The sequence below is a fragment of the Phyllobates terribilis genome, unplaced genomic scaffold, assembly GCF_046119375.1.
Source record: "Phyllobates terribilis strain yellow unplaced genomic scaffold, ASM4611937v1 Scaffold_11__3_contigs__length_659146591, whole genome shotgun sequence".
Lineage (NCBI taxonomy): Eukaryota > Metazoa > Chordata > Amphibia > Anura > Dendrobatidae > Phyllobates > Phyllobates terribilis.
In genome coordinates this window covers 243,163,961-243,308,139 of record NW_027362771.1, presented here as the reverse complement: position 1 = coordinate 243,308,139, position 144,179 = coordinate 243,163,961, and positions in this window count along the sequence as shown.

Genomic DNA, 144,179 nt, shown 5'->3' with positions numbered 1-144,179 from the left:
TAGTTTTTTGTCAGGGCAGGAACAGGTTGGCTCTGAGGACAACGGGTGTGATAACGCACAGGGTGATGATGATGAGGTTGGAGATCCCACTTGCTGTCAACCCACAGTCAGCCAAGAGATGAGGTCAGCAGAGGAGGTGGAGGAGAATGCTAGTGACGACGAGGTCAGGTTGTGCCTTCCTAGACAGAGACGTAGTACTGGAAGCACGTCAACAACTGCATCCTCAAACACAACTCTGCCTCTCACCACAAGTCGTGGCGGCTCTTCAGGTCGCATGGGTGCTAAGCCTTGCATAGCCTGGGCATTTTTTCAGATCGATAAAGATGACCCAACTCGTGTTATCTGTAACATTTGTCAGCAAAAGCTAAGTAGAGGCCAAAAAGTACATAGTTTGAGTACTTCATGCATGAACCGACACACGGACATGAAGCATAAGTTGCAGTGGGAAGCTCAGTGTGCTACAATGCGGCCTAGCCAGCCGGGCCAACCACCGTCTGCCATATCTTGTGCATCCTCGGCCTCTTCATCCTCTGTGACTGGGGGGACAGCAGTCACACCTGTTTTGGGAGAAAGACCTGCCACCTCTTTACCCGCAACAGCCAGCGTGATTGGCAGGTCATCATTTTCTTTGGAGGTGGTAACACCAGCTGGTGTTGAGCGCTGTCCGACATCGATAGCACCACCTTTGGATCAAGGCAACCTAACATGTCCGCCTGCATCTTCCTCACAGACCGGCAGTTTGCCGGGGACACCCTTATCAACCCCGTCTAAGCACAATAGCCAGCCCTCGGTTCCTCAGATGTGGACAAGTAAAAGACCATTTCTTCCTAGCGATGAGAAAGCTAAGAGGTTGAATTTCACCATCTGCAAGCTCTTGGCTACAGAAATGCTGCCTTTCCGCCTGGTGGACACAGAGGATTTTCGAGACCTTATGTCCGTCGCAGTGCCCAAGTACCAGATGCCCAGTCGGCACTACTTCTCAAAGAAAGGTGTGCCTGCGCTCCACCAGCATGTCGCACACAACATCACCGCTTCTTTGATAAACTATGTGTGTGACAGGATGCATTTCACCACAGACACTTGGACGAGTAGGCATGGACAGGGGCGTTACATGTCGCTGATTGGGCACTGGGTAACTATGGTGAAAGCAGGACAAGGGGCTGCTGTCTAAGTCTTGCCATCCCCACGAGTTGTGCGTCAATCCTCTTTATCTCAAAGTTCTTCCACTGCTTCTGCCTCCTCAACCTCCTCTCGGTCCTCCACCTGCACGCAAAGCCTGTCTGGTCATGCCACAAGCTTTCTAACTGCGCAGAAGGGATCCTGCACACCTCCTTACTATGCTGGCAGTAGGGCTCAACATCATCAGGCGGTTTTTACTTTGAAATGTCTGGGAAATGTGAGTCACACAGCTGAGGAGTTGTGGTCAGCTCTGGAGAACCAATTTCATGAATGGTTGTCTCCACTGGACCTGAAACCAGGGAAAGCTGTGTGCGACAATGCTGCAAACCTGGGTGCGGCCCTTCGCCGGGGCAATGTCACACACGTGCCTTGTATGGCTCACGTGTTCAACCTGGTTGTCCAGCAATTTTTAGCCCACTATCCCGGACTAGATGGCCTTCTGCAGAGGGCACGGTCGCTGTGTGCTCACTTCTGCCGTTCACATCCCGCAGCTCAGCGACTTACATCTCTACAGAAGTCGTTGGGCCTGCCACTTCACCAGCTAAAATGTGATGTGCCTACCCGGTGCAATTCAACTCTGCACATGTTGCAGTGGCTGTGGCAGCACTGACAAGCCCTGTTGCAATACGTTCTGACGTATATCCTGGGCCAACAAAATCCAGAGGTGGGGCAAATCACGCTGGAGGAGTGGTCTCAGATCAGGGACCTATGCACCCTTCTGCACAGTTTTGAAATGGCGACGAAGATGTTTAGTGCTGACGATGCCATTATCAGCATGACTATTCTGGTGATTTACATGCTGGAGCACATGTTAAAGAGAATTCGGAGTCAGGTGGTGGCACAAGAGGAGGTGGAGGAAGTAGAGGAGGAGTAGTTGTATGCGGAAGGGCTAACATCTGCAAGGTCCAGACTGTCGGCAGCACCAAGGCGGCAGGCATTTGCGGGTGGGGGAGATGGTTTTACCAGGGCGAATGGTAGTAGCCAAATTAGTGAGGAAGGTGCAGGAGCCGGGGAAGAAGTGGAGAACGAACTGATGGAAGACTCATCAGATGAGGGAGACCTTGATTACATTTCTGTTGTGCGAGGTTGGGGGGAGAGGACAGAGGAAGGAAGCATGATTGTTACCTCGCCACCAACACAACAGGGACTTGGTGCTCCTGGATGCGCAAGACACATGAGTGCCTTCTTGCTGCACTACCTTCAACATGACCCTCGAATTGTGAGAATTAGAAATAATCCTGACTACTGGGTTGCCACACTGTTAGATCCCCGGTACAAAAGTAAATTTGCAGAAATTATTCCTGCCATAGAAAGGGATGCACGCATGCAGGAGTATCAGCAGAGACTGTTGCAGAATCTTACATGTGCTTTTCCACAAAACACCAGTGGTGCACGTAGTGAATCTCACAGTTCCAACTTGCCAACCGTGGGACCGTCGAGTGTTCAGCACTCAAACCGTAACAGAAACACAGTATCTGCTGGTAACATCAATTTTGCGAAACATTACACCACTTTTTTAGCCCATCCTTTGCAAGGCTACAGGAGACAAGAAGTCTGACACATAGTCAACGCCTAGACACGATGGTACAGGAGTATCTCCAAGTAAACATTGAAGCCATGACTGTGTCACTGGACCCTTGCTCTTTTTGGGCTTCCAATCTGGATAAATGGCCGGAGCTAGCCACTTACGCCTTGGAGATCTTGTCATGCCCCGCAGCCAGCGTTCTGTCTGAACGTGTGTTCAGCGCTGCTGGTGGTGTGCTGACAGATAAGCGCACGCGGCTCTCCACTGATAATGTAGACAGACTCACGTTCATAAAGATGAACAAATCATGGATCCGAAATGACTTTTCTACCCCTGTGTCATCCTCGGGAGAGTAAAAGCTTGATGATTGGTTAAAATCACCTCACCAAACGTTTTAAGCTTTCAAATTACTAATCATGTTTATCTTTATCTTGGCTGGAAAATAATTGGGGCTTTGTAGCAGTGTGCAGCACTGATTCTAATAGGCCATCTATACTAAGCTCCACCAGGTTTTAAATTACTAATCATGTTTATCTGTATCTTGGCTGGAAAATAATTTGGGCTTTGTAGCAGTGTGCAGTACTGATTCTATTAGGCCATCTATACTAAGCTCCACCAGATTTAAAATTAATAATAATTTTTAGCTGCATCTAGCCCGGAAAATAATTTTGGGGCTCCGAGATGCGCAAGACACATAAGTGCCTTCTTGCTGCACTACCTGCAACATGACCCTCTGATTGTCAGAATTCAAAGTAATCCTGACTACTGGGTTACCACACTCTTAGATCCCCCACACTCTTCGATCAACCTTTTCATTTTAATAAAGACCAAAAAATTGGTCATTTTTGAAATTATAAGCATTAGCAGGTTATTAGAAACAGAAGTCAAACAGTTTTCAACTCAAAACTTTATTCTACAGTCATGGCCAAAAGTATTGAGAATGAGACAAATAGTAATTTTTTCAAAGTTTACTGCTTCATTTTTTGTAATGGCAATTTGCATATACTCCTGAATGTCAAAGAGTGATCATCTTAACAGCAATTACTGTACTTGCAAAGTCAATATTTGCCCAGAAAATGAACTTTAACCCCCAAAACACATTTCAACATCATTGCAGTCCTGCCTTAAAAGGAGCAGCTAACATCGTTTTAGTGATTGATCCATTAACACAGGTGTGGGTGTTGATGAGGACAGGGCTGGCGATCAATCAGTCATGATTAAGTAAGAATGACATCACTAGACACTTTAAAAGGAGGCTGGATCTTGGTATCATTGTTTCTCTTCAGTTAACCATGGTTATCTCTAAAGAAACACGTGCAGCCATCATTGCACTGCACAAAAATGGCCAAACAGGGAAGAAAATCGCAACTACAAAGATTGCACCTCAGTCAACAATCTATCGCATCATCAAGAACTTCAAGGAGAGAGCTTCCATTGTTGTCAAAAAGGCTCCAGGGTGCCCAAGAAAGACCAGCAAGCCCCAGGACCGTATCTTAAAAATGTTTCAGCTGCGGGATCAGACTACCAGCAGTGCCGAGCTTGCTCAGGAATGGCAGCAGGCTGGTGTGAGTGCTTCTGCACGCACTGTGAGGCGGAAACTCTTTGAGCAAGGGCTGGTTTCAAAGAGGGCAGCAAAGAAGCCACTTCTCTCCAGAAAAACATCAGGGACCGACTGATATTCTGCAAAAGGCACAGGGAGCGGACTGCTGAGGACTGGGGTAAAGTCATTTTCTCTGATGAATCCCCTTTTCGATTGTTTTGGACATCTGGAAAACAGCTTATTCGGAGAAGAAGATGTGAGCGCTACCACCAGTCTTGTCTCATGCCAACTGTAAAGCATCCTGAAACCATTCATGTGTGGGGTTGCTTCTCAGCCAAGGGAATCGGCACACTCACAGTCTTGCATAAAAACACAGCCATGAATAAAGAATGGTACCAGAATGTCCTCCAAGAGCAACTTCTCCCAACCGTCCAAGAGCAGTTTGGCGCCCAACAATGCCTTTTCCAGCATGATGGAGCACCTTGCCATAAAGCAAAGGTGATAACTAAATGGCTCATGGAACAAAACATAGAGATTTTAGGTCCATGGCCTGGAAACTCCCCAGATCTTAATCCCATTGAGAACTTGTGGTCAATCATCAAGAGACGGGTGGACAAACAAAAACCAACAAATTCTGGCAAAATGCAAGCATTGATTATGCAAGAATGGACTGCTCTCAGTCAGGATTTGGTCCAAAAGTTGATTGAGAGCATGCCAGGGAGAATTACAGAGGTCTTGAAGAAGGAGGGGCAACACTGCAAATATTGACTTGCTGCATTAACTCATTCTAACTGTCAATATAACCTATTGGTACTCATAATATGATTGCAATTATATTTCTGCATGTGATATAAACATCAGACAAACGCTAATAAAAACCAGAGGCCAGCAGATCATGTGAAAATATAATTTTGGTGTAGTTCTCAAAACTTTTGGCCATGACTGTAGGTGATGTTACATTTGCACATAGGACCCCTTGTTCGAAAGGAGCTTCTGAACTCTCTCGTCCATTGAATTTGTCAGGTTTTGGATAGTTTCTGCTTCAATTGTTTTGCATGAGGACAGAATACCCTCCCAGAGCTGTTGCTTAGAAGTGAACTGCCTCCCGCCATCATAGACACTCCTTTTGATGATGCTCCAGAGGTTCTGAATGGGGTAGAGGTCAGGGGAGCATGGGGGTCACAGCATAAATTTGTCCCCTTGTATGCCCATATCAGCCAGAGATGCAGATGTGTTATGTGCAGCATGAGACGGTGCATTATCATGCATAAAAATGATCTTGCTGTGGAATACATGGTTCTTCTTCTTGAACCATGGCAGGAAGTGCTGTTTGAGAAACTCCACATACATTATGGAGTTCATCTTTACCCCTTCAGGGATCCTAAAGGGGCCGACAATCTCTCTCCCCATGATTCCAGCCCAAAACATTACTCCACCTCCTCCTTGTTGGCGCTGTAGGTGTCCATCAACCAGCCATCCTCCATTCCATCCATCTGGACCATCGAGCGTTGCACGGCACTCATCCGTGAACAAAACAGTTTTGAAATCAGTCTTCATGTAATGTTTGGCCCACTGGAGCCGTTTCTGCTTGTGTGAAGTGGATAGAGGAGGTCGACAGGATGGCGTACGCACTGCTGGAAACCTCTGAAGGACCCTGCATCTTGTTGTTCGGGGGACGTTGGAGGCACCAGCAGCTTCAAAAACTTGTCTGCTGCTATGACAAGGCTTTTTTGCCGCTGTTCTTTTAACCTGACGTAATTGCCTGTAGGAAAGAGTCCTCAATTTGCCCTTATCAGCACGCACACGTGTGTACTGTGAATCAGCTACATACTTCTTGATTGCCAAGACACTTCATCCTGATCATCGCACAATGTTGATTGTAGTCATGCCTTGACCTAAACACTCCACAATTTGTTGCTTCTCAGCAGCCGACGCATCCTTTTTCTTTCCCATTTTGGCAGAAAATGTAGGCTGCTTAATAATGTGGGACAGCCTTCTTAAGTAGTCTTGCCTTTCATTGGACACACGCCCAAACTAATTAGCACAGGTGTCTGCAATTGCTTACAGTGATATAAAGAGCCCTGACACACATCACCATCAATGAGTTTAACTGACAAACAAACAAATTCTTCCCTTATCACTCCTAAACACTTTTTGCATAATAATTGGAACACAGTGTGCATGTGCTTTTCCACAAAACACCAGTGGTTCACGTAGTGAATCTTACAGTTCTAACTTGCCAACCGTGGTCTGTATGGAGTTGTTCAATAAAGGGAACAAAATTAAGATAACATAGATGGGAGAGGTCTCTATGAATAGGAATTCCTAAGTATTTGATACCCTGTGAGGGCCAGGCAGAGGGAAAGTTGGACTGGATGGAATCCTGTATGGATTTTGGGAGGGAGACATCGAGGGCCTCAGATTTCGCTGCATTGATTTTAAAATTTGACCATGTAACAAAGTGATCTATTTCAGCCATAACAGCATGGATGGATATATGTGATTGAGTGATATATACTAGGACATCATCAGCAAATAGAGAGCACTTGTACTCGGTGCCTCCAACTAGTGTTGAGCCACCCCCGTAGTGTTCGGGTTCGGTTCGGTTTGTCGAACACCGGGATGTTCGAGGAACTGTTCATCGAACTGTTCGTCGAACACCTTAGAACACCGTCGAACACCGTTAAAACCAATGGCAGGCAAACAAAAACACATAGAAACACATAGAAAACACCTTCAAAGGTGTCCAAAAGCTGACAAACTGCTCAGAAGACACTCTCTTTAAAAAAGCCGGCCGGCAAATTCAGCAGTGGCATACACCGGTACCCGACAATTTAGACAAGAAGGAATAGAGCATCACACATAGATTAGATAGATAGAAACATGTCAGTCACACATATAAGAAGCACAGTGACAGTGTTGGTTACTGCACTTGTCATTTAGTGTAAAGGATTTACTAAAAAAAATATTAGTGTTTTCATGCACCGTCTCTTTAAAAAAGCCGGCCGGCAATACAGCAGTGGTACCCGACAATTTAGAACAGAAAGAATAGAGCTTCACACATAGATTAGATAGATAGAAACATGTCAGTCACATATATAAGAAGTACAGTGACAGTGTTGCTTACTGTACTTGTCATTTAGTGTAAAGGATTTATTTAAAAAAATAATAGTGTTTTCATGCACTGTCTCTTTAAAAAATCCGGCCGGCAATTCAGCATCTGTACCCGACAATTTAGAACAGAAAGATAGAGCATCACACATAGATTAGATAGATAGAAACATGTCAGTCAGATATATAATAAGTACAGTGATAGTGTTGGTTACTGTACTTGTCATTTTGTGTTAAAATAAAGGATTTATTAAAAAAAAATTAGCTTGGGGTTCCCCGTAATTTTAGTCTCTAGCGGAGGTTAAGCAGACGGCTGGGGCAGATGTTTGAAGCCTGGGAAGGGGATAATACCCATGGAGCTTCCCAGGCTACTAATATCAGCCCCCAGCTGAATACCTAGCCTTTACTAGCTATTAAAATGGGCGACACCCCCAAAAAATGATGTGGGGTCCCCCCTATTTTAATAGCTAGCAAAGGCTAGGCAGACAGCTGGGGGCTGATATTAATAGCTCAGGAAGGGTGCCATGAATATTGGCCCCCTCCCAGGCTAGAAACACCAGCCATCAGCCGCCCCAGAAATGGCGCATCCACAGGATGCGCCAATTCTGGCACTTAGCCTCGCTCTTCCCACTGCCCTGTAGCTGGGGTTGATGTCAGCTTATAACGCCAGCTGACATCAAGCCCAGGTTAGTAATCGAGAGGCGTCTATAAGACACCCCCATTACTAACCCCATAGTCAAAGTTACAAAAAACACAAACACCCAGAATAAAGTCCTTTAATTGAAATAAACACACAATTCTTTATTGTTCTAAATTAAACCATACTTACCGCCACGCCCATTCCAGCTGAAGCCAACAATCTCCTGCAATAAAAATAAAATAATAAACCAACATCATCCTTACCTTTCGATGGTTCCCAGGGCAGCTCCAGCTCTGCTACATCGAGATGACAGGCTGGACCACAGCAGAACGCTGCCATCCAGCCTGTCAACCCGCAGACACTGAGAAGAGCAGACTTGCTTGCGCTCCTCAGTGTCTCACTGGGTCCTGATACACACTCCATCCTTACCTGAGAGTGAGATATCACACATCTGGGTGAGGTGCAATACCTTTGTAGCAACCAAGCCCTCTGGGTGCTACAGTTCCATTTATCTTCAGCCTAGGTGACGTATTGCAATACAGGGCCGTGATTTTGGCTATAAAAGGGTCCCCTAGACCCCTACCCCAAACTTTTTAAGAGAATAATATATGGCGTGCCAGGAGACTCTATGGAATGCTTTCTCAGCATCCAACGAGATTATCTAATTACAAATTTTTAACTGCATCTAGTCCAGGAAATACTTTGTGCCTAGTAGCAGTGTCTGCTAGTCAGCAGATTATCCCAGCTGTTAAGCAAGCTACACCACCTGTAGTTTGGACACTTAATTTTTTCAAAGGAAATGCTTCGGGACCCCGGGATACTCAGTGAAGAGCATCAGGAGGCTCCCCAAGGCATAGGGGCTGGGACTGGCGGTAGGACGCCTTGCAGTGGACCACCGAGCTCGATCCTTATGAAAGCTTTTTAACCACAGCAGCTTTAGTAGACGCTACTGGAGCTGGAATTACGTGGCTGCTGGCATGAGACTTGCCCTCCAATAGATCCTTGTAAAAGGATTTAAAGTGTATTCATTCAAATTAGAGAGACAATTTAAATTAAAAAGCTTAGACCTGCCTCCACCACAGGGGGCTCGCTCGACCCACCAGTGGACAGGCACCAGTATTCCGAGAGGGGGGCTGGCCGTCAGGGTCCACCGCGGCTCTGGCACAAACCCGGCGACACGGAGGTGGCACGGGCAGGAACGGACTGGCCGTGTCAGCTTCTCACTTTTTGGATTTTAGAAGGGCATGACATGCCTATATCTGTGTCTCCCCCTCCTTTTACTCCTCCACCTCTTTTCTTTTTGCATGACTATATGTACTTGTCACTTTTCCATGTGTTAGTTATGTCTTCTGAGCAGTTTGTCAGCTTTTGGACACCTTTGAAGGTGTTTTCTATGTGTTTCTATGTGTTTTTGTTTGCCTGCCATTGGTTTTAATGGTGTTCGAAGGTGTTCGACGAACAGTTCCACGAACAGTTCGGCGAACACAAGGGTGTTCGACGAACCGAACCGAACTCGAACACAATGGGGGTGGCTCAACACTACTCCTTTGGTGATCAAGAACTGCTTGCTATTAAACTGGCATTGGAGGAATGGCTGTTCTTGCTAGAGGGGGCTTTGAACCCAGTGGTCAGCTATACGGATCACAAGAATCTCTCCTACTTGAAATCAGCTCAATGACTCAATGCTTGTCAGGCCAGATGGTCCCTATTCTTTAACTTCACTGTCCATTTCCGTCCAGCTGACAAGAATATTAAGGCAGACGCACTCTCCTGCTCATTCCTGTCTTCCAATCAAGAATAGGAGCCCCTGCACATTATTCACCCCTCCAGAATAATGACTGTCGCCCCACTTGACCTGTCTCATCTTCCTCCTGGTAAGACCTTTGTGGCAGCTCCAGATAGGAGGAGGATCTTACTCTGGGGTCATTCGTCCAAACTGGCTGGACATGGCAGTCAGAGAAAGACTTTTCTGCTAATTTACCGACATTATTTGTGGTCGACTTTTGTCTCTGCTTGCTCTTCCTGTGCCCGTTACAAGACGCCTAGACAACTTCTGACTGGTCTACTTCTTCCTTTTCCCGTGCCTTCTGCTCCGTGGCAACATATCTCGATTGATTTCATCACAGATCTTCCTGTATCGGCCGGTTGTACTGTCATTTGGGTGGTCACTGACAGCTTCTCCAAGATGGCTCACTTCATGCCCTTGCCTTATCTTCCTACTGCGCCAATGCTAGCCAAAGACTTCATCCTTCTCATCTTCTGTCTCCACGGCCTACCTCTCCATATTGTCTTGGATAGAGGGGTTCAGTTTACTTCATGCTTCTGGAGAGCCACATGAAAGCTGCTGTATGTCGCTTCGGACTTCCCTTCGGCCTATCATCCTCAGTCCAATGGTAAGGTTGAGTGTATCAATCAGATCAGACATTTTAAAATTATATATTTATTAAGGTATAAAGTTAAAAATATACCAAACAATTGTGCAAAAAAACAAAACAACCCGACCCACAGACTAACAGACTAAACATTGTACACTAATTACCAAACAGAATAAAAACCCAAGCAATAACCTAGGTTACAACCATGGTTCAGCCTCCCATCTATTGTTAGTAGTCATATTGTCCGAGATCATTCTATATTCTCCTAGGAATACCTAAACAAGTAGTATATTGGTTTGATGATTTTCAGTATGACATATATCTATAACCATCCACTCAAAGGAAGATGCCTAGTACCCAATTTCAACTATAACCATCCATTCAGATGAAAAATGCTTAATGCCCATAAAATGGAGGCGAAGGTATATAAAGCTGCACCCGAAAGTGTATAGGATAGACAAAAACAGTAAATGAGAAAACACCTGTTACCCTAAACCAACAAATAAAGAATAACAGAACTAAAACACCCAAAGAAAAGGTGTAGCTGCTGTGGCTCAGCGGAAAGACACGCCGACCAGAACACAGGGTCAAGTATTTTGATCCAGACCCTTGACAGTACTCTCCCTTCTACGACTGGACCCACCGAGCTCTCAAGCTGCTGACATCGCAGATAGAACTCCCTCAATAGGCTATCGGTATGTAGATTTTTAGCATCCACTCAGGTGTTATCCTATGGAACAAAACCCTTCCACTTTTCGAGAAACTGCAGTTGCCGTCTGACTAGTCAGATTTCAATACTTTTTCTCCCCCATACTCCTTGTCCTTCTCCAAGTCTACCTCAATACCATCCCGAGGACCCAGATTCCCTTCCAATTTGTGTGGTAGGTCAACTCATTTGGCTTCTTAAAGAGGTAGACACAGGAACCATTTCTATTTAAAGTCCAGCTGGTTTATTGCAATTCTCATAAACCACGTCACCAGAAAACTTAAATACTGCCTTTGCTCGGCACAAGGTAAAACATAAAGTAACAAGTCGATACATTAGTGTCGGTTAGGCAACCTGGCTTAGAGTCCAGCTTACATGTCCTTTAGCATAAGCACATTCAATCCAGGAGACCTGCAACCTCCATACGTCCAGCATGTGTGAAACAAAAAGCTCTCAATTTACCCAGTGAGATATGGTGAGCAGCCATTCAGCTCCTCCTAATTAACATGTCATGGCCGATTAACCCTTTTAGTCCTATTTGAACTAAAGCAATACTTCAAGTTTATCTCTCAACCACTAGGTGTCTAATAGCCACTTTACACTTTTTAAGAAGAGAAACATGGAAGGAATTAATAATCCTCCATGCAACTGGAATTTGGAGCCTAACCATCACCAGATTAATGATCTTGATTACCTTATATGGTCCAAGAAATTTAGGAGCAAATTTTCTAGATATAACTTTAAGACAGAGAATTTTAGAGGATAACCAGACAAAATCTTCTACCTAACAGACAAGAGTCCTCCGATTGCAAGTTGTCAACAGACCTCTTTTAACTTCTCTCCAGATATTAATCAAATGAGAAGAATATATTTTGTCCTCTGGGACCACAGACTGCAAACCAGAAAAATCTCTGAAAGCTGGATGAAAACCCCACATTACAAAAAAGGTTAAGTACCGGTAGCAGTAGGGGTGCGGTTATTGAGTGTGAACTCAGCTAGAGGAAAAAAATCTGCCCGTCCTTTGACCATTTGTCTCAGGATGATAACCTGAGGAGAACAAAAGCTTAATTTCTAACCTGGAGCAAAGGCTATGCCAAAATCTAGCTACACACTGAATCCCTCTATCGGAAAAAATGTTTTTAGGAACACTATGTATCTTAATGTGAGAAATAAACAATGTAGCTAAAACTTTAGAAGTAGGCAATTTTGATAGAGAGGCCAAGCGAACGGTCGACCACACCACAATATTACCACCAGAATTTAACAAAAGTGTGACAAAATCCATAGACAAGTGGGTCCAAGGTTGAGACGAAACCTCGTTAGGAAAAACCCTGCACTTTAAGGACATACTCATCCACATCTTTTCAAACATTATGCCACCAAAAGGACTTGGAATCAGCTTTCCAGGTGGCAGATTTACCAGGATGTCCACCCAACGCAGAGTCATGTACATCATTCAGAAGAAGATCAGTGTGAAGCAAGGAGGGCACAAAAAACTTGACAGACGGCAAGCCCTTCGATGCACCATCCTGAGCTTCCATAATGAGCTGTCTGAGATCGTTAACCAAAGCACCCACCATCAGCCCCTTCACTAAGAATTTTGACTGGATTTTCGTCCTTTAACTCCGGAATGAAACTATGTGATAAGGCATCCGCCCTAACATTATTACCAGGGAGATATGTCACAGAGAATTCAAACCGTGAAAAAAAGAGTGCCCACCAGGCCAGTCTAACATTCAAGCACTTAGCGGGTTCAACATACAGTAAATTTTTGTGACCTGTAAAAACCAATAATCTATGCATAGCTCCTTCTACCCAATGCCTCCATTCCTCGAAAGCTCTCCTAACAGCCAAAAGTTCCCGAACACCTATATCAAAATTGGACTCTGCTTCTGAGAATTTTTGACAAAAAAGCACAAGGATGCTTGGGTAATCGTTGTTCGAGTCGAGCAAATTGGAATTCTCGAGTGCTCGGTCTGAGTAACGTGTCCAATGTAAGTCTATGGGAAACTCGAGCATTTTTCCGGCGGCTCTCCCTAGCGGTCTGCACAGGGCCTAAAAATTGCCCAAATCGATTGGAAAAGTGCTCAAATGACATGGGAACAGCATGGGGAAGACCCCTGGAAGCATTTATGACTCCCAGGTCAATGCTGTCAACAATGTTGACAAAGGTAATTGTAACATACCTGGCGGTGTCCTTGCATAGTGGTCCATCTCCCACTGTGCAAGAGCGCGCACTTGATCTCCAGTCCAGACTGCCACTTTGGCTTCTTCCTATGTTGTCTACTTTGCTCTGCTCTTGCTGCTTAGGGCGAAGCCCGCTGAACTTCCTATTTCTTGTAGCTGCTGCTGACACTCCCCTGATGCGTCCTCAGCCTATTGCTGTCTGTCACCTGGTATTTAACCCAGCTCCTCCTTGGAATCCATGCCTGAGCATCTTGTTCTGTCAGTTGGCTTCTGGTCGCTGACATGCCAGGTCCTGCCTATGTTTCCTGCCTATCGGTATCAGTTCCCGTGTCTGAACTGTGTCCTGTCTGTGTATTCTAGCCAGCTGTCTGTCTGCCTTCATGAGGCTGTATTTCCAGGCCTGTCTGAACACGCTCCTAGCCTGTTCGTCTCGCCCTCTGGGGGCTGCATACCCAGACTCGCTCCTGTATTTGTTGCTGTACAGTTCCTGTCTGAACTGTCTCCTAGCTTCCTACCTGTTTTGTCTTTATGTCCGTTTGTTCCTTTTTTCGGCAGTGTCTGAACCAGCACTTGGCTTTACCTAGGCTCGTTCCTGCATTTTGTTGCAGTAACTGTTCTTGTCTGAACTGTCTCCTAGCTTCTTATCTGTTTTATCTTTATGTCCGTTTGCTCCCTTTTTCTGTAGAGTCTGAACCTGCACCTAACTTCTACTCGTTGTCATTGTACTTCCGTTTGTGAATTGGAGTCCTTTCGCTACTTCTTTGCAAGTACCTTGTGTGTATCTGGTTCTGCCTTTCTTTTCCAGTCTGTTCCATGTGAACAGAGCCCTGTCCCCTTTGCTTTGTCTTTGTTTACCGCGTCGGCGATTTATCTCTGTTCTGTCTTACTTACCGCTTCGGCGGTTCCTGCCCGCTCAGCCTTGTCCACCGCACTTGCGGTTTTGCTCTGCTCAGCCCTGTCCACCGCGTCTGCGGTTTCGCTCTGCTCAGCCTTGTCAACCGCGTCTGCGGTTTCGCTCTCCTCAGCCTTGTCAACCGCGTCTGCGGTTTCGCTCTGCTCAGCCTTGTCTACCGCGTCTGCGGTTTCGTTCTGCTCAGCCTTGTCTACCGCATCTGCGGTTTCGCTCTGCTCAGCCTTGTCTACCGCGTCTGCGGTTTCGCTCTGCTCAGCATTGTCTACCGCGTCTGCGGTTTCGCTCTGCTCAGCCTTGTCTACCGAGTCTGTGGTTTCGCACTGCTCAGCCTTGTCTACCGCGTCTGCGGTTTTGCTCTGGTCAGCCCTGTCCACCGCGTCTACGGTTTTGCTCTGCTCGGCCTTGTCCACCGCGTCTGCTGTTTTGCTCTGCTCGGCCTTGTCTGCCCCACGTGCTGTTACGCTTTGCTCTTCTTGATTACCACATCTGCAGCTCTGAACCAGTCTCCCAGTCTGTACTGGACCCTACCCAGCCTGCACTCTAGCTTGCCTGTTCCTGTATTCCCCGGTGTAGGTCAACAGCCGTGTCCGGGGTCTGACCTGGAGTCGCACCTGGTTCCTGTGCTCGGTTCCTCCCTGGTGCACTGGCGTCGTTTGCCGTGGTGCGACCTTGGTCTGATCGGGCAGATACTTAGTTACGCCCCTCCAGGCACTCTCCGGTTCATGGCACAGTGGAATCGCAAATCACGCACACGCCAGTCAATCCGGGCGTGTGCATTACAGTAATGACTTGTATATAAGGCAAAATAAATATACAAAAACAAAAATGCTCCTCCACACCTTGGGCTATGTTCACACGTAGTGTTTTTGATGCATTTTTGCACTTTTGCATTGCTTTCAACCAAGACAAATGCATTCACCAGGAAATGTCATTTTAACATTTTACAACCTTATCTGGCCATGTGGATTGTGTTATATCATCAGGCACATCCGGTTTCATTTATGGTGGAGGGACTCTGAAAGTCACAAGGCCTATTTTTATAGGGGTTCAGGCGGCCCTTACTATTCTTAAAGGTCCAACAGTTGGCCCTCGCTATTGTTAGAGAGCCATCAACAGGCTATGATTTGTTGTTCCCATTAACGAGTGGGTCTCCTATACTGTTATTGCGTATGCAGTGACTGCAAGGGCTGCCAAAATTTGGACGCAACCTAATACCCCTTTGAAGAGATATAGAGGAGGATCTCAGGAAAAAAAAATGTTCCCATTATAAAAGAAGCAGGTCTCCTATAGTGGTAATGGCCATGCTGTGACTGAAAGGGCTGCCAAAATTTAAGAAAAACCCCACTAAAAATTTAAAGACACATAGAGCTGGGCCACAGTAATGACATAGTCCCATTAGAAAGGAGAGGGTCTCCCATACTGTTGCCTATGCAGTGACTGCAATGGCTGTCAAAAATTTGGAGGCACTCCAATGCCCCTTGCAAAAGATGTAGAGTTCAGAGGGCCTCCTGAAAACAATGTTCCCATTATTAGGAAGTGGGTCTCCCATACTGTTTGCCTATGCAGTGAAGCAAGGGCTGCCAAAAATTTGGAGGAACTCCAATGTCCCTTGCAAGAGATGTAGATATGTTGATATGGTAGATATGGTGGGGATATGGTTATGGAGGATGAGGATGCAGAGAAGGAGGAGGACAAGAGCAAATAGACAAAAGCAGGAAGCATATACCCATGTCTGCGTGTGAAGACAGAGGTGCATGGGAATAGAGATAGACCTACCAAAAAAAGGACACTGTATTTGAGTTTATGTTACTCTGCTATTATTCGGTGGTGTTGAGAAGTCTGGCCCTTGTTCATTTTTATAAGAGCCATCCTGTCAGCATTTTCAGTTGGCAGGCTGATGCACCTATCGGTTATAATTCCACTGGCAGCACTAAAAACCTGTTCTGACAAAACGCTAGCGGCAGGGCAGGCCAGAACCCACAAGGCATAGAGAGCCAGTTCATGCCACATGTCCAGCTTGGATACCCAATAATTATAAGTCACAGAGGAATCACGGAGGACGTTGGCATGGTCGGCAAGGTACTCCCTCAGCATCTTCCGCAACTTTTCCCTCCTTGGGAGAGTACCCAACGCATCAAGGCTTGAGAAATGGGAGGGTCTGATAAAACTGTCCCAGAACTTTGACAGTGTTCCTCTGCCTCTGGTGGATTGCATTTGTGTCTCTCTCACCTGTACTCCTTGGTTGTCCAACGAACTGTGACCTCTGACGCCAATGTTTTCAGATGGGAATTTTTTTAATTATTCCACAACAAGGGCCTTCTTGAACTGCCCCATTTTATTAGGCCTGCCCTGAGAATAAGAGACAGAAAGTTCTCCTTATAGCGTTGGTCTAGAAGTGTCACCAACCAATAATGGCTGTCACCCAAAATTTGGACAACGCTAGGGTCATGGGAAAGGCAGCGGAACAATCTCAGCTATGTGTGCCAGACTGCTAACAGGCAAGACTTCCGTGTCCTCAAGAAGAGGACGACTGACCATGCTCTCCTCCTCCTCTTCCTCCTCATCCCTGTCCTCAGGCCATCCACACTGAACAGATGGTATGGCATTTGTGCAGGTAGTACAGTCTATAGCGCAGGAAACTAGCTCCTGTTCTTCCTCCTCTTCCTCATTATCACCCAATCCACGTTAGGATGAGATGAGGTTGGGCTGTGTGCAATCACCCTGTATGGTTCCTTGCTCCATCTCATCGTGCTCCGCCTGCAATGCATCCTCTTTAATTGAGGGCAGAGAGTGTTTCAGAAGACAGAGAAGCAGGATGGTGACGCTAATTATGGTGTCATCGCCGCTCACCATCTTGGTGGAGTCCTCAAAGTTTTGGAGGTGGGTACATATGTGTGACATCCATGTCCACGCCTGATGTTTTATGGGCACACAGGCGGCGTACTTTGACATGCAGATCTGACAGATCCGGGTAGGATTTGAGAAACTGCTGAACCACGAGGTTAAGCACATGGGCCAGGCATGGTATGTGTGTGAGCTCACCTCACCTCAGAGCCGCCTCCAGGTTCCGGCCATTGTCACACATGACCACGCCTGGCTGTAAGTTCAGTAGTATCAGCTACAGATCTGCCTGCTCTTTCAGAGCTGTCCAAAACTCTTCAGCGTTGTGTGGTCTGTCACCTAAGCATATTAGCTTCAGCAAAGCCTGTTGACATTTGGCCGAGGCAGTGCTGCAGTGCTTTCAGCTTGTGACTGATGTGGTCATTTTGGAGATGGATGCTGAAGAGGAGGAGGTGCAGGAGCTGTAGAATGTGGGGGCAACCCTGATTGATCCAGGGCCCGCTGTCCTCAGCATCGGGAGGACGTGTTCCGTCCCAAGGTCCGACTGGGTCCCAGCTTCCACTATGTTAACCCAGTTTGCCGTCAGCGAGATGTACCATCTCTTCCCACAAGCACTTGTCTATGTATCTGCGTTGTTGAGGGCACGACTAATGTTGTGGGACACATGCTCGTGTAAGGCAGTAATGGCACTCGGGTAGAAAAATTGGCGGCTAGGGACCGAGTACCGAGGGACGGCCGCCGCCATGAGTTTGCGGAAAGCTGCAGTCTCCACGAGCCTAAAATACAACATTTTAGAGCGCAAGCATTCACAAAATGTGTAAATTTAGTAGTGTGGCTTGTGGGGCGTTAGCTGCGTATTTGCGTTTGCGTTCCAAGGACTGGGGTAGGGACAACTGAACGTTGCACTGGGTCAAGGACGTGGACGTGCATGCTGATGGTGGTAGTTGAGAGTGTTCAATGACAGGTGCAGGACGGGAGGCATCTTGGCATGCACCATAAACAGGGGATTGGCGTGCACGCACAACAGCGGAACATGCAGTGGTGTCACCCACAGACACTGTTTCTGGACCCTGGGATTCAGCCCACTTAGTCGAGTGCTTTGCTGCCATGTGCCTGATCATGCTGGTGGTGGTCAGGCTGCTAGTTTTGTGACCCCCTGCTGATGCTGGCCTGGCAGGTGGTGCAAATGGCCTTTTTGGGGTTATTGTCAGAGTCTTTAAAAAACAACCAGATTCGGGAAGACCTGACAGTTGTACTGACAACTTCCGTCGTGCTGGTGTTTCGGGGAACGGTTGCCCACCTTTCTTCTGTGGCAACCACACTGCTTCTTCCTGCCTGTTGTGGTGCTACACCTCCCTGCTATTACCCCCTTTGTGCTGCTGTCCTCACTCTGTATGTCCCCCTGCCAGGTTGGGTCAGTTACTATATCATCCACCACTATGTCTTCCACTTCTGCACCCTGGTTCTCCTCCTGACTTTCTGGTAATTGTGTCTCATCATCATCCACCTCTTTTGACAGTTTCCCACCGTCGCCTTCGTGTGACCGTGGCTGCTCAAATATTTGGGCATCGGTACATGCGATATCTTCTTGCCCTGCTTCAAGTGGACCGGGCGACAGGCCCAAATCTATAAATGAAAAAGTGAACAGCTCTTCCGAGTGTCCAAGTATTGGATCAGTTGTCTCTGGGCACTCGGCATGGTGGGAGGAAAGAGGATCAGGGTGAGGAATATGCAATCCAAACTCACAGCTACTGAGACTTGACCATGTGAAAGACAGTGTGCTGGTGGTGGCTAAGTGACTGGAAGCATTATCCGCTATCCAACCAATAATCTTTTCACTCTGCTCTGTGTTCAATAGTGATCTTCTACGGTCCCCTATTAATTGGGACAGGAAGGTCGAACGAGAAGATGTGGGTGTTTGTTGTGTCACAATTTCATCTAGTCCATGCTCCATCATCACCATCACGTCCACTTCCCGGTCCCTTGTCACCATTTTAAATGGAGGACAATATTTTCCACGTTCACTACAAATGGCTGGATTTGAACAGCAGTGATATTTGATACATGTGATGGAAAACCACAGTTTTAAATAGCTGGCCTGTAGGTTAGTATTTTTCACAGTGACCTGGTGTCAATAACTTCACTAACACACTGCAACAAAATTTAAATGGAGGCCAGAAATGGCAGAATTTTGAGCACACTTCTATGATCCTTGTGACGGACAAACCACAGTTTTAAATAGCTGGCCTGTAGGTAACTATTTTTAACAGCGAACTGGTGTTAATAACTTCGCTAACACACTGCAACAAAATTTAAATGGAGGCCATGAATGGCAGAATTTTGAGCTCACTTATATATCATCCATGTGACGGACAAACCACAGTTTTGAATAGCTGGCCTGTAGGTAACTATTTTTGACAATGAACTAGTGTCAATAACTTTGCTAACACACTGCAACAAAATTTAAATGGAGGCCAGAAATGGCAGAATTTGAATGCCCTGGAAAAAGTTGTGACGTTTGAGGTGCCACATTAGGATGGAAAGTTGGGCTGTGCACTTTAAAGAATTAATGCTTTATGCATTATGTTGCTGATGACATAACTGAATCAGAGAGCAGCATAGGATCAGCATTAGGAATTGCGATCATGCCTGTTGACACATGACCAAGAGCGTTGAAGTTATTATCTCATCCTCTATCAGTAGCACATGTCATAAATGTTTGATAGATGCAGGTCCCATTGCTGAGATCAGGGACCTACATGTAACTCAAGAACAGCCAGAAATGGAAAGGTGGCTGCGCCTGTGCAGCTATCACCATTCATTTCTATGGTAGCTCTTAAACTTGATGACTTTGCTGGGTATGGTGTGTGTGAGTTGTTGTGGGTGTATATGCTGTATATTACCAGTGTAAGCCTGTCCTGCCTGTCCATGTGAGCGTTAGCACCCGCATGCCTGTCCCTAGCCATCGGTATGGCGGGATCCATGTTCTCACCTCCAGAAATCCCGCTATAGGACATAACTGTTCTTGTAAATGATCTGTATATGAAATGACTGACATAAGGCAACATTACAATAATAAGTTTGTTTAAAACATTTGTATTTAATGATGAATTTGTTTCCTCTTGATAATATGGCGCTGATATAGTCTGTAGCGCTGTACAGGGATGACCATCATTCATGTTAGTGACAATTTGGAAGAAGCCAATTAACCTATTAGTATATTTTTGGAGTGCAGGAGGAAACCGGAGAACCCGGAGGAAACCCACGCAGACACGGGGAGAACATACAAACTCCATGCAGATGTCTGTGGTCAGATTTGTTTCCACCACCTGAGTGCTGAAGACACCTGTGCTAACCACTGAGCCACCGTGCTGCCTGAGATATGGTGGAAGATTGAGATGTGACTTTCCACCAATCTTCTGGATGACTTCATCCGTGTACTGCTAGCTTGGCCAGGACAATGATCGCACTAATGATGTAGCTGGATGGTCACTGATGGATCTTCTCAGGTTGGGGTTACCAGAACCAACTTGTTATTACAGTAGCCGCACCCAAACTTCTTGGTGTCGAGAGAATCCATCCAACGTCCGACTCTGGAGTGGGAGATAAAGCTTATATTAAAGACTGATCCTAAAGGTACAAACCCATCCAACAGCAATGACCGAACCCCTTCATATCTGACTGCAGAAGTCGTGAAGCAAGCAGTGGTATTAGCACATGCACGCACAACCAGTATCAGACTCCCGTCTGTATATAGTTTATTTGAGTTGTATCTTACCTGTACTGGCACCCTGAGCATTGGTACATCACTGGGTAGTGGTACTCCCAACTGTGGAGTACAGTAATGGGTGGAAGGTCAGGGTGGATCTGTGCAACCTTCTAACAATACTGCTCCCATAGTTGGTGATGGGAAAGTTCTCCATTGCCATCGATGACCCAGTAGGCAACATGACACATCTCATGGATCAATGTGTCTTGGAGTCGTTCTAAGGACAAAAAGGCATATAATAACAATCAGGAGTAAAGACACGGGGAAGATTTCACTACAGCTAATCTATAAATTGTGCTCAATGTGACGCTTACCTGCAGAATCACAGACTTTATCCGATAACTGGATGACGGCGTAGCGGTCCCCATTGTTCTCCCGGAATCCAGTGAGGCCAGCTGTTTTACGCAGCCTTTTATTCCAGCTGATATCCATATAGGCAGGAAGCTACAGAGGAAGTAGAAAATACAGAATATAGAGGTATATACTATATATACTGGATACACTAACCCTAGCTCTAACCCTCCTCACTAACCCCCATATCACCCATACCTACAGAATATAGAGGTGTATACTATATATACTGGATACACTAACCTAGCTCTAACCTTCCATTCACTATCCCCTATATCACCCCACGCCTACAGAATATAGAAGTGTAAACTATATCTAATTGATACACTAATCCTAGATCTAACTTTTCATTCACTATCCCCAATATCACCCTATACCTATAATATACAGTCATGGCCAAAAGTATTGAGAATGAGACAAATAGTAATTTTTCCAAAGTTTACTGCTTCATTTTTTGTAATGGCAATTTGCATATACTCCTGAATGTCAAAGAGTGATCAGCTTAACAGCAATTACTGTACTTGCAAAGTCAATATTTGCCCAGAAAATGAACTTTAACCCCAAAACACATTTCAACATCATTGCAGTCCTGCCTTAAAAGGAGCAGCTAACATCGTTTTAGTGATTGATCCATTAACACAGGTGTGGGTGTTGATGAGGAAAGGGCTGGCGATCAATCAGTCATGATTAAGTAAGAATGACATCACTGGACACTTTAAAAGGAGGCTGGTTCTTGGTATCATTGTTTCTCTTCAGTTAACCATGGTTATCTCTAAAGAAACACGTGCAGCCATCATTGCACTGCACAAAAATGGCCTAACAGGGAAGAGTATCGTAGCTACAAAGATTGCACCTCAGTCAACAATCTATCGCATCATCAAGAACTTCAAGGAGAGAGCTTCCATTGTTGTCAAAAAGGCTCCAGGGCGCCCAAGAAAGACCAGCAAGCGCCAGGACCGTATCTTAAAACTGTTTCAGCTGCGGGATCGGACTACCAGCAGTGCCGAGCTTGCTCAGGAATGGCAGCAGGCTGGTGTTAGTGCTTCTGCACGCACTGTGAGGCGGAGACTCTTTGAGCAAGGGCTGGTTTCAAGGAGGGCAGCAAAGAAGCCACTTCTCTCCAGAAAAAACATCAGGGACCGACTGATATTCTGCAAAAGGAACAGGGAGTGGACTGCTGAGGACTGGGGCAAAGTCATTTTCTCTGATGAATCCCCTTTTCGATTGTTTGGGACATCTGGAAAACAGCTTATTCGGAGAAGAAGAGGTGAGCGCTACCACCAGTCTTGTCTCATGCCAACTGTAAAGCATCCTGAAACCATTCATGTGTGGGGTTGCTTCTCAGCCAAGGGAATCGGCTCACTCACAGTCTTGCCTAAAAACACAGCCATGAATAAAGAATGGTACCAGAATGTCCTCCAAGAGCAACTTCTCCCAACCGTCCAAGAGCAGTTTGGCGCCCAAAAATGCCTTTTCCAGCATGATGGAGCACCTTGCCATAAAGCAAAGGTGATAACTAAATGGCTCATGGAACAAAACATAGAGATTTTGGGTCCATGGCCTGGAAACTCCCCAGATCTTAATCCCATTGAGAACTTGTGGTCAATCATCAAGAGACGGGTGGACAAACAAAAACCAACAAATTCTGGCAAAATGCAAGCATTGATTATGCAAGAATGGACTGCTCTCAGTCAGGATTTGGTCCAAAAGTTGATTGAAAGCATGCCAGGGAGAATTACAGAGGTCTTGAAGAAGAAGGGGCAACACTGCAAATATTGACTTGCTGCATTAACTCATTCTAACTGTCAGTATAACTTATTGGTACTCATAATATGATTGCAATTATATTTCTGTATGTTATATAAACATCAGACAAACACTAATAAAAACCAGAGGCCAGCAGATCATGTGAAAATATAATTTTGGTGTCATTCTCAAAACTTTTGGCCATGACTGCAGAGGTGTATACTAAATAGACTTGATACATTAATCCTAGCTCTAACCATCCATTCATTATCACTCATATCACCCTAAACCTACAGAATTTAGAGGTATATACTATATACACTGAGGACACTAACCCTATATCTAACCATCCACTCATTTTCTCCCATATTACCCCATACCTACAGAATAAAGAGGTATAAACTCTATACACTGGATACATTAATCCTAGCTCTAACCATTCATTTATTATCCCTCAAATCACCACATACCTACGGAATATAGAGGTATATACTATGTACACTGGATTCACTAACCCTATCTCTAACCATCCACTCACTATCTCCCATATTACCCCATACCTACAGAATAAAGAGGTATATACTCTATACGCTGGATACACTATCCCTAGCTCTAACCCTTCATCCTCGTATCACCCTATACATACAGAATATAGAGATATATGCTATATTCACTGGATACACTGTTCCTAGCTCTAACCCTTCATCCTCGTATCACCATATACATTCAGAATATAAAGGTATATACTATATACACTGGATACACTAACCCTAGCTCTAACCCTTCATCCCTGTATCACCATATATGTACAGAATCGAGAGGTATATACTATATACGCTGGATACACTAACCCTAGCTCTAACCCTTCATCCCCTATCACCCTGTTTCAAGCTGTGCATTATAACTGAATAATACCTGGTTCTCAAAGACGGTCCTGTTATAAAACTTGTACAGACGTCGTACCAGCTCCTGCTTGTTCTTATGGAAGTTGGTGACATATTTCGATGTGGGTAAAGACAGATTTCTCAGGAAACAGTAATTGATGGGACGCTCCTGTCTCCTGGTAACAAAACATCAAAGAGGATCACACATCCTACTGGATATATACTAAGACCGTACACGACCTGCAGACACACAGCTGACACCTTATCCGCTGCGGAAACACACACAAAACAAACATGCGTTTTTTATGCATGCGGATTTTCCTCATCTAATGCAAGTCTATGGGGAAAATCTAAGAAACAATCAAATCTCTCCCTAGCTCAGCAGCACCTCTCCCTACACTGCCTGTTTCTGGGGTAGACTGTGACGAGCATGGTGGCGCCAGGTCAGATATAGACCTGATGACGCTGTGCGGCCAGCCAATCACTGTAATGCCACAACCAACATGGCTGCAGCATTACAATGTGTGGCAGACAATCCCTGCATGTTCATTGGCTCTCTGAAGAGCACCAAACATGCAGGAAGGGGACCCGAGCTCCCGCCAAGCAACCCCAGAAATACTCGGCGAGTGCCGAGCATCTCGAGCAGTGACATGCTCGGGCGAGAACCGAGCAGTAGCTAGCATGCTCTCTCATCACTAATAAAAATGTGTTTGAAAACGTATAAGAAACACTACCCTTATAATTGTTATTAGTCAAGAGCAGATTCATGAGCAGGATGTCCTATGAATAAACATGGTACACTATAGGGTGTGACACTGTTATTACCTCTCATAATCAATTTTTTAGGATAATTAAAAAAAAGTCTGAAGCTCTAGAATAATCAAAAAAGTGCAAAAACATGTCTAAAATTTTTAATAGCCAAATTCTTTATGATAAAAATATATATTTTCAATAATTAAATTATGTATTATTATTCCCAATATGCATTAAATACATTTATTTTACATGGCATTTACTCATCCTTCCGCGTGTGTGCTATCTGAACAGACCCATATTTTCTAGCAAGATTTTTTAACATGGTATTGATTCATTACCTCTGTGTTTTCTTTTTCTTTCTTTCTGTTTTTCAAGCATTTTTGCATGCGTTTATGCATGCGGATTTTTCAAGCGGTTTCCCGAGCAATTTTGAGCATCACTTGGAAAAGGGCTTGACAAGTTGGTCACAGAATATAAATCCATGCAACTGGCATGGATTTATATTGTGTGACCAACTTATGAGGAGATTTCTGCTTCAAATCGTGCATCTAGTGTAAATAAAAGGAATTAAAAAGTAAGAATAAAAAAAAACCTTATACTCACCTCTCCGGCGGCCCCCGGTGGCCAGCGGTCTACTGGCAGGACCTGTGGTGACGTCATTTAGTCATCTGATGATCACGCAACCGCTGACGTCAGGGGTCAGCTGATGGTCGCGTGACCATCAGCTGATTAAATGAAGTCACCGCAGGTCCTGCCAGTACACCACGGGCCGCCAAGGAGAGAGGATTGCAGCCGGGAGGAGACCGGGGGCCGCCGGAGAGGTGAGTGTGAATATTTTTCCATGCATTGAGCCGCATAATATCCGTAACATGTATAGATGCGGATGTTATGCAGTTCAATGCAAGTCAATGGGCACGATTTTGCCACAAAATCGCGCAAAAATTGATTATGCTGTGGATTTTTCCGCAATGATAATCCGCAGTGGAAATTTCCGCAGCATGTGCACAGCACATGCAGATTATCATTGGGAAACATGGCAGACATTTTAACAAGCTATTTTAATGCTTTTCCACAGCGGAAATGCCGTCACAGAAAGGCATTAAATTTGCATCATGGGCACACAGCCTTAAAGTGTTCAAAGCTATCTCCTTCACTGTTTTATGGCCTATCTGTTCTACATTGGTTTGTTTATTTTATCCTTTATAGCAATGCCTGCTCTGGCCTTAGGCTAATTGGATAATTACTCAATGTGGCCAATTGGTGCTGGAGTCTCTAGCAGAGATTTCATTTCATATATCTTCAGTCCTGACTAGGGGTAGTAAGTGTGCTAGTCACGCGTGCAATAGATTTTACGTGCCATAGTTTAAAGTGCTTTTTAATAAGCAGTTACACATGGCAGTTTGACAGGGCAGGAGACAGGCAAGGTGCATAAGATATTCAAACAAACATGCTTCTTGATCAGTTTGACTGCACTATGTATTGGTCATATCACTCTGCTTCTTATATGTTTTAACTTCTGCTTCTCACAACTTTCCTGCCCTTTAACACATTCTGTGCACTCTCTCTATATCCACCCCTCCCTTCTCCCCTTTCCCATGTATAACTCTGAGGCTCTACTAACATTTCTCACCCACTACAAACCATCCACTACCTCCATATAGCACTCAAAACGTTCATATAAATCACTGCACCACCTGCTTTTTCTCTTTTTTCTCCTTCTCCTAGTCGCTGGAGACATCTCCCCCAACCCTGGGCCTCCCTCCACCAGCATACACTACTCTTCTCCAGCTGCATGTAGAAACCCTGCTAATCTTATTAACATTCAGTGCTTTCCCTCTCCTATCGCTTTCCATTGTGCTCTCTGGAACACACAGTCTGTGTGTAACAAACTAACTTACATTCACGATCTTTTTCCTCTCTAATTCCCTTAACCTTCTGGCTATTACAGGAACCTGCAGTCAGACAGCACCGCCGCTGCTGCTCTCTCGTTTGGTGGGCTAAAATTTTCACATACTGCCAGACTTGAGCACAGACAGGGTGGAAGTGTTGATTTGCTCCTTTTATCACAATGTGTTTTCCAGGTCATCTTCCCGGTTCCCTCACTTATGTTTCCTTCCTTTGAAGTCCACACCATCAGACTTTTCAAACCTTTTTCCCTGTGAATGGCGGATGTGTATCGCCCTCCAGCCTCTTCCCTCCAGTTCCTGGATCACTTTGCCACCTGGCTTCCTCACATTCTATCCTGTTAAATCCCCACCCTCATCATGGGAGACTTTAACATGCCCACTGATGATCCCCTCTCACAATGTGCCTCTCATCTACTTTCTCTAACCTCCTCATTTGGCCTGTCACAGTTTACCAACTCTCCTACGCATGAAGATGGGAATACTCTGGAACTGGTCTTCTCCCGTCTCTGCTCGCTGCATGATTTTACTAACCCCCCTCTCCCGCTGTCAGACCACCATCTTCTTACCTTATCTGTTAAGAATTGTCTCCTCACCCGGGACACCCAAACTTACCACACTTATAGGAATACACGTACCATTAATACCAAGCAGCTCATGGACAATCTAAACACATCTTTAGCTCCCATCTCCTCCCTCTCCTATCCAGACCTAGCATTGTCACACTACAATAATACACTGAAGAGTGCCCTAGATGAAGCTGCACCTTCTATACGCAGAAAGACCCGACGCAGACAATGGCAGCCCTGGCACACGATGCAAACACACTTTCTTCAGCGTTGCTTAAGGTGTGCTGAGTGTCAGTGGAGAAAATCACTTTTAGCAGAAGACTTAATCCAAATTCATGCTCAAAACCTATAACTCTGTCCTTCATCTTGCCAAACAATCCTACTTCACCACCCTCATAACTTCACTGTCCAACAATCCAAAATGACTTTTTGAAACCTTAAACTCCCTCCTGAAGCCAAAAGCACAGGCACCCCATCACCAACCTCAGAAGTGAGGATCTTGCCACTTATTTCCTACAAAAAAATCAACCACATCCATCAAGACATCTCAGCCCAATCTCCCCAGTGCCTGGATCCCCTTACCTGCTGCACTTCAAGCTCACTTGCCTTTTTTGAGCCTGTCACAGAAGAAGAAGTTACCCAGCTCCTCACTTCTTCTCAGCCTACAACCTGCAACAGTGACCCCATTCCCTCACATCTCCTGCAGTCCCTCTCACCGGTGGTCACCACTCACCTGACTAAAATCATAATCCCTTTGCTTAAAAAGCCATCTCTGGACCAGAACTGCACTGCTAACTACAGACCTGTCTCTAATATGCCATTCGACTCTAATCTCCTGGAATGCTTGGTCCATGCCCGTCTAATCCACTGTCTTTCAGATAGCTCTCTCCTCGACCCTCTACAATCTGGTTTCCACTGTTTACACTTCACTGAAACTGCCCTCACTAAAGTTTCTAATGATCTAATAACAGCTAAATCCAAACCAAATGCATTGCTACCTGCTGATTCTCCCGGATCTCTCTGCCGCATTTGACACTGTGGATAACCAGCTCCTCCTCACTGTGCCCTGTTCTATAGGCCTCAAGGACACCGTTCTCTCCTGGTTATCCTCCTATCTCTCTGACCGCTCCTTCACTGTATCTTTTTCCAGCTCTTCTTCCTCTCCTCGTCCCCTTACTATCGAGGTTCTGCAGGGCTCAGTCCTAGGCCCCCTCTTCTCCTCTCTATACACTGCCCTATTAGACAAACAATCAGCAGATTTGGGTTCCAGTACCATCTCTATGCTGAAGACACCCAATAATACACTTCCTCTCCTGAAATCACCCCTACCCTAATACAAAATAACAAGGATTGTCTGTCTGCTGTCTGTAATATCATGTCCTTCCTCTATTTTAAACTGAATCTCTCCAAAACTGAACTTCTTGTGTTTCTCCCCTCTACTAACCTAACTTTACCTAACATTGAAATTACCTGGGAGGGTTCAGTCAACATCCAATCACTCACCTGCTCTTGCCACATGCATCTTAAAAACATCTCCAGATTCTGACCTTTTCTCACCTTTGAAACTGCTAAAACTTTTACTGATACTCTTATTCACTCTCGTCTGGACTACTGCAACTCACTTCTGATCGGTCTCCCTCTCACCAAACGTTCTCCTCTCCAATCAAACTTGAATGTGGCAGCCACTTCATCGATGCCTCCATCTTGTGCCATTCATTACACTAGGTACCCATTTGCTACAGAGTCCAATATAAACTCATTGCTCTTACACACAAAGCTCTTCACAGTTCTGCTCTGCCTTATATCTCCTCTCTAGAGATGAGCGGTGTTCGACTAGAACTGTTCGCCAATCTCAAATTCGAGCTGTTTTGGGCGGTGTTCGAGTTGTTCGACGGACACGAACGATTTGCAAAAAATTCGGCTGTTCGAGGTTATGTTCGATAACTGTTCGTGCAACAAAAGCGTGTCCTGCATGTCTGGCGCTATTTAGAGCACGAATCATGCAGGGATTGTCTGCCACTCACTGTAATGCCACAGCCATAGTGGTTGTGGCATTACAGTGGGTGCCCAAATCGATGGGAACAGTGCTCACAGTGAAACATGAAAAGCCGGCAATTCAGCAGCGGCATACACCGGTACCCGACAATTTAGAACCGAAAGAATAGAGTATCACACATACAGTGCCTACAAGTAGTATTCAACCCCCTGCAGATTTAGCTGGTTGACACATGCAGAATTAACTTGGCATTGTGACATTTGTACTGTAGATCAGCCTGGAAGTGGGAAATGCACTGCAGCAAATTTTTTTTTTTTTTTTAAAAAACGTTAAAAGTTAATTCAGAGTGTCATTTATTATTCAACCCCTCAAACCACAAGAATTCTGTTTGGTCCCCCTAAAGTATTAAGAAGTAGTTCAGGCACCAAGAATAATGAGCTTCACATGTGTGGATTAAAGATCTCTTTTGCCAGCCTTTTCTGACTATTTAAGACCCTCCCCAAACTTGTGAACAGCACTCAGACATGGTCAACATGGGAAAGACAAAGGAGCATTCCAAGGCCATCAGAGACAAGATCGTGGAGGGTCACAAGGCTGGCAAGGGGTACAAAACCCTTTCCAAGGAGTTGGGCCTACCTGTCTCCACTGTTGGGAGCATCATCCGTAAGTGGAAGGCTTATGGAACTACTGTTAGCCTTCCACGGCCTGGACTGCCTTTGAAAGTGTCCTCCCGTGCCGAGGCCAGGCTTGTCCGAAGAGTCAAGGCTAACCCAAGGACAACAAGGAAGGAGCTCCAGGAAGATCTCATGGCAGTGGGGACATTGGTTTCAGTCAATACCATAAGTAAAGTACTCCACCGCAATGGTCTCCGTTCCAGACGAGCCTGTATGGTACCTTTACTTTCAAAGCGTCATGTCAAGGCTCGTCTACAGTTTGCTCATGATCACTTGGAGGACTCTGAGACAGACTGGTTCAAGGTTCTATGGTCTGCTGAGACCAAGATTGAGATCTTTGGTGCCAACCACACACGTGACGTTTGGAGACTGGATGGCACTGCATACGACCCCAAGAATACCATCCCTACAGTCAAGCATGGTGGTAGCAGCATCATGCTGTGGGGCTGTTTCTCAGCCAAGGGGCCTGGCCATCTGGTCCGCATCCATGGGAAGATGGATAGCACGGCCTACCTGGAGATTTTGGCCAAGAACCTCCGCTCCTCCATCAAGGATCTTAAGATGGGTCGTAATTTCATCTTCCAACAAGACAACGACCCAAAGCACACAGCCAAGAAAACCAAGGCCTGGTTCAAGAGGGAAAAAGTCAAGGTGTTGGAGTGGCCTAGTCAGTCTCCTGACCTTAACCCAATTGAAAACTTGTGGAAGGAGCTCAAGAATAAAGTCCACATGAGACACCCAAAGAACCTAGATAACTTGGAGAAGATCTGCATGGAGGAGTGGGCCAAGATAACTCCACAGACCTGTGCCGGCCTGATCAGGTCTTATAAAAGACGATTATTAGCTGTAATTGCAAACAAGGGTTATTCCACAAAATATTAAACATAGGGGTTGTATAATAATTGACCCACACTTTTATGTTTAAAATTTAATAAAATTCAACTGAGCAACATAACTTTTTGGTTTGTAAGATTTATGCTTCTGTTCATAAAACCTACTCTCGTTTGCAGTTTGAAGGCTCTAACTTATTTACATCTTATCAAACCAGCTAAATCTGCAGGGGGTTGAATACTACTTGTAGGCACTGTAGATTAGATAGATAGAAACATGTCAGTCACATATATAAGAAGGACAGTGACAGTGTTGGTTACTGTGCTTGTCATTTAGTGAAAAGGATTTATTAAAAAAAAATTAGTGTTTTCATGCACCGTCTCTTTAAAAAAGGCGGCCGGCAATTCAGCATCGGTACCCGACAATCACTGTACTTCTTATATATGTGACTGACATGTTTCTATCTATCTAATCTATGTGTGATGCTCTATTCTTTCTGTTATAAATTGTCGGGTACCGATGCTGAATTGCCGGCCGGCTTTTTTAAAGAGACGGTGCATGAAAACACTAATATTTTTTTTAATAAATCCTTTAACACTTAATGACAAGTACAGTATCCAACACTGTCACTGTCCTTCTTATATATGTGACTGACATGTTTCTATCTATCTAATCTATGTGTGATGCTCTATTCCTACTTGTCTAAATTGTCGGGTACCGATGTATGCCGCTGCTGAATTGCCCATGGCTTTTTTAAAGAGAGTGTCTTCTGAGCAGTTTGTCAGCTTTTGGACACCTTTGAAGGTGTTTTCTATGTGTTTCTATGTGTTTTTGTTTGCCTTCCATTGGTTTTAACGGTGTTCGACGGTGTTCGACGGTGTTCTAAGGTGTTCGACGAACAGTTCCTCGAACATCTCGGTGTTCGACGAACCGAACCCGAACACTTCGGGGGTGGCTCAACACTACTCCTCTCTCATCTCTGTCTAACACCCTACACATGCCCTCCATTCTACAAATGACCTAAGACTAACATCCCCCATAATCCGAACCTCGCACCTCCATCTCCAAGACTTCTCTCCTGTTAAGCCAGTTCTCTGGAATGCACTTCCCCAGACGATCCGACTGATACCTAGCCCCCACGTCTTCAAACGCGCTTTAAAAATGTATCTCTTTAAACAAGACTACAGTTTCAACTCAGTAAACTAACTTTCCCCTGTTCCCTCCTTCTAAATATTATTTAGAATCTGTTCCCTACTATTCATCTGTCTCCACACCCTCCATGAACATGATAACTGCACTCGATACTTGATTATTGCACTTAAACATACTGGCTGATGACAGGATCATGCAGCCTTGTATGAAAATCCCTATTTATTATAATTGCTAGACGTGAAATAACAAGCACTTTTCACCTATTGTGTCCCCCCATTTCCTTGTAGATTGTAAGTTTGCGAGCAGGGACCTCACTCCTAATGTAACTATTTAAACTGTCTTGTATTGAATTTATTGCCTGTACATGTCCCCGCTTAATTGTAAAGTGCTGCGGAATATGTTGGTGCTATATAAATAAAAATTATTATTATTATTTATTTATAGAAAGTGTGCAGATAAGGTTCAATGTCCATTAACTGAGTCATGACTGACCAATGACTTTAAATGTTTGAGTGATCTGGCTATTACTTTACAACGCTTCAGAATGTCATTGTAGAGTTAGCAGCTTCATGTAGAATGTGCAGCTGCAGAAATGGAGAGACGGCTCTCAGACATAGTTGGATTCCCCATAGAGAATGCAGAGATGGTTTATTTCCATCTTTGCCTAACTAATCACTTATAACAGCATTTCCCCCTCTTGTCCTTGCAATCATGTGATTGCCAAGTCCTAAGAAGGAGCAAAAACTGTAGGGTTCAATACAGCCAGGAGGTTGCATTTGCCTTGTAACTGAGACTTATATACCAGCCCTAATTACTTGGGCGATCAGATGTAAAAAAAATGCATTAAAATGTTAAATTGCTCCCCAAAGGTCATTTACGACCTGTGGGGAGGACAATTTGTCAAATAATTGATTTAAAAAACGCAATAAAAAAGAAATAAAATAAAAAAAGAAATCCAATTCCAGTCTAAATTATTTGCCCTGTCCCATTTGAAACAAAAAAAAGTGTAATTTATAAAAATAATCATTATAAAAAGGGAAACACAATTATTATCTATTAGAGTATATATCCTTTGTGATTACAAAAAAGTGAAAAAATATCAAAAACAGACTTACTTTCTTTTATGACTTAGAAAATTGGTGATGCGATCAATACTTATTTCACCTGTTGTATGTCTATATATGTATATATACATACACATATATATATTTATGTATATTAATATATATTTGTACTAATATATAAAAGAAAATTAGAATTTTTATAATCACAAAAGATATATATACTAATAGATAAAATATTCTGATATATATCGTAATTTTCCATATTTTGGCATAAATTTGACCTAAAATTACATGATATTATCACACAAGATCTAGAAGTAGATAAGGAGAAGCAAATCTAACAAATTAGTTAAAAATAATAGACTTTGTCATTTTTTAAATGAAGAAAATGATCAAATATCACTTATATGTGTACCTATGCTTTAAATACCTGGTGTGATCACCTTGTGCAGCAATAATAGCATCTAAACATCTATGATTGATTAGGCCTGCATAACAGCTTGGAAGAGTTTATATGTTTATTTATTTTACTCACTTATATAGCGCCATTAATTCCACAGTGCTTTACAGGCATTTATGGGCACTGTACCCATTCGGGCTCACAGATCTAGATTCCCTATTAGTATGTCTTTGGAGTGTGGGAGGAAACCGGAGAACCCGGAGGAAATCCACGCAAACATGGGGAGAATATGCAAACTCCTTGCAGAGTTATAGCTCATTCCTCTCAAGAACTGGACACTTCAGGTCCTTCCACAACATTTCCTTTCAATTAAAAACAGGACTTTGGGTCATTCCAAAACTTTAACTTCATTCTTGTGGAACCATTCTTTTGTAGAACAACTTGTGTGCTTTGAGTTGTTCTCTTGCTTCATGACCCACTGTCTCTTTAGATTCAGCTCATGAACACATGTCCTGAGACTCCTGAGATTTTCCTTTTGAATTTGTAGGTGAAAGAATTAATTATTTCATCAATGATGTCTAGCAATTAGTGAGGAGCGAGCATGCTCGCTACGTCTCGGTGCTCGCCCGAGCATCTCACTACTCGAGATGCTCGGTGCTCGCCGAGTATTTCCGGGTTGCTCGGCGGGAGCTTGGGTCCCCTCCCTGCATGTTTGGAGCTCTTTAGAGCGCCAATCAACATGCAGGGATTGCCTGCCACTCACTGTAATGCCGTAGCCATGTTGGTTGTGGCATTACAGTGATTGGCTGGCCGCATAGCGTCATTGGGTCTATATCAGAGCTGGCGCAGCCATGTTCGTCACAGTCACTCCGGAATTAGACAGTGTAGGGAGTGGTGCTGCTGCATCAGGAAGAGATTTGCTTGTGTATTAGGTAGTGTAGGGAGAAAAAACGTACATTACGCATATTCATCTTAACAAACAGTCCTTTTGAGGACTAACCAATCCATCTGCAGAGATATCAGGCAGGCAGTGTATATAGGCAGGCAGGCAGGGTATATAGCAGACTGTAGTACATATAGCACAAGAGGCTCCATTCCAATTCTGCCTTCTGCTGCTGTAAGATATTTCTATACAAAGGCCCAGGTCTCAGAGGCCAGGAATACTTTTCTTTGGATCTTAATCCTCATTATTTGCTTAAAAAGCATTCCAGAGAACACCGTTTTTCTGCGCCATTTGCTTGTTGGCACTGCAGAATACAGCCAGGTCCTTTCCATATTACAGCGCTAGAAATCCAGCTATTCAAAACTATGTTTTCTCCGTCAAATGGATCACATATACGTTGTCAGAAAATACTGCCATTTCTGGCCTCCATTAAAATTTTCCTTTAGTGTGTCAGTGAAGCAATTCACAGCACCTTGCTGTTCAAACTACTTACCTACAGGCAAGGTATTTAAAACTCTGTTTTCTCCGTCACATGGATCACATATACAATGTCAGAAAATACTGCCATTTCTGGCCTCCATAAAAATTTCTTTCAGTGTGTCAGTGAAGCAATTCACAGCAGTTTGCTGTTCAAACTACTTACCTACAGGCCAGGTATTTAAAACTCTGTTTTCTCTGTCACATGGATCACATATAGGTTTGCTCCAAACTCAGTCATTTGTAGTGAGCGTGGAAGATACTGCCCTCCATTTAAAATGTTCAAGGCAGTGGCAAGGGACCCGGAACTGGACATTATGGTAATGGTGCATGCAGAGGCCGAGGACAAGGCTGTGGGCAAGCTGAAATCGTTCCACAACAAACACCCACATCTTCTCGCCTGACCTTCCTGTTCTAATTTCTAGGGGACCGCAACACACCACTATTGAACCCAGAGCAGTGTCAAAAGGTTGCTGGTTGGAAAGCGGATAATGCTTCCAGTCACTTAGCCACCACCACCACCACCACCACCACCCTGTCTTACACACGGTCAAGTCTCAATAGCCGTGAGTATGGACCGCATATTCCTCACCCTGATCCTCCTTCCTCCCACCAAGACAAGTGCCCAGAGACAACTGATCCCACACTTGGAAACTCTGAAGAGCTGTTCACTTTTCCATTTATGGATTCGGGCCTCTCGCCTGGTCCACTTGAAGCGGGGCAAGAGGAGATCGAGTGTAGCGATGCCCAAATATTTGGGCAGCCACGGTCAAACGAAGGCGAAGGTGGGAAAGTGACACAAGAGGTGGACGATGATGAGACACAGTTGCCAGAAAGTCAGGAGGAGTACGAGGGTGCGGAAGTGGAAAACGAGGTGGTGGAGGATATATTAACTGACCCAACCTGGCAGGAGGACATGCAGAGCGAGGACAGCAGCACACAGGGGGAGGGAAGCAGAGCACCCCAACAGGCAGGAATAAGCAGTGTGGTGGCAGAAGAAAGATGGCAGGCAACCATTCCCCGTAACACCAACACGAAGGACGTTGCCAGTACAACTGTTAGGTCTCCCCGAGTCTGGTTGTTTTTTAAAGACTCTGCCGATAGCCCCAAAATGGCCATTTGCACCACCTGCCAGGCCAGCATCAGCAGGGGTAGAAAAACTACCAGCCTGACCACCACCAGGCACATGGCAGCAAAGCACCCGACTTTGTGGGCCACACCCCAGGGTTAGGAACAGTGTCTACAGGTGGCACCATTGCTTCTTCCGCTGTTGTGCATGCAAGCCAATCCCCTTTCCATGGTGCATGCAAAGATGCCTCCTGCCCTGCACCTGTCGTTGCGCACTCTCAAGTAGCAGCGTTAGGAAGCACGTCCATGTCCTTGTCCCAGCGCAGCGTTCAGTTGTCCATACCCCAGTCCTTGGAACGCAAGCATAAATATGCAGCCAACGACCCACAGGCCACACTACTAAATTCTCACATTTCACGACTGCTTGCACTCGAAATGTTGCCTTTTAGGCTCGTGGAGATGGATGCATTTCACAACCTGATGGCGGCGGCCGTCTCTCTGTACTCGGTCCCCAGCCGCCACTATTTCTCCTAGTGTGCTGTCCCCGCATTACACAAGCACGTGTCCCAAAACATTAGCCGTGCCATCAACAACGCAGTTACCGGGAAAGTCTACCTAACCACGGACACATTGACAAGTGCTTGTGGGCAAGGATGGTACATCTTGCTGACGGCACACTGGGTTAACATAGTGGAAGCCGGGACCCAGCCGGACCTTGGGTGTTAGAACCCTCCTGTTTGTTTTTGTTTCTATCTTGTGTTTTGCGGTCACGTGATCATCTTCCTATATAATCCAGCTCCGTCCTTCTGGCCTTGCTGGACTTCAGTGTTTTTTAGACTGTCTTTCTAGCCAGGTGCTTTTGTGCCTATCTATCTCTAGTTTGCTTGGTCCTCTGGACCTCTAGTACTTTTGTCGGTTTATCTTTTGCTCTGCAACAACTTCTGTTAGGAGGTGTCCCATTTTTTGCCCCAATCCTTAGTTCTTTTAAGGACCCCTCCCTTTCTCTATTGGTCTCCGTTCAGACTAGCCGAGGACGAAGGCGGGTCTGTTCACAAGGAACAGGTCGCCCACTACAACCTAGGGACTCAGCTTAGTCTTACTGTAGGGACAGCTCTCCCCTTCTTTCCCTAGTTTATGCTGCATATCATAACAGTAAGTCCAGCCCAAACAAAAAAAACTTTAAGGAAAGAAATCTGGGGATCAGTATGGTTTCTGTTCAAGATTTGGCTCAACGCCTGCAGGGATTGTCTCTGGAGGTGGCCGAGTTCCGGCAACACGTGAGTAGCTGTCCTGGAGCGCTTTTTGTGGAACCGAAGGTAGGACTCCCTGATATTTTTGATGGTAAACCACTAGATTTTTTCTCCTTTAAAAATGCTTGTTTATTATATTTTCATTTGAGACCAAAGTCCTCTGAGAATGAATCACAGCGCAATGGGTTTATCATGTCACTTTATCGCAAGGAACCAAAGGGGTGGGCCTTTTCTCTCCATCCTAATGATCCATGTTTAGGTCAGTGGAGGATTTTTTTACTGCTATGGGGCTATTGTATGACGATCCTGATCGAGTCTCATCTGCTGAGACAGAACTGAGACGTTTGAATCATGGGTCAGGAGATGTTGAAAATTATTGCACACACTTCAGAAGGTGGTCCTCAGAAGTGAAATGGAATGATTCGGCGTTAAAATGTTTTTTTCTTGCTGGTCTAAGTGAAAGGGTTAAGGATCGGCTGATTGCTTTTCCTGCACCTGAAACCTTGCAAGAAGCCACGCAATTAGCTATACGTGTGGACAGGAGACTGCGTGCCAGGGTTTATGATGAAAAGATTCCTGCAATGGCAGCTCCTAGTTCCCAGAGGGTCTGCTCGGACAGCGGAGAAGCGATGGAGGTGGGGGCGATGTCACTCCGCTCTCAGGAGAAAGACCGCAGGTTTTCCAAGGGATTGTGTTTTTATTGTGGTAAATCTGACCATTTGATTAAGAACTGTGAGCTTTGTTTAAGTAAAGAAAAAAAAAAGGTCAGTTACGTCCGTATTGCTTGTTTGAACTCTAAGGGAGTATTTCTTGCAGGGAGGACCTCATTGCAGGAAGATTTGATTGAATTTCAGGTATTTGTGGATTGTGGTTCAACACTTAATGTGATTGATAAGGGTTTTTTGGAAAAACTTAAATTGGAATCCAAACCTTTTCATCACCTTTTTCTGTGATTGCAATTGATAACACTCCTTTGAAATGTATTACTCACAAGGTTGCTGCATTTCCCCTCACTATCAATGGCATTCACCAAGAAAATTTGGATTTGGTGGTATTAAATAATTTACCCTCTCCAGTCGTTTTAGGTTTGCCTTGGTTAAAACTGCACAATCCTTTACTGGACTTGTCTACTAATGAGATTAAGTCTTGGAGTCCTAAGTGCTATGATAAATTTTGTAATGGTCGCATTGCGGCTGTGGAAAAAGGGGAATTACATGTACCTATTCACAATTTTTGGAGGTTTTTTTCAGAGGAGGAGTCGCAAGTTTTACCTCCTCATAGGGACTATGATTGCACCATTGAGTTTGTTCCTGGATCTACTCTTCCCAAGAGTCGCTTATTTAATCTGACTATCCCTGAAAGAAAGGCCTTGGAGGAATACATACAGACGAGCTTGGCTGCTGGTCACATTAGACCTTCTAAGTCGCCTGTGGCCGTTGGATTTTTCTTTGTTAAAAAAAAAGACGGTGGTTTACGTCCATGTCTGGACTTTCGTGAAATTAATAAGATTACCGTACGCAATTCCTACCCATTGCCGTTAATTCCGGAATTGTTTAACTAGTTAGTAGGGGCCAAGTGGTTCTCTAAAATTGATCTCCGGGGGGCATACAATTTGTTACGAATGAAGGAGGGTGATAAATGGAAAACTGCTTTTAACACTCCGGTAGGTCATTTTGAGAATCTGGTGATGCCCTTCGGTCTTACCAATGCTCCCGCGTTTTTTCAGAACCTTATTAATGACATCCTGAGACCTTTGATTGGCAAGAATGTGGTTGTGTATTTGGATGACATTCTGATTTATTCACCAGAACTGGAGTCCCATTGGCAGAGCGTACGTGAGGTGCTGCAGTTATTGAGTGATAATTCAGTTTTTGCTAAGCTGGAGAAATGTGAGTTCGCTGTGCAGAGAATTAGTTTTTTGGGCTACATTATCTTCAGCGAGGGCTTTGAGATGGACCTCTAGTACTTTTGTTGGTTTATCTTTTGTTCTGCAACTAATTCTGTTAGGAGGTGTCCCATTTTTTGTCCCAGTCCTTAGTTCTTTTAGGGACCCCTCCCTTTGTCTATAGGTCTCCGTTCAGACTAGCCAAGGACCAAGGCGGGTCTATTCACAAGGAACAGGTCGCCCACTACAACATAGGGACTCAGCTTAGTCTTACTGTAGGGACAGCTCTCCCTTTCTTTCCCTAGTTTATGTTGCAGATCATAACATTGGGATGGAACACGTCCTCCCGACACCAAGGATTGCGGGCCCTAGATCAATCAGGGTTGCCCTCACTGTCTACAGCTCCTGCACCTAATCCTCCTCTGCCTCCTCCTCCTCTTCAGCCTCCATCTCCAAAATGACCACATCAGTCACAAGCTGGAAGCACTGCAGCAATGCCTCGGCCAAGCGGCAACAGGCTGTGCTGAAGCTAATATGCTTAGGTGACAAACCACACAATGCTGAAGCGTTGTGGACAGCTCTGAAAGAGCAGGCAGATCGGTGTCTCACACCTCTGAACCTACAGCCAGGCATGGTCATGTGTGACAAAGGCCAGAACCTGGTGGCGGCTCTGAGGCGAGGCAAGCTCACACATATACCATGCCTGGCCATTGTGCTTAACCTCATGGTTCAGCGGTTTATCAAATCCTACCCGGAGCTGCCAGATCTGCTTGTTTAAGTACGCCGCCTGTGTGCCCATTTTAGAAAGTCAGCTACAGCTTATGTACCATCCTCCAAAACTTCGAGGACTCCACCAAGATGGTGAGTGGCGATGACCCCACAATTAGCATCACCATCCCATTTCTCTGTCTTCTGAAACACTCTCTGCTCACAATCAAAGAGGGTAGTATAAGCAAAGGGATATAAACCACAGGTATTAAGCAGAATGATAAGCAAGAAGTGGTGCAGTATAATCTTAAAAATTAACTTTTATTTGTCTATTTAAAAAGTTAGGTGAATATATAAAATTAGTATAAAAAACGAACGATAGCAAATGTTTTAAACGGTACTTAGCAGCCTTTAAACAAAAATATATCTGTGGAACTGATAGCACGCCTGGTATAGTTCACACTAACCAGGGAGCTTAATGGACCACAGGTATATGGCACTGCAGACCACCACCTCAATTTTAACCAGGTGGTCTTAGTCTATACCCAAGGAAATCCTGTCATGCAATCAATGTTTTACTCTATATGTGCATTAGAGCATATTGAATATACAGGTATACATCAAAAATCTCCCATAACCATAATTTCAACTCAGGAATGGGTGTGGAAAAGAAAAAGAAAAAGATAGACCAACTGCGATGTAGAGTCTAGATGTGACATAAATTACCTGGTGAAAAGTAAATAAGGTATGGAACAATCTCACCGTTAAAATGTCAATGTCATCTCTGTTGACTCATATCCGTGTAGTTCTGTGCAATTCTAAAGAGGACCCTTTGGAGGTGGCATTATCCAGTAGAGTTCAGGACTCATTTTCTCTGGAAGGACTCAGACCAACAGGGTGAGGGGAGCCCTCCCGATGCATTTCCTCATGCTAGTGATTCATCAGGGGAGAGAGCAAGCCGCTGTGCGGGTAGGTCTATCGGCCAGCAATAAAAATGAGGATGCATTGCAGGTGGAGCACGATGAGATGGAGCAAGGTGTTAGAACCCTCCTGTTTGTTTTTTCCATCTTGTGTTTTGCGGTCACGTGACCATCTGCCTTTATATTCCAGCTCCACCCTTGTGGCTGTGCTGGACTTCAGTGTTTGACTGTTTCTCTAGCCTGGTGCTACTGTGCCTTTCTCTGTCAAGTTTGCTTGGTCCTATGAGACCTCTAGTACATTTTTTTGTCAGTTTGTCTTTTTGTGTTCTGCAACAACTTCTGTTTAGGAGGTGTCCCATTTTTGTCCCAGTCCTTAGTTCTTTTAGGGACCCCTTCCTTAATTCTATAGGTCTTCGTTCAGACTAGCCGAGGACTAAGGCGGGTCTGTTCACTTGGAACAGGCAGCCCGCTACATCATAGGGATTCAGCTTAGTCTTACTGTAGGGACAGCTTCCCCTATCTTTCCTTAGTACATGTTGCAGATCATAACAGTAAGTCCAGCCCAAAAAAACTAAAAGGAAATAAATTCAGGGATCAGCAGGTTTCCGTCCAGGATTTGGCTCAACCGCTGCAGAGATTGTCTCTGAAGGTGGCCGAGCTTCAGCAACACGTCAGTAGCTGTTCTGGAGCGCATTTTGTCGAACCCAAGGTAGGACTACCTGATGTTTTTTATGGTAAACAGCAAGATTTTTTTTCTTTAAAAATGCTTGTTTGTTATATTTTCGTTTGAGACCCGGGTCCTCTGGGAATGAATCACAGCGCATTGGTTTTATTATGTCACTTTTGCGCAATGAACCACAGGGGTGAGCCTTTTCTCTCCAGCCTAATGATTCGTGTTTAAGGTCTGTTGTAGAATTTTTTTCTGCTATGGGGCTATTATATGACGATCCTGATTGAGTCTCATCTGCTGAATCAGAGCTCAGACAATTGAATCAGGGGTCAGATGATGTTGAAAATTATTGAACACACTTCAGGAGATGGGATTCAGACGTTAAGTGGAATGATCCTGCACTGAGATGTTTATTTCTTGCTTGTCTGAGTGAAAGGGTTAAGGATTTGCTAATGGCATTCCCTGCACCTGAGACTCTGCCAGATGCTATGCAGTTAGCTGTTCGTATTGACAGGAGACTGAGGGGCAGGATCAATAAGGTAAAGACTCCTGTAATGTCAGGTCCTAGTCCCCAGAAAATCTGTTCTGACAGCGGAGAACTGATGGAGGTTGGGGCGATGTCACTCCACTCTCAGGAAAGAGACCGGAGGTTTACCGAGGAATTGTGTCTTCATTGTGGTAAAGCTGACCATTTGATTAAGTACTGTGAGCGTCGTTTAAGTAAAAAAAAAATAAAAGGTCATTTACGCCCATATAGCTTGTTTATGCTCTTCAGGAGTATTTCTTTCTGGGAGTACTGCTCTGCAGGGTGATTTGATTGAATTTCAAGTATTTGTGGATTGTGGTTCAACACTTAATGTGATTGATAAAGGATTTTTGGAAAACCTTAAATTGAAATCCAAACCTTTGTTATCACCTATTTCTGTGATTGCAATTGATAACAGTTGTTCTAGGATTGCCTTGGCTCAAACTGCACAATACTTTATTGGACTGGTCTGCTAATGTGATTAAGCATTGGAGTCCGAAGTGCTATGATAAATGTTGCAATGGTTGCATTGCGGCGGTGATAAAAGGGGAATTACCGGTACCTATTCAAGATTTTTGGAGGGTTTTTTCAGAGGAGGAGGAATCGCAAGTTTTACCTCCTCATAGGGATTATGATTGCGCCATTGAGTTTGTTCCGGGAGCTACTCTTCCCAAGAGTGGCTTGTTTAATCTGACTATCCCTGAAAGAAAGGCCTTGGAGGAGTACATACAGACTAGCCTGGCAGTTGGATTTTTCTTTGTTAAAAAAAAGGACGGAGGTTTACGTCCATGTCTGGATTTTCGTGAAATTATTAAGATTACTGTACGCAATTTCAACCCATTGCCGTTAATTTCTGACTTGTTTAACCAGTTAATGGGGGCCAAGTGGTTCTCCAAAATTGATCTCCGGGGGGCATACAATTTGTTACGAGTGAAGGAGGGTGATGAATGGTGGAAAACTGCTTTTAACACTCCAGTAGGTCATTTTGAGAATCTGGTGATGCCTTTTGGTCTTACCAATGCACCTACATTTTTTCAGATCCTTATTAATTACATCCTGAGACCTTTGATTGGTAAGAATGTGGTTGTGTATTTGGATGACATTTTGATTTACTCACCAGATCTAGAGTCCCATTGGCAGAATGTACGTGAAGTTTTGCAGTTATTGAGTGATAATTCAGTCTTTGCTAAGCTGGAGAAATGTGATTTCGCTGTGCAGAAAATTAGTTTTTTGGGCTACATTGTCTCCAGCGAGGGCTTTGAGATGGACCCTTTGAAGGTTCAGGCTGTTCAGGAATGGCCTAGGCCTATTGGTTTGAAATCTATGCAGAAATTTTGGAGTTTTGCCAATTATTACAGGAAATTCATTAAGAATTTTTCTGTAATTGTTAAACCTCTAACCGATCTCACCAGGAAAGGTGCGAATACGGCCCAGTGCACTACTGAGGCCATTGAAGCGTTTGAGTATCTCAAAGAGAGGTTCAGTTCTGCCCCTATCCTTATGCAGCCTGATGAGACTAAGCGTTTTTTGGTCGAGGTCGATGCTTCATTGGTGGGGGTCGGAGCAGTTTTGTCTCAGGAGTACAAGGGTGGAGTACATCCTTGTGCTTTCTTTTTGAAAAAATTTTCGGAAACCAAACTGAATTATGATGTTGGAAATCGGGAGTTGCTGGCTATTAAACTTGCATTTGAACATTGGCGTCATTTTTTGGAAGGCGCTTGATTTCCTATTCAGGTTTTAACAGATCAAAAGAATTAAATTTATCTGAATGCTGCCAAGCGCTTGGATGCCCGTCAAGCTAGGTGGGCACTTTTTTTTTTCTCGGTTTCTTTTTTCTGTTACCTATATCCCTGGTACTAAGAATGTTAAAGCTTTATCTCGCAGCTTCTCTCCTACGGTCGGTGCCGAGGAGGAGGAGAACATTTTACAGAAAGCAGTTGTGGTGGCGGCATTGGACTCTGTTTTGGAGAATGGGATTCTGAAAGCTCAAGATGATGCTCCATCTAACACTCCCCATGGGAGGTTAATCGTGCCTAGAGCCTTTAGGAGAGATTTGTTTGTGGAGTGTCATGAGACTCGGTTAGCAGGTCATCCAGGAATTTCGGAGACTAAGAGCCTTATCAGTCGCAGTTTTTGGTGGCCTGCATGGCAGAAGGAAGTCATCAAGTGGGTGCGTCTGTGTACTGTGTGTGCTAGGTCAAAGGCTTCACATACTCCTGCTGCAGGGTTGCTTTACCCTCTGGAGGTTCCTAGTGCGACTTGGACGCATCTCACAATGGATTTTATTACTGATCTTCCTGTGTCCGAGGGTTTCACTGTCATCTGGGTGGTCATGGACCGTTTTAGCAAGATGTGTCTGTAACATCCCTGGCGGCGGGCTTACATGGCTTACCACCTCCCACCATGCAAGACCGCAGTCTTACCTATCAGGCCAGGCTGCACACTTTGCTCCAGTATCTGCTGTTTGTATGTCTCTTGTCTGCTGGCTTAGGCGGCGGCGCTGTTGCTTTCTGATTCTTAAAGCTACAGTGTGCTTAGTCCTAATACGTCCCCAGCCTATTGCTGTGAGTCACTGGATACTTAAACCCCCTCCACCCAGTAGGATGGGCCTGAGCAACACTTTCATTCAGTTTATTCTGTGCAAATGAGTTGCCAGGTCCCGTCTTGTATCTTGTCTATTTCCGCCCCTGGGGGCTGTATACCCAGGCCTGTTACCTATCTGTGACTTCTAGTCTGTCTCTGCCACCCTGGGGGCTGAGTTCCCAGGCTTGTTCCTGTATATTATTCCTGGTTCAGCTCCTGTCTGAACTGTGTCCTAGCCCGATACTTGCTTCTCTCTATATCCGAACCTTCCCTTTTCCTGCAGTGTCTGAACCTGCACCTAACTCCAACTCATTGTCTCTGAACTTCTATTTGAGAGTTTTGTGTACACTCGCTACTTCATTGCAAGAACCTTGTGTGTATCTGGTTCTGCTTGTTCACGCACCTGCGGTTTTGCTCTGCACTGCTTGTTCACCGCTCCTGCGGTTTTGCTCTGCTCTGCTTGTTCACCGCACCTGCGGTTTTGCTCTGCTTTGCTTGCTTACCGCACCTGCTGGTTTTGCTCTGCTCTGCTTGTCTATAGCATCTGAGGGTTTTGTTCTTCTCTGCTTGTCTACCGCATCTGCGGGTTTTGATCTGCTCTGCTTGTCTACCGCATCTGCGGGTTTTGCTCTGTTCTGCTTGTCTACTGTATCTGCGGGTTTTGCTCTGCTCTGCTTGTCTACCGCATCTGCGGGTTTTGCTCTGCTCTGCTTGTCTACCGCACCTGCGGTTTTGCTCTGCTCTGCTTGTTCACAGCACCTGCGGTTTTGCTATGCTTTGCTTGTTTACTGCACATGCGTGTTTTGCTCTGCTCTGCTTGTCTACCACATCTGTGGGTTTTGCTCTGCTCTTCTTGTCTACCACATCTGCGGGTTTTGCTCTGCTCTGCTTGTCTACCGCATCTGCGGGTTTTGCTCTGCTCTGCTTGTCTACCGCATCTGTGGGTTTTGCTCTGCTCTGCTTGTCTACCGCATCTGCGGGTTTTGCTCTGCTCTGCTTTTCTACTGCATCTGCAGGTTTTGCTCTGCTCTGCTTGTCTACCTCATCTGCGAGTTTTGTTCTGCTTTGCTTGCCTACCTCACCTGCGGTTTTTCTCTGCTCTGCTTGTTCACTGCACCTCCGGTTTTGCTCTGCTTTGCTTGTTTACTGCACATGCGGGTTTTGCTCTGCTCTGCTTATCTACCGCATATGTGGGTTTTGCTCTGCTCTGCTTGTCTACCGCATCTGTGGGTTTTGCTCTGCTCTGCTTGTCTACCGCATCTGCGGGTTTTGCTCTGCTCTGCTTTTCTACAGCATCTGCAGGATTTGCTCTGCACTGCTTGTCTACCTCATCTGCGAGTTTTGTTCTGCTCTGCTTGCCTACCGCACCTGCGGTTTTTCTCTGCTCTGCTTGTTCACTGCACCTCCGGTTTTGCTCTGCTTTGCTTGTTTACTGCACATGCGGGTTTTGCTCTGCTATGCTTGTCTAACACATCTGCGGGTTTTGCTCTGCTCTGCTTGTCTACCGCATCTGCGGGTTTTGCTCTGCTCTGCTTGTCTACCACATCTGCGGGTTTTGCTCTACTCTGCTTGTGTACCGCATCTGCGGGTTTTGCTCGGCTTGTCTACCGCACCTGCGGTTTTTCTCTGCTCTGCTTGTTCACGGCACCTGCGGTTTTGCTCTGCTTTGCTTGTTTACTGCACCTGCGGGTTTTGCACTGCTCTGTTTGTCTACCACATCAGCGGGTTTTGCTCTGCTCTGCTTGTCTACCGCACCTGCGGTTTTGCTCTGCTCTGCTTGTCTACCGCATCTGCGGGTTTTGCTCTGCTCTGCTTGTCTACCGCATCTGTGGGTTTTTCTCTGCTCTGCTTGTCTACCGCACCTGCGGTTTTGCTCTGCTTTGCTTGTTTACTGCTCCGGCGGGTTATGCTCTGCTCTGCTTGTCTACTGCATCTGCGGGTTTTGCTCGGCTCTGCTTGTCTACCGCATATGTGGGTTTTGCTCTGCTCTGCTTGTCTACCGCATCTGTGGGTTTTGCTCTGCTCTGCTTGTCTACCGCATCTGCGGTTTTGCTCTGCTCTGCTTTTCTACTGCATCTGCAGGTTTTGCTCTGCTCTGCTTGTCTACATCATCTGCGAGTTTATTTCTGCTCTGCTTGTTCACTGCACCTCCGGTTTTGCTCTGCTTTGCTTGTTTACTGCACATGCGGGTTTTGCTCTGCTCTGCTTGTCTAACACATCTGCGGGTTTTGCTCTGCTCTGCTTGGCTACCGCATCTGCGGGTTTTGCTCTGCTCTGCTTGTCTACCACATCTGCGGGTTTTGCTCTACTCTGCTTGTGTACCGCATCTGCGGGTTTTGCTCGGCTTGTCTACCGCACCTGCGGTTTTTCTCTGCTCTGCTTGTTCACCGCACCTGCGGTTTTGCTCTGCTTTGCTTGTTTACTGCACCTGCGGGTTTTGCTCTGCTCTGTTTGTCTACCACATCAGCATGTTTTGCTCTGCTCTGCTTGTCTACCGCATCTGTGGGTTTTGCTCTGCTCTGCTTGTCTACCACATCTGTGGGTTTTGCACTGTTCTGCTTGTCTACCGCACCTGCGGTTTTGCTCTGCTCTGCTTGTTCACCGTACCTGCGGTTTTGCTCTGCTTTGCTTGTTTACTGCATCTCCGGGTTTTGCTCTGCTCTGCTTGTCAACAGCATCAGGGGGTTTTGATCTCCTCTGGTTGTCTACCGCATCTGTGGTTTTGCTCTGCTCTGCTTGTTCACCGCACCTGCGGTTTTGCTCTGCTTTGCTTGTTTACTGCACCTCCGTGTTTTTCTCTGCTCTACTTGTCTAATGCATCTGCTGGTTTTGCTCTGCTCTGCTTGTCTATCGTATCTGCAGGTTTGCTCTGCTCTGCTTGTCTACCGCATCTGCGGGTTTTGCTCTGCTCTGCTTGTCTACCGCATCTGCGGGTTTTGCTCTGCTCTGCTTGTCTACCGCACCTGCGGTTTTGCTCTGCTTTGCTTGTTTACTGCTCCGGCGGGTTATGCTCTGCTCTGCTTGTCTACTGCATCTGCGGGTTTTGCTCGGCTCTGCTTGTCTACCGCATATGTGGGTTTTGCTCTGCTCTGCTTGTCTACCGCATCTGTGGGTTTTGCTCTGCTCTGCTTGTCTACCGCATCTGCGGTTTTGCTCTTCTCTGCTTTTCTACTGCATCTGCAGGTTTTGCTCTGCTCTGCTTGTCTACATCATCTGCGAGTTTATTTCTGCTCTGCTTGTTCACTGCACCTCCGGTTTTGCTCTGCTTTGCTTGTTTACTGCACATGCGGGTTTTGCTCTGCTCTGCTTGTCTAACACATCTGCGGGTTTTGCTCTGCTCTGCTTGGCTACCGCATCTGCGGGTTTTGCTCTGCTCTGCTTGTCTACCACATCTGCGGGTTTTGCTCTACTCTGCTTGTGTACCGCATCTGCGGGTTTTGCTCGGCTTGTCTACCGCACCTGCGGTTTTTCTCTGCTCTGCTTGTTCACCGCACCTGCGGTTTTGCTCTGCTTTGCTTGTTTACTGCACCTGCGGGTTTTGCTCTGCTCTGTTTGTCTACCACATCAGCATGTTTTGCTCTGCTCTGCTTGTCTACCGCATCTGTGGGTTTTGCTCTGCTCTGCTTGTCTACCACATCTGTGGGTTTTGCACTGTTCTGCTTGTCTACCGCACCTGCGGTTTTGCTCTGCTCTGCTTGTTCACCGTACCTGCGGTTTTGCTCTGCTTTGCTTGTTTACTGCATCTCCGGGTTTTGCTCTGCTCTGCTTGTCAACAGCATCAGGGGGTTTTGATCTCCTCTGGTTGTCTACCGCATCTGTGGTTTTGCTCTGCTCTGCTTGTTCACCGCACCTGCGGTTTTGCTCTGCTTTGCTTGTTTACTGCACCTCCGTGTTTTTCTCTGCTCTACTTGTCTAATGCATCTGCTGGTTTTGCTCTGCTCTGCTTGTCTATCGTATCTGCAGGTTTGCTCTGCTCTGCTTGTCTACCGCATCTGCGGGTTTTGCTCTGCTCTGCTTGTCTACCGCATCTGCGGGTTTTGCTCTGCTCTGCTTGTCTACCGCATCTGCAGGTTTTGCTCTGCTCTGCTTGTCTATCGCATCTGCGGGTTTTGCTCTGCTCTGCTTGTCTATCGCATCTGCGGGTTTTGCTCTGCTCTGCTTATCTACCGCACCTGTGGTTTTGCTCTGCTCTGCTTTTTCACCACACCTGCGGTTTTGCTCTGCTTTGCTTGTTTACTGCAGCTGCAGGTTTTGCTCTGCTCTGATTGTCTACCGCATCTGCGGGTTTTGCTCTGCTCTGCTTGTCTACTGCATCTGCAGGTGTTGCTTTGCTCTGCTTGTCTACTGCATCTGCAGCGTTTGCTCTGCTCTGCTTGTCTACTGCATCTTCGGCTTTTACTCTGCTCTGCTTGTCTACCAGACCTGCGGGTTTGCTCTGCTTTGCTTGTTCACCACACCTGCGGTTTTGCTATGCTTTGCTTGTTTACTGCACCTGCGGGTTTTGCTCTGCTCTGCTTGTCTAGCGCATCTGGGGGTTTTGTTCTGCTCTGCTTGTCAAAAGCATCTGTGGGTTTTGCTCTGCTCTGCTTGTTTACTGCATCTGCGGGTTTTGCGCTGCACTGCTTGTCTACCGCATCTGCGGGTTTTGCTCTTCTCTGCTTTTCTACTGCATCTGCAGGTTTTGCTCTGCTCTGCTTGTCTTCCACATCTGCGGGTTTTGCTCTGCTTTGCTAGTCTACCGCACCAGCGGTTTTGCTCTGCTCTGCTTGTTCACCGCACCTGCGGTTTTGTTCTGCTTTGCTTATTTACTGCACCTGCGTGTTTTGCTCTGCTCTGCTTGTCTACCGCATCTGCGGGTTTTTCTCTGCTCTGCTTGTCTACCGCATCTGCGGGTTTTGCTCTGCTCTGCTTGTCTACCGCATCTGCGGGTTTTGCTCTTCTCTGCTTGTCTACCGCATCTGCGGGTTTTGCTCTGCTCTGCATGTCTACCGCACCTGCGGTTTTTCTCTGCTCTGCTTGTTCACGGCACCTGCGGTTTTGCTCTGCTTTGCTTGTTTACTGCACCTGCGGGTTTTGCTCTGCTCTGCTTGTCTACCGCATCAGCGGGTTTTTCTCTGCTCTGCTTGTCTACCGCATCTGTGGGTTTTGCTCTGCTCTGCTTGTCTACCGCATCTGCGGTTTTGCTCTGCTCTGCTTGTCTACCGCAACTGCAATTTTGCTCTGCTCTGCTTGTTCACTGCACCTGCGGTTTTGCTCTTCTTTGCTTGTTTACTGCACCTGCGGGTTTTTGCTCTGCTCTGCTTGTCTACCACATCTGCGGGTTTTGCTCTGCATTGCTTGTCTACCGCAACTGCGGTTTTTCTCTGCTCTGCTTGTTCACGGAACCTGAGGTTTTGCTCTGCTTTGCTTGTTTACTGCACCTGCGGGTTTTGCTCTGCTCTGCTTGTCTACCGCATCTGTGGGTTTTGCTCTGCTCTGCTTGTCTACCGCATCTGCGGTTTTGCTCTGCTCTGCTTTTCTACTGCATCTGCAGGTTTTGCTCTGCTCTGCTTGTCTACATCATCTGCGAGTTTATTTCTGCTCTGCTTGTTCACTGCACCTCCGGTTTTGCTCTGCTTTGCTTGTTTACTGCACATGCGGGTTTTGCTCTGCTCTGCTTGTCTAACACATCTGCGGGTTTTGCTCTGCTCTGCTTGGCTACCGCATCTGCGGGTTTTGCTCTGCTCTGCTTGTCTACCACATCTGCGGGTTTTGCTCTACTCTGCTTGTGTACCGCATCTGCGGGTTTTGCTCGGCTTGTCTACCGCACCTGCGGTTTTTCTCTGCTCTGCTTGTTCACCGCACCTGCGGTTTTGCTCTGCTTTGCTTGTTTACTGCACCTGCGGGTTTTGCTCTGCTCTGTTTGTCTACCACATCAGCATGTTTTGCTCTGCTCTGCTTGTCTACCGCATCTGTGGGTTTTGCTCTGCTCTGCTTGTCTACCACATCTGTGGGTTTTGCACTGTTCTGCTTGTCTACCGCACCTGCGGTTTTGCTCTGCTCTGCTTGTTCACCGTACCTGCGGTTTTGCTCTGCTTTGCTTGTTTACTGCATCTCCGGGTTTTGCTCTGCTCTGCTTGTCAACAGCATCAGGGGGTTTTGATCTCCTCTGGTTGTCTACCGCATCTGTGGTTTTGCTCTGCTCTGCTTGTTCACCGCACCTGCGGTTTTGCTCTGCTTTGCTTGTTTACTGCACCTCCGTGTTTTTCTCTGCTCTACTTGTCTAATGCATCTGCTGGTTTTGCTCTGCTCTGCTTGTCTATCGTATCTGCAGGTTTGCTCTGCTCTGCTTGTCTACCGCATCTGCGGGTTTTGCTCTGCTCTGCTTGTCTACCGCATCTGCGGGTTTTGTTCTGCTCTGCTTGTCTACCGCATCTGCAGGTTTTTCTCTGCTCTGCTTGTCTATCGCATCTGCGGGTTTTGCTCTGCTCTGCTTGTCTATCGCATCTGCGGGTTTTGCTCTGCTCTGCTTATCTACCGCACCTGTGGTTTTGCTCTGCTCTGCTTTTTCACCACACCTGCGGTTTTGCTCTGCTTTGCTTGTTTACTGCAGCTGCAGGTTTTGCTCTGCTCTGATTGTCTACCGCATCTGCGGGTTTTGCTCTGCTCTGCTTGTCTACTGCATCTGCAGGTGTTGCTTTGCTCTGCTTGTCTACTGCATCTGCAGCGTTTGCTCTGCTCTGCTTGTCTACTGCATCTTCGGCTTTTACTCTGCTCTGCTTGTCTACCAGACCTGCGGGTTTGCTCTGCTTTGCTTGTTCACCACACCTGCGGTTTTGCTATGCTTTGCTTGTTTACTGCACCTGCGGGTTTTGCTCTGCTCTGCTTGTCTAGCGCATCTGGGGGTTTTGTTCTGCTCTGCTTGTCAAAAGCATCTGTGGGTTTTGCTCTGCTCTGCTTGTTTACTGCATCTGCGGGTTTTGCGCTGCACTGCTTGTCTACCGCATCTGCGGGTTTTGCTCTTCTCTGCTTTTCTACTGCATCTGCAGGTTTTGCTCTGCTCTGCTTGTCTTCCACATCTGCGGGTTTTGCTCTGCTTTGCTAGTCTACCGCACCAGCGGTTTTGCTCTGCTCTGCTTGTTCACCGCACCTGCGGTTTTGTTCTGCTTTGCTTATTTACTGCACCTGCGGGTTTTGCTCTGCTCTGCTTGTCTACCGCATCTGCGGGTTTTTCTCTGCTCTGCTTGTCTACCGCATCTGCGGGTTTTGCTCTTCTCTGCTTGTCTACCGCATCTGCGGGTTTTGCTCTGCTCTGCATGTCTACCGCACCTGCGGTTTTTCTCTGCTCTGCTTGTTCACGGCACCTGCGGTTTTGCTCTGCTTTGCTTGTTTACTGCACCTGCGGGTTTTGCTCTGCTCTGCTTGTCTACCGCATCAGCGGGTTTTTCTCTGCTCTGCTTGTCTACCGCATCTGTGGGTTTTGCTCTGCTCTGCTTGTCTACCGCATCTGCGGTTTTGCTCTGCTCTGCTTGTCTACCGCAACTGCAATTTTGCTCTGCTCTGCTTGTTCACTGCACCTGCGGTTTTGCTCTTCTTTGCTTGTTTACTGCACCTGCGGGTTTTTGCTCTGCTCTGCTTGTCTACCACATCTGCGGGTTTTGCTCTGCATTGCTTGTCTACCGCAACTGCGGTTTTTCTCTGCTCTGCTTGTTCACGGAACCTGCGGTTTTGCTCTGCTTTGCTTGTTTACTGCACCTGCGGGTTTTGCTCTGCTCTGCTTGTCTACCGCATCAGCGGGTTTTGCTCTGCTCTGCCTGTCTACCGCATCTGTGGGTTTTGCTCTGCTCTGCTTGTCTACGCATCTGCGGGTTTTGCTCTACTCTGCTTGTCTACCGCACCTGCGGTTTTGCTCTGCTCTGCTTGTTCACCGCACCTGCGGTTTTGCTCTTCTTTGCTTGTTTTCTGCACCTGCGGGTTTTTCCTCTGCTCTGCTTGTCTACCGCATCTGCGGGTTTTGCTCTGCTCTGCTTGTCTACCGCATCTGTGGGTTTTGCTCTACTCTGCTTGTCTACCGCATCTGTGGGTTTTGCTCTGCTCTGCTTGTCTACCGCCTCTGAGGGTTTTGCTCTGCTCTGCTTTTCTACTGCATCTGCAGGTTTTGCTCTGCTCTGCTTGTCTACCTCATCTGCGGGTTTTGCTCTGCTCTGCTTGTCTACCGCACCAGCGGTTTTTCTCTGCTCTGCTTGTTCACGGAACCTGCGGTTTTGCTCTGCTTTGCTCGTTTACTGCACCTGCGGGTTTTGCTCTGCTCTGCTTGTCTACCGCATCAGCGGGTTTTGCTCTGCTCTGCTTGTCTACCGCATCTGTGGGTTTTGCTCTGCTCTGCTTGTCTACCGCATCTGCGGGTTTTGCTGTGCTCTGCTTGTCTACCGCACCTGCGGTTTTGCTCTGCTATGCTTGTTCACCGCACCTGCGGTTTTGCTCTTCTTTGCTTGTTTACTGCACCTGCGGGTTTTTGCTCTGCTCTGCTTGTCTACCGCATCTGCGGGTTTTGCTCTGCTCTGCTTGTCTACCGCATCTGTGGGTTTTGCTCTGCTCTGCTTGTCTACCGCATCTGTGGGTTTTGCTCTGCTCTGCTTGTCTACCGCCTCTGAGGGTTTTGCTCTGCTCTGCTTTTCTACTGCATCTGCAGGTTTTGCTCTGCTCTGCTTGTCTACCTCATCTGCGGGTTTTGTTCTGCTCTGCTTGTCTACCGCTCCTGCGGTTTTTCTCTGCTCTGCTTATTCACTGCAGCTGCGGCTTTGCTCTGCTTTGCTTGTTTACTGCACATGCAGGTTTCGCTCTGCTCTGCTTGTCTAACACATCTGCGGGTTTTGCTCTGCTCTGCTTGTCTACCGCATCTGCGGGTTTTGCTCTGCTCTGCTTGTCTACCGCATCTGCGGGATTTGCTCTACTCTGCTTGTGTACCGCATCTGCGGGTTTTGCTTGGCTTGTCTACCGCACCTGCGGTTTTTCTCTGCTCTGCTTGTTCAACGCACCTGCGGTTTTGCTCTGCTTTGCTTGTTTACTGCACCTGCGGGTTTTGCTCTGCTCTGCTTGTCTACCACATCAGCGGGTTTTGCTCTGGTCTGCTTGTCTACCACATCTGTGGGTTTTGCTCTGCTCTGCTTGTCGACCACATCTGTGGGTTTTGCACTGCTTTGCTTGTCTACCGCACCTGCGGTTTTGCTCTGCTCTGCTTGTTCACCGCATCTGTGGGTTTTGCTCTGCTGTGCTTGTCTACCGCCTCTGAGGGTTTTGCTCTGCTCTGCTTTTCTACTGCATCTGCAGGTTTTGCTCTGCTCTGTTTGTCTACCTCATCTGCGGGTTTTCTCTGCTCTGCTTATTCACTGCACCTGCGGCTTTGCTCTGCTTTGCTTGTTTACTGCACATGCTGGTTGCGCTCTGCTCTGCTTGTCTACCGCATCTGCGGGTTTTGCTCTGCTCTGCTTGTCTACCGCATCTGCGGGTTTTGCTCTACTCTGCTTGTGTACCGCATCTGCGGGTTTTGCTTGGCTTGTCTACCGCACCTGCGGTTTTTCTCTGCTCTGCTTGTTCAACGAACCTGCGGTTTTGCTCTGCTTTGCTCGTTTACTGCACCTGCGGGTTTTGCTCTGCTCTGCTTGTCTAGCACATCAGCGGGTTTTGCTCTGCTCTGCTTGTCTACCACATCTGTGGGTTTTGCTCTGCTCTGCTTGTCGACCACATCTGTGGGTTTTTCACTGCCCTGCTTGTCTACCGCACCTGCGGTTTTGCTCTGCTCCGCTTGTTCACCGCACCTGCGGTTTTGCTCTGCTTTGCTTGTTTACTGCACCTGCGGGTTTTGCTCTGCTCTGCTTGTCTACCGCATCTGCGGGTTTTGCTCTGCTCTGCTTGTCAACCGCATCTGTGGGTTTTGCTCTGCTCTGCTTGTCTACCACATCTGCGGGTTTTACTCTGCTCTGCTTGTCTACTGCATCTGCGGGTTTTGCTCTTCTCTGCTTGTCTACCGCCTCTGCGGGTTTTGCTCTGCTCTGCATGTCTACCGCACCTGCGGTTTTTCTCTGCTCTGCTTGTTCACGGCACCTGCGGTTTTGCTCTGCTTTGCTTGCTTACTGCACCTGCTGGTTTTGCTCTGCTCTCCTTGTCTACCGCATCAGCGGGTTTTGCTCTGCTCAGCTTGTCTACCGCATCTGTGGGTTTTGCTCTGCTCTGCTTGTCTACCGCATCTGCGGGTTTTGCTCTCCTCCTTTTGTCTACCGCACCTGCAGTTTTGCTCTGCTCCGCTTGTCCACCGCACCTGCGGTTTTGCTCTTCTTTGCTTGTTTACTGCACCTGCGGGTTTTTGCTCTGCTCTACTTTTCTACCGCATCTGAGGGTTTTGCTCTGCTCTGCTTGTCTACAGCATCTACGGGTTTTGCTCTGCTCTGCGTGTCTACTGCATCTGCGGGTTTTGTTCTGCTCTGCTTGTCTACAGCACCTGCCGTTTTGCTCTGCTGTGCTTGTTCACCGCACCTGCGGTTTTGCTGTGCTTTGCTTGTTTACTGCACCTGCAGGTTTTGCTCTACCTTGCTTGATTACTGCAGCTGCGGGTTTTGCTCTGCTCTGCTTGTCTACCACATCTGCGGGTTTTGCTCTGCTCTGCTTGTCTACCGTATCTGCGGGATTTGCTTTGCTCTGCTTGTCTACTGCATCTGCTGGTTTTGCTCTGCTCTGCTTGTCTACCGCACCTGCGGTTTTGCTCTGCTCTGCTTGTTTACCGCACCTACGGTTTTGCTCTGCTTTGCTTGTTTACTGCAGCTGCGGGTTTTGCTCTGTTCTGCTTGTCTACCGCATCTTCAGGTTTTGCTCTGCTCTGCTTGTCTACCGCATCTGCTGATTTTGCTCTGCTCTGCTTGTCTACCGCATCTGCGGGTTTTGCTCTGATCTGTTTGTCTACCGCATCTGCGGATTTTGCTCTGCTCTGCTTGTTTACTGCATCTGCGGGTTTTGCTCTGCTCTGCTTGTCTAACGCATCTGCGGGTTTTGCTCTTCTCTGCTTGTCTACCGCATCTGCGGGTTTTGCTCTGCTCTGCTTGTCTACCGCACCTGCGGTTTTAATCTGCTTTGCTTGTTCACCGCATCTGCGGTTTTTCTATGCTTTGCTTGTTTACTGCTCCTGGGGGTTTTGCTCTGCTCTGCTTGTCTACCACATCTGGGGGTTTTGTTCTGCTCTGCTTGTCTACCGCATCTGTGGGTTTTGCTCTGCTCTGCTTGTCTACCGCATCTGCAGGTTTTGCTCTGCTCTGCTTGTCTACCGCATCTGCGGGTTTTAATTTGCTCTGCTTGTCTACCGCATCTGCGGGTATTGCTCTGCTCTGCTTGTCTAATGCATCTGCAGGTTTTGCTCTGCTCTGCTTGTCTGCCGCATCTGTGGGTTTTGCTCTGCTCTGCTTGTCTACCGCACCTGCGGTTTTTCTCTACTCTGCTTGTCTGACGCATCTGTGGGATTTGCTCTGCTCTGCTTGGCTACCGCACCTGCGGTTTTTCTCTACTCTGCTTGCTCACCGCACCTGCGGTTTTGCTCTGCTTTGCTTGTTTACTGCACATGCGGGTTTTGCTCTGCTCTGCTTGTCTAACACATCTGCGTGTTTTGCTCTGCTCTGATTGTCTACCGCATCTGCGGGTTTTGCTCTGCTCTGCTTGTCTACTGCATCTGCAGGTGTTGATTTTCTCTGCTTGTCTACTGCATCTGCAGAGTTTACTCTGCTCTGCTTGTCTACCGCATCTGTGGGTTTTGCTTTGCTCTGCTTATCTACCAGACCTGCGGGTTTTCTCTGCTTTGCTTGTTCACCGCACCTGCGGTTCTGCTCTGCTCTGCTTGTCTATCGCATCTGTGCGTTTTGCTCTGCTCTGCTTGTCTACTGCATCTGCGGGTTTTGCGCTGCACTGCTTGTTTACTGCATCTGCGGGTTTTGCTCTGCTCTGCTTTTCTACTGCATCTGCAGGTTTTGCTCTGCTCTGCTTGTCTACCACATCTGCGGGTTCTGCTCTGCTTTGCTTGTCTACCGCACCTGCGGTTTTGCTCTGCTCTACTTGTTCACCGCACCTGCGGTTTTGCTCTGCTTTGCTTGTTTACTGCACCTGCGGATTTTGCTCTGCTCTGCTTGTCTACCGCATCTGCGGGTTTTGCTCTGCTCTGCTTGTCTACCGCATCTGCGGGTTTTGCTCTGCTCTGCTTGTCTACCGCATCTGCGGGTTTTGCTCTTCTCTGCTTATATACCGCAGCTGCGGGTTTTGCTCTGCTCTGCATGTCTACTGCACCTGCGGTTTTTCTCTGCTCTGCTTGTTCACGGCACCTGCAGTTTTGCTCTGCTTTGCTTGTTTACTGCACCTGCGGGTTTTGCTCTGCTCTGCTTGTCTACCGCATCAGCGGGTTTTGCTCTGCTCTGCTTGTCTACCGCATCTGTGGGTTTTGCTCTGCTCTGCTTGTCTACCGCATCTGCGGGTTTTGCTCTGCTCTGCTTGTCTACCGCACCTGCGTTTTTTCTCTACTCTGCTTGCTCACCGCACCTGCGGTTTTGCTCTGCTTTGCTTGTTTACTGCACATGCGGGTTTTGCTCTGCTCTGCTTGTCTAACACATCTGCATGTTTTGCTCTGCTCTGATTGTCTACCGCATCTGTGGGTTTTGCTATGCTCTGCTTGTCTACCGCATCTGCAGGTTTTGCTCTGCTCTGCTTGTCTACCGCATCTTCGGGTTTTAATTTGCTCTGCTTGTCTACCGCATCTGCGGGTATTGCTCTGCTCTGCTTGTCTAATGCATCTGCAGGTTTTGCTCTGCTCTGCTTGTCTGCCGCATCTGTGGGTTTTGCTCTGCTCTTTTTGTCTACCGCACCTGCGGTTTTTCTCTACTCTGCTTGTCTGCCGCATCTGTGGGTTTTGCTCTGCTCTGCTTGTCTACCGCACCTGCGGTTTTTCTCTACTCTGCTTGCTCACCGCACCTGCGGTTTTGCTCTGCTTTGCTAGTTTACTGCACCTGCGGGTTTTGCTCTGCTCTGCTTGTCTAACACATCTGCGTGTTTTGCTCTGCTCTGATTGTCTACCGCATCTGCGGGTTTTGCTCTGCTCTGCTTGTCTACTGCATCTGCAGGTGTTGATTTGCTCTGCTTGTCTACTGAATCTGCAGAGTTTACTCTGCTCTGCTTGTCTACCGCATCTGTGGGTTTTGCTCTGCTCTGCTTATCTACCAGACCTGCGGGTTTGCTCTGCTTTGCTTGTTCACCGCACCTGCGGTTCTGCTCTGCTTGTCTATCGCATCTGTGGGTTTTGCTCTGCTCTGCTTGTCTACTGCATCTGCGGGTTTTGCGCTGCACTGCTTGTCTACTGCATCTGCGGGTTTTGCTCTGCTCTGCTTTTCTACTGCATCTGCAGGTTTTGCTCTGCTCTGCTTGTCTACCACATCTGCGGGTTCTGCTCTGCTTTGCTTGTCTACCGCACCTGAGGTTTTGCTCTGCTCTACTTGTTCACCGCACCTGCGGTTTTGCTCTGCTTTGCTTGTTTACTGCACCAGCGGGTTTTGCTCTGCTTTGCTTGTCTACCGCATCTGCGGGTTTTTCTCTGCTCTGCTTGTCTACCGCATCTGCGGGTTTTGCTCTGCTTTGCTTGTCTACCGCATCTGCGGGTCTTGCTCTTCTCTGCTTATATACCGCAGCTGCGGGTTTTGCTCTGCTCTGCAAGTCTACCGCACCTGCGGTTTTTCTGTGCTCTGCTTGTTCACGGCACCTGCAGTTTTGCTCTGCTTTGCTTGTTTACTGCACCTGCGGGTTTTGCTCTGCTCTGCTTGTCTACCGTAATAGCGGGTTTTGCTCTTCTCTGCTTGTCTACCGCATCTGTGGGTTTTGCTCTGCTCTGATTGTCTACCGCATCTGCGGGTTTTGCTCTTCTCTGCTTATATACCGCAGCTGCGGGTTTTGCTCTGCTCTGCATGTTTACCACACCTGCGGTTTTTCTCTGCTCTGCTTGTTCACGGCACCTGCAGTTTTGCTCTGCTTTGCTTGTTTACTGCACCTGCGGGTTTTGCTCTGCTCTGCTTGTCTACCGTATCAGCGGGTTTTGCTCTGCTCTGCTTGTCTACCGCATCTGTGGGTTTTGCTCTGCTCTCCTTGTCTACCGCATCTGCGGGTTTTGCTCTGCTCTGCTTGTCTACCGCACCTGCGGTTTTGATCTGCTCTGCTTGTTCACCGCACCTGCGGTATTGCTCTTCTTTGCTTGTTTACTGCACCTGCGGGTTTTTGCTCTGCTCTGATTGTCTACCGCATCTGCGGGTTTTGCTCTGCTCTGCTTGTCTACAGCATCTACGGGTTTAGCTCTGCTCTGCTTGTCTACTGCATCTGCGGGTTTTGCTCTGCTCTGCTTGTCTACAGCACCTGCCGTTTTGCTCTGCTGTGCTTGTTCACCGCACCTGCGGTTTTGCTCTGCTGTGCTTGTTCACCGCACCTGCGGTTTTGCTCTGCTTTGCTTGTTTAATGCACCTGCAGGTTTTGCTCTGCTCTGCTTGTCTACCGCATCTGGTGGTTTTGCTCTGCTCTGCTTGTCTACCACATCTGCGGGTTTTGCTCTGCTCTTCTTGTCAACAGCATCAGCGGGTTTTGATGTGCTCTGGTTGTCTACCACATCTGCGGTTTTGCTCTGCTCTGCTTGTTCACCGCACCTGCGGTTTTGCTCTGCTTTGCTTGTTTTCTGCACCTGCGTGTTTTGCTCTGCTCTACTTGTCTACCGCATCTGCGAGTTTTGCTCTGCTCTGCTTGTCTATCATATTTGCGGGTATTGCTCTGCTCTGCTTGTCTACTGCATCTGCTGGTTTTGCTCTGCTCTGCTTGTCTACCGCACCTGTGGTTTTCCTCTGCTGTGCTTGTTCACCACACCTGCGGTTTTGCTCTGCTTTGCTTGTATACTGCACCTGCGTGTTTTGCTCTGCTCTGCTTGTCTACCGCATCTGCGGGTTTTGCTCTGCTCTGCTTGTCTACAGCATCTTCGGGTTTTGCTCTGCTCTGCTTGTCTACTGCATCTGCGGGTTTTGCTCTGCTCTGCTTGTCTACCGCACCTGCGGTTTTGCTCTGCTGTGCTTGTTCACCGTACCTGCGGTTTTGCTCTGCTTTGCTTGTTTACTGCACCTGCGGGTTTTTCTCTGCTCTGCTTTTCTACCGCATCTGCAGGTTTTGCTCTGCTCTGCTTGTCTATCGCATCTGCGGATTTTGCTCTGCTCTGCTTGTCTACCGCATCTGCGGGTTTTGCTCTGCTCTGCTTATCTACCGCACCTGTGGTTTTGCTCTGCTCTGCTTGTTCACCACACCTGCGGTTTTGCTCTGCTTTGCTTGTTTACTGCAGCTGCCGGTTTTGCTCTACTCTGCTTGTCTACCGCATCTGCGGGTTTTGCTCTGCTCTGATTTTCTGCCGCATCTGCAGGTGTTGCTCTGCTCTGCTTGTCTACTGCATCTGAAGGTTTTGTTCTGCTCTGCTTGTCTACCACATCTGCGGGTTTTGCTCTGCTTTGCTTGTCTACCGCACCTGCAGTTTTGCTCTGCTCTGCTTGTTCACCGCACCTGCGGTTTTGCTCTGCTTTGCTTGTTTACTGCACCTGCGGGTGTTGCTTTGCTCTGCTTGTATACCGCAACTGCGGGTTTTGCTTTGCTCTGCTTGTCTACCGCATCTGCGGGTTTTGCTCTGCTCTGCTTGGCTACCGCATCTGCGGGTTTTGCTATTCTCTGCTTGTCTACCGCATCTGCGGGTTTTGCTCTGCTCTGCATGTCTACCGCACCTGCGGTTTTTCTCTGCTCTGCTTGTTCACGGCACCTGCGGTTTTGCTCTGCTTTGCTTGTTTACTGCACCTGCGGGTTTTGCTCTGCTCTGCTTGTCTACCGCATCAGCGGGTTTTGCTCTGCTCTGCTTGTCTACCGCATCTGTGGGTTTTGCTCTGCTCTGCTTGTCTACCGCATCTGCGGGTTTTGCTCTGCTCTGCTTGTCTACCGAAACTGCTGTATTGCTCTGCTCTGCTTGTTCACCGCACCTGCTGTTTTGCTCTTCTTTGCTCGTTTACTGCACCTGCGGGTTTTTGCTCTGCTCTGCTTGTCTACCGCATCTGCGGGTTTTGCTCTGCTCTGCTTGTCTACAGCATCTACGGGTTTTGCTCTGCTCTGCTTGTCTACTGCATCTGCCGGTTTTGCTCTGCTCTGCTTGTCTACTGCACCTGCCATTTTGCTCTGCTGTGCTTGTTAACCGCACCTGCGGTTTTGCTCTGCTTTGCTTGTTTACTGCACCTGCAGGTTTTGCTCTGCCTTGCTTGTTTACTGCAGCTGCGGGTTTTGCTCTGCTCTGCTTGTCTCCCACATCTGCGGGTTTTGCTCTACTCTGCTTGTCTACCGCATCTGCGGGATTTGCTTTGCTCTGCTTGTCTGCCGCATCTGCGGGTTTTGCTCTGCTCTGCTTGTCTACCGCATCTGCGGTTTTTCTCTGCTCTGCTTGTTTACAGCACCTGCGGTTTTGCTCTGCTTTGCTTGTTTACTGCAGCTGCGGGTTTTGCTCTGCTCTGCTTGTCTACCGCATCTGCAGGTTTTGTTCTGCTCTGCTTGTCTACCGCATCTGCGGGTTTTGCTCTGCTCTGCTTGTCTACCGCATGTGCGGGTTTTGCTCTGATCTGCTTGTCTACTGCATCTGCGGGCTTTGCTGTGCTCTGCTTGTCTACCGCATCTGCGGGTTTTGCTCTGCTCTGCTTGTCTAGCGCATCTGCGGGTTTTGCTCTGCTCTGCTTTTCTACCGCATCTGCGGGTTTTGCTTTGCTCTGTTTGTCTACCGCACCTGCGGGTTTTGCTCTTCTCTGTTTGTCTACCGCATCTGCGGGTTTTGCTCTGCTCTGCTTGTCTACCGCACCTGCGGTTTTGCTCTGCTTTGCTTGTTCACCGCACCTGCGGTTTTGCTATGCTTTGCTTGTTTACTGCACCTGCTGGTTTTGCTCTGCTCTGCTTGTCTACCACATCTGGGTTTTTGTTCTGCTCTGCTTGTCTACCGCATCTGTGGGTTTTGCTCTGCTCTGCTTGTCTACCGTATCTGCAGGTTTTGCTCTGCTCTGCTTGTCTACCGCATCTGCGGGTTTTAATTTGCTCTGCTTGTCTACCGAATCTGCGGGTATTGCTCTGCTCTGCTTGTCTACCGCATCTGCGGGTTTTGCTCTGCTCTGCTTGTCTACCGCAACTGCGGGTTTTAATTTGCTCTGCTTGTCTACCGAATCTGCGGGTATTGCTCTGCTTTGCTTGTTCACCGCACCTGCGGTTTTGCTCTGCTCTGCTTGTCTACCGTATCTGCAGGTTTTGCTCTGCTCTGCTTGTCTACCGCATCTGCGGGTTTTAATTTGCTCTGCTTGTCTACCGAATCTGCGGGTATTGCTCTGCTCTGCTTGTCTACCGCATCTGCGGGTTTTGCTCTGCTCTGCTTGTCTACCGCAACTGCGGGTTTTAATTTGCTCTGCTTGTCTACCGAATCTGCGGGTATTGCTCTGCTTTGCTTGTTCACCGCACCTGCGGTTTTGCTCTGCTTTGCTTGTTCACCGCACCTGCGGCTTTTTTAAGCTTTGCTTGTTTACTGCACCTGCAGGTTTTGCTCTGCTCTGCTTGTCTACCGCATCTGTGGGTTTTGCTCTGCTCTGCTTGTCTACCGCATCTGTGGGTTTTGCTCTGCTCTGCGTGTCAACCGCATCTGCGGGTTTTGCTCTGCTCTTCTTGTCTACCGCATCTGCGGGTTTTAATTTGCTCTGCTTGTCTACCGCATCTGCGGGTATTGCTCTGTTCTGCTTGTCTACTGCATCTGCAGGTTTTGCTCTGCTCTGCTTGTCTACCGCATCTGCGGGTTTTGCTCTGCTCTGCTTGTCTACCGCACCTGCGGTTTTGCTCTGCTTTGCTTGTTCACCGCTCCTGCGGTTTTGCTATGCTTTGCATGTTTACTGCACCTGCGGGTTTTGCTCTGCTCTGCTTGTCTACCGCACCTGCGGTTTTCCTCTGCTTTGCTTGTTCACCGCTCCTGCGGTTTTGCTATGCTTTGCATGTTTACTGCATCTGCTGGTTTTGCTCTGCTCTGCTTGTCTACCGCACCTGTGGTTTTCCTCTGCTGTGCTTGTTCACCACACCTGCGGTTTTGCTCTGCTTTGCTTGTATACTGCACCTGCGTGTTTTGCTCTGCTCTGCTTGTCTACCGCATCTGCGGGTTTTGCTCTGCTCTGCTTGTCTACAGCATCTTCGGGTTTTGCTCTGCTCTGCTTGTCTACTGCATCTGCGGGTTTTGCTCTGCTCTGCTTGTCTACCGCACCTGCGGTTTTGCTCTGCTGTGCTTGTTCACCGTACCTGCGGTTTTGCTCTGCTTTGCTTGTTTACTGCACCTGCGGGTTTTTCTCTGCTCTGCTTTTCTACCGCATCTGCAGGTTTTGCTCTGCTCTGCTTGTCTATCGCATCTGCGGATTTTGCTCTGCTCTGCTTGTCTACCGCATCTGCGGGTTTTGCTCTGCTCTGCTTATCTACCGCACCTGTGGTTTTGCTCTGCTCTGCTTGTTCACCACACCTGCGGTTTTGCTCTGCTTTGCTTGTTTACTGCAGCTGCCGGTTTTGCTCTACTCTGCTTGTCTACCGCATCTGCGGGTTTTGCTCTGCTCTGATTTTCTGCCGCATCTGCAGGTGTTGCTCTGCTCTGCTTGTCTACTGCATCTGAAGGTTTTGTTCTGCTCTGCTTGTCTACCACATCTGCGGGTTTTGCTCTGCTTTGCTTGTCTACCGCACCTGCAGTTTTGCTCTGCTCTGCTTGTTCACCGCACCTGCGGTTTTGCTCTGCTTTGCTTGTTTACTGCACCTGCGGGTGTTGCTTTGCTCTGCTTGTATACCGCAACTGCGGGTTTTGCTTTGCTCTGCTTGTCTACCGCATCTGCGGGTTTTGCTCTGCTCTGCTTGGCTACCGCATCTGCGGGTTTTGCTATTCTCTGCTTGTCTACCGCATCTGCGGGTTTTGCTCTGCTCTGCATGTCTACCGCACCTGCGGTTTTTCTCTGCTCTGCTTGTTCACGGCACCTGCGGTTTTGCTCTGCTTTGCTTGTTTACTGCACCTGCGGGTTTTGCTCTGCTCTGCTTGTCTACCGCATCAGCGGGTTTTGCTCTGCTCTGCTTGTCTACCGCATCTGTGGGTTTTGCTCTGCTCTGCTTGTCTACCGCATCTGCGGGTTTTGCTCTGCTCTGCTTGTCTACCGAAACTGCTGTATTGCTCTGCTCTGCTTGTTCACCGCACCTGCTGTTTTGCTCTTTTTTGCTCGTTTACTGCACCTGCGGGTTTTTGCTCTGCTCTGCTTGTCTACCGCATCTGCGGGTTTTGCTCTGCTCTGCTTGTCTACAGCATCTACGGGTTTTGCTCTGCTCTGCTTGTCTACTGCATCTGCCGGTTTTGCTCTGCTCTGCTTGTCTACTGCACCTGCCATTTTGCTCTGCTGTGCTTGTTAACCGCACCTGCGGTTTTGCTCTGCTTTGCTTGTTTACTGCACCTGCAGGTTTTGCTCTGCCTTGCTTGTTTACTGCAGCTGCGGGTTTTGCTCTGCTCTGCTTGTCTCCCACATCTGCGGGTTTTGCTCTACTCTGCTTGTCTACCGCATCTGCGGGATTTGCTTTGCTCTGCTTGTCTGCCACATCTGCGGGTTTTGCTCTGCTCTGCTTGTCTACCGCATCTGCGGTTTTTCTCTGCTCTGCTTGTTTACAGCACCTGCGGTTTTGCTCTGCTTTGCTTGTTTACTGCAGCTGCGGGTTTTGCTCTGCTCTGCTTGTCTACCGCATCTGCAGGTTTTGTTCTGCTCTGCTTGTCTACCGCATCTGCGGGTTTTGCTCTGCTCTGCTTGTCTACCGCATGTGCGGGTTTTGCTCTGATCTGCTTGTCTATTGCATCTGCGGGCTTTGCTGTGCTCTGCTTGTCTACCGCATCTGCGGGTTTTGCTCTGCTCTGCTTGTCTAGCGCATCTGCGGGTTTTGCTCTGCTCTGCTTTTCTACCGCATCTGCGGGTTTTGCTTTGCTCTGTTTGTCTACCGCACCTGCGGGTTTTGCTCTTCTCTGTTTGTCTACCGCATCTGCGGGTTTTGCTCTGCTCTGCTTGTCTACCGCACCTGCGGTTTTGCTCTGCTTTGCTTGTTCACCGCACCTGCGGTTTTGCTATGCTTTGCTTGTTTACTGCACCTGCTGGTTTTGCTCTACTCTGCTTGTCTACCACATCTGGGTTTTTGTTCTGCTCTGCTTGTCTACCGCATCTGTGGGTTTTGCTCTGCTCTGCTTGTCTACCGTATCTGCAGGTTTTGCTCTGCTCTGCTTGTCTACCGCATCTGCGGGTTTTAATTTGCTCTGCTTGTCTACCGAATCTGCGGGTATTGCTCTGCTCTGCTTGTCTACCGCATCTGCGGGTTTTGCTCTGCTCTGCTTGTCTACCGCAACTGCGGGTTTTAATTTGCTCTGCTTGTCTACCGAATCTGCGGGTATTGCTCTGCTTTGCTTGTTCACCGCACCTGCGGTTTTGCTCTGCTCTGCTTGTCTACCGTATCTGCAGGTTTTGCTCTGCTCTGCTTGTCTACCGCATCTGCGGGTTTTAATTTGCTCTGCTTGTCTACCGAATCTGCGGGTATTGCTCTGCTCTGCTTGTCTACCGCATCTGCGGGTTTTGCTCTGCTCTGCTTGTCTACCGCAACTGCGGGTTTTAATTTGCTCTGCTTGTCTACCGAATCTGCGGGTATTGCTCTGCTTTGCTTGTTCACCGCACCTGCGGTTTTGCTCTGCTTTGCTTGTTCACCGCACCTGCGGCTTTTTTAAGCTTTGCTTGTTTACTGCACCTGCAGGTTTTGCTCTGCTCTGCTTGTCTACCGCATCTGTGGGTTTTGCTCTGCTCTGCTTGTCTACCGCATCTGTGGGTTTTGCTCTGCTCTGCGTGTCAACCGCATCTGCGGGTTTTGCTCTGCTCTGCTTGTCTACCGCATCTGCGGGTTTTAATTTGCTCTGCTTGTCTACCGCATCTGCGGGTATTGCTCTGTTCTGCTTGTCTACTGCATCTGCAGGTTTTGCTCTGCTCTGCTTGTCTACCGCATCTGCGGGTTTTGCTCTGCTCTGCTTGTCTACCGCACCTGCGGTTTTGCTCTGCTTTGCTTGTTCACCGCTCCTGCGGTTTTGCTATGCTTTGCATGTTTACTGCACCTGCGGGTTTTGCTCTGCTCTGCTTGTCTACCGCACCTGCGGTTTTGCTCTGCTTTGCTTGTTCACCGCTCCTGCGGTTTTGCTATGCTTTGCATGTTTACTGCATCTGCTGGTTTTGCTCTGCTCTGCTTGTCTACCGCACCTGTGGTTTTCCTCTGCTGTGCTTGTTCACCACACCTGCGGTTTTGCTCTGCTTTTCTTGTATACTGCACCTGCGTGTTTTGCTCTGCTCTGCTTGTCTACCACATCTGCGGGTTTTGCTCTGCTCTGCTTGTCTACAGCATCTTCGGGTTTTGCTCTGCTCTGCTTGTCTACTGCATCTGCGGGTTTTGCTCTGCTCTGCTTGTCTACCGCACCTGCGGTTTTGCTCTGCTGTGCTTGTTCACCGTACCTGCGGTTTTGCTCTGCTTTGCTTGTTTACTGCACCTGCGGGTTTTTCTCTGCTCTGCTTTTCTACCGCATCTGCAGGTTTTGCTCTGCTCTGCTTGTCTATCGCATCTGCGGATTTTGCTCTGCTCTGCTTGTCTACCGCATCTGCGGGTTTTGCTCTGCTCTGCTTATCTACCGCACCTGTGGTTTTGCTCTGCTCTGCTTGTTCACCACACCTGCGGTTTTGCTCTGCTTTGCTTGTTTACTGCAGCTGCCGGTTTTGCTCTACTCTGCTTGTCTACCGCATCTGCGGGTTTTGCTCTGCTCTGATTTTCTGCCGCATCTGCAGGTGTTGCTCTGCTCTGCTTGTCTACTGCATCTGAAGGTTTTGTTCTGCTCTGCTTGTCTACCACATCTGCGGGTTTTGCTCTGCTTTGCTTGTCTACCGCACCTGCAGTTTTGCTCTGCTCTGCTTGTTCACCGCACCTGCGGTTTTGCTCTGCTTTGCTTGTTTACTGCACCTGCGGGTGTTGCTTTGCTCTGCTTGTATACCGCAACTGCGGGTTTTGCTTTGCTCTGCTTGTCTACCGCATCTGCGGGTTTTGCTCTGCTCTGCTTGGCTACCGCATCTGCGGGTTTTGCTATTCTCTGCTTGTCTACCGCATCTGCGGGTTTTGCTCTGCTCTGCATGTCTACCGCACCTGCGGTTTTTCTCTGCTCTGCTTGTTCACGGCACCTGCGGTTTTGCTCTGCTTTGCTTGTTTACTGCACCTGCGGGTTTTGCTCTGCTCTGCTTGTCTACCGCATCAGCGGGTTTTGCTCTGCTCTGCTTGTCTACCGCATCTGTGGGTTTTGCTCTGCTCTGCTTGTCTACCGCATCTGCGGGTTTTGCTCTGCTCTGCTTGTCTACCGAAACTGCTGTATTGCTCTGCTCTGCTTGTTCACCGCACCTGCTGTTTTGCTCTTCTTTGCTCGTTTACTGCACCTGCGGGTTTTTGCTCTGCTCTGCTTGTCTACCGCATCTGCGGGTTTTGCTCTGCTCTGCTTGTCTACAGCATCTACGGGTTTTGCTCTGCTCTGCTTGTCTACCGCATCTGCGGGTATTGCTCTGTTCTGCTTGTCTACTGCATCTGCAGGTTTTGCTCTGCTCTGCTTGTCTACCGCATCTGCGGGTTTTGCTCTGCTCTGCTTGTCTACCGCACCTGCGGTTTTGCTCTGCTTTGCTTGTTCACCGCTCCTGCGGTTTTGCTATGCTTTGCATGTTTACTGCACCTGCGGGTTTTGCTCTGCTCTGCTTGTCTACCGCACCTGCGGTTTTGCTCTGCTTTGCTTGTTCACCGCTCCTGCGGTTTTGCTATGCTTTGCATGTTTACTGCATCTGCTGGTTTTGCTCTGCTCTGCTTGTCTACCGCACCTGTGGTTTTCCTCTGCTGTGCTTGTTCACCACACCTGCGGTTTTGCTCTGCTTTTCTTGTATACTGCACCTGCGTGTTTTGCTCTGCTCTGCTTGTCTACCACATCTGCGGGTTTTGCTCTGCTCTGCTTGTCTACAGCATCTTCGGGTTTTGCTCTGCTCTGCTTGTCTACTGCATCTGCGGGTTTTGCTCTGCTCTGCTTGTCTACCGCACCTGCGGTTTTGCTCTGCTGTGCTTGTTCACCGTACCTGCGGTTTTGCTCTGCTTTGCTTGTTTACTGCACCTGCGGGTTTTTCTCTGCTCTGCTTTTCTACCGCATCTGCAGGTTTTGCTCTGCTCTGCTTGTCTATCGCATCTGCGGATTTTGCTCTGCTCTGCTTGTCTACCGCATCTGCGGGTTTTGCTCTGCTCTGCTTATCTACCGCACCTGTGGTTTTGCTCTGCTCTGCTTGTTCACCACACCTGCGGTTTTGCTCTGCTTTGCTTGTTTACTGCAGCTGCCGGTTTTGCTCTACTCTGCTTGTCTACCGCATCTGCGGGTTTTGCTCTGCTCTGATTTTCTGCCGCATCTGCAGGTGTTGCTCTGCTCTGCTTGTCTACTGCATCTGAAGGTTTTGTTCTGCTCTGCTTGTCTACCACATCTGCGGGTTTTGCTCTGCTTTGCTTGTCTACCGCACCTGCAGTTTTGCTCTGCTCTGCTTGTTCACCGCACCTGCGGTTTTGCTCTGCTTTGCTTGTTTACTGCACCTGCGGGTGTTGCTTTGCTCTGCTTGTATACCGCAACTGCGGGTTTTGCTTTGCTCTGCTTGTCTACCGCATCTGCGGGTTTTGCTCTGCTCTGCTTGGCTACCGCATCTGCGGGTTTTGCTATTCTCTGCTTGTCTACCGCATCTGCGGGTTTTGCTCTGCTCTGCATGTCTACCGCACCTGCGGTTTTTCTCTGCTCTGCTTGTTCACGGCACCTGCGGTTTTGCTCTGCTTTGCTTGTTTACTGCACCTGCGGGTTTTGCTCTGCTCTGCTTGTCTACCGCATCAGCGGGTTTTGCTCTGCTCTGCTTGTCTACCGCATCTGTGGGTTTTGCTCTGCTCTGCTTGTCTACCGCATCTGCGGGTTTTGCTCTGCTCTGCTTGTCTACCGAAACTGCTGTATTGCTCTGCTCTGCTTGTTCACCGCACCTGCTGTTTTGCTCTTCTTTGCTCGTTTACTGCACCTGCGGGTTTTTGCTCTGCTCTGCTTGTCTACCGCATCTGCGGGTTTTGCTCTGCTCTGCTTGTCTACAGCATCTACGGGTTTTGCTCTGCTCTGCTTGTCTACTGCATCTGCCGGTTTTGCTCTGCTCTGCTTGTCTACTGCACCTGCCATTTTGCTCTGCTGTGCTTGTTAACCGCACCTGCGGTTTTGCTCTGCTTTGCTTGTTTACTGCACCTGCAGGTTTTGCTCTGCCTTGCTTGTTTACTGCAGCTGCGGGTTTTGCTCTGCTCTGCTTGTCTCCCACATCTGCGGGTTTTGCTCTACTCTGCTTGTCTACCGCATCTGCGGGATTTGCTTTGCTCTGCTTGTCTGCCACATCTGCGGGTTTTGCTCTGCTCTGCTTGTCTACCGCATCTGCGGTTTTTCTCTGCTCTGCTTGTTTACAGCACCTGCGGTTTTGCTCTGCTTTGCTTGTTTACTGCAGCTGCGGGTTTTGCTCTGCTCTGCTTGTCTACCGCATCTGCAGGTTTTGTTCTGCTCTGCTTGTCTACCGCATCTGCGGGTTTTGCTCTGCTCTGCTTGTCTACCGCATGTGCGGGTTTTGCTCTGATCTGCTTGTCTATTGCATCTGCGGGCTTTGCTGTGCTCTGCTTGTCTACCGCATCTGCGGGTTTTGCTCTGCTCTGCTTGTCTAGCGCATCTGCGGGTTTTGCTCTGCTCTGCTTTTCTACCGCATCTGCGGGTTTTGCTTTGCTCTGTTTGTCTACCGCACCTGCGGGTTTTGCTCTTCTCTGTTTGTCTACCGCATCTGCGGGTTTTGCTCTGCTCTGCTTGTCTACCGCACCTGCGGTTTTGCTCTGCTTTGCTTGTTCACCGCACCTGCGGTTTTGCTATGCTTTGCTTGTTTACTGCACCTGCTGGTTTTGCTCTGCTCTGCTTGTCTACCACATCTGGGTTTTTGTTCTGCTCTGCTTGTCTACCGCATCTGTGGGTTTTGCTCTGCTCTGCTTGTCTACCGTATCTGCAGGTTTTGCTCTGCTCTGCTTGTCTACCGCATCTGCGGGTTTTAATTTGCTCTGCTTGTCTACCGAATCTGCGGGTATTGCTCTGCTCTGCTTGTCTACCGCATCTGCGGGTTTTGCTCTGCTCTGCTTGTCTACCGCAACTGCGGGTTTTAATTTGCTCTGCTTGTCTACCGAATCTGCGGGTATTGCTCTGCTTTGCTTGTTCACCGCACCTGCGGTTTTGCTCTGCTCTGCTTGTCTACCGTATCTGCAGGTTTTGCTCTGCTCTGCTTGTCTACCGCATCTGCGGGTTTTAATTTGCTCTGCTTGTCTACCGAATCTGCGGGTATTGCTCTGCTCTGCTTGTCTACCGCATCTGCGGGTTTTGCTCTGCTCTGCTTGTCTACCGCAACTGCGGGTTTTAATTTGCTCTGCTTGTCTACCGAATCTGCGGGTATTGCTCTGCTTTGCTTGTTCACCGCACCTGCGGTTTTGCTCTGCTTTGCTTGTTCACCGCACCTGCGGCTTTTTTAAGCTTTGCTTGTTTACTGCACCTGCAGGTTTTGCTCTGCTCTGCTTGTCTACCGCATCTGTGGGTTTTGCTCTGCTCTGCTTGTCTACCGCATCTGTGGGTTTTGCTCTGCTCTGCGTGTCAACCGCATCTGCGGGTTTTGCTCTGCTCTGCTTGTCTACCGCATCTGCGGGTTTTAATTTGCTCTGCTTGTCTACCGCATCTGCGGGTATTGCTCTGTTCTGCTTGTCTACTGCATCTGCAGGTTTTGCTCTGCTCTGCTTGTCTACCGCATCTGCGGGTTTTGCTCTGCTCTGCTTGTCTACCGCACCTGCGGTTTTGCTCTGCTTTGCTTGTTCACCGCTCCTGCGGTTTTGCTATGCTTTGCATGTTTACTGCACCTGCGGGTTTTTCTCTGCTCTGCTTGTCTACCGCATCTGGGATTTTTGCTCTGCTCTTCTTGTCTACCGCATCAGTGGGTTTTGCGCTGCTTTGCTAGTCTACCGCGTCTGCGGGTCTTGCTCTGCTCTATTTGTCTACCGCATCTGCGGGTTTTGCTCTGCTCTGCTTTTCTACTGCATCTGCAGGTTTTGCTCTGCTCTGCTTGTCTACCACGTCTGTGGGTTTTGCTCTGCTGTGCTTGTTCACCGCACCTGCGGTTTTGCTCTGCTTTGCTTGTTTACTGCACCTGCGGGTTTTGCTCTGCTGTGCTTGTCTACCACATCTGCGGGTTTTGCTCTGCTCTGCTTGTCTACCACATCTGCGGGTTTTGCTCTGCTCTGCTTGTCTACCGCATCTGCGGGTTTTGCTCTGCTTGTCTACCGCATCTGCGGGTTTTGCTCATCTCTGCTTGTCTACCGCACCTGCGGTTTTGCTCTGCTCTTCTTGTTCACCGCACCTGCGGTTTTGCTCTGCTTTGCTTGCTTACTGCTACTGCGGGTTTTGCTCTGCTCTGCTTGTCTACCGCATCTGTGGGTTTTTCTCTGCTCTGCTTGTCTACAGCATCTGCAGGGTTTTGCTCTGCTCTGCTTGTCTACTGCATCTGCGGGTTTTGCTCTGCTCTGCTTGTCTACCGCACCTGCGGTTTTGCTCTGCTCTGCTTGCTCACCGCACCTGCGGTTTTGCTCTGCTTTGCTTGCTCACTGCACCTGCAGGTTTTGCTCGGCTTTACTTGTTTACTGCACCTGCCGGTTTTGCTCTGCTCTGCTTGTCTACCACATCTGCGGGTTTTGCTCTGCTCTGCTTGTCTACCGAATCTGCGGGATTTGCTTTACTCTGCTTGTCTACCGCATCTGCGAGTTTTGCTCTGCTCTGCTTATCTACCACACCAGCGGTTTTGCTCTGCTCTGCTTTTTCACCGCACCTGCGGTTTTGCTCTGCTTTGATTGTTTACTGCAGCTGCGGGTTTTGCTCTCCTCTGCTTGTCTACCGCAACTGCGGGTTTTGCTCTGCTCTGCTTTCCTACTGCATCTTCGAGTTTTGCTCTGATCTGCTTGTCTATCGCATCTGCGTGTTTTGCTCTGCTCTGCTTGTCTAGCGCATCTGCGGGTTTTGCTCTGCTCTGCTTGTCTACCGCACCTGCGGTTTTGCTCTGCTTTGCTTGTCTACCGCATGTGCGGGTTTTACTCTGCTCTGCTTGTCTACTGCACCTGAGGTTCCATTCCTGTTTTCCAGTCTGTACTGGTCACTATTCTGCCTGCGTTCCTACCTGCCAGTACCTGCCTGTCTGCATGCCAGCCGTGCCAACCAGTGCCCACCTGTATGCATGCCAGCCGTGCCTGCCAGTGCCCACCTGTCTGTATACCAGCCGTGCCTGCCAGTATCCACCTGTCTATATGTCAGCCTAACCTGCCTGTTCCTGCATTCTCCAGTGTGGGTCAACAGCTCTGACCAGGGTCTGACCTGGAGTAGCACCTGGTCCCTCTGCTCGGTTCCTCCCTGGTTCACGGAGTCGACTGAGCCGCCGTGTGACCTTGGTCCGACTGAGTTGATTCTTAGTTACGCCCCTCCAGGCACTCCTCAGTTCATGGTCCAGTAGGATCACTAATCATGCTCACGCCAGTCAGTCCGGGCATGTGCGTAACAGTGTCATTTGGTTCCATTCATTAAGTTGCCCTGCGCCAAGACACTCGCTAAGGCGTTTGTTAAGAAAATTGTCAAGCTCCATGGCGTTCCCACGGATATTGTTTCTGATAGAGGACCTCAGTTTGTGGCTCGCTTTTGGCTTGCTTTTTGTAACAGGTTGGGAGTCCATCTGTCATTTTCGTCTTGTTATCATCCTGAGTCTAATGGACAGACTGAAAGAAAGAACCAGAATGTTGAACAGTTTTTGCTTTGTTTTGTGGCAGACAATCAAGAGGTGTGGTCTGAGTTTCTGCCTCTCGCAGAATTTGCTCTTAACAATCATACATCCTCCTCTGCTGGGTGTTCTCCTTTTTTTTGTTGCACTGGGAGACATCCATCTTTTGGTTCGTTCTCCAAATTGGGGTCGGCGGTGCCGGAGGAGGATAATTTTTCCGGTGGCTTGGAGAGAGTTTCGACTAATGTACGTTGCAACCTTCAAGAGGCTAACAAGAAGTCCAAGAAGTATTTGACAGGAAATGTAAGGAGGTTTTGTTTACTGTGCGTGACATGGTTTGGTTGTCCTCGAAGAACCTGCAGTTGAGGATTCCTTCTAAAAAACTGGGTCCTAAGTTTGTGGGTCCATTTAAAGTGTTTTAGGATGTTAACCCGTCTACTGTTAGGTTGGATGTCCGTACTTCCTGGAAGATTAATTCTGTGTTTCATGTTTCCTTGTTGAAAAAGGCTGATGTATCTGATAGGGACGCCACTGTCACAGTTCCTCCTGTTGTGGAAGGCGACGAATATGAAATTTCTCGTATCTTGAATTCTAGATGGCATAGAGGGAGATTACAGTATCTTGTCTCCTGGAAGGGTTTTGGTCCCGAAGAGAACTCCTGGGTAAGGACTGATGATGTCTCTGCTCCTAGGCTTGTTAAAGCTTTCCACAGGAGGCTTCCGGATAGGCCTTAGCCTGAAGGATCCGGAGGATCCTGATAAAAGAGGGGGTACTGTTAGAACCCTCTTGTTTGTTTTGTCCATCTTGTGTTTTGCGGTCACATGACCATCTGCCTTTATATTCCAGCTCTGCCATTGTGGCTGTGCTGGACTTCACTGTTTGACTGTTTCTCTAGCTTGGTGCTTCTGTGCCTTTCTCTGTCAAGTTCGCTTGGTCCTCTGGGACCTCTAGTACATTTTTTTCAGTTTGTCTTTTTGTGTTCTGCAACAACTTCTGTTTAGGAGGTGTCCCATTTTTGTCCCAGTCCTTAGTTCTTTTACAGACACCTCCCTTAATTCTATAGGTCTTCGTTCAGACTATTCGAGGACTAAGGCGGGTCTGTTCACTAGGAACAGGCAGCCCTCTACATCATAGGGATTCAGCTTAGTCTTACTGTAGGGACAGCTTCCCCTATCTTTCCTTAGTACATGTTGCAGATCATAACTCAAGGAATCATACAGGGTGATTACACACAGCCAAGCCTCATCTCATCCCAACGTGGATTGGGTGACAATGAGGAAGAGGAGGAGGAATGACAGGAGCTAATTTCATGCACTGTAGATGGTACTACCTGCACAGCTGTCAATTCAGCGTGGATGGCCAGATGACAGAAAGGAGGAGGAGGAGGAGAGCATGGTCAGTCATCCTCTTGGTGAGGACACGGAAGTCTTGCCTGTTAGTAGTCTGGCACGCATGGCTGAGTTTATGTTATGCTGCCTTTCCCATAACCCTCGCGTTCTCCAAATTTTGGGTGACAGTCATTACTGGTTGGTGACACTTCTAGACCTATGCTACAAGGAGAACTTTATATCTCTTATTCCTGAGGTGGACAGCTCTACAAAAATGGGGTTGTACCAGAAGGCCCTTGTTCAGTAACTATTAAAAAAAATTCCCATCTGAAGACGCTCGCGGCAGAGGGCACACTTCGTTGGACAACCAAAGAGTACAGATGAGAGAGACACAACTCCAATCCAGCAGAGGCAGGGGAACACTGTCAAAGTTCTGGGAGAGTTTCCTCAGGCTCTCCCATTGCACAGGCCCTGAGGCGTGGGGTACTCTCACAAGGAGTGCAACGTTTTGGAAGATGCTGAGGAAGTACTTTGTCGAACGTACCAACGTCCTCCGTGATTCCTCTGTGTCTTATAATTATTGGGTATCCAAGCTGGTTACGTGGAATGAACTGGCTCTCTATGCCTTGGAGGTCCTGGCCTGCTCTGACACCAGCGTTTTATCAGAGCGGGTTTTTAGTGCCGCTGGTGGAATTATAACTGATAAGTGCATCCGCCTGTCAACTGAAAATGCTGACAGACTGACTCTTATAAAAATGAACAAGGGCTGGATTGGGCAGACTTCTCAACACCACTGACTGATAGCAGCGTAACATAAAATTAAATCCAGTGTCTTTTCTTGGGAGGTGTATTTCCATGCACCTTTTCACACCCAGACATGGGTATACACTTCCTGATTTTGGCTATTTGCTCTTGTCCTCCTCCATCTCCTTATCCTCCACCACCATATCACCAGGGTGACCGTTGTCTGTGATGCAACTGTAATAGTGGGGAAGGGCGTAGCCTTCCCTTGGTACTGAGATAGTTAAAGGAAGAGTTCCTAAAGTCAGACCTCTCTGAACTGTTGGTAGACCAAGCTAAGGGGTTAGCTTTAGTGGCCCAGTCAGTAGAGTAAAGGGGGAACTTAGTGCCCGGATCAAGCCTTGAGTGATATAGAGCTTGTTCCTGGCATAATTCATTGTGGGCTGCAGTACCTGTAAACAGCCACAAGATGCCACTGTTCTGGGTGCAGATGTCTGGTTGTTTCTGCTAGCAGGGTTACAGACAGTGAGGAGTTAATGCTGCGTGATGACAGCTCACCGAGGGTGGGCACTTTAGGAAAATTCCTGCTTAGGTTTCCAGAAAGCAGGAGGAGTCACTCAGTAAGAGATAGTACAGTGAATCGTTCGGGCAGCCTGACTATAGTGGCTGCTAGGGTAGACGGGAGCTCCATACCCTCTGACAGTGGGATCCCCAGTGTGCAAGTCTCCCCACACAAGAGCACGAGTCCTGTTAGCTGGCCGGAGAATCTCATCTGAGGTAGTGAGGACCCGGGGCACTTCTAGTCTGCAGGAAGCAGAGGAAGAGGAATAGGACTCCAAGCTAAGACGTGGGGGAGAGATTGGATCCAGATTACTGTCAGTACTACAGAAGAGTCTCTTGGGCTGGAGATAGAGTCACAGAGATGCTTCATTTAAAGAGGGAACCAGGGCTGAAGATGTTGCCAGCGCCTGTGAGAGAGATGATAGCCTGTCGGGCCTTATCCATTATATCTGCCTGTAAATATTGTATATACTCCTCTTCCCCAAGTAAAGTCCAAGTTCTGGTTAAGAACCTCGTGTCCTCTGAATTTATTGCTGCCCTGGTCCCAGAAGAGAAATGCCTGGAGACAGCCGCGATCAGATGGCTTGAAGTAAGAGAAGAGCACTACATACACAGCCACACTTCAGAGGGAGGACACGTATTGTCTGTAGGGTGCCATAGCAAGAGGGGGCTACAGCTCGCCCAGGACTACCTCGCTGGGGCACCTTACATTTGGCGTAGTCGGCAGGATGCGAGCTCCTCGCATGAAGAAAGCGGGGAAGAGCCAACGCAGAACACTGAGGAGAAAGTGTTGGATGGCATGCAGCCCAAGATGGCGGCCCGAATCATGGATTCCAAGATGGTTACAATGGCGGTAAAGTCTGGGAGAAGATCTGCCTATCGTGGGAGTGGACGGCGCCGGAGAGCGCGAAAAGATGTCCAGCCCCTACGAGTTCCGGCCCGAAGAAGGATGGGCCCAGCAGTGAAGATGCGTCCCAGGATGGGACGTCCAGTGAGGAAGAGGGCGCGGCGTAAAGTGAAGTCCGGCCCCGTGAGTATCAGCGAGCACAGAGAAGGGGAGCGGCTGAAGGCGGAGCGGCCAAGAGTGACGAGCGATCCGGCGGTCGCGTCAGAAGGCCGGCCTAGGAAGAGGCGGAGCTGGATGCGTCAGACGTGCGTCACCAGTAAGCGAACGGCGCCATTTTCTGCCCAACACGCAAGGAGAAGGAGGTACGGCAGCGGACGTCCTGAGAGGATGGCAGCCCCAAAGCCTAACAACGTGCGTGAGGCAGGCGGAGAGGAGGAACCCCTGCAGATTGCCACCCCAGGGGCCGCGGCTGAAAGCCGCTCGCCGGCGGGCGCTGCCCGCGATTTGCCGCCCTTACCCCCAGTGGCTGTCCAGTGGGCCACTAGGCCTGATCCTGAGCTCGGCCTGCTACTTCAAGAGCTTCGCGTGTGGTGCTGGAGCCGGATGCCGGAGGAGTCATCCCCCTCGGCTGAGGGAGGAGAACATCCCGGTTGGGCCGGGGCAATAGTTGCAGCGGAGCTGAGAGAAGGTGAGCGGTCCATGCCCCAGTGGCCGGTCATCCCTGCAGGATCTTCCCCAGCAGCTTTGGCGGCAACAGAAGCCCTCAGGCCCTCAGGAGGCGGAGCAGAAGGGAAGCCCCCTAAAAGAAAGGCCCCGCAAGAGAGCTTTTGGTCATTGGCCATGGAGGCCCTACATTGCCCCTCCGCAGAGCGGTACACCAAGCCCAGAAGTCCACAATGGGCCACCCGCGACCCTCCGATGACCTCGCGAGAGCAGCGGCGGTGGACTGACACCTTCCTAAGAGGATGGCTGGAGGGGTCCAAAGCGGCGCGGAGGGAGTCAGTGGAGGACTCCCAGACCCGGGGGCGGGTTGTAGAGTTCCGTGTCCGAGAGGGATACGGGTTCCTAGAGGAAGAATGGACCGGGCATGAGGTGTTTGTCAGCCGAGAAGCCGTCAAACGTGAATACCTGCCCGATCGCCTCCACAACCTGAATGAGGGAGAAATTGTTCACTTCGTGAAATGCGAATGTGCCAGGGGGTGGTACGCGGCTGGTTCACCTGCCCATATAAATGGGAGGACGTCCTGGAGAAGGACAGGCAGGTCTTCCGGCGGGGAGCTGAGAGGGAAGCTCGGCAGCGTCGGGCTAGGGAAGCCCCTGGAGGATTCTTGCCCCCTCCCAAGGCCGGCATCCCCAAGGAGGAAGAATCCGGAAGCCAGCAGCAGGGAGATGACGTCGATAAAGAGGAGGAGGATGTCCCGGGTTGTAGTAGAGCCGACTCTCCCAGTGGGGCGCCGGAGGTAGGCTCAACAACCAAACACCCAGAAGGGGCTGAGACGGTTAGTCATAGAGTTGTCGAAAGGACTCAGGCTGCTGTCAGTCAGGAGGTTAACAGCTTCACCGTGACCAGCTACGGCCCCACGCAAGTCGGCTGTGGCAGCGCCACCTCCTTGGATGAGGACCCCGGGCGTAGCCGATACCCTGACCAGCCCTGGAGGTGGAAGAAGCCACCCTCCTCTGCAGCATGGGCCGCCTTAATGAAAGAAAGGAAGGAGGCCCGGAAGAAATGAGGTGGTGAGCTGAAAGGTCCGTTGACCTTCTACTTTCCTTTCTAAGACCCATCAGCGGTGGTCCTGTTTTCCTTTTGTGACTGTTACCCAATGGGGGCGGAATGCCCCATAACGAGTTGAATAAAAAATGGAGGACTGTTCCCCTACCTCCCAGGCCAGGAGTGCCTTAAGCAGCACCCAAAAGTTGTGTGCCCAGGAGAGCTGCTCATTTTGTTTTTACTTTTTATTTTTCTTTCTGTTGCGCTTGTTGTGCCTTTTTCTGCTGGAATTTACAAAGCTGAGGCATACCTTGAGGATGGATATCCTCCAAATCTAAGAGACTTGCGGCCTAGCGGGAAGAACCGGTGACCTCTGCTAGGGCCAAGAAGAAAGAGACTCACAGGGTTTTACCTGTGACTGTGTGCCTCAGAATGCAGCCCTCAAAGGAGATTGGGGGCTATTGAGGTGTTGGCCTGCCTTAAAAATATGGACATGGATTCTGCGTTTCCAGGGTCCTTACCAAGAAGGACCGGTACTTCCGAAAAGTTGATAATGGACTGTCCTGAATTGCTGTTCCGGGGCCCTTAACCGAGAAGGGCCGGTCTTCCATCCAAGAAGATGACCTCAGTACCAGTCGTTTGCTAAAATGTTTTAGTAAAATTTAGCAATGTGATTTAACGTCATAGCTGCTGATTTGTGTTTATTGTTTAGTGTGGTCAGGGACGACCAACATTAAAGTGTCGGGGAATGTAATAGTGGGGAAGGGTGTAGCCTTCCCTTGGTACTGAGATAGTTAAAGGAAGAGTTCCTAAAGTCAGACCTCTCTGAACTGTTGGTAGACCAAGCTAAGGGGTTAGCTTTAGTGGCCCAGTCAGTAGAGTAAAGGGGGAACTTAGTGCCCGGATCAAGCCTTGAGTGATATAGAGCTTGTTCCTGGCATAATTCATTGTGGGCTGCAGTACCTGTAAACAGCCACAAGATGCCACTGTTCTGGGCGCAGATGTCAAGTTGAGTCTGCTAGCAGGGTTACAGACAGTGAGGAGATAATGCTGCGTGATGACAGCTCACCAAGGGTGGGCACTTTAGGAAAATTTCTGCTTAGGTTTCCAGAAAGCAGGAGGAGTTTCTCAGTAAGAGATAGTACAGTGAATCGTTCGGGCAGCCTGACTATAGTGGCTGCTAGGGTAGACGGGAGCTCCATACCCTCTGACAGTGGGATCCCCAGTGTGCAAGTCTCCCAACACAAGAGCACGAGTCTTGTTAGCCGGCCGGAGAAACTCATTTGAGGTAGTGAGGACCCGGGGCCCTTCTAGTCTGCAGGAAGCAGTGGAAGAGGAATAGGACTCCAGGCTAAGACGTGGGGGACAGATTGGATCCAGATTACTGTCAGTACTACAGAAGAGTCTCTTGGGCTGGAGATAGAGTCACAGAGATGCTTCATTTAAAGAGGGAACCAGGGCTGAAGATGTTGCCAGCGCCTGTGAGAGAGATGATAGCCTGTCGGGCCTTATCCATTATATCTGCCTGTAAATATTGTATATATTCCTCTTCCCCAAGTAAAGTCCAAGTTCTGGTTAAGAACCTCGTGTCCTCTGAATTTATTGGTGCCCTGGACCCAGAAGAGAAATGCCTGGAGACAGCCGCGATCGGATGGCTTGAAGTAAGAGAAGAGCACTACATACACATCCACACTTCAGAGGGAGGACACGTATTGTCTGTAGGGTGACATAGCGAGAGGGGCTACAGCTCGCCCACGACTACCTCGCTTGTGCACCTTACACAACACCCACATAATTTTTTAAAGGATGTTTATGATGCAGTAAAATAATTTTTTGATACAGTATGTTCATGTATACCCCCAGGGGTAAACGTTTTTCAGCCCATACATTTAGTGCATGGGCATTACAAGTATAGGAGGCCCGCTCCTTTCTACTGGGAACATTTTTTATGAGGCCCTCCTGAATGTCTCTTCCAAGGGGCATTGAAGTGCCTCCAAATATTTGGCAGCCCTTGCTTTCAATGCTTAGGCCAACACTATGGGAGACTCTCTCCTTCTAATGGGAATTTTTCGTTACTGTGGCTCTGCTCTATGTGTCTTTAAATTCTTAGTGGGGTTGTTACTAAAATTGTTCAGCCTGTGGACTCAATGCATACCCTATAACTGTATAGCAGACTCTCTCCTTTCTAATGGGAATTTGTCATTACTGTGGCACTGCTGTATGTGTCTTTAAATTCTTAGTGTGGTTGTTACTAAAATTGGTCAGCCTGTGGACTCACTGCATACCCTATAACTGTATAGCAGACTCTCTCCTTTATAATGGGAATTTGTTGTTACTGTTTCCCTGCTCTATGTGTCTTTTAATACTTAGTGGGGTTTTTCCGAAAACTGGTTAAACGTTGGACTCACAGCATACCCTATAACTGTAGAGCAGACTCTCTCCTTTCTAATGCAAATTTGTTATTACCATGGCCCTGCTCTATGTGTCTTTAAATTCTTAGTGGGGTTTTTCCTAAAATTGGTCAGCCGTTGCACTCACTGCATACCCTATAACTGTATAGCAGACTCTTTCTTTTCTTATGGGAATTTGTCGTTACTGTGTCCCTGCTCTATGTGTCTTTAAATTCTTAGTTGGTTTTCCTAAAACTGGTCAGCCTTTAGGCTCACTGCATACCCTAAAACTGTATAGCAGACCCCCTCCTTTCTAATGGGAATTTGTCGTTACTGTGGCCCTGCTCTATGTGTCTTTAAATTCTTAGTGGGGTTGTTACTAAAATTGGTCAGCCTGTGGACTCACTGCATATCCTATAACTGTATAGCAGACTCGCTCCTTTCTAATGGGAATTTGTCGTTACTGTGTCCCTGCTCTGTGTCTTTAAATTCTTAGTTGACTTTTTGCTATAATTGGTCAGCCGTTGAACTCACTGCATACCCTACAACTGTATAGCAGACCCTCTCCTTTCTAATTGGAATTTGTCGTTACTGTGGCCCTGCTCTATGTGTCTTTAAATTCTTACTGGGGTTTTTCCTAAAATTGGTCAGCCATTGAACTCACTGCATACCCCACAACTGTATAGCAGACCCTCTACTTTCTAATGGGAATTTGTCGTTACTGTGGCCCTGCTCTATGTGTCTTTAAATTCTTAGGGGGGTTTTTCCTAAAATTGGTCAGCTGTTGGACTCACTGCATACCCTATAACTGTATAGCAGTCTCTCTCCTTTCTTATGGGAATTTGTCATTACTGTGGCCCTGCTCTATATGTCTTTAAATTCTTAGTGGGGTTTTCCTAAAACTGGTCAGCCTTTGGACTCATTGCATACCCTATAACTGTGTAGCAGACTCTCTCCTTTCTAATGGGAATATGTCATACTTGTTACTGTGGCCCTGCTCTGTGTGTCCTTAAATTCTTAGTGGGGTTTTTCCTAAAATTCATCAGCCTTTCTACTCACTGCATACCCTTTAACTGTATGGCAGACTATATCCTTTATAATAGGAGTTTTTTGTTAATAATAACATCCATAGGTGGATGGGCCTAAATAATTATACCACCAGAAAAAAATGTCGATAAAAATGATAATAAAAAATGATGAAAATGTAAAAAATGAAAAAACGATGACCATAAAGATAACGCAGCGGATCTCCCAGAAAAAAGCAAGAGGAGTATGGAAATGACCAGATTAACCAGATTAACCTATAACAAATCTACCATACTTTCCCTACCTACGTGGAGGTTGGCGCCGTACAAAACCTGCACAAATGGTGCCCCCACTCAGCGGTGGCTGTCCCTAACTATCAAGCCCTGTTCTGTCCCTAACTAGGAAGGAACGGGGCAAAGGATAGAACTTCATTCAAACCGTTAGGAGTGGTGGTGCCAAGAGTAAAGATCCATCTAGTCTCTTTTTGAAGTATATGTAAATCCCAATTACCCCCTCTTATACCTGGTGGAACTTTCTCAATGCCCATGAATTTGATAACACTGGGATCACCTTGGTGTATCACATTAATGCGATTGGCAATGGGGGTATCTCTCTTGTTTCAAATATCTCATACATGTTCTAGGACCCTCTTCTTAAATTCTCTTCGAGTCTTCCCCACGTATTCGAGGATACAAATACAAGTTGCTTTATATATCACTCCCTTCGAGCGACAATTAATCAGTTGTCTGATGAAAAAATCTTTCCTTTTGCCATAACTTCTGAATTTGTCTCCTTGAGTAATGGCCTCACATGCCTTGCAATTGTTACATCGGAAACATCCAGATACTCCTCGATCCAACCATGTGGGAGCTGTCTCAATCTGAAAGTGACTGTGAACCAGGCGGTCCCTAAGGGACCTACCTTTGCGATAGGTAATTTGCAGTTGTGGAGCTAATATATCCCCAATATCCTCATCCATAAGAAGAATCTCCCAGTGTTTCTGAAAGATTTCTTTGACCTGATGGGATCTATTACAATACCATGTTATGTACCTAGTCGTAGCCTCTTCCTGTTGTTTTGGTTTAGGTACCAACAGATCACTCCTATTTTTAACTAAAGAATCTCTATAGGCATAGTCAAGGACTTTTTGGGGTAGCCTCTCACAAAAAAATCTGTTTCTCAATTCAATTGCCTGTTTTTTGTAGGTGTCCGTATCTGAGCAATTCCTTCTAAGTCTGAGGATTTTGTAGGGTGCCAACCTCCACGTAGGTAGGGAAAGTATGGTAGATTTGTTATAGGTTAATCTGGTTAGGGACCCCATTTCCATAGTCCTCTTGTTTTTTTTCTGGGAGGTCCGCTGCGTTATCTTTACGGTCATCATTTTTTCATTTTTTCATTTTTCATCATTTTTTATTATTATCTTTATCGACATTTTCTCTGGTGGTATAATTACTTAGGCCCATCCACCTATGGATGTTATTATTTTTCCCTCAAAATATTCCCTTTTTTTGCTCTGATCTATCGATACAGTTTAGCTTTTTTTGAATCCTTCCTATTTCTAGATTCTGGAGGTCCGGTTTTTTGATTATCTCTGAGAAACTGCACGTACTGATTTAGGCACTGGGGCTCTTTGATTTGGTTTAAGTTGCATTAAGCCCCGTTATTACCATAAGTATGGGAACTCTGTATGATTTATTGTACTGAATAGGGGGGTACAATATATCTATTTCCCCTTTTTCGTACCTCCTAATACCCATCCATTATGGTTTGCTGTACCGCGTTGGATTAGGGGTCTATGCGGGTCAGCATTTGCAATGTTGTGTTGTTTTGATCGCGTTACCAGAAGTTGTGCATGCGATCCAGCCCCATTGCTGTTTGCGTTCCGCAGCTATGGTGACGCGTGACGTACTTCCGGTTCGCGGGGCCTTCTGGGACCGGAAGTGCGTCACAGCGTGCTCCGGAATTTTGAGCAAAGCGCGGTTCCTGTGCATATATAAAGCATCTTGAATACCTGTAATCACAGTGCCATCAATTATGATTTAAAGCACGTTTACTGAGGAACAATATACCCCTGATGAAGGAGAGAATCGCGTCGGGTGTTCCGTGGATCAGATCATCACCCAGAATATATGGGGAATATTAAAAGGCCCCGGGTGAGATCTTTCCTTATATACATATAAAGGATTTAAAGCCTTACTGGTGACAAGAGGCTCCTTATATGTCTTTTTGCTATCATATACAGTGGTTTTTTAGCAGATACATAAGACTCACATTTGTATGTTTGGTGATGCATGTAAATAACTGCGATTTTCTATACTACTGTTATTTGGGTCTTTATAAGGCTATGATTTCTTATAGCCTTGCATCTATTTGAATACCTATAGAATTCATATTTACCCTATATATGAGAATTTTCAGTAGGGAGATGCTGGTACACAAGTTTATGGTATTTGTCTGTATATATCATGCTTAATCTATTGGGTATAATTTATACACTTGTAGGCACATAGCACTTTGGATATTTTTTTATATTTATTTAATAAAGGTTATATTTTAATATATCTATTGCTGTATCTATGCTGGATTTAAATACCTACTAGCCTATGCTGTATTATATATTGTTACTAAAATTGGTCAGCCTGTGGACTCACTGCATACCCTATAACTGTAAAGCAGACTCTCTCCTTTATAATGGGAATTTGTCGTTAATGTGTCCCTGCTCTATGTGTCTTTAAATTCATAGTGGGGTTTTTCCTAAAATTGGTCAGCCGTTCGACTCACTGCATAACCTACAACTGTATAGCATACCCTCTCCTTTCTAAAGGGAATTTGTCGTTACTGTGGCCCTGCTCTATGTGTCTTTAAATTCTTAGTGGGGTTTTTCCGAAAATTGGTCAGACGTTGGACTCACTGCATACCCAATAACTGAATCGCAGACTCTCTCCTTTTTAATGGGAACTTGTCGTTACTGTGGTCCTGCTCTATGTGTCTTTAAATTCATAGTGGGGTTTTTCCTAAAATTGGTCAACCGTTGGAGTCACTGCATACCCTATAACTGTATAGCAGACACTTTCCTTTCTAATGGGAATTTGTCGCTACTGTGGCCCTGCTCTGTGTGTCCTTTAATTCTTAGTGGGGTTTTTCCTAAAACTGGTCAGCCGTTGGACTCACTGCATATGCTATAACTGTATATCAGACTCTCTCCTTTCTAATGGGAACATGTCGTACCTTGTTACTGTGGCCCTGCTCCTTGTGTCTTTAAATTCTTAGTGGGGTTTTTCCTAAAATTGGTCAGCCGTTGGACTCACTGCATACCCTATAACTGTATAGCAGACTCTCTCCTTTCTTATGTGAATTTGTTGTTAAGGTGGCCCTGATCTATGTGTCTTTAAATACTTAGTGGGGTTTTTCCTAAAATTGGTCAGCCTTTGGACTCACTGCATACCCTATAACTGTTTAGCAGACTCTCTCCTTTCTATTGGGAATTTGTCATTACTGTAGCCCTGATTTATGTGTCTTTAAATTCTTAGAGGGGTATTTCCTAAAATTTGTCAGCCTTTGGACTCACTATATACCCTATAAATGTATAGCAGACTCTCTCATTTCTAATGTGAATTTGTTGTTACTGTGGCCCTGCTCTATGTGTCTTTAAATTCTTAGTGGGGCTTTTCCTAAAATTGTTCAGCCATTATACTCACTGCATACCCTATAACTGTATAGCAGACCTTTTCCTTTCTAATGGGAACATGTCGTAATTGTTACAGTGGCCCTGCTGTGTGTGTCCTTAAATTCTTAGTGGGGTTTTTCCTAAAATTGGTCAGTCTTTGGACTCACTGCATACCCTATAACTATATAGCAGACTCTCTCCTTTCTAATGGGAGTTTGACATTACTGTGGCCCTGCTCTATGTGTCTTTAAATTCTTTGTTGGATTTTTCCTAAAATTGATCAGCCGTTGGACTCACTGTATACCCTATAACTGTATAGCAGACTCTCTCCTTTCTAACGGGAATTTGTCATTACTGTGGCCCTGCTCTATGTGTCTTTAAATTCTTAGTGGGGTTTTCCTAAAACTGGTCAGCCTTTGTACTCACTGCATACCCTATAACTGTATAGCAGACACTCTCCTTTCTAATGGCAACATGTCGTACTTGTTACTGTGGCCCTGCTCTGTCTGTCCTTAAATTCTTAGGGGGGTTTTTCCTAAAATTGGTCAGCCGTTGGACTCACTGCATACCCTATAACTGTATAGCAGACTATCTCTTTCTAATGGGACTTTGTTGATACTTTGGCCCTGCTCTGTGTGTCTTTAAATTCTTAATGGGGTTTTTCCTAAAATTGGTCAGCCTTTGGACTCACTGCATGCCCTATAACTGTATAGCAGACTCTCTCATTTCTTATGGGATTTTGTCATTACTTTGGCCCTGCTCTATGTGTCTTTAAATACTTAGTGGGGTTTTTCCCAAAATTGGTCAGCCTTTGGACTCACTGCATGCCCTATAACTGTATAGCAGACTCTCTCCTTTCTTATGGGAATTTGTCATTACTGTGGCCCTGCTCTATGTGTCTTTAAATTCATAGTAGGGTTTATACCAAAATTGGTCAGCCGTTGGACTCACTGCGTACCCTATAACTGTATAGCAGACTCTCTCCTTTCTTATGGGAATTTGTCGTTACTGTGGCCCTGCTCTATGTGTCTTTAAATTCTTAGTGGGGTTTTCCTAAAATTGTTCAGCCTTTGGAATCACTGCATACCCTATAACTGTATAGCAGACCCTCTCCTTTCTAATGGGAATATGTCGTACTTGTTACTGTGGCCCTGCTGTGTGTCTTTAAATTCATAGTGGGGTTTTTACCAAATTGGTCAGCCGTTGGACTCACTGCAAGCCCTAGAACTGTATAGCAGACTGTCTCCTTTCTTATGGGAATTTGTCATTACTGTGGCCCTGCTCTGTGTGTCTTTAAATTCTTAGTGGGTTTTTTCCCAAATTTTGGCAGCCCTTGCAGTCACAGCATGGGCATTAGCACTATAGGAGACCCGCTCCTTTATAATGGGAACATTTTTTTTACTGAAACCATCCTCCATGTCTCTTCAAAGGGGTATTGGGCTGCTTCCAAATTTTTGGCAGACTTTGCAGTCACTGAATATGCAATAACAGTATAGGAGACCCAATTATTAATAATGGCAACAAAAATAGAATAACCGGCTGATGGCTCTCTAACAATAGCGAGGGCCGACTGCTGGCCTTTTATAATGGCTGTCTGATGGCCCTATAAAAATAGGCTTTATGACTTTCAGAGTCCCTCCATCGTAAATAAAACAGGATGTGTCTGATGATGTGTCACACACCACATTGCCAGATAAGGTTGTAAAATGTTAAAATGACATTTCCCAGTGAATGCATTTGCCTTAAAAAATAATGTAAAAAACCCAAAACAATAGGATCTTTCTTTAGTATAAAAAACAGTGTCACCAATTTAACCTCAATGTAATCACATTGTTCAGCTCCTGCACCTCCTCCTCCATCTCCGAAATGACCACTTCAGTCACAAGCTGACAGCACTGCCTTGGCCAAGCGGCAACAGGCTGTGCTGAAGTTAACATGCTTAATGCTTACTTGACAAACCACCCAGCGCTGCAGAGTAATTGAAAGCTATAATACAGCAGCCTGATCTGTGGCTCTCACCGCTGTACATACAGCCAGGCATGGTCATGTGTGACAATGGGCGGAACCTGGAGACGGAGAAATGACACCCAGAGTAGATACGGTTTCCCTCTATGCCAGTCCTTTCACCGAGCTAAATCCAACTCTCAGCAAAAAAAGCTGTGGACTGGCTCCGTACCTTTCCTGGCCACATTCAAGTGTCCACGTGTTTGTGGGTAGGCGGTCCTTCCCAGTAAGTGCACTGGGGAGGGCACGGAAATGTTGTGGGACCCATGATTGTGGAAGGCGGAGACGACACCGGGAGAAACAGTGGCGGCTGGGGACAGAGTATAGACACCCGGCCGCCGACGGCATAAGGTTGTGAAAAATTTCTGCCTCCACGAGCCAAAACGGCCATATTTCAAGTGCAAGCAGCTTCCAAAAGTCTAGCAGTTTAGTCTTGAGGCCTGTGGTTGGGTGGGTGGCTGGCTGCATACTTGTGCTTGCATTCCAAGTAACAGAAAACTAAGCAGATGGTGGCCTCTATCATCATCATGGCCTCACCTCGGCACTATGAACTCTCCTGAAGGAGAAGCCAGGGCCCACCGGAGAAGTCTCCGGTTCTCTGGTGGGCCCGTCCAACCCTGCCGAGAAGCAGCCCTGGCTAAGAAAAGTGTGTGGTAAGGTTCCCAGACACTCTATGGCTGCTTTTTTAATGTGGGTCGGACATGTTTATGCATGTTATTTCTTAAACCGCATTGCAGATCAGGCCATTGTCCAACTCTGTATTCATGAATATAAATGCGCAAATAAAGACGTCAAAGCACCACCGACAAGTGCGAATTGATGTTGGATGGGCTGCCATTGCTTCTGCAACAAGCTGCATTAGAGTACTTCCTGGGAGAAATGACATCCATGGTAGATACGGTTTCCCTCTATGCCTGTCCTTTCAGTGAGCTAAATACAACTCTCAGCAAAAAAAGCTGTGAGCTGGCTCCGTACCATCCCTGGTCACATTCACTTGTCCACGTGTTTGTGGTTAGGCGGTCCTTCCCAGTAAGTGCACTGGGGAGGGCAAGGGTAATGTTGTGGGACCCCTGCTTGTAGACGGAGGAGACGATACCAGAAGAAATAGTGGCGGCTGGGGACCAAGTATGGACACCCGGCCGCCGCCGGCATGAGGTTATGAAAAGCTTCCGCCTCCACGATCCTAAAAGGCCACATTTCAAGTGATAGCAGCTTTAGAGGACTTCCTGGGAGAAATGAAAGCAGGGTAGATATGGTTTCCCAAGTCCTTTCACCAAGCTAAAGAATATGGCTGTGGTGAAATACAGCTCACCAAAAAAATCTGTGGACTGGCTCTGTACCGTCCCTGGCCACATTCACCTGTCCACGTGTTTGTGGTTAGGCGGTCCTTCCCAGTAATTGCACTGGGGAGGGCACGGGTAATGTTGTGGAACCCTTGCTTGTGGAAGGACCAGATGACACCGGGAGAAACAATGGCGGCTGGGGACCGAGTATGGACCGCCGGCATGAGGTTATGAAAAGCTTCCGCCTCCAAGAGCTTAAAAGGCAACATTTCAAGTGCAAGCAACTGTCAAAAAATTGGCAGTATAGTTTTGCAGCCTGTTAGGCTGGCTACATACTTGCGCTTGCATTCCAAGGTATGTGGTAGGGACAACTGAACGCTGCACTCGGACAAGGACGTGGACGGTGATTGTTGCAAGTCTGCAATGACAGGTGCATGGCGGGAGGCATCTTCCCATGCGCCAAGGATCACTTATGATGGGCACACTTTTAGGCAGTGACCTGGGAGTCAGAAATGTTCCAGAGGTCTTCCCCATGCTGTTTCCATGTCTTTTCAGCACTGTATGCATGTGTATGATGATGTGTCACACACCACATGGCCAGATAAGGTTTTAAAATGTTAAAATGGCATTTCCCATTGAATGCATTAGTCACGGTTGAAAGCAATGCAAAAGTGAAAAAAAAACAACAAAAACGTTATGTGTGAACATAGCCCAAGGTGTGAAGGAGCATTTTTGTTTTTGGTTATTTATTTTGCCTTATATACAAGTCATTACCTTGGAAAATATGTTCCTTAATATATTTCCCAGGAAAATCCATTTTGGTTTTGTTTTTGTATGTTTTATTGTGAGTCGGTAAAAGTGGTGTAATACTCTGACAACGTTGTTGACAGCAGTGACCAGGGAGTCAGAGATGGTTTCAGGGGTCTTCCCCATGCTGTTCTCATGTTATTTGAGCACTGTTCCCATCGATTTGGGAAATTTTTAGGCCCTCTGCAGACCGCGGTGGGAGCCGCCTGAAAAATGCTCGAGTTTCCCATAGACTTACATTGGACTCGTAGCTCGGGTCGAGCACCCGAGCATTCCAATTTGCTCGGCGAGTACCTGAGCAATTTAGTGCTCACTCATCACTGCTAGCAATCATTGCCCAGATGAAGCAAAATAGGCCCAAAACATGATACTACTATCACCGTATTTTACACATATTAATAGGTTTTTATATTGTAGTGTAGTGTTTTTCTCTATCCAAACACAACGACTCTCATTTAAACCAAAAAGCTCTATTTTGGTCTCATCTATCCACAAAACCTTATTCCAATTGCTTTCTGGCTTGTCCAGATCATATTTAGGGATCTGAATACATGCAGTGAGTGTTCTTTTCAGAGAATAGTGGCTTCCTGCATGTAATACTGCCATACACACCATTGTTTTTGAGTGTTCTCCAAACAGTGGCCTCATGAACATTAACATTTGCTAGTGTGAAAGATGCCTTTAGATATTAGTCTCTAATTTCACCTTTGAATTATATTCTAATACTAAAGATTCACATACTTCTATCACTCACAGAAATGTGACATTGGATCTAGTAATTTTGACTCATTTGTTTTATTTGATTCTCTTTATCAACGTTTGAGACTTTTGTGAAAATTTGGTGTAGTTTTAGATGAAATTCATGCAGAAATTTGTAAAATTCTGAAGGGTTCACAAACTTTCCAGCACAACTGTGTATATTCATACAGTGGATATAAAAGTCTACACACCTCTGTTAAAATGCCAGTTTTTTCATCCAAAAAAATCATATCAATCATCATTATGCAAATAATTGTAAAATTATTTCCACCTTTAATGTCACCATTGTCTGTACAAATCAACTGAGCAGCAAACTAAAATCAATTTGAAGGGGAAACTATATAATAACAAAACAAAGCTAACGGGGTTGCATAAGAGTGTACACCGTCTTGGGGCTGCGGTAATGTTCAGAATTAGCCAGTCACATTTAAACTTATAGTAAATAGTCAGTGCACAGCTGCAATCATTTAAAGTGATTCTGATTAACCCTATATGAAGTTTTTCTGTTCTAGTAGGATTTTCCTTACATTTTCATAGCGGCATTTTACAGTTATTTGCAACCATGAAGTTAAAAGGGGTTTTCCTATGAACAAAAGTTCATTTTAAGCAATGGCTGTGTCTGACCGTGTACGGAATACGATCTGATCATACCACAGCTCCTGGGCAGGGGAGGAAGAAAAAGACAATACAGACATTACAGCACGGGAATGCAGAGGAATAATTTTGTGAGCTAAAATATTGTTTAAAAGCAGGCAGTGAAATGTTTTACCTCACAGAATGAATCCTCTGTGATCCCCTGCTGTAATGTCTGTATTGTCTTTTGCTTCCTCTCCTGCCCAGGAGCTGTGGTATGTTCTGTACACGGTCAGAAACAGCCAATTATTAAAATGAACTTTTGTTTGTGTGAAAACCCCTTCAAGTACATAATGTGGAATATCTCCTAAAAAAATGAATTAAGTGAAACTGTTTTTTTGTATAGAGCACTTATGTTAAATAGAGATGAGCGAACCTTTCAAGGTTTGGTTCCGATCTCTGAACTTCCCAATGTTCGCCAAACAGTTCTCCAAACAGTTCATCGAACATATCCGAACCCCATTGACTTCAATGGGAAGCAAAACCAAATCCATAGACAACACCTTTAGGGGGGCCAAAAGCTGCCAAAACAGCTCAAATTAAGTGCAGACACCAGGAAAAGTGGCATTAATTGAGCACAAATAGTATAATTGCGTAGCATGGATGCATGGGACAGGGCTTGAACCAGCATTTCTAGCTTAAAAATTGATCATTAACAGGTGTATGAGTGACAGATGTAGGCCTGGAGCTTTGAGAGCCCTGCCAAATTCAGGCAACAGACATGAATAAAACCCAACTTGGAGTCCAAACATTTCCAAAAATTAGGGGCAGACACCACTAAAGTGGCATCAATTTCCCCAGAGTAGAAATAGTGTAATGTAGCTCTGACACCCCTTCCACTACTGGCAACCCACCAGATAGACATGCAACTTGGAGTCTCGACATTTCAATAAATTGTTAGTAACAGCATCAGCAGCAGTAGTAACAGCAGGCACAGAAGCCAAGACAAAGGTGTCACAGACTGCAACAATGTGAGATCAATGCAGCACACTAAAAACTACACCATCGCCTAGTCTGCCCAGTGCAAAAGTCATTGGAGATCCATGACTTGTTCATCTTGATGAAAGTTAAACGGTCTACACTTTCAGGGAAAAGCCGGATGCGCTTATCCGTCAGGACATCACCAGCAGCGCTGAAGACAGGTTCTGAGAGAATGCAGGCTGCCGGGGATGACAAGACCTCCAAAAGCGTGACAGGTGAGCTCAGGCCACTCTTCAATTTTTGAAGAACAAAATGTAAAAGGTTACAAACCCCCCCTGATTACATTGATATTGAGCTCCTGCACCACCATCTTTCGTCGTTCACTATGTGTCAAACTTGTACTCTGTTCTGCTGGTCCACCGGCTTGTCTAAAAATTGTGTGAAATAACTCACAGAAATTGGTTCTACCACTTACACAGCTGCTGCTGCTAATGTTTTTGCATTGACGACTCAATGTTCCCAGGGTTGAAAGTCTAGAACTGTGATGTTCACTTTGTGCCTCATTGCTGTCTTGGAGAAAACCACTATTAAAATTATCTACAAGCGTGTTACAATACTCCAGCATGCGCATGTCCCTTTCCAGGGCTGGAAGCATTCGGCAAAATTTACTCTTGTACTGTGGATCTAACAGAGTGGAAATCCAGGAGTCAGCACTATTTCTAATCCTAACAATACAGGCATCATGTTGCAGATAGTACAGCAAGAAGGCACTCATGTGTTCGAGGCTTCCATGAGGTCCAAATCCATGTAGTGTTGGTTGCAGGGAAACACTCAAGCTTGCTTCTTCCGTCCCCTCCCTCCAACCATGAACAACAGAGGGGGTATCATTATCCTTTTCATCTCCTGACTGTTGAACGCCAATCACCTCTTCGTCCTCATCTTCCTTCGTTTGTTGCTTGGCTCCTGCACCTTCACTAACAGTTTATCGCTGTAATCCACCCTCCCATGGCACCAGAATATGCGACGACAGTCCGCAAGTTAGATATATTGTTATCCCTTCCACATCCTCCTTTGTTTCTTTCTCTTCCTCTAGGATCACCACCTCCTCCCGCAGACTATTTAAAGTGTGCTCCAGCATGTAGATGATTGGAATAGTGATTCTGATTATGACATCGTCAGTGCTAACCATATTAGTAGCCATTTTGAAATTATGCAGAAGAGAGCAGAGGTCCTTCATCTGTGCCCACTTCGCAAGTGTGATTTTCACCAGGTCTGTAATGCATTGGCACAGGCTATGCAAAATAACAAAGTGAACCAGAGCTCCTTGCTGCTTCCACAGTCGCTGCAACATGTGCAGAGTGGAATTTCACCATGTTGGCACATCGCATATCAACCAGTTAACTGGTTGGCTGAAAGATCTCTGTAACGATGCAAGTCGTGTGAATGGCAGTAGTGAGCACACACCAGCCGTGCTTTCTGCAGCAGTGCATCCAGGCCGGGATAGTGGCAGAGAAATTACTGTACCACCAGGATGAAGACGTGAGCCATGTAAAGCACGTATGTGAGGTTGCCCCAACATAGGGACGCCACCAGGTTGGCACCAGTATCACACATGGCCTTCCCTGGCTCCATGTTTAGTGGAGACAGCCATTGCTCAAACTCAGCCTAGATAGCAGTCTACAACTCTTGAGCTGTGTAACTGCAGTCTCCAAGGCATATTAATTTAAACACAGCCTAATTAAAGCGAGCCCTGGCTGTGCAGTAAGGACGTGCTGGGATTCTCTCTGCACTGTTGGGACATGTGTCTTATTAAAGGAGAGGTTGAGGGTGCAGGTGTAGGCACTAAAGCAGGGAGAGTAGGCCGAAGCAGTGGATGAAGTGTTTGATACAGAGGTTTGTCCCGCAAGCCTTTGGGATTCCAAGACTTGGTGACACTTTTGTGTCTAGTGGCTTAGTTCACCATTCCTTGGTGTGTAATGGTTTAGTTCGCCATGCCCTTGTGTTTAGTGCTTTAGTTCTTCAACTCTAGGTATTTAGTAGTAGTGTTGAGCCACCCCCGTAGTGTTCGAGTTCGGTTCGGTTCGTCGAACACCCGTATGTTCGCCAAACTGTTCGTCGAACTGTTCGTCGAACACCTTCGAACACCATTAAAACCAATGTCAGGCAAATAAAAACACATAGAAACACATAGAAAACACCTTCAAAGGTGTCCAAAAGCTGACAAACTGCTGAGAAGACACAACTAACACATGGAAAAGTGACAAGTACATATAGTCATGCGAAAAGAAAAGAGGTGGAGGAGTAAAAGTAGGGGGAGACACAGATATAGGCATGTCATGCCCTTGTAAAACCGAAAAAGTGCGAAGCCGACACGGCCAGTCCGTTCCTGCCCGTGCGACCTCCGTGTCGCCGGATTTGTGCCAGAGCTGCGATGGACCCTGACGGCCAGCCCCCCTCTCCCAATACTGGTGCCTGTCCGCTGGTGGGTCGAGCGAGCCCCCCTGTGGTGGAGGCAGGTCTAAGCTTTTTAATTTAAATTGTCTCTCTAATTTGAATGAATACACTTTAAATCCTTTTACAAGGATCTATTGGAGGGCAAGTCTCATGCCAGCAGCCGCGTAATTCCGGCTCCAGTAGCGTCCACTAAAGCTGCTGCAGTTATAAAGCTTTTATAAGGATCGAGCTCGGCGGTCCACCGCAAGGAGTCCTACCGCCAGTCCCAGCCCCTATGCCTTGGGGTGCCTCCTGATGCTCTTCACTGAGTATCCCGTGGTCCCGAAGCATTTCCTTTGAAAAAATTAAGTGTCCAAACTACAGGTGGTGTAGCTTGCTTAACAGCTGGGATAATCCGCTGACTAGCAGACACTGCAAATAGGCACAAAGTATTTCCTGGGCTAGATGCAGTTAAAAATTTGTAATTAGATACTCTCGTTGGATGCTGAGAAAGCATTCCATAGAGTCTCCTGGCACGCCATATATTATTCTCTTAAAAAGCTTGGGGTAGGCGTCTAGGAGACCCTTTTATAGCCAAAATCACGGCCCTGTATCTCAATACGTCACCTAGGCTGAAGATAAATGGAACTGTAGCACCCTGAGGGCTCGGTTGCTACAGAGGTATTGCACCTCACCCAGAGGTGTGATATCTCACTCTCAGGTAAGGATGGAGTGTGGATCAGGACCCCGACACCTGCATGCATTACACGACATTGCCGTGGGGCAGGGCGACCAATATGCCCCTGAGATGGGCACGACAGTTCCTGTCCCTGGCTGGAGTGGGGGGAGGGAACACCGAGGAAGGGGAACCCTGTAGTGCAGGAGCAGGGAAAAAGCAGTCCCTGGGTGCATTGAGAAGGGAGAATAAAAGGTGGGCACCATCTTAGTTCAGTGCAGAGAAGTCTGAGCAGAAGTGACAGGGAGCAGGGGCTCTGCATGAGCTCTGCTCCGGAGGCGGGCCTAGTAACAGAGGCCCAGGCCTGGAAGAGGGAGAAGGAAGGAAGAGGAGCGGAGAAGGCTCCAGGAACAAGGAATGAAGGGATCCCAGGGGTGCGGACGGGCGAGTCGCCACCGCACGCCCGAATCCACCTGCGTGGAGGGGTCAGGCCAAAGGGGGAGACCGGTCCCCGAAACTAGTGGAGGCGGGAAACGACCCTCAGCTAGAAACCGGAGGCTGTGACATTTTATGTGGCACAGCCCCTCGCTACACCCGCTAGGAAGGAACTACATAGGGTCAGGGAAACTGGCGCCAAGTTTACCAAGAGGAGGCCCGAGGCAGCCGGACAGAAGCGTTGGTATGAAAGGCCAGACAAAGGACACACAAAAGGGGTCCTGTGAAGCACTACAAAGTTATCTGGGAGTTGTCTGAGCCCCTCACCTGGTGAGCACAGTACCAAGTGGGCAGCCATTACCTGCAGAAGTGGTCTGGATAATAAGAACTGTGAGTAAAGGCCCTGGACTGCATCACTGACTCCGTGTCGTTACTGCTGCTGCCCTGCACCCTCACCCCCATCCTCTGCATAAACTGCCCTGAGGCTATACACCTCCCTTGGGGAGTTATACTACGCTCTGCTGCACCCACAACACCAGCCTCAGCGGTCTGCCCTGCAGCGGCGGTTCACTCAGACCGCAATCCACGGGTGGCGTAGTCAGACATTTAAACATCAAAACCACATAAATAGTTCCGCCACTGGTTTGACCGCCCTGAGCCACGGAACCGGGTCGCCGCCATGGAGACTACAACTACCAGCATCCACCAAAAAGGGTCCGGCTCCGGGTGTCCCAAGGCCCAGGGGGCGAGTCAGAACATTTTCATAACCTTTCATAATCACCAATGGGACAATGCAGGGATGTCCTCTGTCCCCTCTCTTATACATCCTAGTGACGGAGCACCTGCTCTCATCAATTCGCCATAACCCCAATATTAGGTGGATTGAGGTGGGAGGCACCGAGTACAAGTGCTCTGCATTTGCTGATGATGTCCTAGTATATATCACTCAATCACATATATCCATCCCTGCTGTTATGGCTGAAATAGATCACTTTGTTACATGGTCAAATTTTAAAATCAATGCAGCAAAGTTTGAGGCCCTCGATGTCTCCCTCCCCAAATCCATACAGGATTCCATCCAGTCCAACTTTCCCTTTGCCTGGCCCTCACAGGGTATCAAATACTTAGGAATTCCTATTCATAGAGACCTCTCCCGTCTATGTTATCTTCATTTTGGGCCCTTTATTGAACAACTCCATACAGACCACGGTTGGCAAGTTAGAACTGTAAGATTCACTACGTGAACCACTGGTGTTTTGTGGAAAAGCACATGTACACTGTGTTCCAAATTATTATGCAAAAAGTGTTTAGGAGTGATAAGGGAAGAATTCGTTTGTTTGTCAGTTAAACTCATTTATGGTGTTGTGTGTCAGGGCTCTTTATATCACTGTAAGCAATTGCAGACACCTGTGCTAATTAGTTTGGCAGGTGTGTCCAATGAAAGGCAAGACTACTTAAGAAGGCTGTCCCACATTATTAAGCAGCCTACATTTTCTGCCAAGATGGGAAAGGAAAAGGATGTGTCGGCTGCTGAGAAGCAACAAATTGTGGAGTGTTTAGGTCAAGGCATGATTACAATCAACATTGCCAAGACACTTCATCCTGATCATCGCACAATCAAGAAGTATGTATCTGATTCACAGTTCGCACGTGTGCGTGCTGATAAGGTAAAATTGAGGACTCTTTCCTACAGGCAATTACGTCAGGTTAAAAGAGCAGCGGCAAAAAAGCCTTGTTATAGCAGCAGACAAGTTTTTGAAGCTGCTGGTGCCTCCAACGTCCCCCGAACAAAAAGATGCAGAGTCCTTCATAGGTTTGCAGCTGTGCGTAAGCCATCCTGTCGACCTCCTCTATCCACTGCACACAGCAGAAACGGCACCAATGGGCCAAACAATACATGAAGACTGACTTCAAAACTGTTTTGTTCACCGATGAGTGCCGTGTAACGCTCAATGGTCCAGATGGATGGAGTGGAGGACGGCTGGTTGATGGACACCCCACGCAAACACGGCTACAGAGCCAACAAGGATGAGGTAGAGTAATGTTTTGGGCTGGAATCATGGGGAGAGAGATTGTCGGCCCCTTTAGGATCCCTGAAGGGGTAAAGATGAACTCCATAATGTATGTGGAGTTTCTCAAACAGCACTTCCTGCCATGGTTCAAGAAGAAGAACCGTGTATTCCACAGCAAGATCATTTTCATGCATGATAATGCACCGTCTCATGCTGCACATAACACATCTGCATCTCTGGCTGATATGGGCATAAAAAAGGTCAAACTTATGGTGTGACCCCCATGCTCCCCTGACCTCAACCCCATTCAGAACCTCTGGAGCATCATCAAAAGGAGTGTCTATGATGGCGGGAGGCAGTTCACATCTAAGCAACAGCTCTGGGAGGGTATTCTGTCCTCATGCAAAACAATTGAAGCAGAAACCATCCAAAACCTGACAAATTCAATGGACGAGACAGTTCAGAAGCTCCTTTCGAACAAGGGGTCCTATGTGCAAATGTAACATCACCTAGAATAAAGTTTTGAGTTGAAAACTGTTTGATTTTCAGTTTCTAATAACCTGCTAATGCTTATAATTTCAAAAATGACCATTTTTTTGTTCTTTATTAAAATGAAAAGGTTGATTGAAGAGTGTGGGGGATCTAAGAGTGTGGCAACCCAGTAGTCAGGATTACTTCGAATTCTGACAATCTGAGGGTCATGTTGCAGGTAGTGCAGCAAGAAGGCACTCATGTGTCTTCCGCATCTAGGAGACCCAAAATTATTTTTCGGGCTAGATGCAGCTAAAAATTATTATTAATTTGAAAGCTGGTGGAGCTTAGTATAGATGGCCTAATAGAATCAGTACTGCACACTGCTACAAAGCCCAAATTATTTTCCAGCCAAGATACAGAAAGAAATGATTAGTAATTTTAAAGCTTAAAATGGTTGGTGAGGTGATTTTAACAAATCATCAAGCTTTTACTCTCCCCAGGATGACACAGGGGTAGAAAAGTCATTTCGGATCCATGATTTGCTCATCTTTATGAACGTGAGTCTGTCTACATTATCAGTTGAGAGCCGCGTGCGCTTATCTGTCAGCTCACCACCAGCAGTGCTGAACACACGTTCAGACAGAACGCTGGCTGCGTGGCATGACAAGATCTCCAAGGCGTAAGTGGTGAGCTCCGGCCATTTATCCAGATTGGAAGCCCAAAAAGAGCAAGGGTCTAGTGATACAGTCATGGCTTCAATGTTTACTTGGAGATACTCCTGTACCATCGTCTCTAGGCGTTGACTATGTGTCAGACTTCTTGTCTCCTGTGGCCTTGCAAAGGATTGGCTAAAAAAGTGGTGAAATGATTCCGCAAAATTGATGTTACCAGCAGATACTGTGTTTCAGTTACGGTTTGAGTGCTGAACACTCGACGGTCCCACGGTTGGCAAGTTGGAACTGTGACATTCACTACGTGCACCATTGGTGTTTTGTGGAAAAGCACATGCAAGATTCTGCAACAGTCTCTGCTGATACTCCTGCATGCGCGCATCCCTTTCTATGGCAGGAAAAATTTCTGCAAATTTACTTTTGTACCGGGGATCTAACAGTGTGGCAACCTAGTAGTCAGGATTATTTCTAATTCTCACAATTCGAGGGTCATGTTGCAGGTAGTGCAGCAAGAAGGCACTCATGTGTCTTGCGCATCCAGGAGCACCAAGTCCCTGTTGTGTTGGTGGTGAGGTAACAATCATGCTTCCTTCCTCTGTCCTCTCCCCCCAACCTCGCACAACAGAATTGTGATTAAGGTCTCCCTCATCTGATGAGTCTTCCATCAGTTCGTCCTCCACTTCTTCCTGGGCTCCTGCACCTTCCTCACTAGTTTGGCTGCTACCATGTGCCCTTGTAAAACCATCTCTCCCACCCTCACATGCCTGCTGCCTTGGTGCTGCCGACCGTCTGGACCTTGCAGATGTTAGCCCTTCCGCATACAGCTCCTCCTCCTCTGCTTCCTCCACTTCCTCTTGTGCCACCACCTGACTCCGAATTCTGTTTAACATGTGCTCCAGCATGTAAATCACCAGAATAGTCATGCTGATAATGGCATCGTCAGCACTAAACATCTTTGTCGCCATTTCAAAACTGTGCAGAAGGGTGCATAGGTCCCTGATCTGAGACCACTCCTCCAGCGTGATTTGCCCCACCTCTGGATCTCGTTGGCCCAGGCTATACGTCAGAACGTATTGCACCAGGGCTTGTCGGTGCTGCAACAGTCGCTGCAACATGTGCAAAGTTGAATTCCACCGGGTAGGCACATCGTATTTTAGCCGGTGAAGTAACAGGCCCAACGACTTCTGTAGGGATGTAAGTCGCTGAGCTGCGGGATGCGAACGGCGGAAATGAGCACACAGCGACCGTGCCCTCTGCAGAAGGCCATCTAGTCCGGGATAGTGGGCTAAAAATTGCTGGACAACCAGGTTCGACACGTGAGCCATACAAGGCAAGTGTGTGACATTGCCCCGGCGAAGGACCGCACCCAGGTTTGCAGCATTGTCACACACGGCCTTCCCTAGTTTCTGGTCCAGTGGAGACAACCATTCATGAAACTGGTTCTCCAGAGCTGACCACAACTCCTCAGCTGTGTGACTCACATTTCCTAGACATTTCAAAGTAAAAACTGCCTGATGAAGTAGAGCCCTGCTGCCAGTATAGTAAGAAGGTGTGCAGGATCCCTTCTACGCAGTTAGAAAGCTTGTGGCATGACCAGACAGGCTTTGGGTGCAGGTGGAGGACCGAGAGGAGGTTGAGGAGGCAGAAGCAGTGGAGGAACTTTGAGATAAAGAGGATTGACGAACAACTCGTGGGGGCTGCAAGACTTGGACAACAGCACCATGTCTTGCTGTCACCATAGTTACCCAGTGCCCAGTCAGCGACATGTAACGCCCCTGTCCATGCCTACTCGACCTAGTGTCTGTGGTGAAATGCACCCTGTCACACACAGAGTTTCTCAAAGAAGCGGTGATGTTGTGTGCGACATGCTGGTGGAGCGCAGGCACACCTTTCTTTGAGAAGTAGTGCCGACTGGGCATCTGGTACTGGGGCACTGCGACGGACATAAGGTCTCGAAAATCCTCTGTGTCCACCAGGCGGAAAGGCAGCATTTCTGTAGCCAAGAGCTTGCAGATGGTTTAATTCAACCTCTTAGCTTTCTCATGGCTAGGAGGAAATGTTTTTTTACTTGTCCACATCTGAGGGGCCCGAGGGCTGGCTGTTGTGCTTAGACAGGGTTGAGAAGAGTGTCCCCGGCAAACTGCCGGTCTGTGCGGAAGATGCAGATGCCTTGATCCAAAGGTGGTGCTATCGATGTCGGACAGCGCTCAACAGCAGCTGCTGTTACTACCTCCAAAGAAAATGATGACCTGCCAATCACGCTGGCTGTTGCGGGTAAAGAGGTGGCAGGCCTGCATCCCAAAACAAGAGTGACTGCTGTCCCCCCAGTCACAGCGGATGAAGAGGCCGTGGATGCACAAGATGTGGCAGACGGTGGTTGGCCTGGCCGGCTAGGCCGCATTGTAGCACAGTGAGCTTCCCACTGCAACTTATGCTTCATGTCCATGTGCCGGTTCATGCATGAAGTACTCAAACTATGTATTTTTTGGCCTCTACTTAGCTTTTGCTGACAAATGTTACAGATAACACGGGTTGGGTCATGTTTATCGATCTGAAAAAATGCCCAGGCTATGCAAGGCTTAGCACCCATGCGACCTGAAGAGCCACCACGACTTGTGGTCAGAGGCAGAGTTGTGTTTGCGGATGCAGTTGTTGATGTGCTTCCAGTACTACGTCTCTATCCAGGAAGGCGCAACCTGACCTCATCGTCACTAGCATCCTCCTCCATCAACTATGCTGACCTCATCTCTTGGCTGACTGTGGGTTGACAGTAAGTGGGATCTCCAACCTCATCATCAACACCCTGTGTGTTATCACACCCGTCGTCCTCAGAGCCAACCTGTTCCTGCCCTGACAAAAAAACTCAAGTTGTCACTCCAATCAGGTATTTGAGTCTCATCATCGCCTTCCTCATTGTCTCCACCAACAGGAGTTACAGTTTGGGAACGAGGGTCTACATTATGGTCAGAACCTTCTGCGTCTGGTCCTGGATCCGACTCATAAAGATTCTGGGCATCAGTGCAGATCATTTCCTCGTCTGGATTCACAGAAGCTCTGGAGCCGACCTCTCATTCCCAGTCTATAGTATGAGTAAACAGCTCTGCAGACTCAACCATCTGTTCTACCCCATACTCAGACCGGCAGCTGGAGACTTGGGAGCAGTGAGGAAGCAAGTGCGATTGGGGTGACACCTCTGAGGACTGGAGTATTTGTGATGTTGAAGTTGAGGTGGAGGAGAGCCCACTTAAAGGAGCACTTGATATCCGTTGAAGCACCTGCTGTTTTTGTGCCTCATCTGGAATTTGTAGCGATTGGCGTGGCCGTAAGAAAGGGATCTTATCACATTGTCCGCTAAAAGAAGTAGACATTTTCATTTAGCTGGAAGATGGTCTTTCTTCTGCAGATGTTACTGTTGCTTTAACACCTACCCCACGGACACAACCTTTTTTCCCCTTCTCAACATGCCTATTCCCCTTTCCACCAGCAGCAGGCCTTTCTCCACTCATTTTGGTGGTTAACTAATTCACAACTCTGGAGTTGTTTGCACAAAAAAATAATGGATGGGAACAGAGCAGAGCTGAGTGGCCAAACTGTGGTATTAGGCCAAAAGTATTGGCTGGGTTAGATGCAGATAAAAATTATATTGAATTTGCAACCTGATGGAGGTCAGTATAGATGGACTAATAGAACAAGTCCCACACACTGCTAGAAGCTGAAATATTTTTTCAAAGCTAGATGCAGAAAAAATTAATATTGAATTTGCAACCTGATGGAGGTCAGTGTAGATGGACTAATAGAACAAGTCCCACACACTGCTAGAAGCTGAAATATTTTTTCAGAGCTAGATGCAGATAAAAATTATTTTTAATTTGCAACCTGATGGAGGTCAGTATAGATGGACTAATAGAACAAGTCCCACACACTGTTAGAAGCCTAAATATTTTTTCAGAGCTAAATGCAGATAAAAATTATTTTTACTTTGCAACCTGGTAGAGGTTAGTATAGATGGACTAATAGACCAAGTCCCACACACTGCTAGAAGCCTAAATATTTTTTCAGAGCTAGATGCAGAAAAGAATTATATTGAATTTGCAACCTGATGGAGGTCAGTATAGATGGAATAATAGAACAAGTCCCACACACTGCTAGATGCCTAAATATTTTTTCAGAGCTAGATGCAGATAAAAATTATTTTTAATTTGCAACCTGGTGGAGGTTAGTATCTATGGACTAATAGACCAAGTCCCACACACTGCTAGAAGCCTAAATATTTTTTCAGAGCTAGATGCAGAAAAAAATTATATTGAATTTGCAACGTGATGGAGGTCAGTATAGATGGACTAATAGAACAAGTCCCACACACTGCTAGAAGCCTAAATATTTTTTTAGAGCTCGTTGCAGAAAAATATTATAATGAATTTGCAACCTGGTGGAGGTCAGTATAGATGGACTAATAGAACAAGTCCCACACACTGCTAGAAGCTGAAATATTTTTTCAGAGCTAGATGCAGAAAAAAATAATATTGAATTTGCAACCTGATGGAGGTCAGTATAGATGGACTAATAGAACAAGTCCCACACACTGCTAGAAGCATAAATATTTTTTCAGAGCTAGATGCAGATAAAAATTATTTTTAATTTGCAACCTGGTGGAGGTCAGTATAGATGGACTAATAGAACAAGTCCCACACACTGCTAGAAGCCTAAATATTTTTTCAGAGCTAAATGCAGATAAAAATTATTTTTAGTTTGCAACCTGGCAGAGGTTAGTATAGATGGACTAATAAACCAAGTCCCACACACTGCTAGAAGCCTAAATATTTTTTCAGAGCTAAATGCAGATAAAAATTATTTTTAGTTTGCAACCTGGTAGAGGTTAGTATAGATGGACTAATAGACCAAGTCCCACACACTGCTAGAAGCCTAAATATTTTTTCAGAGCTAGATGCAGAAAAAAATTATATTGAATTTGCAACCTGATGGAGGTCAGTATAGATGGACTAATGGAACATGTCCCACACACTGCTAGAAGCCTAAATATTTTTTCAAAGCTCGATGCAGAAAAATATTATATTGAATTTGCAACCTGGTGGAGGTTAGTATAGATGGACTAATAGAATGATGCTATGGCCAAAAAGTTTTACTTCACTAGGTGCAGTAAAAAAAAATTGTATTCTATACACAGGTGGTGTAGCTTGCAACACAGATAGGCTACTCCACTGACTAACACACTCTGCATTAGGCCAAAAAGGATTTGCTTTGCTAGATTTAGCCAAATGCTGTGAAAAAAACTTGCACAGCACTGGCACAGACCTGCCTGGCAAAAAGTGATAGGAACTGATGTAACCTAGCCCTGAAAAGGACTGCAATTACAATTAGTCTTTACTCCCAACCTATCTATTTAAGAGCACAGACCTGCCTGTTAAAAGTCATATGAAATGATGTAACCTAGTCCTTAAAAGGACTGCAATTACAATTAGTCTTTACTCCCAACCTATCTATTTAAGAGCACAGACCTGCCTGATAAAAGTCATAGGAAATTATGTAACCTAGTCCTTAAAAGGACTGCAATCACAGCTCTTCCCTACTCGCAAGCTATCTGTAGATTTGTGCGAAAATTGGCTTGAAATGAACAAAGTATAGCGCACACAGCAACAGCGGTGCCGTCTAACACGCAGCTGCAGCAGTGAGAAAATGGTGGCAATGGGGAAAATGGCTGGGTCTTATAGGGCAAGGACATGTGACATACACTGCCAATGACACATGCCCTTGCTTGTGTGAAAAAAAGCAGTTTGCTCCGTGTGTGCGCTGCTGATAGGCTGACAGACTGCACCTCCCCACTGTTAATGCGGGAAAGAGAAAAAAAAATGGAGATCTTCATTATTCCTGCAGAGATCCATCCCCTGCCACTCCCCCCGCCCCGCTGTACACTCAAACTGCGTATTAACATTAATTTTCAGCAGTACTGAGAAAAAATCCAGTTATGATTCTGGTGCACGAACAGTTATCGAACATATCCTCGAAAAGCCAAATTTTTTTCAAATCGTTCGTGTTCACCGAACGGCTTGAACACCGCCCAAAACAGCTCGAATTTGAGATTGGCGAATAGTTTGAGTCGAACACCGCTCATCTCTATTCAGTAGTTTTATTTTTCAGCCCCTGTTGTCTAGTAGTTTATTTCTCCACCCTCTGGTGTGTAGTGGTTTAGTTCTACACCCGTAGTGTCTAATGGTTTAGTTGCCCATCCCCTGTTGTCTACTGGTTTAGTCCTCCATCTCCTGGTGGGCAGGGTTTTAGTTCTCCATCCTCTGGTGTGTAGTGGTTTAGTTCTCCATCCCCAAGCACCTGGGAAGCCTTGGCGATTCCAAAACTTGTGAAGCAGCCCATTCCCTGACTTTCCCCACGCCACCAAAGTCACCCAGTGGCAAGTCAGCGAGAAGTAACGCCACTGACCATGCTTGCTCATCCAGGTGTCAGCGGTGAAGTGCACTGTCAGACATAGTTTTTTTGAAGGAACGGGTGATGTTGTCTGCGACATGCTGGTTGTTACGCTTGCGCCCGGACTGACTGGCTTGAGCGTGATTAGTGATCCCACTGTACCATGAACCGAGGAGTGCCTGGAGGGGCGTAACTAAGTATCAAGGTCGCACGGCGGCTCAGTCGACTCCGTGGACCAAGGAGGAACCGAGCAGAGGGACCAGGTGTGACTCCAGGTCAGACCCCGGTCACAATTGTTGACCCACACCGGGGAATGCAGGAATAGGCAGGTTAGACTGGCATACAGGTAGGTGGGTATTGGCAAGTACGGCTGGTATGCAGACAGGTGGGTACTGGCTACAGCTGGTATGCTGACAGGTGGGCACTGGCAAGCACGGCTGGTATACAGACAGGTGGGCACTGGCAAGCACGGTAGGTATGCAGACAGGGAGATACTGGCAAGCACGGCTGGAGTGCAGACAGGGAGGAACAAGCAGGTCGGAGCGCAGGCTGGATAGGGTCCAGTACCGACTGGGAGACAGGTAAAGAGCCGCAGATGGGGTAGACAAGCAGAGTAAAGCAAAACTGCTGGAGCCGTGGGTAAGGGAGAGCAGAGGGATGCCGCTGGAGCAGTGGGCAAGTCAGAGCAGAGAGAAACCGCCGAAGCGGTGGGCAAGACAGAGCGGAGCGAAACCGCAGGTGCGGTGGACAAGGCATAGAGGACAGGGCTCTGTTCACATGGAACAGACAGGAAAATACAGGATGATGGCTAGAACACAGGAGTAAGATACGGAGGAAGGGAAAAGGGACAAGCAGAACCAGATACACACAAGGCACTTCCTATGAAGTAGCGAGTGGACACAAAACTCACAAACAGAAGTACAGAGACGAGTTGGAGTTAGGTGCAGGTTCAGATACTATAGGAAAAGGGAAGGTACGGACATAGAGACAAACAGGTAACAGGCTAGGATACAGTTCAGACAGGAACTGCTACTGCAATGAGAAACAAGAACGAGCATGGGTTTACAGCCCCCAGAGAGGCAGAAACAGACTAGAAGTAACAGGTAACAGGCCTGGGTATACAGCCCCCAGAGTGGCGGAAACAGACTAGAAGTCAGAGATAACAGGTCTGGGTATGCAGCCCCCAGAGTAGCGAAAACAGACTAGAAACAGGACAGGACCTGGCAATTCTGTAGCAAAGACTAACTGAGTGATGGTGTTGCTCAGGCACCTCCTTCTGGGTGGAGGGGGTTTAAATATCCAGTGACTCACAGCAATAGGCTGGAGATGCATTAGGGGTGCGCCCACAGCAGCTATAAGATTCAGGAAGTAACCGGGCCACCGCCCTAAGCAGTCAGTCAAGAGACATGCACACAGCATGAACTGGAGCAAGGTTTGTAGGCTGGACTGACAGGTAAGATTGCGGTCTTGCATAGTAGGATGTGGTGCACTATGCAAGCACGCCGCCAGGGATGTTACACTGGTGTAGCGCAGGCACATCTTTCTAAGAGAAGTAATGGTGACTGGGCAACTGATACTGGGGACTGCGATGGCCACCAGCTTTTGGAAACCGTTTGAATCCACGAGGCAGAAAGGCAGCATTTCTACAGCCAACAGATTGGAGATGGTGAAGTTCAAGCTCTTAGCTTTGGCATGTGTGGGAGGAAACAACTGGTACTGGGGGACGGCAACAGCAATCAGCTTTCAGAAACTATTTGTATCCACCAAGCAGAAAGGAGGTATTTCCGTAGCCAACAGAATGGAGATGGTGAAGTTCAAGCTCTTAGATTTGGCATGTGTAGGAGGAAACAATTTTTTACATGACCACAACTATGGGATGGAGGGCTGGCTGCATTGCTGAGAGAGGGTGGAGTAGGGTGAACACCACAAACTGCTGGACTGTGAGTGAGGTGCAGGCGGAGATGTCATGGTGGATTGAGAAAGATGCGGTGTGCTCAGTGAAACAAAAACTTCAGGTATTTCCACTTCCATAAAAGCTGTCGGGCTCTCACTCACCCCGACTTTAAAGGGTGAAGAAGTGTAGGTTCTGCAGCTAGAGACCTGTGTGAGAACACTTGCCACAGTGACAGAGGAGGAAGAAGCAGCAGATGCGGTTGATGGGCGGCTAATGATTGGAGAGACCCGCTAGTCCGCATTTTAGCACAGTGAGATTTTCAGACTAGATCACGCATGTGCCGGTTCATGCATGTAGTAGTCAAATTATTGGATTTTTTGCTTCTGCTATGCTGATGATCTGCCCTCCTACTTTACAGAGAAAATAGAGAATATACTCAGGAAATCAGATCCTAGCCACCAAGTGCCATGCCTCCCATCCCTCCCCACATCTCCTCCAGCTCACTCTCCACATTTGACCCAGTTACAGAAGAGGAAGTCTCCAGGCTCCTCTTTTCTTCACATCCTACTTTATGCACTACTGACCCCATTCCCTCACACCTACTCCAGTCTCTCTCTCCAGTTGTCACTCACTACTCACCTAACTAAAATCTTAAATCTCTCTCTCTCTTCTAGTATTTTCCCCTCTTCCTGCAAACACACTATTATTACTCCATTATTAAAAAAAAAACTCTCTTGACCCATCCTACACAAATAACTACAGACCAGGCTCCAATCTCTCTAAACTCTTGGAAATTCTGGTCTACTTCCGCCTTACCCATTACTAGTGATGAGCGAGCACTAAAATGCTCGGGTGCTCAAAGCTCAGGTCGAGCACATTGGAATACTCGGGTGCTCGACGCGAGCAACGAGCCCAATGTAAGTCTATGGAAAACTCGAGCAATTTCTGGTGGTCCCCCCCGGCGGTCTGCAGAAGGTCAAAAATTGCCCAAATCGATGGGAACGGTGCTCAATTAAACGTCAGGAAGGCAGAATATATAGGCAGACAGGCAGGCAGGGTATATAGGAGGGTGCATGAAAAACATAGCAGGGCACTTGGAACACACTAGTGCCCTCCGATTTTCATGCACCCGTCTCTTTAAAAAATCCGGTCGGCAATTCATCAGCGGCATACACCGGTACCCGACAATTTAGAACAGAAAGAATAGAGCATCACACATAGATTAGATAGATAGAAACATGTCAGTCACATATATAATAAGTACAGTGACAGTGTTGGTTACTGTACTTGTCATTTAGTGTTAAAATAAAGGATTTATTAAAAAAAAATAATAGTGTTTTTGTCTCTTTAAAAAAGTCAGCCAGCATTTAATCAGCAGCAAACACCGGTACCAGACAATTTAGAACAGAAAGAATAGAGCATCACACATAGATTAGATAGATAGAAACATGTCAGTCACATATATAATAAGTACAATGATAGTGTTGATTACTGTACTTGTCATTTAGTGTTAAAATAAAGGATTTATTAAAAAAAAAATTGGCGTGGGGTTCCCCGTAATTTTAGTCTCTAGCGGAGGTTTAGAAGATGGCTGGGGCAGATGTTTGAAGCCTGGGAAGGGGGTAATACCCACAAAGCTTCCCAGGCTACTAATAACAGCCCCCAGCTGAATACCTAACCTTTACCAGCTATTAAAATGGGGGACGCCCTCAAAAAATGATGTGGGGTCCCCCCTATTTTAATAGCTAGCAAAGGCTAGGCAGACAGCTGGGGGCTGATATTAAAAGCCCAGGAAGGGTGCCATGATTATTGGCCCCCTCCCAGGATAGAAACACCTGCCGTCAGCTGCCCCAGAAATGGCGCATCCATAGGATGCGCCAATTCTGGCACTTAGCCTCGCTCTTCCCACTGCCCTGTAGTGGTGGCAGTGGGGTAATAGGGTTGGGGTTGATGTCAGTTATAATGCCAGCTGACATTAAGCCCAGGTTAGTAATGGAGAGGTGTCTATAAGACACCCCCATTACTAATCTCATAGTCAAAGTTACAAAATACACAAACACCCAGAATATAGTCCTTTAATTGAAATAAACACACAATTCTTTAATGTTCTAAATTAAACCATACTTACCATCACGCCCATTCCAGCTGAAGCCAATGTCTTCTTCAATAAAAGTAAAATAATAAAAGCAACCTCATCCTTACCTTTCCATGGTTCCCAGGACAGCTTCAGCTCTGCTACATTCACATGACAGGCTGGATCGCAGCCGAAAGCTGCCATCCAGCTTGCCATGCCGCAGACACTGAGAAGCACAGACATGCATGCACTCCTCAGTGTCTCACTGTGACGGCTTCCAGATGAGCCGAGTTCATGTCCAATGAACTCAGCTCACCTCATGCACGTCACTGACAGCGTGGGAGAAATCTCCTGTGCTCAGCGCTTCAGCAGGAAAATTCTCCCACGCTGGGATGGCATTGAGATGACAGGCTGGATCGCAGCTGAGGGCTGCCATCCAGCTTGTCATCCTTCAGAGACACGGCAGAGTGCAATTAAAGGATTTTATTCTGGGTGTTTGTGGTTTTTTTTAACTTTGACTATGGGGTTAGTAATGGGGGTGTCTTATAGACGCCTCTCCATTACTATCCTGGGCTTGATGTCAGCTGGCATTATAAGCTGACATCAACCCCAACCCCATTACCCCACTGCCACCGCTACAGGGCAGTGGGAAGAGCGAGGCTAAGTGCCTCCTATGGATGCGCCATTTCTGGGGCGGCTGATGGCTGGTGTTTCTAGCCTGGGAGGAGGCCAATATTCATGGCACCCTTCTTGGGCTATTAATATCAGCCCCCAGCTGTCTGCCTAGCCTTTGCTAGCTATTAAAATAGGGGGGACCCCACGTCATTTTTTGAGGGCGTCCCCCATTTTAATAGCTGGTAAAGGCTAGGTATTCAGCTGGGGCAGATTTTAGTAGCCTGGGAAGCTCCATGGGTATTACCCCCTTCCCAGGCTTCAAACATCTGCTCCAGCCATTTGCTTAACCTCCGCTAAAGACTAAAATTACGAGGAACCCGACGCCAATTTTTTTTTTAATAAATCCTTTATTTTAACACTAAATGACAAGTACAGTAATCAACACTATCACTGTACTTATTATATATGTGACTGACATGTTTCTATCTATCTAATCTATGTGTGATGCTCTATTATTTCTGTTCTAAATTGTCTGGTACCAGTGTATGCTGCTGATGAATTGCCAGCCGACTTTTTTAAAGAGACAAAAACACTATTATTTTTTTTTAATAAATCTTTATTTTAACACTAAATAACAAGTACAGTAACCAACATTGTCACTGTACTTATTATATATGTGACTGACATGTTTGTATCTATCTAATCTATGTGTGATGCTCTATTCTTTCTGTTCTAATTTGTCGGGTACCGGTGTATGCTGCTGATGAATTGCCGGCTTTTCATGTTTCACTGTGAGCACTGTTCCCATCGATTTGGGCAATCACTGTAATGCCACAACCACCATGGCTGTGACATTACAGTGAGTGGCAGACAATCCCTGCATGATTGGTGCTCTAAATAGCGCCAGACATGCAGGACGGGGACCCGAGCTCCCGCCCGAGCATCGCACAAGTACTCTACGAGCTTTGAGCATCTAGAGTACTGACATGCTCGGGCGATTACCGAGCAGTGGCGAGCATGCTCGCTCATCACTACCCATTACCTCTCCACTCACTTTCTTCTAGATCCATCACAGTCTGGCTTCCGCCCCCTACATTCTACAGAAGCTGCACTCATCAAAGTGACCAAATTACCATTTGACAGCAAAATGTAATGGTGACTACTTTCTGCTTATTTTTCTTGTCCTCTCTGCTGCTTTTGACACAGTTGACCACCATCTCCTATTCTCTATGCTCCACTCTGCTCTGTCCTTGTTTTCCTCCTCTCTTTCTCACTTCTCCTTTAGTGTATCATTTGCTGGCTCCACTTCTTCCCCTCTTTCTCTCACTATTGGGTTCAGATTTTGGCCCTCTTATCTCTCTACATGTGTGGCACCACAATAACGCCGAGCCAGCAGGCTCGCTGTCTGGTTGTCATGTTTGACTCCAATCTTGCCTTCAGCTTCAATATACAATTTCTTGCCCGCTCTTGTCGCTTGCACTTGAAGAACATCTCTAGAATCCACCCCTTTCTCACCATGGAAACAGCAAAAACCCTCATTGTTGCCCTGATCCACTCCCACCTTGACTACTGTAATTTTCTATTAATTGGCCTCCCCCTCACTCGACTTTCACCACTTCAGTCCATCCTTAATGCAGCAACCAGAGTCATCTATCTGGCTAATTCTTACTCGGATACTTCCGCTCTGTGCCAGTCATTGCACTGGCTGCCCATACATTATAGGATCCAATTTAAACTGCTTGTACTCACCCATAAAGCTGTGAAGCACTCCCCTACATCTCCTCCCTCATTTCTGTTTATCGGCCTTCCCATTCTCTATACTCCGTAAGTGACTTTCAACTAACATCTGCACTCCCACTCCAAGATTTCTCCCGAGCTGCATATATTTTTTGGAATGCTCTACCTCAAGAAATTAGAATGAACCACAACTTACACAGTTTTAGACGGTCCATAAAAACACATCTGTTTAGGGCGGCCTATCACATTCCCTAATCAAAGTCCTTTTTATATATAGCCTATTTACTAGTTCTCTGAAGATAATTCTCCATCAAACTCCACCGTACCCAAAAGCCCTACAAATATTGGCTGGTGACTAGCTCAAGCAGCCTTTATCTATTCCCCGTTCCCTCAAGATGGCTGGACCATCATTGTAAAAAAGCACCTGTACTTTGCGTCACCCCCACCTCATTGTAGATTGTAAGCTCTTACGAGCAGGGTCGTCATTATTTTTGCTTTAATTATTGTATTATCTTTAACTATGTGACTTATGACTGTTGTATATGAACTTCTGAACCGTAAAGCGCTATAAAATATGCTGGTGCTATATAAATAAAGATTATTATTATTATTATTACTGAGTCGTTTTTTACAAAGTTGGCAGATAACGTGAGTTGTTATCCTTTGCAGTCTCAAAAAATGCCCAAGATAGCAACCCTTGCTGCCCCTGTGAACTGCAGACCTGCGACTGCTACTGGCCACAGCCAGAGTTGTGGCTAAGGATGCAGTGCTTGTCATGGTTGCATCACTCAGTGTCTGTGCAGGAAGCCGCAACGTAACCTACTTGTTTTCCTCCTCCTCTGCTGAGCTACTCAGCTGCGTGCCTCTCGGTTCACAAGTGGGATCTACAACCTCATTGTCATTCTCTCTGTTGTCCCACTCCTCGCCCAGAGAGTCTCCCTCCTCCTCTACCTGCCCTGACAGCACAGTACAGTCCGCGTGCGCCTCAGGTATCTGAGTCTCATCAGGATCACTTCCACCCCTGGGAGTTAACGTCTGGTGAAGAGGGTCTGGATTCTGCTCGGACACTACTTCGTCCGGCCCCAGATCCAACTGAGAAACATTTTGGGTATCGGTGCAGATGCTTTCCTCCTCTTGAGTCTGTGAATCTTTGGACCAAACCTCTGATGCCCATTGAATAGAATGTGTGAACAGCTCTGCAGACTCACTCATCTGTGGTTCCCCACAGTCAGTTGGGTGGTTGGAGAGTTGTGACACGGGGGGAAACAAGGGTAATTGGGGTGCCATCTCTGAAAACTGTACTGTGTGTGATGTTAAGGTGGAGGAAGAGGAGAGACCACTTGATGCAGTGCTTGCCATCCACTGGAGCACGTATTCTTTCTGGCCCTCATCTACAAGGCATGCCGCTGTGTGGCTGTCAAAGAAAGGGCGTGGAGTAGCCCGTCCAGTAACAGAAGTTGTCAAAATTATACAATTTGTACTCTGGGTCAATTGATGCCACTTTACCTGGTGTTTGCCCCTAATTTGAGCTTTTGGGGGAGCTTTTGGGCCTTGTAGAGGTGTTGTGTATGTGTTTGGTTTTGCCTCTCATTTAATTCAAAGGGGTTCGGATATGTTCGGCAAACTGTTTGGCGAATATCGGGACGTTCGCTGATCTGAACTACATACCTGTTTCTAATATCCCCTTCATCTCTAAAATCCTGGTATGCTTGGTTCACGCTCAGCTAATCTGCTATCTGTCAGATAACTCTCTACTTGACTTTTACAATCCAGTTTCTGCTCTTTACTCTCTACTGAAACTGCCCTCACTAAAGTCTCGATTTATGTACAGCTAAATCTAATGATCACTATTATACATATCTTCTCCTGATATCACACCCATCTTAATGCTCATCTGAAATTGAATCTCTCCAAAGCTGAACTTCTTGTCCCCCCCCTCTACTAACCTACCTATAACTGATATAGCAATTTCCTTGAGCAAATAAACAATAATGCCCAAGCAGCATGATTGCTGTCTTTGGTTTAATATTTATTCTTGCCTGGACTACTGAAACACTCTACTGATTAGTCTCCCTCTTACCAAATGTTCTCCTCTCCAATCCGTCCTGAATGCGGCAGCTAGGATTGTATTCTGTCAAGTCAATACACTGATACCTCCTCCATGTGTCAGTCATTGCACTGGTTACCCATCTGTTACAGAGTACAATATAAATTCATTGCTCTCACCCATAAAGCTTTACAGAGTTCTGCACCACCATACCTCTCCTCCTTCATCTCTGTCTATCACCCTACCTGTGCTCTCTGTTCTGTAACTGATCTAATACTAACATCCTCCATGATCCGAAACTCCCACTTCTGCCTCCAAGAGCTCTCTAGTGCTGTGTCAGTGTTCTGGAATGCACTACCCCAGAAGATCCGATTAAAACCTAGTCCCCACGTTTTTAGGCATACCTTAAAAACACATCTCTTTAGCCAGGCCTATCACCTCACTTAGCTAATATAATTCTCTCCTGTCCCCCCTTCTAACTTTTCCTCAAAATCTGGTCCCTCTTATTCATCTGTCTTCACATTCTCCGTTCACCCAGTAACACTTGGTAACTGTATTTAGACAGATACAGTACTTGCTGATGACTGATTCATGCAGCTTATTTGAAATGCTTTATTTATTATAATTATGGCTGGACCATACATGATAAGCACTTTTTACCTATTATGTTTCCCCCATTTCCTTATATATTTCCTTATAGAGTGTAAGCTTGAAAGCAGAGACCTCACTCCTGATGTAACTGTTGAACTATGTGTTTGTAAGTAATGTCTTTATTGTCTGTTCATGTGCCCACACTATATAAATAAAATTATAATTATTTGCAATTATTTATGGTTGAGTCACTTGACCTTATTTTCATGTTGAAGATTTTTTTGGCCACAATTTTTCATGAACACCATTTCTGGCCAGATTTCTTCGAACAGTTGATGGGTGTAGCTAAGTGCCACTGACCGCTACCAGTTCTGAGCTGATGGCACTACTGGGCTTCTTTTGATTATGAGGGGAAGTAAGCATGATGGATCTTTAATCTGCTGCACTAAGTTTCCTTGGCCAACCACTGTGTCTACAGTCTTCAACATTTCCCTTTTCTTGGGGATACTTTAAAAACTTGAACAACACATCTTGAAATACTAGTCTGCATTGAAATCTTTGCCTTGGAGAGATCTTCCTGATGTAGTATAACAACCTTGTGTAGTGTTGCAGTGCTCAATGTATGACCTGTGACATGAAACTGTGTTCCATAATTTCACATTGGTAGCAAAGTTTGGCTGTTCACCACTTAGTGTTAAGCCTCCTATACTCAGCTATTTCTTTCATTTAATAACTGTGTTTCCACGCACAAATGAAAATGATGATCATTACCACCAGTTTGGTATAATTATTTATACACTTGACTATAATCCTACAAAACCTGATGATTTAAAGGCAAAAGGTTGGTACATAAACAATAAATTGAGATATGTTAAAATATTTCTCTTTTGCTCATTCCTTTTCTTTTTTAATTGATAAAAATACACTATTAATACTTTCATTTTATAAAACATTCTTACTTTGTAGCATTTTTTCTACACCTGCCTAAAACTTTTGCCCAGTACTGTACATCTGTTAGATAAATTAAGGGATGAGTCTTTGCTAAAGGGTATTGATTACTGTAGCAATACTGATGATCTGTACAAAAAAAAGCTAGAACTCTTAGCAGCAAGCTGCCATCCTGCCTGAAACAAGACTTATCCTAAATATAGGATCTATTTGTACCTGACTTAAAGTGAATAGAGGTGAGCAAATCTTCCAAAATTTGTTTTGAGCACATTCACTCGATTAAGCTAACATATTTGATTTGTTCCAAATAAAGTTGGTCTGCATTGAAAGTGTACCGAACTAACATTTATTATGCTCTCCAAACCCAAAAGCATAATAAATGGAGGGGAGCTAAATGCCATAGTCATATTGGCTACTGTCATTACTGTGACTAGCCGGCCACAACGCGTAATGGGGTCTGTTATAAGACCCGGTGACACGATGCTCATCACACTGTCCTCAGAAAGCTGTTCATGGAGCGTAGGTTAGAGCAGCCATCTAGGAAGTGTTTAATATTACTATTGCAGTACTTGTAAATCCCGCTTCATCACCATTAAAAGAACAATCCTTTTCAGGGCTAAATATTTTCCTTTCTATAATAAAACTGACGTAGACTTCATTCAGTGGAGGGATAGTTTTGGATTGTAAGCAAGTTTTAATATTGCTATTGCAGTACTCGTAGACCACTGCATCATCATTAAAAGAACAATCCTTTTCAGTGCTACATATTTTCCGTTCTCTAGTAAAACCTCTTTTGCCCGCATTCAGTGGAGGAATAGTTTTGGATTATAGGCAGAATTTAATATTGTTTAATATTGCTATTACAGTACTTGTATACCGCTGCTGCAAATATTAATTACCTAATTAAAAATGTGCAAGGCGTGCGATAAAGGATGAGGAAGAGTACGTGCTGCTGATGGTGCACACAGAAGACAAGGCAGTCAGGCAGGCGAAACTGTGCCTGCTGCAGGAGCACAACAAACACACTCATGCACGAAACCTTGCTTCCTGTCCCACTTTGCATGGGACACCACTCTTGAAGTCAGAACAGTGCGAACAGGTGGTTGGTTGGATGGCAGATAATGCTTCCAGTCTGTTTCCCAGGACCACCCTGTCTTCCACATGGGCCAGTCTTACTAGCCAAGAGACTGGACCACAAAATTCTCACGCTGATCCTCCTTCCTCCCTCCATGGTGAGTCCAAGGAGACAAGTGATCCCACACTCGGATACTCTGAGAAGCTATTTACATTTAATGATTTTTCCCTCTCGCCCTGCATATTTCAAGAGGGACATGAGGAGATCATGTGTAGTGATGGCCAAACATTTGAGCAGTCATAGTCAGAAGAAGATGACAGTAGGGAACAGCAATTATTGTCTCAAGAGGTAGATGATGATGAGACTCAGTTGCCAATGTGATGTTGCTCAGTCAACAAGCCAGGAGGACAAAGTGCATAAGTGGAAGACGAGGTGGTGGGCGATGAAGTCACGGACCAAACCTGGGAATGTGCCATGCAGAGCGAGGAGAGCAGCGCAGAGGCAGAGGGATCTGCACCTCAACAGGCAGTGGGGTGGCCAGAGGGAGAAGGTGAGCAACTGTTCCCCAGAGCACCCACACGCGGCAAGTTCCCAAGCACCCAAGATTAGGTTTTCCTCAGTGTGGCACTTTTTTAAAGTAAGTGTGGATGACAAAAGAACAGTCATTTGTGACCTGTGCCATACCAAGATCAGCAGGGGCCAGACCACTACCAGCCTAACCACCACCAGCATACTCATGCATATGTCAGCAAAGCACCCAACTAGTTAGACCGAATGCCTGGATCCACAATCAGTGTCTGTCGGTGACACCACTGTCTCTTTCCCTGTTCTACATTCTTGCCAATCCCCTGCCCAGGACACTGGCGAAGATGCCTCCCGCCCTGCAACGGTCGTTGCAAATTTTCAAGCACCATCAGCAACCACATCCAATTCCTTGCCCCAGCGCAACATTCGGCTGTTCCTATGCCAGATCTTGGAATGCAGAAGAAAATACCCAGTCACCCATCCACAGGCCCAAACACTAAACGTGCACATTGCCAGACTGTTTGCACTGGAAATGTTGCCGTTTAGACTTGTGGACACTGAGGCTTTCCGCAAACTCGTAGCTGCGGCTGTACCTCGGCATTCCAGGGTATATTGCAGTCCATCCTTTGGGTAAATGTTTTTCAGCCCTTGCTCTTACTGCATAGGCTTTACCAGTCAGGGAGTCCCACGCCTAAAAATTGGAAAAAATGTTTTCTGAGGCCCTCCTCTACGTGTCTTTCAATGTGCATTGCAGTCTGTTCTTCTCATTTTTGGCAGCTCTTGCACATAGTGCATAGGCTTTATGAGTCTAGGAGTCCCACTACCTAACAATTTTAACTGAATGTGTATGAGGCCCTCCTTTACATCTAATACAGGTTGTATTGGAGTCCCTCTTCTTTCTAATTTTTGGCAGTTGTTACATTGTCCGCATAGGCTTTGTGAGTTTCAGAGTCCCTCCTTCATAAATTAAACAGAATGTGTCTGACCATGTCACACACACCACACACCACACACCACCTGCCCAGATAAGGTAGTAAAATGTTAAAATTACATTTACCAGTGAATATCGGTTGGTGTAGTTTTATTTTCCCCTCTACTATGTCATCTACTGTAGTCATAGGCGATGGCGAAATACGGTTAGAGATTCCCAGGCTATTGGCTATTAAGGTAGGGTAGAGGAGGAGTTTTTTTTCTCCGCTTTTAAATTTTGCCTATACACAAGTCATTATACAGGAAAGAATGTTTCCTAACATTTTTGCCTGTAAAATAAATTTATCTTCGGTTTTGTATGTTTTATTGTCAGTCCTTAAAAGTGGAGAATTACTTTGACAACATTGTTCCCAGCAGCAGCCTGGAAGTCAGAGATGCAGCCAGACATCTTGCCCATGCTGTTCCCATTCAATTTGAGTGCCATCTCCATTCATTTCAGTGATTTACCTTCCCCTCAGCCCTCCTGTTAGGGTCTTTTAGAAAAATGCTTGAGTTTCCCATTGACTTCTATTATGCCCATTACTCAAGTCAAGCGCATCTGAGCATCTGACCTGCTTGATTCAAGTACTGAGCACTCAAGCATTTTGGTGTTCAATAATCACTAATGATTATACAGATTTGCTCTGGATTATTATCCTGTGAATTGCAAAGGGTTAACTCTGCTATGAAAACACACAGTATAAATTAATAAAGTTTTAGCAGTGATCTGCAACTTTTTATGAAAATCCACAATAAATTTGTCCAGTTTCAACATACTCTTAGTGCTCCTTTAATGTAGGAATTGATTGACTGCTAACCATCAGTTGAACTGAAGTTATATCTTTTAGAATTTGGGTTAATCAAGTTAGTAGGCTGAGGCTAGTGATGAGAGAATTTGTTCGAAATCCAATCTTACAACTTAAATTCGACACAAATATGAGTTCGTGATCAGAAATGCGAGCAAAATTTCTTCAATTCGGGAAAAATCGGCAACATTCGGCAAATAAACACGGGAACGTGATTTCAGGGCAACTACAGCGTTTTTAACTGTTTTGCTAGCATAGTGTTTGTGTATGATGAGCGGGGGGCATGGTAGATGAGTGGGGGGGGGCTGCTGATAGCTTAGTACAGCTCAGATCACCTGCTCACTTGTAATTTTTTTCTTCCTGTAGGCGGTAACTTTAAGTCAGGAAAGCATGGCTAGCCAATCAGAGCACATGAAGCATCCACAATGTCCCAGACACAAGGGCTTCTGCAATTGGCTGCTGAAATCACATGTTCTCTCTATATAAAAACCTGCTTGTTCCCTCAGCGCCATTTTATCCATGTCACTGCTGGAGACAGACGCTGCTCAGTGTGAGCCCGTGTACTGAGAGATATTAGCTAGATAGATGGGTGCTTGTTTGGAAGTCAGATAGTGTAGATAAGTCATGTGCTGTGTACCTGTTCAATCAACCTTGCAGCACATTTTTTTTTTCTTGTGCAATTACTGAGATTCTTACAGAAAGAGCAGGGCCTATGACATAGAACCGTGTTGTGCACCGGTTGTACTGTCTGTGCTCCTTGCAGGAGTATAACTTCAATCTATTTTTGCACTTGCTAATGTGATAAAGCAAGAAAGCTCTTGTAGGCCACTTTTCGATTTTGTGGGGTTGAAATTCAGCTATCTGCAGAGCTTGTCAGTGCAGAGCTTCTGAGTGCAAGCTGTGTTAGCCCAGTTTGTCTTTTTTTTGGTGGGTGAACGTCAGCTGTATGCACAGTAAAACAAATATTTTTTTTCTGTTGGCAGGCAGAGTTCACAAAAGTTTATTTTTGTGTCGCAAACATGATACACTCTGCTATACGTCAGCTACTATGTTAGTGGCAGTGAACTTCAGCTGTTTTCTGAATAAAAACATAGATTTTTTGTCTTGCTTGGCAGAGTCCAACAAAGATTTTTTGTGTGGCAAACGTCATACACTCTGCTATGTCAGCTACTACGTTAGTGGCGCTGAACATCAGCTGTTTTCAGAGTGAAAAAAATATTTTTCCTGCTGTTAGCCACAGTCCACCAAAGAGTTTTTTATGTCGCAAAAGTGATACACTCTGCTAAAAGCCACCTACTATCTTAGCTACGGTGAACCTCAGCTGTTTTCAGAGTAGAAAAATTTATTTTTTCTGTTGCTAGCCACAGTCCACCAAAGATTTTTTGTGTGGCAAATGTGATATACTCTGCTAAAAGCCACCTACTATCTTAGGGGTGGTGAATAGTGTTGAGCATTCCGATACTGAAATATCGGGTATCGGCCGATATTCACTGTATCGGAATTCCGATACTTAATTCCAATACTTTTATAATATCGAATACCGGAATCGGAAGTTCCCATAATGCCTGCGCTCTGCAGTGTCTGTGAAGGATGACAAGCTGGATGGCAGCGCTCAGCTGCGATCCAGCTTGTCATCAGAATGCCATCCCAGCGTGGGAGAATTCTCCTGATTGTTTAAAAGCCGGCGGGCGGTAAAAAGCCGCCGGCTTTTAAACAATCACACAGCCCCATACTGCTTCCCCGCAGCCTCCCACCCCGATCCTCCGCTCCCCTCGCCACCTCCAATCCCAATCGTAAATTAGGACCGGGCGGGGAGCGCAGCACCAAGGAGCGAAGGACCCGGGCGGGGAAGCCGGCAGTGAAAAGACTTCACCGCCGGCTTTCCCGTTCTGTGCTGCGCTTTCCCGCCGGTTATTTCAAATGAACAGCTGAGGTATCAGGTGATGCCGATCAGCTGTTCATTTGAAGTAGCCGCGGTGCCCTCAGAGGGTTCATGTGAGTTCATGCTTGACTGCATGAACTCACATCAACTTTCCCACGGCCGCACAGGTCAGCCACTCCTCCCAGACCCGTCATGATTAGTGTGTGCGGGGTGTGTGTGCGCGGGGTGTGTGTGTGCGCGGGGTGTGTGTGTGCGCGGGGTGTGTGTGCGGGGTGTCTGTGCGTGCAGGCAGACATAGGCCGATGTGACACTACTACTCCCATCGGCCTATGTCTGTCCCCCGTCCACTCGTGCCAGCAGGATCAGCTCGATGGGAGCAGTAGTTCCCATCAGCCTGATCCTGCTATATAAATTGCCCTACTGTGTCCCCAATAAATGTTAGATACATGTCATTGGTGGCCAGTGGTTGCCTAAAAGAAATTAGTTACATTACCTGTCCCCGCCGATCGCCACCTAAAATAAAGTAAAAAATAAAAACTACACCTATACTCACCTAGACACCTAATTCCCCGAAGCCATCGATCTCCTGTAATAAAATATAAAATAATAAACCACAACCTTATCCTTACCCCTCCGTAGCAGTCCACGAGTGTCCCACGAAGATCTCCAGTTCAGAGCAGCCACATAGAATGTGACCGCTCTGAACCGCTGCCGCCGCTAGAATGACGGGGCCGTAAGGGTTCACCGGAGTTCAGGCAGCGCTGCTCCGGTTAGCTCCTTTACGGCACTGCTGTATCGTGAGAAATTCCCACGGTACAGCACTGCCGTAAAGGAGGTCTCCGGAGCTGCGCTGCCTGAATGCACTCCGGTAACCTCAGTCAGTGGCTCCCGCTGCCGGGAGCGGACGTGTTCCCGGCAGCGTGAGCTTACAGCAGCCATGCACAGCTGTCACCATCTCCAGATGTGACAGCTGTGCATGGGAGATCAGCGCAGGAACGTGGACAGGTAACTATTTTTTTTTAGTAAACTAAGAATTAAATAAAATGGTGTTTTATTTCAAATAAATTTTTTTTTTCTGGGTGTAGTGTGTTTTTTCTTTTTAACACTTTGTAGGTTAGCAATGGGGGTGTCTTATAGACGCCCATCATTACTAACCTGGGCTTCATGGCAGCTGGCGCTGACATGAACCCCACCACTATTACCCCCTGCCACCGCACCAGGGCAGCGTGGAAGAGCGAGGCTAAGTGCCAGAATTGGCGCATCCTATGGATGCGCCATTTCTGGGGCGGCTGACGGCTGGTGTTTCTAGCCTGGGAGGGGGCCAATATTCATGGCACCCTTCCTGGGCTATTAATATCAGCCCCCAGCTGTCTGCCTAGCCTTTGCTAGCTATTAAAATAGGGGGGACCCCACGTCATTTTTTGGGGGGGGTCCCCCATTTTAATAGCTAGTAAAGGCTAGGTATTCAGCTGGGGGCTGATATTAGTAGCCTGGGAAGCTCCGTGGGTTTTACCCCCTTCCCAGGCTTCAAACATCTGCCCCAGCCGTCTGCTTAACCTCCGCTAGAGACTAAAATTATGGGGGATCCCACGCCATTTTTTTTTTAAATAAATCCTTTATTTTAACACTAAATGACATTTGAGGACCTAATAAAGATGTAGTCCCTAAATTATTATTTATTTTTTAATAAATTTTTCCCAAAACTTTTGACGTGGGCTTCGCCATATTTTTGTATGCCAGCCAGGTACAGCATCCAGCTTCTATGAACGCGCCATTTTCCGGGGCGGCCGCGGACTGCAATTTTCAGCGGGGGGGGGGGCAGAAAGCTTGGGCCTCCCTGCGCTGCAGATTCCATCCCCCAGCTGCCTAGTTGTACCTGGCTGGACACAAAAATAGGGAGAAGCTCCACGTTTTTTTTTTTTTAATTATTTCATGAAATTCATGGAATAATTAAGAAAAAAAGGGCTTCCCTATATTGTTGTGTCTGGCCAGGTACAAATAGGCAGCTGGTGGTTGGGGGCAGCCCGTTCCTGCCTGCTGTACCTGGCTGGACACAAATATAGTGTGAAGCCCCACGTCAATTTTTTTTTAATTATTTCAGGAAATTCATGAAATAATTAAAAAAAAATTATGTGGGGCTTCGCCCTATATTTGTGTCCAGTCAGGTACAGCAGGCAGGAACGGGCTGCCCCCAACCACCAGCTGCCTATTTGTACCTGGCCGGACACAACAATATAGGGAAGCCCTTTTTTTTTAAATTATTTCATGAAATAATTAAAAAAAAATTGACGTGGGGCTTTGCACTATATTTGTGTCCAGCCAGGTACAGCAGGCAGGAACGGGCTGCCCCCAACCACCAGCTGCCTATTTGTACCTAGCCGGACACAACAATATAGGGAAGCCCTTTTTTTCTTAATTATTCCATGAATTTCATGAAATAATTAAAAAAAAAAATGTGTGGCGCTTCGCCCTATTTTTGTGTCCAGCCAGGTACAACTAGGCAGCTGGGGGCTGGAATCTGCAGCGCAGGGAGACCCAAGCTTTCTGGGCTCCACCCGCTGCAAATTGCAGTCCGCAGCCGCCCCGGAAAATGGCGCATTCATAGAAGCGCCATCTTCTGGCGCTGTACCCAACTCATCCAAGGCCCTGGTGCGGTGGCTCACTGGGTAATAAAGGGGTTAAGGCCAGCTTGGCATTATCAGCTGGCCCTAAGCCCGAAATTCATGGGGTCACGCCAATATTAGACATGACCGCCATGAATTTCTAGTAAAGTATTTAAAAAAAACACAAACACCCAGAAAAAAGTCCTTTAATTGAAATAAAGACACAATACTTTATTGTTCTAAATTAAACCATACTTACAGTTACGCCCATTCCAGCTGAAGCCAACAATCTCCTGCAATAAAAGTAAAATAATAAAGCAACCTCATCCTTACCTTTCCATGGTTCCCAGGACAGCTTCAGCTCTGCTACATCGAGATGACAGGCTGGACCGCAGCAGAACGCTGCCATCCAGCCTGTCATCCCGCAGACACTGAGAAGCGCAGGCATGCTTGCGCTCCTCAGTGTCTCGCTGTGACGGCATCCAGATGAGCCGAGGTCATGTCCAATGAACTCAGCTCACCTCATGCACGTCACTGACAGCGTGGGAAAATTCTCCTGCACTCAGCGCTTCAGCGTGAGAATTCTCCCACGCTGTCAGTGACGTGCATGAGGTGCGCCGAGTTCATTGGACATGACCTCACCTCATGCACGTCACTGACAGCGTGGGAAAAATCTCACGCTGAAGCGCTGAGTGCAGGAGAATTCTCCCACGCTGTCAGTGACGTACATGAGGTGAGCCGAGTTCATTGTCGGCTCATCTGGATGCCGTCACAGCCAGACACTGAGGAGTGGAAGTATGCCTGCGCTTCTCAGTGTCTGCGGGATGACAGGCTGGATGGCAGCGTTCTGCTGCGGTCCAGCCTGTCATCTCGATGTAGCAGAGCTGGAGCTGTCGTGGGAGCCATGGAAAGGTAAGGATGAGGTTGCTTTATTATTTTTCTTTTATTGCAGGAGATCGTTGGCTTCAGCTGGAATGGGCGTGATGGTAAGTATGGTTTAATTTAGAACAATAAAGAATTGTGTGTTTATTTCAATTAAAGGACTTTTTTCTGGGTGTTTGTGTTTTTTTTAAATACTTTACTAGAAATTCATGGTGGTCATGTCTAATATTGGCGTGACCCCATGAATTTCGGGCTTAGGGCCAGCTGATAATGCCAAGCTGGCCTTAACCCCTTTATTACCCAGTGAGCCACCGCACCAGGGCCCTGGATGAGTTGGGTACAGCGCCAGAAGATGGCGCTTCTATGAACGCGCCATTTTCCGGGGCGGCTGCGGACTGCAATTTGCAGCGGGTGGGGCCCAGAAAGCTTGGGCCTCCCTGCGCTGCAGATTCCAGCCCCCAGCTGCCTAGTTGTACCTGGCTGGACACAAAAATAGGGCGAAGCTCCACGTTTTTTTTTTTTAAATTCATGAAATTCATGGAATAATTAAGAAAAAAAGGGCTTCCCTATATTGTTGTGTCCGGCTAGGTACAAATAGGCAGCTGGTGGTTGGGTGCATCCCGTTCCTGCCTGCTGTACCTGACTGGACACAAATATAGGGCGAAGCCCCACATCAATTTTTTTTAATTATTTCATGAATTTCCTGAAATGATTTAAAAAAAATTGACGTGGGGCTTCGCACTATATTTGTGTCCAGCCAGGTACAGCAGGCAGGAACGGGCTGCCCCCAACCACCAGCTGCCTATTTGTACCTGGTTGGACACAACAATATAGGGAAGCCCTTTTTTTCTTAATTATTTCATGAATTTCATGAAATAATAAAAAAAAAAAAAATACGTGAAGCTTCTCCCTATTTTTGTGTCCAGCCAGGTACAACTAGGCAGCTGGGGGATGGAATCTGCAGCACAGGGAGGCCCAAGCTTTCTGCCCCCCCCCCCGCTGAAAATTGCAGTCCGCAGCCACCCCGGAAAATGGCGCGTTCATAGAAGCTGGATGCTGTACCTGGCTGGCATACAAAAATATGGCGAAGCCCACGTCAAAAGTTTTGGGAAAAATTAATTAAAAAATAAATAATAATTTAGGGACTGCATCTTTATTAACTCCTCAAATGTCATTTAGTGTTAAAATAAAGGATTTATTTTAAAAAAAATTGACGTGGGGCTTCGCCCTATATTTGTGTCCAGCCAGGTACAGCAGGCAGGAACAGGCTGCCCCCAACCACCAGCTGCCTATTTGTACCTGGCCGGACACAAAAATATAGGGAAGCCCTTTTTTAAAAAAATTATTTCATGAAATAATTAAAAAAAAATTGACGTGGGGCTTCGCACTATATTTGTGTCCAGCCAGGTACAGCAGGCAGGAATGGGCTGCCCCCAACCACCAGCTGCCTATTTGTACCTGGTTGGACACAACAATATAGGGAAGCCCTTTTTTTCTTAATTATTCCATGAATTTCATGAAATAATTTAAAAAAAAAATGCGTGGGGCTTCGCCCTATTTTTGTGCCCAGCCAGATACAACTAGGCAGCTGGGGGCTGGAATCCGCAGCGCAGGGAGACCCAAGCTTTCTGGGCCACCCCCGCTGCAAATTGCAGTCCGCAGCCGCCCCAGAAAATGGCGCGTTCATTGAAGCGCCATCTTCTGGCGCTGTACCCAACTCATCCAGGGCCCTGGTGCGGTGGCTCACTGGGTAATAAAGGGGTTAAGGCCAGCTTGGCATTATCAGCTGGCCCTAAGCCCAAAATTCATGGGGTCACGCCAATATTAGACATGACCACCATGAATTTCTAGTAAAGTATTTAAAAAAACACAACACCCAGAAAAAAGTCCTTTAATTGAAATAAACACACAATTCTTTATTGTTCTAAATTAAACCATACTTACCGTCACGCCCATTCCAGCTGAAGCCAACGATCTCCTGCAATAAAAGTAAAATAATAAAGCAACATTATCCTTACCTTTCCATGGCTCCCACGACAGCTTCAGCTCTGTTACATCGAGATGACAGGCTGGACCGCAGCAGAACGCTGCCATCCATCCTGTCATCCCGCAGACACTGAGAAGCGCAGGCATACTTCCACTCCTCAGTGTCTGGCTGTGACGGCATCCAGATGAGCCGAGGTCATGTCCAATGATCTCAGCTCACCTCATGCACGTCACTGACAGCGTGGGAAAATTCTCCTGCACTCAGCACTTCAGCGTGAGAATTTTCCCACACTGTCAGTGACGTGCATGAGGTGAGCTGAGTTCATTGGACATGACCTCACCTCATGTATGTCACTGACAGCGTGGGAGAATTCTCACGCTGAAGCGCTGAGTGAAGGACAACTTTCCCACGCTGTCAGTGACGTGCATGAGGTGAGCTGAGTTCATTGGACATGAACTCGGCTCATCTGGATGACGTCACAGAGAGACACTGAGGAGCGCAAGCATTCCTTGTGCTTCTCAGTGTCTGCGGGATGACAGGCTGGATGGCAGCTTTCTGCTGCGGTCCAGCCTGTCATCTCGATGTAGCAGAGCTGGAGCTGTCCTGGGAACCATCGAAAGGTAAGGATGAGGTTGCTTTATTATTTTTCTTTTATTGCAGGAGATCGTTGGCTTCAGCTGGAATGGGCGTGATGGTAAGTATGGTTTAATTTAGAACAATAAAGAATTGTGTCTTTATTTCAATTAAAGGACTTTACTCTGGGTGTTTGTGTTTTCTTTTAACTTTGACTATGGGGTTAGTAATGGGGGTGTCTTATAGACGCCTCTCCATTACTAACCTGGGCTTGATGTCAGCTGGCATTATAAGCTGACATCAACCCCAACCCTATTACCCCCTGCCACCGCACCAGGGCAGCGTGGAAGAGCGAGGCTAAGTGCCAGAATTGGCGCATCCTATGGATGCGCCATTTCTGGGGCGGCTGACGGCTGGTGTTTCTAGCCTGGGAGGGGGCCAATATTCATGGCACCCTTCCTGGGCTATTAATATCAGCCCCCAGCTGTCTGCCTTGCCTGTGCTAGCTATTAAATTAGGGGGGACCCCACGTTATTTTTTTGGGGGTGTTCCCCCATTTTAATAGCTAGTAAAGGCTAGGTATTCAGCTGGGGGCTGATATTAGTAGCCTGGGAAGCTCCGTGGGTATTACCCCCTTCCCAGGCTTCAAACATTTGCCCCAGCTGTCTGCTTAACCTCCGCTAGAGCCTAAAATTAAGGGGAACCCCACGCCAATTTTTTTTTAAATAAATCCTTTATTTTAACACTAAATGACAAGTACAGTAATCAACACTGTCACTGTACTTCATATATATGTGACTGACATGTTTCTATCTATCTAATCTATGTGTGATTCTCTATTCTTTCTGTTCTAAATTGTCGGGTACAGATGCTGAATTGCCGGCCGGCTTTCTTAAAGAGACGGTGCATGAAAACACTATTATTTTTTTAAATAAATCCTTTACACTAAATGACAAGTACAGTAAGCAACACTGTCACTGTACTTCATATATATGTGACTGACATGTTTCTATCTATCTAATCTATGTGTGAAGCTCTATTCTTTCTGTTATAAATTGTCGGGTACAGATGCTGAATTGCCGGCCGGCTTTTTTAAAGAGACGGCGCACGAAAACACTAATATTTTTTTTAATAAATCCTTTACACTAAATGACAAGTACAGTAAGCAACACTGTCACTGTACTTCATATATATGTGACTGACATGTTTCTATCTATCTAATCTATGTGTGAAGCTCTATTCTTTCTGTTATAAATTGTCGGGTACAGATGCTGAATTGCCGGCCGGCTTTTTTAAAGAGACGGTGCACGAAAACACTAATATTTTTTTTAATAAATCCTTTACACTAAATGACAAGTACAGTAAGCAACACTGTCACTGTACTTCATATATATGTGACTGACATGTTTCTATCTATCTAATCTATGTGTGATTCTCTATTCTGTCTGTTATAAATTGTCGGGTACCGCTGCTGAATTGCCGGCCGGCTTTTTTAAAGAGACGGTGCACGAAAACACTAATATTTTTTTTAATAAATTCTTTACACTAAATGACAAGTACAGTAAGCAACACTGTCACTGTACTTCATATATATGTGACTGACATGTTTCTATCTATCTAATCTATGTGTGAAGCTCTATTCTTTCTGTTGTAAATTGTCGGGTACCGGTGTATGCCGCTGATGAATTGCCGGCTTTTCATGTCATTCTACATTATTCTTAGTTGTTTTACTTCATGTAGAATTAACCTACAAGGAAAGAAAGGGTTTATTTTCATTCCGATATTTGTGTCCCATTGACTTGCATTGGTTTCCGGTATCGGAATCGGCGATATCCGATACTTTTTGGGTATCGGCCCGATCCAATCCGATACGATATTTCCTGATATCGGAAGGTATCGCTCAACACTAGTGGTGAACCTTAGCTGTTTTCTGAGTAAAAAAAAAAAGATTTTTTCTGTTGCTAGGCAGAGTCCAAAAAATATTTTTTTCTGTCGCAAACGTGTTACACTTTGCTATAAGCCACCTAGTTCTTTTAGTGATGGTGAAATTCAGCTGTATTCAGAGCTTATACAAAGTAAAGAAAATCTATTTTTTGCTGGTCCTAACATTATACAGCAGGGACATCTCAGTTTGAAATAGTTTGGAGAATATCTCATATGTTATACAGGCATCATCCACATTAAAAAAATATTTTGTTATGTTAGTAACGTTATAAAGCAAGCCATATTTTACCTTGTGATTTAGTGCAGATGAAATTCAGGTGTGAGCAGGGCTGTTGCAAAGGAAAAAATCTAATTTTGTTTTGCTAATAGCGTGCTTCTACCACAGTATCTGAGCAACATGAATGGGAAAAAGAGAGGTCGTGGTGGAAGGAGGAATAGGCTTGGTGTTCAAGGTATACGTGGGGTAGGTGGTAATGTTAGTGAAAGCACTAGTGAACCAACACCGTCATGTCCTATCCAAAGACAACTGACAACTTCTGTTACTGGACGGGCTACTCCACTTTCTTTGGCAGCCATACAGTGATACGCCTTGTTGATAAGGGTCAGAAAAAGCACGTGCTCCAGAGGATGGCAAGTGCTGCTTCAAGTGGCCTCTCCTCTTCTTCCTCCACATCACACATAGTACAGTCCACAGATGTGGCACCCCAATTACCCTTGCTTCCCCCGCGTCACAACTGTCCAAGTGCCCAACTGACTGTAGGGAAACACAGATGGGTGAGTCTGTAGAACTGTTCACCCATTCTATACCATGGGCATCAGAAGTGTACTCCAAATATTCACATAGTCAAGAAGAGGAGGAAAGTATCTGCACCGATTCACAAAATTTTTTTTAGGTTGGTTTCGGGGCAGCACCGAGTAGGGTTCGAGGAGGTTCCTGACCCTCATCATCAGACGTTAACCACTGGGGAGGGATGTGATCCTGATGAGACTCAGATGCCTAAGGCTCATGTGGACTGTACTGTGCTGTCAGGGCAAAAAGAGGAGAAGGGTCACTCTGAGGGCGAGGAATTGGATGATGACGAGGTTGAAGATCCTTCTTGGTGTGAACCCAAAGTCATGCAGCAAAGTAGCTCATCTGAGGAGGTGGAGGAGGAAGACGGGGAGGTTATCTTTCGCCCTACGGCGCAGACACAGAGTGATACAAGCCCTAGGAGCACTGTATCCTTAGCCACAACTGTGGCAGTGGCCAGCAGCGGTTGCGGTTCTGCAGCTCGCAGGGGCGGCAAGGGTTGCCTAGCCTGGGTCTTTTTTGTCACCACACATGAGATAAACTCACATTATCTGCACACTTTGCAAGAAAAAACTCAGTAGAGGAAAAAGTGCAATAATTTGATTACTACATGCATGAACATTCACATGCGCAAACAACATGCGTTATACTGGGAATCTCACCACGCTGAAATGCGGACCGGCAGACCTCAACAATCATCAGCCGCCCGTATCCGCTGCTTCTTCCTCCTCCTCTTTTACTGTGCCAAGCATTGGCACACAGCTCTCCCACTGCAGAACCTCTGGTTCTATACCCGCTCCAGTCAGGCTGAGTGAGAGCCCGTCAGCTGTAACTGAAGCGGATATGCTTGCTTTGTTTGTTTCACCGAGCGCACGTTTCTCAATCCACCATAACATCTGTGCCTGCACCTCACTCACAGTCCAGCAGTTTGTCCGTTTCACTCAACACTGCCCTCTCTCAACACTGCAGCCAGTTCTCTGTCCCGCAGTTGTGGTCACGTAAAAGATTGTTTCATCCCACACATGACAAATATAAGAGGATGACCTCCACCATCTCCAATCTGTTGGCCACAGAAATGCTGCCTTTCTGCCTGGTAGATAAAGACAGTTTCTGAAAGATGATGGCTGTCGCAGTCCCCCAGTACCAGTTGCCCATTTGCCATTACTTCTCTAAGAAAGATGTGCCTGCGCTATACCAGAATGTCTCAGACAACATAACCCATTTCTTGACTAAATCTATATCAGCCAGGGTGCATTTCACCACTGACACCTGGACGAGTAACCATGGCCAAGGGCGTTACATCTCACTGACTGGGCACTGGGTGACTCTGGTGGCTGTGGGGCCAGGCGGGGAAGGGGCTGCTCCACAAATCTTGAAATTCCCAAAGCTTGCAAAACAAGCCTCTGTATTTCACACTTCCTCCACTGCTTCAGCCTCCTCCACCTCCACTAGGGCCACCACCTGTGCAGTCAATCTCTAGCTTAACGAGACATGCATTCCAACAGTGCATAGTGAATCCACACCACATCCGTACTGCACAGCCAGGACTCACCGCAATCAGGCAGTCTTCAAATTAATATGCCTTGGAGATCGCAGTCATACAACTGAAGAGTTGTGGACAGCTCTCCAGGCTCAGTTTCAGCAATGGCTGTCTCCGCTGAACCTGGAGCCAGGGAAGGCCATGTACGATAATGATATGAACCTGTTGGCGGCCCTACGCTGAGGCGAGCTCACACACGTGCCTTGCATGGCTCACGTCCTCAACCTGGTGGTACAGCGATTTCTCTGACACTATTCTAGCCTGGATGAGCTGCTTCAGAAAGTGCGAAAACTGTGAGCTCACTTCTGCCGTTCGCAGCCCTCATGTCATCGACTTGCATCGATACAGAGGTCTTTCTCCACGCCAGTTAACAGGTTGATATGCGATGTTCCAATGCGGTGGAATTCCACTCTGCACATGTTGCGGTGACTGTGTCAGCAGCATCGAGCCCTGATGCAGTATGTCATGTCGTGTAGCCTGGGCCAACGCAGTATGGACATGGGGAAAATCACGTTTATGGAGTGGGAACAGATTAAGGATCTCTGCACCCTTCTGCACAGTTATGAAATGGCAAATAAAATAGTTAGCGGTGACGATGCCATCATCAGCATCACTATTCCGGTCATCTACATGCTGGAGCAGACTTTTAATAGTGTGCTGCATGAAGTAGTTTTCCAAGAAGAAGAGGAGGATGCGGAAAGGATAAGAATGTTTCAAAGTTCCAGACAGTCGTCACACAGGCTGATGCCAAGTGACGGTGTATTCCTGCGATTGAGGGGGTTTGGTGACACCAGACAAACTGTTAGTGAAGGTGCAAGAGCTGAGGAACAAATGGAGGAGGAAGAGGTGATGAACAGTCTGAAGATGAAGAGGATAATTATCCCCTCTCTGTTTAACATGGTTGGCAGGAGGGGACGGAGGAAACAAGCATCAGTGTTAAGCAGCCAACAATAGAGCCTGGCTTTGGACCACCTGGAAGTGCTAGAAATATGAGTGCCTTCTTGCTGCACTATGTGCAACATGATCCCCGTATAGTTAGGAATCAAGATAATGCTGACTACTGGGTTGCCACTCTGTTAGATCCACGTTATAAGAGTAAATTTTGCCAGATGCTTCCAGCCTTGGATAGGGACGCGATAATGTTGGAGTATCAAAACAAGCTTTTAAGCAACCTTAATACAGCTTTTCCCCAAGATAAGACTGAGACACACAGTGTGCGTCACAGCTGTAGTCTTTAAACCTCCAGCATGTCAGTTCATCAATGCCTAAACATTAGCAGCAGCAGCAGAGTAAGTGGCAGAAGCAATTTCTGTGAGTCCTTTCACACATTTTTTAGACCAGCTCATGCCCCAGCACAGCGGAGTACAAGTCTGACACATGGTTAACAACTGGAGAAGATTGTGGAGGACTATTTAGAGCTCAATATAGGACTTTTGCACCCCAATTGCAGACTGTACAGAGTAGGCGATGTTGTAGTTTTTAGTGTGCTGCATTGATCTTGCAGAATTGCAGTCTGTGATATGGCTTGTGTGCCTGCTCTTGCTGCTGCTGCGAGTTTTTAGCCCTAATTTTTTGAAATGTGGAAAATACAGATTTGGTCTCTCAATCCATTGGGTTGGCTGTAGTGGAAGAGGTGTCGGTCCTCATTCTACAATTTCGACTGTACAAAAATTGATGCCACTTTGCTGGTGTTAGGCCCTAATTTAGGGAAACGTGAACACTCCAGGTTAGGTCTCCATCTCCTGAGTTGGCTGTAGTGGAAGAGGTGTCGTTCCTAATTTTACAATTTCTACTGTACTGAAATTGATGCCACTTTTTTGGTGTCTGTCACTAATTTATGGAAATGTGGGAAATCCTGATTGGGTCTCCATCTACTGGGTTGTAGAGGAAGAGGTGTCGTTCCTAATTTTACAATTTCTACTCTACTGAAATTGATGCCACTTTGTTGGTGTCTGTCACTAATTTTTGGAAATGTGTGAAATCCTGATTGGGTCTCCATCTACTGGGTTGTAGTGGAAGAGGTGTCGGCCCTAATTCTACAATTTCGACTGTACGAAAATTGATGCCACTTTGCTGGTGTTAGGCCCTAATTTAGGGAAACGTGAACACTCCAGGTTAGGTCTCCATCTCCTGAGTTGGCTGTAGTGGAAGAGGTGTCGTTCCTAATTTTACAATTTCTACTGTACTGAAATTGATGCCACTTTGTTGGTGTCTGTCATTAATTTTTGGAAATGTGGGAAATCCTGATTGGGTCTCCATCTACTGGGTTTGCTGTATGGGAAAAGTGTTGGTCCTAATTATACTAGCTCTTACTGTAGTGAAATTGGTGCCACTTCGGTGGTAGATCCTAATTAAGGGAAATATGAACACTCCAGGTTAGGTCTCCATCTACTGGGTTGGCTGGAGGGGAAAAAGTGTCGGTCCTAATTATGCTATTTCTACTGTAGTGAAATTGACGCCACTTTGGTGGTGTTAGACCCTAATTTAGGGAAATGTGAACACTCCAGATTGGGTCTTCATGTGCTGTGTTGGCTGCAGTGGAAGAGGTTTTGGTCTCCTTTACAATAGTTATAATCTAGTGAAATTAATTTTTTGCTGCAGATATTGTTCTCCAAACAGGGGTACACAGACCTGATAAACTCAAAATGGGTATATAAAGCAGACTACATCTCAACGTAAAATTGTTAGGGCCAGATATTGTTCTCCACACAGGGGTACACAGATCTGATAAACTCAAGATATTTATATAAAGCAGACTACATCTCAGCTTAAAATTGTTTGGGGCAGATATTCTTCTCCACACAGGGGTACACAGACGAGATAAACTCAAATTGGTATATAAACCAGACTACATCTCAGCTTGAAATTGTTTGGGGCTGATATTGTTCTCTATACAGGGGGGAAAAAAAGGTTGGGTTTGAGCAGCTTCCTGACCATTGACTGTACTGTGCTGTCAGGGCAATAAGAGGAGGAGGGTGACTGAGGGCGAGGAATGGGATAACACATTGGATGATGAAGAGGTTGTACATCCAACTTGGTGTGAACCCAGAAGCATGCAGCTGAGTAGCTCATCTGAGGAGGTGGAGGAGGAGGAAGACGAGGAGGTTACATTGCTTTCTATAGAGCAGACACGGAGTGATGAAAGCATGAGGAACACTGCATCCTTAGCCACAACCGTGTCAGTGACTAGCAGCGGTCGTGGGTCTGCAGCTCGCAGGAGTTGCAAGGGTTGCCTAGCCTGGGCCTTTTTTGAGACCACAAAGGATGAGCCAGGTCATGTTATCTGTAAACTTTGCACTAAAAAACTAAGTAGCGGTAAAGAGTGCAATAATTTGACTACTACATGCATGAACCTTCACATGCACAATTAACATGCATTACTCTGGCAATCTCACTATGATAAAATGTCGACCTCAACAACCATCAGCCACCCCATCAACCGCATCCGCTGCTTCTTACTCCTCCTCTGTTACCGTGCCAAGTATTGTTTTTCAGGTCTCCCACGCAAAACTTCTGGTTCTCTACTGATGATGTCAGGCACTAATTTTTTGAACTGTAAACACTCCTGTATGGCTGCTTTTTTACTGAGGAGGTAACCGGAGACCCTGAGGGAAACCCCTGCAAACACGGGGAGAACAAACAAACTACTTGCAAATGTTGTCCTCTATCATCATTAGAGATGAGCGTTGTTCTACTCGAACTGTTCGCCAATCTCAAATTCGAGCTGTTTTGGGCGGTGTTCGAGCCGGTCGGCGAACACGAACAATTTGAGAAAAATTCGGCTGTTCGAGGTTATGTTCGATAACTGTTCGTGCACCAAAATCATAACTGGATTTTTTCTCAGTAATGATGAAAATTAATGTTAATACGCAGTTTGAGTGTACAGCGGGGCGGGGGGAGGGGCAGGGGATGGATCTCTGCAGGAACAATGAAGATCTCCATTTTTTTTTCTCTTTCCCGCATTTGCAGTGGGGAGGTGCAATCTGTCAGCCTATCAGCAGCGCACACACGGAGCGAAGTGCTTTTTTTCACACAAGCAAGGGCATGTGTGATTGGCAGTGTATGTCACATGTCCTTGCCCTATAAGACCAAGCCATTTTCCCCGTCGCCACCATTTTCTCACTGCTGCAGCTGCGTGTTAGACGGCACCGCTGTTGCTGTGTGCGCTATACCTTGTTAATTTCAAGCCAATTTTCGCACAAATCTACAGATAGCTTGGGAGTAGGGAATAGTTGTGATTGCAGTCCTTTTAAGGACTAGGTTACAGCATTTCCTACGACTTTTATCAGGCAGGTCTGTGCTCTTAAATAGATAGATTGTGGGAGTAAAGACTAATTGTAATTGGAGTCCTTTTCAGGACTAGGTTACATCAGTTCCTATCAGTTTTTGCCAGGCAGGTCTGTGCCAGTGCTGTGCAAGTTTTTTTCACAGCATTTGGCTGAATCTAGCAAAGCTAATCCTTTTTGGCCTATTGCAGAGTGTGTTAGTCAGTGGAGTAGCCTATCTGTGTTGCAAGATATACCACCTGTGTATAGAATACCAATTTTTTTACTGCACCTAGTGAAGTAAAATCTTTTGGGCATAGCATCATTCTATTAGTCCATCTATACTGACCTCCATCAGGTTGCAAACTGAATATAATTTTTTTCTGCATCTAGCTCTGAAAAAATATTTGGGCTTCTAGCAGTGTGTGGGACTTGGTCTATTAGTCCATCTATACTGACCTCCATCAGGTTGCAAATTAAAAATAATTTTTTTCTTCATTTAGCTCTGAAAAAATATTTGGGCTTCTAGCAGTGTGTGGGACTTGTTCTATTAGTCCTTCTATACTGACCTCCAGCAGGTTGCAAATTGAATATAATTTTTTTCTGCATCTAGCTCTGAAAAAATATTTGGGCTTCTAGCGGTGTGTGGGACTTGGTCTATTAGTCCATCTATACTGACCTCCATCAGGTTGCAAATTAAAAATAATTTTTTTCTGCATCTAGCTCTGAAAAAATATTTGGGCTTCTAGCAGTGTGTGGGACTTGGTCTATTAGTCCATCTATACTGACCTCCATCAGGTTGCAAATTAAAAATAATTTTTTTCTTCATTTATCTCTGAAAAAATATTTGGGCTTCTAGCAGCGTGTGGGACTTGTTCTATTAGTCCATCTATACTGACCTCCATCAGGTTGCAAATTAAAAATAATTTTTTTCTGCATCTAGCTCTGAAAAAATATTTGGGCTTCTAGCAGTGTGTGGGACTTCGTCTATTAGTCCATCTATACTGACCTCCATCAGGTTGCAAATTAAAAATAATTTTTTTCTGCATCTAGCTCTGAAAAAATATTTGGGCTTCTAGCAGTGTGTGGGACTTGTTCTATTAGTCCTTCTATACTGACGTCCAGCAGGTTGCAAATTGAATATAATTTTTTTCTGCATCTAGCTCTGAAAAAATATTTGGGCTTCTAGCAGTGTGTGGGACTTTTTCTATTAGTCCTTCTATACTGACCTCCAGCAGGTTGCAAATTGAATATAATTTTTTTCTGCATCTAGCTCTGAAAAAATAGTTGGGCTTCTAGCGGTGTGTGGGACTTGGTCTATTAGTCCATCTATACTGACCTCCATCAGGTTGCAAATTAAAAATAATTTTTTTCTGCATCTAGCTCTGAAAAAATATTTGGGCTTCTAGCGGTGTGTGGGACTTGGTCTATTAGTCCATCTATACTGACCTCCATCAGGTTGCAAATTAAAAATAATTTTTTTCTGCATCTAGCTCTGAAAAAATATTTGGGCTTCTAGCAGTGTGTGGGACTTGGTCTATTAGTCCATCTATACTGACCTCCATCAGGTTGCAAATTGAATAAAAAAAATTTCTGCATCTAGCTCTGAAAAAATATTTGGGCTTCTAGCGGTGTGTGGGACTTGGTCTATTAGTCCATCTATACTGACCTCCATCAGGTTGCAAATTAAAAATAATTTTTTTCTGCATCTAACCCAGCCAATAGTTTTGGCCTAATACCACAGTTTGGCCACTCAGCTCTGCTCGGTTACCATCCATTGTTTTTTTGTGCAAACAACTCCAGAGTTGTGAATTAGTTAACCACCAAAATGAGTGGAAAAAGGCCTGCTGCTGGTGGAAAGGGGAATAGGCGTGTTGGGAAGGGGAAAAAAGGTTGTGTCCGTGGGGTAGGTGCAGAAGAAAGACCATCTTCCAGCCAAACTAAAATGTCTACTTCTTTTAGCGGACAATGTGATAAGATCCCTTTCTTACGGCCACGCCAATCGCTACAAATTCCAGATGAGGCACAAAAACAGCAGGTGCTTCAACGGATATCAAGTGCTCCTTTAAGTGGGCTCTCCTCCACATCAACTTCAACATCACAAATACTCCAGTCCTCAAAGGTGTCACCCAAATCGCACTTGCTTCCTCACAGCTCCCAAATCTCCAGCTGCCCGTCTGAGTATGAGGTAGAACAGATGGTTGAGTCTGCAGAGCTGTTTACTCATACTATAGCCTGGGAATCAGAGGTCGACTCCAGCGCTTCTGTGAATCCAGACGAGGAAATGATCTGCACTGATGCCCAGAATCTTTATGAGTCGGATCCAGGACCAGACGCAGAAGGTTCTGACCATAATGTAGACCCTCATTCCCAAACTGTAACTCCTGTTGGTGGAGACAATGAGGAAGACGATGATAAGACTCAAATACCTGATTGGAGTGACAACTTTAGTTTTTTGTCAGGGCAGGAACAGGTTGTCTCTGAGGACGACGGGTGTGATAACGCACAGGGTGATGATGATGAGGTCGGAGATCCCACTTACTGTCAACCCACAGTCAGCCAAGAGATGAGGTCAGCAGAGGAGGTGGAGGAAGATGCTAGTGACGACGAGGTCAGGTTGCGCCTTCCTGGACAGAGACGTAGTACTGGAAGCACGTCAACAACTGCATCCTCAAACACAACTCTGCCTCTCACCACAAGTCGTGGTGGCTCTTCAGGTCGCATGGGTGCTAAGCCTTGCATAGCCTGGGCATTTTTTCAGATCGATAAAGATGACCCAACTCGTGTTATCTGTAACATTTGTCAGCAAAAGCTAAGTAGAGGCCAAAAAATTCATAGTTTGAGTACTTCATGCATGAACCGGCACATGGACATGAAGCATAAGTTGCAGTGGGAAGCTCAGTGTGCTACAATGCGGTCTAGCCGGCCGGGCCAACCACCGTCTGCCATATCTTGTGCATCCGCGGCCTCTTCATCCTCTGTGACTGGGGGGACAGCAGTCACACCTGTTTTGGGCGCAGACCTGCCACCTCTTTACCCGCAACAGCCAGCGTGATTGGCAGGTCATCATTTTCTTTGGAGGTGGTAACACCAGCTGGTCTTGAGCGCTGTCCGACATCGATAGCACCACCTTTGGATCAAGGCAACCTAACATGTCCGCCTGCATCTTCCTCACAGACCGGCAGTTTGCCGGGGACACCCTTATCAACCCCGTCTAAGCACAATAGCCAGCCCTCGGTCCCTCAGATGTGGACAAGTAAAAGACCATTTCCTCCTAGCCATGAGAAAGCTAAGAGGTTGAATTTCACCATCTGCAAGCTCTTGGCTACAGAAATGCTGCCTTTCCGCCTGGTGGACACAGAGGATTTTCGAGACCTTATGTCCGTCGCAGTGCCCCAGTACCAGATGCCCAGTCGGCACTACTTCTCAAAGAAAGGTGTGCCTGCGCTCCACCAGCATGTCGCACAAAACATCACCGCTTCTTTGAGAAACTCTGTGTGTGACAGGGTGCATTTCACCACAGACACTTGGACGAGTAGGCATGGACAGGGGCGTTACATGTCGCTGACTGGGCACTGGGTAACTATGGTGACAGCAGGACAAGGGGCTGCTGTCCAAGTCTTGCCGTCCCCACGAGTTGTGCGTCAATCCTCTTTATGTCATTTTTCCTCCACTGCTTCTGCCTCCTCAACCTCCTCTCGGTCTTCCACCTGCACCCAAAGCCTGTCTGGTCATGCCACAAGCTTTCTAACTGCGCAGAAGGGATCCTGCACACTTCCTTACTATGCTGGCAGTAGGGCTCAACGTCATCAGGCGGTTTTTACATTGAAATGTCTGGGAAATGTGAGTCACACAGCTGAGGAGTTGTGGTCAGCTCTGGAGAACCAATTTCATGAATGGTTGTCTCCACTGGACCTGAAACCAGGGAAGGCCGTGTGCGACAATGCTGCAAACCTGGGTGCGGCCCTTCGCCGGGGCAATGTCACACACGTGCCTTGTATGGCTCACGTGTTGAACCTGGTTGTCCAGCAATTTTTAGCCCACTATCCCAGACTAGATGGCCTTCTGCAGAGGGCACGGTCGCTGTGTGCTCACTTCCGCCGTTCGCATCCCGCAGCTCAGCGACTTACATCTCTACAGAAGTCGTTGGGCCTGCCACTTCACCGGCTAAAATGCGATGTGCCTACCCGGTGGAATTCAACTCTGCACATGTTGCAGCGACTGTGGCAGCACCGACAAGCCCTGGTGCAATACGTTCTGACGTATAGCCTGGGCCAACGAGATTCAGAGGTGGGGCAAATCACGCTGGAGGAGTGGTCTCAGATCAGGGACCTATGCACCCTTCTGCACAGTTTTGAAATGGCGACGAAGATGTTTAGTGCTGACGATGCCATTATCAGCATGACTATTCCGGTGATTTACATGCTGGAGCACATGTTAAACAGAATTCGGAGTCAGGTGGTGGCACAAGAGGAGGTGGAGGAAGTAGAGGAGGAGGAGTTGTATGCGGAAGGGCTAACATCTGCAAGGTCCAGACGGTCGGCAGCACCAGGGCGGCAGGCATGTGAGGGTGGGGGAGATGATTTTACCAGGGCGCATGGTAGCAGCCAAACTAGTGAGGAAGGTGCAGGAGCCCAGGAAGAAGTGGAGGACGAACTGATGGAAGACTCATCAGATGAGGGAGACCTTGATCACATTTCTGTTGTGCGAGGTTGGGGGGAGAGGACAGAGGAAGGAAGCATGATTGTTACCTCGCCACCAACACAACAGGGACTTGGTGCTCCTGGATGCGCAACACACATGAGTGCCTTCTTGCTGCACTACCTGCAACATGACCCTCGAATTGTGAGAATTAGAAATAATCCTGACTACTGGGTTGCCACACTGTTAGATCCCCGGTACAAAAGTAAATTTGCAGAAATTATTCCTGCCATAGAAAGGGATGCACGCATGCAGGAGTATCAGCAGAGACTGTTGCAGAATCGTACATGTGCTTTTCCACAAAATACCAGTGGTGCACGTAGTGAATCTCACAGTTCCAACTTGCCAACCGTGGGACCGTCAAGTGTTCAGCACTCAAACCGTAACAGAACCACAGTATCTGCTGGTAACATCAATTTTGCGGAATCATATCACCACTTTTTTAGCCCATCCTTTGCAAGGCCACAGGAGACAAGAAGTCTGACACATAGTCAACGCCTAGAGACGATGGTACAGGAGTATCTCCAAGTAAACATTGAAGCCACGACTGTGTCACTGGACCCTTGCTCTTTTTGGGCTTCCAATCTGGATAAATGGCCGGAGCTAGCCACTTACGCCTTGGAGATCTTGTCATGCCCCGCAGCCAGCGTTCTGTCTGAACGTGTGTTCAGCGCTGCTGGTGGTGTGCTGACAGATAAGCGCACGCGGCTCTCCACTGATAATGTAGACAGACTCACGTTCATAAAGATGAACAAATCATGGATCCGAAACGACTTTTCTACCCCTGTGTCATCCTGGGGAGAGTAAAAGCTTGATGATTGGTTAAAATCACCCTACCAACCGTTTTAAGCTTTCAAATTACTAATCATGTTTATCTGTATCTTGACTGGAAAATAATTTGGGCTTTGTAGCAGTGTGCAGCACTGATCCTATTAGGCCATCTATAATAAGCTTCACCAGATTTAAAATTAAAAATAATTTTTAGCTGCATCTAGCCTGGAAAATAATTTTGGGGCTCCGAGATGCGCAAGACACATAAGTGCCTTCTTGCTGCACTACCTGCAGCATGACCCTCATATTGTCAGAATTCGAAGTAATCATGACTACTGGGTTGCCACACTCTTAGATCCCCCAAACTTTTCGATCAACCTTTTCATTTTAATAAAGACCAAAAAAATGGTCATTTTTGAAATTATAAGCATTAGCAGGTTGTTAGAAACTGAAATCAAACAGTTTTCAACTCAAAACTTTATTCTAGGTGATGTTACATTTTCACATAGGACCCCTTGTTCGAAAGGAGCTTCTGAACTCTCTCGTCCATTGAATTTGTCAGGTTTTGGATGGTTTCTGCTTCAATTGTTTTGCATGAGGACAGAATACCCTCCCAGAGCTGTTGCTTAGATGTGAACTGCCTCCCGCCATCATAGACACTCCTTTTAATGATGCTCCAAAGGTTCTGAATGGGGTAGAGGTCAGGGGAGCATGGGGGTCACACCATAAGTTTGTCCCCTTTTATGCCCATATCAGCCAGAGATGCAGATGTTTTATGTGCAGCATGAGATGGTGCATTATCATGCAGAAAAATGATCTTGCTGTGAAATACACGGTTCTTCTTCTTGAACCATGGCAGGAAGTGCTGTTTGAGAAAATCCACATACATTATGGAGTTCATCTTTAGCGCCTTCAGGGATCCTAAAGGGGCAGACAATCTCTCTCCCCATGATTCCAGCCCAAAACATTACTCCACCTCCTCCTTGTTGGCGCTGTAGCCGTGTTTGCGTGGGGTGTCCATCAGCCATCCTCCACTCCATTCATCTGGACCATCGAGCGCTGCACGGCACTCATCCGTGAACAAAACAGTTTTGAAATCAGTCTTCATGTAATGTTTGGCCCACTGGAGCCGTTTCTGCTTGTGTGAAGTGGATAGAGGAGGTCGACAGGATGGCGTATGCACAGCTGCAAACCTCTGAAGGACCCTGCATCTTGTTGTTCGGGGGACGTTGGAGGCACAAGCAGCTTCAAAAACTTGTCTGCTGCTATGACAAGGCTTTTTTGCCGCTGCTCTTTCAACCTGACGTAATTGCCTGTAGGAAAGAGTCCTCAATTTGCCCTTATCAGCACGCACACGTGTGTACTGTGAATCAGCTACATACTTCTTGATTGCCAAGACACTTCATCCTGATCATCGCACAATGTTGATTGTATTCATGCCTTGACCTAAACACTCCACAATTTGTTGCTTCTCAGCAGCCGACACATCCTTTTTCTTTCCCATTTTGGCAGAAAATGTAGGCTGCTTAATAATGTGAGAGAGCCTTCTTAAGTAGTCTTGCCTTTCATTGGACACACCTGCCAAACTAATTAGCACAGGTGTCTGCAATTGCTTACAGTGATATAAAGAGCCCTGACACACATCACCATCAATGAGTTTAACTGACAAACAAACAAATTCTTCCCTTATCACTCCTAAACACTTTTTGCATAATAATTTGGAACGCGGTGTACATGTGCTTTTCCACAAAACACCAGTGGTTCACGTAGTGAATCTTACAGTTCTAACTTGCCAACCGTGGTCTGTATGGAATTGTTCAATAAAGGGCCCAAAATTAAGATAACATAGATGGGAGAGGTCTCTATGAATAGGAATTCCTAAGTATTTGATACCCTGTGAGGGCCAGGCAAAGGGAAAGTTGGACTGGATGGAATCCTATATGGATTTAGGGAGGGAGACATCGAGGGCCTCAGACTTCGCTGCATTGATTTTAAAATTTTACCATGTAACAAAGTGATCTATTTCAGCCATAACAGCAGGGATGGATATATGTGATTGAGTGATATATACTAGGACATCATCAGCAAATAGAGAGCACTTGTACTCGGTGCCTCCCACCTCAATCCACCTAATATTGGGGTTATGGCGAATTGATGAGAGCAGGTGCTCCGTCACTAGGATGTATAAGAGAGGGGACAGAGGACATCCCTGCCTTGTCCCATTGGTGATTGTGAAAGGTGATGAAAATGTTCTGACGCACCCCCTGGGCCTTGGGACACCCGGAGCCGGACCCTTTTTGGTGGATGCTGGTGGTTGTAGTCTTCGTGGCGGAGATCCGGTTCCGTGGCTCAGGGCGGTCAAACCAGTGGCGGAACTATTTATGTGGTTTTGATGTTTAAATGTCCGACTACGCCACCCGTGGATTGCGGTCAGAGTGAACCGCCGCTACAGGGCAGACCGCTAAGGCTGGTGTTGTGGGTGCAGCAGAGCGTAGCATAACTCCCCACGGGAGGAGTATAGCCTCAGGGCAGTGTATGCGGAGGATGGGGGTGATGGTGCAGGGCAGCAGCAGTAACGACACGGAGTCAGTGATGCAGTTCAGGGCCTTTACTCACAGTTCTTATTATCCAGACCACGTCTGCAGGTAACGGCTGCCCACGTCGTACTGTGCTCACCAGGTGAGGGGCTCAGACAACTCCCAGATAACTTTGGAGCGCTTCACAGGACCCCCTTTGTGTGTCCTTTGTCTGGCCTTTCTTACCAACACTTCTGTCCGGCTGCCTCGGGCCTCCTCTTGGTAAACTTGGCGCCAGTTTCCCTGACCCTATGTGGTGCCTTCCTAGCGGGTGGAGCAAGGGGCTGCGCCACATAAAATGTCAGAGCCTCCGGTTTCTAGCTGAGGGTCGTTTCCTGCCTCCACTAGTTCGGGGACCGGTCTCCCCCTTTGGCCTGACCCCTCCACGCAGGTGGATTCGGGCGTGCGGTGGCGACTCGCCCGTCCGCACCCCTGGGATCCCTTCATTCCTCGTTCCTGGAGCCTTCTCCGCTCCTCTTCCTTCCTTCTCCCTCTTGCAGGCCTGGGCCTCTGTTACTAGGCCCGCCTCCGGAGCAGAGCTCATGCAGAGCCCCTGCTCCCTGCCACTTCTGCTCAGACTTCTCTGCACTGAACTAAGATGGTGCCCACCTTTTATACTCCCTTCTCAATGCACCCAGGAACTGCTTCCTCCCTGCTCCTGCACTGCAGGGTTCCCCTTCCTCAGTGTTCCCTCCCCCCACTCCAGCCAGGGACAGGAACTGTCGTGCCCATCTCAGGGGCATATTGGTCGCCCTGCCCCACGGCAATGTGGTGTAATGCATGCAGGTGTCGGGTCCTGATCCACACTCCATCCTTATCTGAGAGTGAGATATCACACCTCTGGGTGAGGTGCAATACGTCTGTAGCAACCAAGCCCTCGGTGCTACAGTTCCATTTATCTTCAGCCTAGGTGACGTATTGTGATACAGGGCCGTGATTTTGGCTATAAAAGGGTCCCCTAGACCCCTACCCCAAGCTTTTTAAGAGAATCATATATGGCGTGCCAGGAGACTCTATGGAATGCTTTCTCAGCATCCAACGAGAGTATCTACTTACAAATTTTTAACTGCATCTAGCCCAGGAAATACTTTGTGCCTAGTAGCAGTGTCTGCTAGTCAGCGGATTATCCCGGCTGTTAAGCAAGCTACACCACCTGTAGTTTGGACACTTAATTTTTTCAAAGGAAATGCTTCGGGACCACGGGATACTTAGTGAAGAGCATCAGGAGGCACCCCAAGGCATAGGGGCTGGGACTGGCACTAGGATGCCTTGCAGTGGACAGCCGAGCTCGATCCTTATAAAAGCTTTTTAACTGCAGCAGCTTTAGTGGACGCTACTGGAGCTGGAATTACGCGGCTGCTGGCATGAGACTTGCCCTCCAATAGATCCTTGTAAATGGATTTAAAGTGTATTCATTCAAATTAGAGGGACAATTTAAATTAAAAAGCTTAGAGCTGCCTCCACCACAGGGGGGCTCTCTCGACCCACCAGCGGACAGGCACCAGTATTGGGAGAGGGGGGCTGGCCGTCAGGGTTCACCGCGGCTCTGGCACAAACCCGGCGACACGGAGGTGGCACGGGCAGGAGCGGACTGGCCGTCTCGGCTTCTCACTTTTTGGATTTTAGAAGGGCATGACATGCCTATATCTGTGTCTCCCCCTCCTTTTACTCCTCCACCTCTTTTCTTTTCGCATGACTATATGTACTTGTCACTTTTCCATGTGTTAGTTGTGTCTTCTGAGCAGTTTGTCAGCTTTTGGACACCTTTGAAGGTGTTTTCTATGTGTTTCTATGTGTTTTTGTTTGCCTGCCATTGGTTTTAACGGTGTTCGAAGGTGTTTGACGAACAGTTCGACAAACAGTTCGGCGAACACACGGGTGTTCGACGAACCGAACCGAACTCGAACACTACGGGGGTGGCTCAACACTAATCATCATAATGGAGTTAGCTCGTTGTCTCAGAGACCGATCAACACTGCTGTCTACCATGTGAACATTGTGTTCAAACTTTCAAGGTGTCACAGGTTTACCGTGACAGAGAGGAGCCAGAAGACCACAGCATCTGATTCCTCCCACTCCTGCAGTCATTAGAAGCCTTTCGCCTTCATATTAATCGGTGCAGGGGTTAATCTGTTCAGCTGTGAGCTCCTGTAAAGTTACCGTGATTTAGGCTCTCAGCAGATTTGTCCCGTGCATCTCCCTTACTGTGATAACTCTGTACCCCAACACATCAGACTGTCGCCTACTGTGGAAACCTTGAAAAGGAAGCTGAAGACCCACATCTTGTGACAAGCGTATAATCTGTGGTAAGCCTCGCTCCAGCATACCGCTACACGACTAGCTGTACCCTGACCTACTGTACCCACACCCATCCCTTGTTCATTGTTTGTGTGTCCTTGCGGGCAGGGTAC